The sequence below is a fragment of the Carya illinoinensis genome, chromosome 6, assembly GCF_018687715.1.
Source record: "Carya illinoinensis cultivar Pawnee chromosome 6, C.illinoinensisPawnee_v1, whole genome shotgun sequence".
Lineage (NCBI taxonomy): Eukaryota > Viridiplantae > Streptophyta > Magnoliopsida > Fagales > Juglandaceae > Carya > Carya illinoinensis.
In genome coordinates, this window is record NC_056757.1 from 34221211 (window position 1) to 34335290 (window position 114080).

Consider the following 114080-nt stretch of genomic DNA (forward strand, 5'->3'; position numbering starts at 1 on the left):
ATTATATGAAAAATTGGGTACACATAACACATCTTTCAAAACTAAACCATCTAATAAACAAACAGTCCCAAGATGTGTGACTGTAACATTTTCTTTATTTGCCAGTTTAACAAAATTGTTTAGGACTTTTGTAATTATGGTAAACAAACCAATTGAATGTATGATATGATCTGTAGCACCTGTATCGATGATCCAGGTGCTTGAAAAAAATTGTGTAGAGTCATGTTTAATAGATGAAAAAAATAGAATAACATGATGGTATATTATGATAAGAATTCAGATTTGTTTTACCTGAAAGAGAAGGTAAAACAGATGCAGTGGATATGATATTGGCTGCTTGATGATTGACATTTTGTGCAATAGGTTGTTGTGGTTGTGGGCGGATTAATGCAAGTAATTGGTGATACTTTTCTTGAGAAAATGGCATAGAGTTATGTAGATTAAAGGGTGTACTCACAAGTTGGGCCATTATCTGATTTGCTAATGAAACTTTTCCTTTTTGCTTGAAATTGGGAGGATACGCATGTAGTTTATAGCACTTGTCCACTGTGTGGTTGGTCATTCCACAGTGAGTGCATAATAGCTTTTATTTTCTATACTGCTATTTTCCAAAAGTTGGTCTTGGATTTTCAAATTTCTTGTTCATAAATGCAACAGTGTTATCAACAGGAATCCTACCAACTGATCCAACTTCTCTTTGTTTTTCTTCTTGAATTACTAAATAAAAAATCTTAATAATCGGTGGTAATGGATCCATTAATAGAATCTGCCCTCTAACATGTGAAAATTCTTCATTCAGCCCCATTAGAAACATTATAAGATGCTAACGTTGTTGATATTCTAAGAATAAACGTGCAACACCACAAGTACAATTCTTATAGATTCCACATGTACAATTAGGCATTTGATTGTAATTTATCAATTCATCCCACATACATTTAAACTTGTGGTAGTAGATACTCACCAAAACTTGATCTTGGGATAAAGATGAAAGTTCCTTCTACAGTTAAAAGATCCTTGGTCCATTCCCTTGACATCATTGATTACACAATTCTTCCCACATTTCTCTTGCTGTCTTTGCATAAACAATTGTTTTCCCAATATCTCACGACACTGAGTTTAAGATCCATGATAAAACCATGCTATTGCATCTATCCCATATAGCAAAAAGGGGATCTGATTCCATCGGCAGTTTTATAACACCATTTGAGAATCCTATCTTATTTTTGGCCTTCAATGCCGGCCATTTCCATTGATCTGCACCAACTATGGTAATTATATCCCATAAGAAGCTTGGAGACCAAGACACAACTAGGAGAATCTCCATTTTGCAAATGGAACAGGTTGGAATCTTCGGCACGCAACGAAACAGAGGCTAATTCACTTATCTTGCATCTAATCTTAAGAAAAGATTGAAAAATCTTGCAGTAGATGTGAATCTTGCAGTGGTTAGAAGCAAAACCCTAATCTTGTAGGGTCTCTGATACCATGAAGCAAATCCAGACTATCCAACTAAAAAAAACTACTCGAAACACAGAAGAAAAGTATTATGTATTATTTTCACCTTATTCATTTACACAGGAGAGCAACTATTTATATCAGAGAAAGAAAGTAAAAGTGACTGAAGTAACTATTTACATTAACTATTTACTATTTACAATAAAGTAGTAACTATTATTTACCATATCTATGATATTTTTTTTTTATCTTTAAAACATAATTATATGCGGCATTTTTTGCTTGGCCTTTTTTGTTTCCAATTATATAGAGGAATTTGGAACTTCAACTATGAAAAGTTTATCTTTATCTCTAATTAAGTCAAGAGAGTCGATCTCTGATCCTTCTTCATCTGTTACCGTGGCATTTCTTGCATCGAACCCAAATTTCTGACCTATTAGAAGAAACACAAAATAAAAAACAAGGGGATGTATATCAGATTAAAACCTTGTCAGTTGTCACCTAGAATCAAAGCAACATATATAATGATTGAACTGTTAGCAGGCCATTCTAAATGATAACTGACAGAGATAAAGCTTAATTTTGCAGAAAAAAATGTGGTCATAGGGAACATTAATATATATGTCTTGTGGGCATAAATTTTGGATGTTGAAAAATAGTGATCATATATATAATTAGTATTTAATTAGCAGCACTCAAAGATATATATGTCTCGGGTACCTGCAATATTTCTGAGCTCCTCAAGTGAACCCGGCAACCTAATTAGCCTTCCAGCTTCAATGCAGCCAGTCTCTCTCCTCAAAATTGGATTGCCTCTATAAATGCTTACCCTTGGACAAATTGATCCTGTTCTGGAGTAGTACTCTCTCAGATTGCAACCCTGCTCCCCTTTATCATGACCCCACAAAAGAACTTGATTTGTATTGGGGACTCTAATCTGGTGTCCAACCTCTCGCTTTTGCAACATTTCATTCAAAGTTGTCTGAGGAAACTCGTATGTTTTGGTGTTGGACGTTACATCTGCACCATTCAGAACAAGAAGTTTGACCATTTCCACATTGTTTTTGGACATGGCAATCTCGATTGCTGTCAACCCGTGTCGATCCTTTGAATCGACGTTTAGTCCTTGTTTTGACAGTTCCTGCATCACCGTCAGATCATCTCTATTTGCAGCAGTGCAGAAGAGATCGCCAGCAATATGTGGATCAGAAATGGCAGCAGAGTTGTAGAGGGTCCAGAATATGGAATGATGTTTTGATTCTATAGCATCCCACAGTGCAGTGTTGCCCTTTTTATCTGCATGCATGCCATGCATATATGGTATGATAAAAAATCCCAAGGGCATACTAATTATGTTGAAGCAGAAGAATTTCACCTACTAAAATATTTAAACAAAAATGGGAAGGTTAGAGGTCATTACCTCTTAAGTGTACTTTACATGCGTGCTTACGGAGTACCAAAACACACTCTTCATGCCCTTTCGATGCTGCAATGTGCTGATGCATTACCAGAAAATTACTACTAATTATAATGATGATTATAATGATGATGATGATTATATATATATATATATAGAGAGAGAGAGAGAGAGAGAGAGAGAGAGAGAGAGAGAGAGAGAGAGAGAGAGAGAGAGAGAGAGAGAGCGCGCAAAATACCAATGGGGTTCTTCCTTTAGAATCTACAATATCAGGATCCAACTTGGCTTTGAGAAGCTCATCTAGAAAGGCAGCATTGCCAGTCTTAGCAACAGCCAACAAGTTACTAGCCATATTTGGGTCACCGGCCTGATTTTCTTCTTCCTCATTCTCTTCCAGCAACTGATCTCCAATACTAAGATCCTTTAGCTTTTTGTAATGCTGCATTTACAAGTTATAATAAACCTTTAAATCCTTTATCAAAGTGAACAAGCATATATAGTTATCAAAAGATAATTAATGATCATCGTAAGTCTTATATGCTATGCATGCACACCGACCTGAAGGAAGTTGTTCAGCATTTTCTCGTAGTCTTCTAGCTTGGTCTGTGTTGACTCGATTAGAACAGTGGTTTTGAGCCTCAGGAGTTGTGAAAGCGTCTTGGTTCGATAATTAAATCTTTGAGGCTTACAGCAAAGAGCACCAACTTCTCCGAATATGTCCTTTGATTGCAAAGTGGCTATAACTCTTTCTTTCTGATCCTTCTCGCACTCAATTATTTCAACCTCACCCGATACAATGATGTAGATATCTTCCGGGGCTTCATTTTGCATTATGACATCCTCTCTAGGTGGTACGTACTCAGCCTTCATCTTGGCAACCTATATCCAATACCAGATCATGTATGCTTAGAGCAATTTAATTCCCTATTTGGCAAGAAAAATGGACCAAAAGAATCTGATTTTTTATAACTGGATTGACTGTGATTGTCAGATTTTAATATATTTTAATATTGATGTTAAAGAACGTATGCATTGTTCTTTCAGATTTTAACCATCAATATCATCGATCATACCATGATTAAGATAGTTTCCTTCGTAATGCCCTTGAAAAGATAGACGTTCTCCACGGTAGGCAGAAATAAACGCTGGCAGATACTTTTACAGATAGACTTTGGTAGCTGCTCAATCAGTTGCTGCTCGTTTAGGTGCTCAGCATTGAACCTTAAGCACATGTAAGCCAATATCTGCTCTTTTAGCCTTGGAGTCAAGCGATTTTGGCTTACGAAATTTGATGCTGCTTCAATGCTATTTCTCTGCAACAATTTATATATATAGCCAGCCAATCCCGCCAAATTCATCATCAGCTCAGCACACGGATCATTAAGTGACACAAATTAACAAGCATAATTATGTGAATTGTGACGTGAAATTGATAAGTATACACTCGGAGAGAGAGAGAGAGAGAGAGAGAGAGAGAGAGAGAGAGAGAGAGAGAGAGAGAGAGGAAAAAAATACTCACAAATTCCATGGTACGACGAGTTCTTTCAAGGACTAAATTTGTCATGTTACCAATAATGTAAGAAGTGAGGCCAAGGTTAACAAGCATATAGAAAATAATGAAGACCATTTCCATGGTGTTGACAGCATGGAGATCTCCATAGCCGACTGTGGTCATGGTGGTAATGGACCAATACATGGAAGAAATATAACGTGTGGAAAGGCTTGCTTCTCTGAAATTTGGGATTAAAGTTCCAGTCCATGTCTTTCCTTGGTGAGGGTACAGTTCTGCTAGCAAGTAGTAGAGGCAACCAGCACAATGCACCGTAAACAGTGTCACCTGATGAAGCCAACAAGATGATTGATTTACATCATCACCTCATGCATGCAAGTTGTACGTACGTGGGTTCAGAAAAACTCGTGTCAATGCTTGCAAAATGATCAAAATGCATGCATGGGGCCGAGTGGGAGTGGATATATGGGCTACTTACAGATAGCAGCCTAGCGCATCGGAGCCAGAAATAACTGAACCTGATGTCCTTCTCAAGCCTGCCAAATTAGGGAGCCCAATGCAATTTAATCTCAGAATGAGTCCGGTTGCGGGCTTCAAAATTTGAATAAACATGATCATAAAAATTTTAAAAATCTAAGCAACGACATTTCATAAATTAATTTGTAAGATTTAAATTTTAAAATTTATCTTTTAAATCATATATAACAACATTAAATACTGTAGAATATTCTACTTTATGCAATTATCTTTTTCTCATTTTCAAGTGAACTGGAGAATGCTTTTCCTAAATTTAGATAAAACTGACCGACCTGGTGAAGAGTTGTTTGGCCCGTCGGAGTCTCCAAAATCTGAGCATGCCCAAGAGGGTGTAAGAGAGACCCACACGTAGTTTTCCTGTGAACAAGTATCTAAGTGCCTCAAGTGGCATTGTGGATACCACATCCATCACGAACCACGTTGACAGGTACCTTTAATTAGTCAAATAAGAGCATCAGTCCGTTAATATCAAATTATATATTAAATCATCAATATTTTTTTTTTTTTGAAAAATTAAGTTATAAAAAAATAATCAAATCTTGAATATTATATATTTCAACTGGTACGTACGTAAGATGACACATATCTAGAAATTTGGATGGGTGTGGCCTGAAGTTTTAATTATAATGAAGACTGCTGAATGGGGAGCAAATTAGATAATCTATGTAATTAGTTGGTTTAAAATTCTTCAATATGTGGTATGGCGGTTGGCTGTAATATGTAATATTATTTTATGTTAAAACCATGTCCGGTCTAGTTTGTGAAACAAATGACCATTACAACTAATAGTGATGATGATTAAAGCGGGATGAAATGATCAATGGTCATTTGTTTATGAATAAAATGCATATTGTACATACTAAGAGCATTGGTAATGGCTTATGCATCTTCATATTCATTTTCATATTTACATAATATCTCTCTAAATTGATCTACACTGGATTATGCATCTTTAAAATTTTACATAACTATAAATAGTATTTCTTCAAGTTTGAAAAAATACCATTCACTCTCCAAACATTATTTTACTGTTTTTTCTCTCTCCTACCAATAAAATCAACTTTGTGAAATTTGTATTAAGATGATTTTGATATATGAAATTTGTATTAAGTTGATAATACAAAGTGTTCTTTAGTATATATCAATATTGATTGATAAAATAATTGATCATTTTGATATATGAAATTGGTAATATGAAATTCATCCCGCTATATATATAGTAAGTCAACATTAACAACCGTAGACAAAAAAGTTCGGTAAAAATCAAATTATGACATGTAGATAGTACTACGTAAATGTGAGGTGTAAATCAAAATCCTTCTAATAGAATTATTTCAAAATCAATGATCATGTTCATATTTGGCTTCAATTAAAAAGACAATATTGATCAGACTAGGCCGGATATATATGCATGGTTGATGAGGTTGAAAAACAGATAAGTCAAAAGTGGTCCAAAAAATATGAAGGTAGGGTATAACTAACCTCACTGCAATCTTTCTAGAGTCATGAACTGGAAGCTGAGTCAGTGAATCAATATAGGCCACGAAAAATGTCAAGAAGATATCGACCCCAAAGAATAGATCCACAATGCTGTCTGCGATCCATAGCAGTTTCTTGGGAGAGGATCTGAGAAATGCTACCTCAAATGGGTAAACCCATGCAGAGTACGCAACCAGAAGCACCATAAATGCCTGCCAACTCCTGCATACATACATGATACACACACCAACCCAGTCTATTCATCTTTATCATCATTTGTATTGTAAATTAATATTTGAGTAATGTTAAATACAATATTAAGACGTATGAGTTTCGTGTATATATATTCCCGGCCTTTTGAAAGGCAGTGAGAACCATCATTAAAAAGTGAGATCTTTTTACGTGAATCACAGATTTGTCTAACACTACACACGCATATGTAAATATAGACATAGGTACTTACGTAGAAAGTAACATTAATTTTATAACAATTTATATGAACTAAAATATGTGGTCATCATTAATTCATGGTGATGGCCGGTATGTGATGATCCTCAACACAACGCGTACGTCCAAACGAAAAATTAAAGGAAATAAAAAATAATATTCATAAAAAATATTATTGCTAATTCAGTTCCATGTACGTACGTACGCAAGTACCTGTATCTTGAATCCATCGGCGATATGATCCAGCCTTTTGATTCTATTTGATTTTGGGTGTAATGATCACTAGAAACACCGAGTGGCGGAATGATGAGATTCGAAAGGTAACGCAAACTGAGAGATGCTGACGCATCGCTTTCTTCATGCTCATGTACTGGGGTTTCTGGCTGCAGCTGCAGCTGGCCACTGTGCTGGTTTTTCCGGCTATCCTTCTTCATGTCAGAGGCTAAGTCATGATCAAGACTATTATTGTATGGACCAAGCTGTTCCTTATCCTTTCTTCCAAACATAGTACCAGAATTTTTTAAGACAAATATAATAACAGAAACACACACAAACGGAGCTAGAAGATCAGAAAGGGATCGGATGAGAGTCCCGGCCGGCCAGGAGTAATTATATTACTGAGTTTTGGAGAAACATGAGCTAGTTAGCTTGAAAGAGCAAGGGGGAAATTAAAGGTAGGCTAGGGTGGGCTTAAAGTTAAAAGAAGAGAGCTTTATGATCATGATAGATGCAGATTCCATCGCTTGGTGGATGTGAATAGATGGAAGTAGCTGTGGGGATTCTCTGAAGTAGTAGTACTAGCTAGTAGTAATAGCTGGAAGTGATGATCCTGGAAAGAGTTAATAAGAGTTGAACATGAGGATAAAAAAGGTGGACCATTTGGATCGGAAGACCTGCATTGTCTGAGGATCATCGAGTTGCGATAAGATGCCAAACAGAAAAGGGATGTGCAATTTTTTGGCATTGTTTGTGTAAAAGCACCATATGGACCATCTCATCTCTCTCTCTCTCTCTCTCTCTCTCTCTCTCTCTCTCTCTCTCTGTACGTACATAATACATAATAAATCCAACATTATTCATGTATATATGATTTTACATGAGTATGTATGGTGTCAAAGTGTGAAGTAGTACTTGATATTTATGACCCACTGCAATATCTGGCCGGTATGGCCAATTAATTGGCCATATCCTATTAAACGGTCTCATCCTCTAAATCATACGTGGAAATCTAATTATATATTAAGTATTTTCAAAATATGAAAATTGTATTATAAAACTTCATTTGATTAAAATTATTTATATTATAATAAGCATAAGTTTTTAATTATATGATATCTTTAGTATGAATGAAGTATCATGCACTTGTTTATGTTTCCACAATATTTAATAATGAAAAATTTCACTCATCATCCTTATATCATAAAGCAAGCATAATTTTTTTTTTAACCAAATATCTAGTATATGGAAAATGAGTACGTGTAACAATCCCTTTAGTTTAGTAAGAATAAAATAAAAAATAAAAATAAAAAATTAAATATAATATATGATGTATGAATGATGAATGCATGATTCTTTCATAATTAGTGGCCATCCATGTTTTAACCAAACTTATTGCCAAACTCGTTTTTAGGTGGGGGCCGCCTAGACATATATTTCGTATCCTAGTAGCATTGATCGAGTTAATTGACATCCTGTTTAATTGATTGGCATAATCCTTAAGACTCTAAAAAAGGAGGTCATGAGGCGTTTGAAACCCCCTCTATATATCTTTATATATATAAAGTGGCTATCTAACGGAATTTTATTGGTTTAACGGTTTTTGTTGTTTTACCGTTAAAACTAACGTCGTTAGTTACATGAATAAATTAAAGTGACTCTCTCTCTCTTCTTAAAAATTCTTATTTTTTTAATCTCTCTCCCAAATTACTTATGAATAAATTCATAATTATTAAAATTTATGCAGCCTATAACTCATGCATTAATGTTCATTTATTTAAGAGGTATATTAGATATTTATATAGATATATATATCTATATAAATTATATAAATATATATTCTATATTCTATTATATATATGATATTTTATATAAATTATAATTTATATTTGTGATTTAAAATTTCTATTCATTCCTTATATAAATAAAGAGAAATGTAAAATAATTAAGTTTAAATCTATTTACCAACTACATTTACAAATACAATTATTTCAATAATATATTATTTATTTATCAATTTAAATTCATTATGAAACATTAAAATCAAATAATAATATCTTATAAAAACCTTAGTATTTTATTTATTTATAAAAATTATATCACTTTTAAAAATAATCGCTTTATTAAACTAAGAAAACGTGCTCTACACGTTGCTTTACAGTTAACGATTTATCTCCTGCACTCAGTTTTGGTTCAAGGTTCTTTTTTTTTTAAATTCTAAATGCTTTAAAACTGATTTAAGTTTATCTTACTATTTGATGTTAGAAATTATATTTTTTTTTTCTAAAAGCATTACATTATTAATCAAAAATTTTTCCTTAATAAAAACAATATTAATTCTTAAAAATGATATTTTTATACATTGGGTGAACGTCCCTTGGACGTTGCCCAACTACTAGTATATATATATATATTTTAAAGTAAATTGATGACATACTAGGAAGGGCACAATGTGTACTGCAGTTGAAAAAAAAAATATTACTAAATGATAAATGAGAAGATAAATAAATAAAAAATTTAAATAGATTTAAAAGAGGTTATAAATTTACAAAAATTATATCAAATATAATAAAAAGTGAACAAAAAATATAGACTTTATATACAAATTACTGCTATATTTAAGCATATAATTACAATAGTGAAAAGTTTCATAAAAAGAGATTTGAACTTTTATGTTGTTGTTTCAGTTATAGGACTGATGGAGAGGATGCTTAACTTCTTCTGACGCAATTGTTCAAATTGATTAATTTCTACACCTAGATAGATGATCCATTCTTTCTCTAATTATTACATATCATTGATCTAAATTAATTAGTACATCTAAGAATAAAATGAATCTATTAAAAAAAGTCAATTTGTTGAGAAATAAATTACGGAAAACAAAAATATATGGTATTAACCATCTTTGTTAAATACATGTGTATTCATATCAATATAAAAGAAAAGATTTTCTTTTAATAACTGGGTTTTTTTTAACTGTTCTTAACAAATATTTAACAAAAATATGATACATATGTATTTTACCGATTGCTTATTGTTACAACCATCAAATATATTTAAAGACCTAAAATAATGACGATCATAACATATAATAACATTGTTATCAAACAAATAGAATAAGAATTTTTCATATGAGAAAAAAGAGAACGTACCAGAAAGTATAGGACAAATAAAAAAGCAACAAAAGTAGAGAAAATTAACAAAAAGCAGAATGAGAAAATGTGAAACAACAACAAAAGTAGCATATTTGTTACAAAGAATACATTAGAAAAAAGCAACACAATAATTGTATAGTGACATCTGTTAAATAATACTATATTAACATATTGAGAATAATAAGATATGTAACTATTAAATTGAATATTTACATAATCCAAAATTGAAGGAAATAAAATGCTGCATGAAATAACAGAACAAACCATATTACATTAGAAATTGTAAATCTACATGAAATAATGTTATTAATATCAAATTTGTTATTGAATGATTAAATTTATTCAATAATCAAAAAATATTTAGATTTGGAAATGATGTATCTAAAGAAATCATTAAATGAAAGTCATTAATAAAAGAGAAAAATAATATATAAATAACTCAAAATGAAAGCAACTAAAATGCTATAAAACAATACACTTTACTTTTTTAACATTTTATTTCTATCAAATTTTTATGAACAATTAGTATTTATTTTGAAACAAAGAAGAAGAGACTATAGTCCAATTAATAAACCCAAAATCATTTATAACATTGTTTATTTTTCACACCTAAAGGCCAAAAGAAATTAATATCTTTTTTAAAAAATGATACTTTTTTCATAAAGTGTCCCGATCTATATAGTCCAAAAAGAACCAAAACCCAACCCACTCATTCCCACATGTGACGCCATTTAAACAAAGCAATTAACCCTAATTTGTTTTTACTTTTTACCTTTAATTCTCTCTCATTCCCCTTCTTCACCTGCTATGTCGAGACAAATTTTCATTCGTCAACATCCTCTGTCTCTCTCTTTCTCCCCTTATTTCTCCCTCTTCTCTCTCTCTGAGAAGGTCACTCTCTCTCTCTTTTCTCGAATTGTTTGAAGGATTTTTTTTTTTTCACATTTACACATATATTTTAGATTGTGTTTGGATCTAGTATATATATATATATATATATATATATATATAAATGGCATATATGCCAAATCAGAAATGTTAGAATTACATATTAAATCATAGTCGTCTAGCTCATTTATATATCTCATAATTCTTTATTTGGTGTAATTAACATTACCCATTAACATCTTAAATTTATCAATTTAGACTGGTTTAATTAATATTACTTTATGAGCATTAACTTATAATCAACACAACGTGTTGGAAGAATATTCCTGACCTTATTTGGTTGTACAAGCACTATGTAGGAAGGTGAGCCGAAAAATGGAAATAGCTCATATATAATTAAGTTTAGTGTGTCTTAAACCACGGGTAATAAACTAATAAGGCAGGCAGGCATGAATGCATGCATTTAGGGGATATATAAAAACAGAAAAAATATATATATATCAAAACAGTTCATCCAAGTTGATATGTTGAGAAGGTCCACATTCCTCTTTTTTGGTCACGACCATGTGAAAAGGTATGCTTTTTGCCAAGAGCCGTGCTACTACAGGTTGTAGCACAAGACTCGTCCGGAGAAGAGCAAAAAGTTTTTTTTTTTTTTTTTAAATTTATTTTCCATTCATTTTTTTTATATTTTTAAATATTTTTTTAAATTCAGAATATCAATAAAAAATATTTTTTTAATCACTAAATTAAAAAAAAAATTATCAGAACCCAATCGGATCCAAATGTTGGTAGGCCTAGCATTTTTATCAGACCCAAATTATCTGCCCACGCCCATTGCGCAATATTGTGCGCATATCAATTTTGAGATCAATGAATTTTTTTTGTTTGTCATTCTTCAAAGTTGCTTAGCAGATGCTTGGTGTCTCTTATAATAGCCTACTTATCTAGTCAGTTGGTTGTTTGTTCTGGTTATTGCATGAACAACTTGCTTAGAGTCTCCTTGGATGTAAATGTTGCTCGCCCCTCTGTTATGTGCCTCTTCAATTACAAGGAGTGTCGCTGAAGCTTCTCCAATGTTGGGATTTGTGCTGTGTAGAAAGGTGGTGCTTAAAAAGACTAGATCTGCATTTTCAAATCTACAAGTGGCTATTGCTACACTACCATGGCTTCTGACTGCTATATCAAATATTAAAAGGTGGAAGCCTTCAGGGGGGAGAGATCTTAAGTACTCTTCTAGATGGTTTTTTCCTTGCCATGCTTTGTGGTGTGTCATTGAAAGCATTAAAGACTTTGAGTACAAATTGTTCAATGGTTGGGATGGTTGAATGATGAATAACTTGATTTCTTATGAACCAAAGAATCTCCATGGCAAGGGTGGCAAAGAGTTGGAAAGAATGTGCCTCCTCTTCCGACATGTTCAATTCAGTGACGGGATTGAGGATGATTTTGATCGAAGTTGAGATATGTTGAGTTGCAAACTGATCAATATTTATGGGCCACTGTGGTTGCCTTCAAAGGATCCTTGAGAATGAGCAATTTAAAAACAAATGGTTAAGGCTTTCCTCTTCAGTTTTACATAACAGGCAAAGTATTTGATCATCTCCAAGAGGAATGACTCTTTTTAAAAGAGATCTGGTAGGCAGAATGTTATGATGAATTTTCTAAAGGAGGAGCTTCAGCCTGTCTTGCATTTTCAGTGTCCAAGCTTCTTCCAATTCTCATTTGAGTGTTGAGTGGAGCTATTTTGTTGGTTCTTTATCATTACGACATAGGCTAATTTGACAGAAAATTTTCCAATTGAGTTATGTATCCATTTGATTTTGTCATCCTTTGTTGTGTAGTTATAGTTAGAAAAAGAGATTTTTTGGATCTCATTGACAATATCATTGGAGAAAAGAGCCCGTAGGAGTATGGTGTTCCATCTTCTAGGCTCCTCAAGGGTTAATTCCACAACTTTTAGATTGGGCTCTTTGGTATAATTGTTCGGGTTTTATTGGGGTATGTGATTTTGTAATATGGGAATCCAAGAATCAAGCCAGGCCTAACATTGGTACTATTATTGATTTGGAAACAATAGCTTGACTTAATGAACTATCTTTGTTTTAGGAGGCAGTTCCAAAACCAAGAGTCAATTGGTTTAGGATTTACTTCAAGAAATGAAGTATTCCTTAGATATTTGTTTACAAGCATATTTTTATAAAGACTGTTGGTGTTGTTTATGATGTGCCAAGCATACTTAGAGATGAGGACTTTATTGAAGAGTGTGTTGTTTTTGAGACCGAGTCCTCTGAAAGATTTCGATTGACAGATGGATTTCCAACATTTAGGCGTGAAGGCTTTGGTATTCTGATCATCATTACCCCACCAAAATCTACGGAAAGAAGCATCCATTTTGTTGGTTATAGACTTTGGTACCCACATGGTAGACATTAGGTAGGAAGGAATTATGTTGGCTACTGTTCTGATTAATGTAGTTCTACCAGCTTGAGAAATGATTTTTGATTTTTAACCTTGCAGTCTGTTTTGAATCTTTTCAAGAATATCTTTAAACAGATTGTCCTTAGAAGCTTTAATGAAAATGGGTAGACCAAGGTAAGTAAGTTTTGGTGGCGAATTTTAAAGTGGAGAATCTCTCTTATTTTCCTTTTATTTCTTATGCGAGTGTTGTTGCTGAAATGGATGGAGGATTTCCCAAAGTTGATTTTTTGACCAAACCAAGAGGAGTAGGTATCAAGGCAATTTGCAAAAGTTCTAGCAGTTTGGGTGGTTGCCGATCTAAAAAGGATGAGGTCATTTGCGAACAGGAGGTGTGAGAGTGATAGGGCCCATCTGGAGATTCTAATCCCTTCCAAATTTTTGCCAATTTCCTCTCTAAGAGTCAATCTTGAGAGTACCTCACTACCAAGAATGAATAAGAAATGGGATAGTGGATCTCCTTGTCTAAAACCTCTATAGGGATGGAAATGACCAGTAGGTGAGCCATTTATGATGATGGAGTATGATACCATACAAATACTTTGACCCAGTTGATCCATTTATGGTTAAAATCAAAAAATTTAAAAATGGAGAAAAGGAAGGGCCAATCCATAAAGTCAAATACATTCTCCATATTGATTTTAATGGCAATGTTTCCTTTCTTACCTCTCTTCTTTTTTCAGATAGTGAAAAAATTCTTGTGCCATAATTGTGTTTTCATATATGAGTCTGTCTGGCACAAAGGCTGTTTGGTATGGGGAGATTATGTTGGCCAGTAGAGTCTTGAATCTGTTCGTCAAGATTTTTGCAATAATTTTGTAGCAAACATTTGATTGACTTATGGGACGGTAGTAATGGACAGCATTCAAATTTTCAATCTTGGGAATGAGGAAAATATTAGTGTGGTTAATTTCTTTAAGGATTTTCCCATGAATGAAGAAACTTTTAATGGCAACTTGCAAATCTTCCTTGATTAGGTTCCAGTAATGCCTATAGAAGAGACCAGTGAATCCATCTGGGCAAGGGGCTTTTGTGGAAGGAATTTTTTTGATTGTGTTTAAGATTTCCTCATCAAAAGGGATTTTGCAAATGAATTCATTATCGAAGTACTCCGTAATCTTGTTTGGGAATGAAAATTAATTTCCTCATAAATATTAGGATTATAAGTTCTATAGATCCTTTAAAAGCGTTCCTGAAATTTTGTTTTGATAACTGAGGGATCAGAAGTCCATTGCCTATCTTCCAATTTTAGATTTTCAATGTTGTTCCTTCTACGCTTTATGGTAGTGGAGGTGTGAAAAAACTTAGTATTGAGGTCCGTGATTGTTAGCCAAGTATTTCTCTTCTGAGCTGCTCATTGAGATTTTCTCTGATATCCACTTCCAATATGGTTGAATTTTGTGTTGGTTCTAATTGTTGAAGTTCAATGAAGGTGTTGTTGAGGAGTCTTATTTTTGTTTGAATGAGACCAAAGCAATTGATATTCCAGAGTTTTAAGGCTTGTTTAGTGGCTTTTAGTTTTCTTGTGAGGATGTAAGCAGGGGTTCCAACAAAGTATGTGTGCGAGGCTTTCTTAACAACCTCAAAGCTAGTATGATCTCTTATCCAAAATTCCTCAAATTAATTTTTTTTTTTCCATTTTGACTTCTTGTGGTTTCCAATAAAAATTGGAGAGTGATCAGAGGATGCCCTGGGAAGGGTTTTTGTAGAAGCATTAGGGAACAGAGTCTTTTAGTTGAGATTTGCTATTCCACGATCAAGTCTTTCTCTATTGCTGTTATGGCCATGTCTATATTAATCCAAGTGTGGTGTGGGCCAGATTGTCCTCAGTCTATCATTCCAAAAGTGTCCACATATTTTTTCAAATCATTCGGGAAGAGGTAGAAGTAAAAGGTTTACCACCAATTTTTTTTTTTTATTATTGCTTAAGAATGGTGTTAAAATCACCTATTGAAATCAAAGTGCCAAAGTAGTTTGCAATGAGTGAATTAAGGAGACTCCAGAATTGTACCTTGTGTTTTTTTTGTGCTGGATAATAATCTAGATTAAAAAGGCAAGGAATATGAGCTAGATCAAAGTAGACTAACATGGCTATTACATTAATAAAAATATAAACAGTTTCAACATCAAGTCTAGGATGCCATATAAACAAAAGACCTCCCCATTTTCCAGATGGGGAATTATAAACAAAGTGGGAGAACCCTAACATATTCACAATATTAGTAGTATTTATAGATTACAAAAGAGTTTCTGAAAGAAAAGTAGCATCAAGATTGTGATCTTGATATTGGCCTTGAGATTTCTGATTGCGGGGAATCGATTGATACCCTAGCAATTTTATGTCAGTATCCTCATGAATTCTCTAGCGGCAGTTTTGACCCTACCACTGTGGTCATTGGATTCAAAGGGAATAGATCCATAACTTGAGAGTTGGATAAGTTACCATGCTATTCTTCCTTATTCAGATTGTAAGGTGTGAATCTGTGCTTCTTTGTACTACACCTTGTAACTCGTCCTTTCCTGCTTGTGTTGTTTTTTACCCTGCCAATGTGATCATTGGATTCAAAGGAAATAGATCTATAACTTGAAAGTTGGAGAAGTTACCATGCTGCTCTTCCTTGTCCAGATTGTAAGGTGTGAACCTGTGCTTCTTTGTGCTACGCCTTATAACTCGTCTTTTCTTGCTTGTGTTGTTGTGGGTCTCTCCATGTGAGGGAAATTTATGACAATGGCATACTTGTGCTGTTGTGGGTCCCTCCATGTGAGGGAAATTTATGACAATGGCATACTTGTAATTTTGCTTGCCTTACATATATGTATAAATGGGAGTGGCAGCTGAAAAGAGGTGTACTTGGCCCAAAAAAAAAAGTGAGAAGAGGAAAAGACGGGAGAAAAAAAAAAGAGAGAGAGAAACCGTACATGCATGTACGGAGATTGTTTTTCTTCATACTTTCACCAGACATTTTGAGAGATCATCCGTAGTTTGATTTTAATGAAATTTCAGTATGTTGCTCGTGATATTGACAGCTTTATTTTGACTAGTTCTGATTGCTGAGATTCATCTTCATTTGTCCTCTACATATACTTACTTGGTGAAGTCTTTCTTGTCACTCTTGTGGTTTTTCATCTGTATGATGATGATTTTGTGTCGAACCAAGAATATAGATACTCTTGATGTATTAGTTACCTTTAGATATTGTTCTAGAGAAGATAATTTGTAACTTCATTATCATTGATAGTAGAAGTTTAACTGGACTAGGTCCAATAGTTTTTTCCTTCGCATTGGAGGGTTTTCCACGTAAAAAATTTTGTGTCTTGCTTGTGAGTTTATATTTACTAGATTATTAATTTAATTTACACATTGAAATGGTAGAAAAATATTCCACTATGATTTTTGGTGTTCACCCTAACAAAGTGGTATCAGAGACAGGTTCATTATTTTGTTAATTATCAGTGAATTAAATATGGAGGATTCATCTAGTAGTATGATCAAACTTACTTCTTCCAATTACCCAATTTGAAAGATAAGGGTGGAGGATGTTTTGTATTGCAAAGAGTTATTTGAGCCTATTGATTTGGCCAGTGTTAAACAAGAAAAGAAAACTGATGATGAGTGGAAGAAATTAAACAGGAAAGTTGTAGGTCATATCGGACAATGGGTTGACTAAAGTGTCTTCCATCATGTAATCAAAAGAAGTAGACGCTTACAGTCTTTAGATAAAATTAGAAAGTCTTGATGAGCGAAAGACTGCACAAAACAAAGTTTTTTTTATGATAAGAAGGCTTGTGAATGTAAAATACAGGGATGGACAAAGTGTTGCAGAGCATCTTAATAATTTTCAAGAATAATGGAATGAGTTTTCTAACATGAAACTTTTTTTGGATGATGAAGTTCAGGTTTTACTTTTGTTAAGTTCTTTGCCAAATAGTTGGAAAACTTTGGTTGTGTCCCTCAGTAATTCTGCGCGCAGTGGTGTAATGACTATGAGTATGACGAAATATAGCATGTTCAATGTAAAAGCAAGAAGAAAATAGCATGGCATTCATTCTCATTCAGAGGCACTTGATACAGAAAAGTGAGGGTGAAGTAAAGAAAACTTCGTGGTGATAACAATGGTGACAAGGCAAAAGGAAGGTCTGCTTCAAGAAGATGAATAAAATATTTTCACTGTGGTAAGTTTGGGCATATGAAGAAAGAGTGCAGAAAGTTTAAAAAGGAACAGCTGAAAGAAAAAAATGAAGAGCTGAAAGAAAAAAAAAAAAAGACTGCAGCAGTTGCATTTGATACTGATGTGTTCATTGTTTGTAATGATGCTCATGTTAATATTGCTTGTTAGGATTCTACTTGGGTAATTGATACAGCAGCTTCCTTTCATATTACCCTGCGTAGAGATTTCTTCTCTTCCTATACTAGTGGTGACTTTGGTTGGGTTAGGATGAGAAATGAAGTAAAGTGTCAAATTGTGGGCATCGGAGATGTGCAATTGGAAACTTACATTGGGTGCAAATTGCTTATCAAAGATGTCAAGCATGTTCCTCATATGCGTTTTAATTTGATCTCAATTAGAAAATTGGATGATGAAGGCTACCATAATCAACTTGGAGATGGAAAGTGGAAACTTAGTAAAAGCTATCTTGTTCTAGCAAGAGGAAGGAAGGTTAACATTCTCTACAAGACAGATGCAAGATTCATCAAGGGCGATGTTATTGCTGCTGAGAATGAAATCTCTATTATTGAGTTATGGCATTAGAGGCTTGGCCATATTAGTGAGAAAGGACTTAAGATTCTTGCAAAAAAACAAGTCCAACCCAATATCAAAGGTACGCAACTAATGCCATGTACTTATTGTCTTATGGGAAAACAATGAAGAATTTCTTTTAAGATATTTTCTCCTTCTAGAAGCATTGACATTTTTTATTTGTTTCATATTGATGGTTGCATTATAAATGCTAAAAGTTTTGGTGGTGCATTTTATTATGTCACTTTTATTGATGATCATTCTAGAAAAGTATGGGCTTTTCCATTGAAAACTAAAGATCAAGTTCTAGATGTGTTCAAGACACTACATATGAAAATTGAAAGAGAAACCGGAAGAAATTTAAAATGTGTTCGGGCAGATAATGGAAGTAAGTACAAAGGACCATTTGAAGAATATTGTAGAAGTCACAGCATAAGGCTTGATAAAATGGTTCCTAAGACTACAGCAAAATGGTGTAGTAGAGAGAATGAACAGAACAATTTTTAAAAGAATCAGGTGTATGCTTTCTCATGCAAAATTGTCTAATTCTTTTTTAGGTGAGGCAATGAGAACAGTAGTTGACTTGATCAATCTTTTTCCTTCAATTCCTTTGGATGGTGACATTCTTGAAAAAATTTAGTCAGAAAAAAATATTTCTTTTGAGCATTTGAGGGTGTTCAGCTACAGAGCTTTTGTTCATATTCTTAAAGATGGGACGTCTAAACTTGATAGCAAATCCAAGCAGTGTATCTTCCTGGGTTATGCACATGAGGAATTTGGTTACAGATTGTGGATCCAGTTAAGAAGAAAATTCAGAGAAGCATAAATGTTGTTTTCTTTGAAGATCAAACCATTGAAGATGTGAATCAAAAGAAGCGTGAATTTCTAAATGAAGAACTTGTTGATATGGATTGAGTTTTTCCTTCTTCTATGATACATAATGAGCATGGAGAAGATGCATTAGAAGAACCGGTTGATACTATTGAAAGAGACAAACCTGAAATTGATGACATGGGATTAGATCAACAAGTAGAGGGATCTCCTTCAGAACCACCCGTAGAAAATAAGTTAAGAAGATTTACTAGAAAGCATAAGCCTTCCATTGAATTTTTTGCTGCTGGGTATGTTTTACTTTTTGATGGGGGAGAGCCAGAATGTTATCAAGAGGCCATGCAACATAATCAGAAAGATGAGTGGTTAAGAGCTATGCAAGAAGAGATGAAATCCTTACATGAAAAACATACCTATAAACTGGTAGAACTACCAAAGGGTAAAAGAGGATTGAAGAATAAATGGATTTTCAGATTGAAGACTAAGCCAAACAGATCACAACTAATGTACAAGGTCCACTTGGTTGTGAAGTGATTTAGTCAGAGGAAAGGCATTGATTTTGAATAAATTTTTTCACCCGTGGTAAAAATGTCTTCTATCAGAGTTGTTTTGGGCTTGGCTGCTAGTATGAACTTAGAAATTAAACAGCTTGATGTGAAGACTACTTTCCTCCATTGTAATTTAGTGGAGGAAGTATACATGGAGCAACCAAAGGGGTTCGCAACAAAGGGTAAAGATCATCTTGTGTGTCGACTGGAAAATATTTTATATGGACTCAAGCAGGCACCTCAACAATGGTACAAGAAGTTTGACTCTTTTATGAGTGAGCACAAGTATGATAAAACTTCTTCTGATCAATGTGTATTTGTTAAAAAAATTTCTGAAGATGATTTTATTATTCTCTTGTTATATGTTGATGACATGTTGATTGTTGATCTTGATTATGGAAAAATTAATAAATTGAAAAGAGAATTGAGTAAGTCTTTTGTTATGAAAGACTTCAGCCCTACAAGACAGATCCTTGGTATAAAGATCTCTCGTGACATAAATAATAGCAAGTTGTGGCAATCTCAAGAGAGTTATATCGAGAAGGCATTAAACAAGTTCAACATGGGTAAGGCAGAACCAGTGTGTTCTCCACTTGTAGGTCACTTGAAGCTAAGTTCAAAGCAGAATAATACAAGTGAGAAAGATAAAGAAGAAATGCAGAATGTGCCTTATGCATCAGTTGTGGGCACAAGACCTGATATCGCTCATGCTGTTGGAGTTGTCAGTCGATTTCTCTCTAATCCTGGCAAAGAACATTGGGTAGTTGTGAAATAAATTCTTAGGTAACTCAAAGGTACTTCCAATGTGTGTTTGTGCTTTGGAAATGGTAAGCATATGCTTGATGGATTTACAGATATAGATATGCCTAGAGATATTGATTCCAGAAAGTCCGCTTCTAGATATATGATTAGTTATTTAGGAGGAGCTGTGTCATGAAAATCTAAACCGCAAAAATGTGTTACTCTATCTATCACAGAGGCTGAGTATATTGTCATAACTGAAGCTAGTAAAGAGTTGCTTTGGATGAAGAAATTTTTAGAAGAATTGGATCAGAAACAAGAGAAGTATATTATCTACTGTGATAGTCAAAGTGCTATCTATCTTAGCAAGAACTCAACCTTTCATTCAAGATCCAAGCATATTGATGTGAGGTATCACTGGATTCATAATGTATTGGAGATGAAATTGTTACAAATTGAAAAAATCCATACTGATGAAAATGAATCAAATATGATGACAAAACTATTGCCTATGCAAAAACTCGAAGTATATAGAGCAAAAACAGGTTTGGTGGAACCTCTCACATAGTCAGTAGGGGGAGATTTGTTGTTGTGGGTCCCTCCATGTGAGGGAAATATATGATAATGGCATACTTGTAATTTTGCTTACCTTACATATATGTATAAATGGGAGTGGTGGCTAAAAAGATGTGTACTTGGTAGAAAAGAAAAAGTGAGAAGAGGAAAAGATGAGAGAAAAAAAGAGAAACCGTACATGCCTGTACAAAAATGGTTTTTCTTCATACTTTCATCAGACAGTTTGAGGGATTATCTGTGGTCTAATTTTGATGAAATTTCAGTATGTTGCTCGTCATGTCGACATATTCATTTTGACTAGTTCTGATCACTGAGATTCATCTTCATCTTTCCTCTACAAATACTTACTTGGTGAAGTCTTTATTGTCACTCTTGTAGTTTTTCATTTGTATGGTGATGATTTTATGTTGAACTAAGAATATAGATATTTTTGATGTATTGCTAGCCTCTAGATATTGTTCTAGAGAAGACAATCTTTAATCTTATTATCGTTGATAGTGGAAATTTAACTAGACTAGGTCCCGTAGTTTTTCCCTTTGCATTGGAGGTTTTTCCACATAAAAATTCTTGTATCTTGCTTGTGAGTTTATATTTATTAGATTATTAATTTTATTTACGCATCGAAATGGTAGAAAAATATTCTACTGTGATTTTTTGTGTTCACCCTAACAGCTTGCTGGTATGTCCTGAGAGGTAGTGAAGGCTTCTGCAAAATTTTCGCCTAATTTTTGCTCTGCTACCTGGGAAGACAATGGGATGTTGCTTGTTGTTTCCTCTTCATCAATTAGGGCCACTGGGATGGTGGAACTTAAGCTACATCGCTTGGACGTCTGAGGGTGGACTCTGTTTCCTGATGAGATATTCTCTCTCTTTCTTTGGGTTTGTGTTTCACTCAAATGTTGGTTTGGTGTGGTGTTGAGTTCCGTAACGTGGTGCTGGAGTATTGGATTATTTATGGTTGGGCTAGCAATATTTGTTTTGGATGAATTGATTGCCGTTTGTGTGAGGTTTGGTGCTATTATGTTGGAGTATGGCCTGTTTTCGATTGTGCATGGGTTGATGTTGTGAGGCTGAAACAGAATTGGTTGGGTTGGTTTGAATGGGCTAATTGCCGATTGGAATGGGCTAAAGGTTTGGGGCTGGAAAGGAATATTATTCGATTGTTGTGGGCTGAATGTTATGCATGCACGGTCCGATGGGCTTACTAAACGAGAGACTTTTTGGTTTTGGCCCAAGTTAACGTAGGGGTTATGGACTATTTTGAATTGGGATATTAATTGCTAGAAGACTGACGGCTCTGGAGGTATTGTTATATTGGAAAAATCGAGTTACAAGCACAATTATACACTAATATGTGCATCAATTTAATGTGATTGATCAAAAAGTAGATTTTATTGAAAACAGTATTAATTTAAATTTTGAATATGAAAGAATCAGTATTGATATGCAGATTAGTACGTATACATAACAAAACTCTATTATGTTTCCTTAAGTGCTATGTTTTGGTTCAGAGTTTCAGAGGGGTGAATTAAAGGCATGCACGTGGGCTGCATTTTTTGCTGTGATTCAACAGTGCAAGGGTAAGTTGTGGGGGTTTCTAGTGAGGCCATGTAGCTTAATGGTCTTTTTGTTCTTTCTAGGAGAGACTTGAAGAGGTGACTATCCATGTAGGAGACATGTTGATTAGATGGGGCAAAGGACTGAGATTGTACCTCTTTTGTGCAACTATCATTTAAGCCTTTGGAATGTTTTGTCTGTTGGTCCGATGAGTGCCACATGTAAGGGTTGTTTTGCATGGAGTTTTTGCATCGATGCATGGTTGAATCCCAGGTAGAAGAACAATACCGAATTTTGAAAATGCACTACTACCACCTTTGAAAAGTGTTGGTATTTTTTAATAAATAATATTTATTAGTAACATTTTTGTTTAAGAGATTATTACCGTTGCTTCCTTAATTCAGCTTTTATTTCTCTTCTTTTGAGAGAGAGAGAGAGAGAGAGAGAGAGAGAGAGATAAATGTGTGAATATCTTTTGAGAGAGAAAAGAGAGAGAGAGAGAGAGAGAGAGAGAGAGAGAGAGAGAGAGAGAGATTAGTTAAATATGTAAATATTTTGGAGAGATTTTCCAGATAGTAAAAATGTATTCTTTGGGTGGAGTTTTGAGTTCAACCACTTGTGCAGAGTTGATTTTGGTTATATGGTGATCAGTTGGGTTGTTGTATCCTGGAGGAGTCAAGTCAAGAAAAGTTCTGCTACACCGGTTAATTTGAGATTTTGCAGACTGCAGAGGGCTTGAATGTCCTTAAAGAAAGCGAGACTTCTGTGCCTCAGTCCAAACTAACTTCGTTTCAATTTTAACTTTATTGTGATTTTCATTACATTATTGTGTAATTTCACCAACAAAAAACATGCCTTGTTGAACCTTGGTAATTTGCCCACTAGATTCTCCTTTCTTTTCTGGTATTATTTTACCTTTTCCTTTATACAGAGGCTGACTCTGGAATTTCTTGAGGACCGGATTGTTTTTGACTGAGATGTTGATGTTATTCCTTGGTTCATTTATTTGGATAGGGGGCAGCAAAGGTAGTCTCTTGGCATTTGAAAGCTTGGGAAAGGATGAGTTTACCATATTTTCTTCCACTTTGTTGGTTCTTTTTTGCTCTTGTCCTTTTGCACGCATGCTTTGACCATATTGAGGTTCAACATCACTTTTATGTACATGAGGGCAAGACAGTTGCACATGGCCAAGTCTCCCACATATGTAGCAAAACTTCGAAAGTCTCTCATATTTGAATGTGATTCTTGTAAGTTGTCTATTGACTCGGGGAAGAATGAATCCATCTGGTAGAGGCTTTGAAGTGTATACTTCATCCCTTATCCTTAGAAATCTTTTAACAGAAACTGCAATGTGATCAAATTCAAGCAGATTTCCCATTACTCTATCGATCTCTTCTACATTTTCTTGGGTCATCAATTCCAGAGGAAGCCCATGTGTTTGTATCCAAAACGTCGAATGCCTTATATCCACTTCTTGTAAATTCTAACCTGGAAGCCACTCTTTTATAATCATGTGGTAGCCTTTGAAGTTCCAAGGCCCTTTGATTGAAAATTTTGTTTTTTCTTGTGTAGTGGGGAATGTGAACATGAACGTGTTTTGGTCCAAGTCCTCTATACTAAGTTCTGTGATGAAGTTTCATATGGCTTTTATGGCAGTTTGGAAAGTGTATTTGTTTAATGGCTTTGTCGATACAAGCTTTCCAACAAGAGTGATTTGTGATTGTTGCTGCTACTTCCAATGCTGGCTCAAGGTCATCCCAAGTTAAAGCTTCAGTTTGGAAGATGAGATGGTCAATGTCAGGTTGGGTTTTCCTTTCATGGTTGAAAGGTTGGTTTTTTTTTTTTTTTTTTTTTTGGGGGGGGGTGCTTGATAGCGAAAGTCACTGATGGAGTTATTTTGGTGGGGGTATGGTTGCATTGTTTTCTTAAAGGAGATGAAAAAAATCGAGTTGTAAGCAATTTGTTGCATCAATACTCGCACTCATCTAATGTGATTGGTCTGAAAGTCAAACTTTAATAAAAATGATGCAAATTTAAATTTTAAATATGAATACAACAGCATTAGTATACGGATTCGCTTGTATGTAACAAAACTCGAATTGGTACACGAATTCCCTTTTGACCTAAAGAATGCTGGTTAGGTCAAAAGAGTTTGGTAGGGAAGACTACTAAGAGAGGAAGGAAGAACTCATCTTGGAAGAGAGTCGGTAATAGATAAATGATATTTATAGTAATAAGATATTAATCTTTGTGCATTTTTTTTAAAAATAGATAAATTTCAAATCTATATGAATAATTAATTTATTTTAATAATAGATAGAGATCCTACTTCTTTTTGAAAGTGAATGCACATAATTTACACACCCTAAGGGCTAAGACTATCTAAAATGGCTTTACCTAATATGTATTTTCCTCGTACAAGGAAGAAATGGTTATCATCAATATGAGAGAAGGATAAATGTGATTGTGTGAATTTTATTGTACAACCAATTGCACTGGATTGCTTCATTAATACCAGATTATTTGCCATGCTGGCTGCTTAATTTCCTCCCATGCCAACTTGTGGGAGGCGAAAAAGAAGAGAAAACAAAGATGGGAAATGCAAAACTGGCCACGAAGAATCAAAACCATCTGAATTCAGATGAAACACACTCGAATTAATTCTACTTAGCAACCATGTTTGCCTGAAACATACGACGATAAATGCCTCTTTTATGTCTAAATGAAACATTTTTTTTTTCCTTTTGGCCTAAATGTCTCCAGGAAAACTACCTGAAGAAAGTTTCTTTCAAGGCTTTTAGAGCACCTCGTTTATAATAAACTCAAGGATGGATTATGGCATTAAAACTATTTGTACAAAATTCATGACTTGTAGTTCATTTTCTGATCTATTGGTTTCTAAAAAGTGACCAAAGAAATAAGCTAAAGAATCAGCCAAAGGGAACACATCTTCCTTTAGCATATAAGTTACTGGTGAAAAGAACCACTATCACGATGTCAAGTAAACGGGTGGTCAAACTGTATAACTTTTTGTTCTTGTTCCTCGGCTGCAGAAGTCATGGGAGGAAGAAGTAAAATCAGGACGTCAGGATGAAGGTCTCTCAAGCATCCTAGCATACTCGACATCTTCACCTCAGATACTCATATCTCTGCAAAAGCTTCTATGAACTTTGAACTGAAATGGTGTGTATGTTACTCACAACTCGGACTTTGATTCTAGGTCTTCCTCCGATGACTTGTCCCTTGTTGAACTCTGTGATTCGTTAGAAGATGGCTCACTCTGTGATTCATTAGAAGATGGCTCTTGGAGATCCACTTCATCACCTAAGATTTTTGCAGTGAAATGTCTTGCCTCAAAGTCGAGATCTGGCCACTCAGAAACTATTCTTCTAGCACCCTGTAAAAATCACAAATGGTAGTAAAGGCTAGAAGGGAAAGTGAAAACAAAAGATAAACAGTAGGAACAAACATTTACCTGAAGCTTGGGTTCCTTTGTCATGGGATTGTTGCATAGATCGATGGTTTTTGCTTTGGATTTTGTGGCATTACCACACCATGACTCACACCACAACCATTCTTGCGGTAGCGAAAAAATGTGTACTGTATGCTGAGCATAGTTTGGAAGATCCTAAAATACAATTAAAGGATTCATTGACCAAATATTAAATATGTAATAATGTAATACCATCCAAAGTTCAATTAATAATTTGTATAGCCGCCCCATTTGTTATCACTACTTTTAAGGACAGTTTTTGCTTCCCACTCAAAACAAGTGGTCTATAGTAGGGCACATATAATTGGGCACCATGTTCGAAAACTATAATAAGTAATGTTAGATACAGTCTTAAAGTATGCAAACCCCCACACTCACTTTGAAAAATAGTGGGACCCATCGTTAAAAAGTGAATTTTTATTTTTTATTTTTATGTTGGTCCCAGACTTGCACACACTAAGACCGTACAAATCATTTTCTAACTATAAATAATACCAACCACATTTCAAACTCATAAGTAGAAGATTTAGGAGTGCTCTCTAAACTCCACATAGAAAAGGCCTGATCGTGAGAATTGGAACTTCCTAATTATTTGTTGAGAAGATGTGGCTTTGCGGGGAAATAATATAATTGCATAGCCCATTTTATTTCCTCAGAAGCATCTTTTCAGTCTTGGTGAATGGTACTTCCATGGGGTTCTTCAAACACCTCTTATTCCCCCATGCTATTCATTATAGTTATGGAGGTTTTGAGTACAATGATCTCTACAACAATGAAGGGGGGTTTCTGGATTTTGTATGGGACTCATAAATGGTGATAGGCTTAGTATTCCTCATATTTTGTTTGCAGATGAAACTTTCATATTTTGAGAGACAAACCCCGATCATCTTCACTATTTTTTTTTTTTTTTTATAAGTAAAACTTTGTTGATCCCAATCATCTTCACTAATTGAGCTCCCTATTCCTATGCTTTGAAGCAATATGTGGTCTGAAGATTAGTTTGGATAAGGTGGAATTACTCCCAGTTGTGTAATAAAGAACGTAGACATTTTAAACCCACTAAGCATCTTCACTACTTAATCTCTTGGATACTACCCGTATACTGGTGTACCAGTTCTGTTTTTAATAAAAATTTACCTCATAAAAGACTGTATTCTATAATTGGTTAATATTTCTAAAGGCTTATTTTGTTGCAAGTTCACGATCTTTCTTCTATTTTGCTTAAATATATATTAATCATTCCTAGCTACAAAATGTAGTTGATTACACTTGAGAACTTAATAAAATGCCGTTAGTTAGACTTAAGCTGAAGACTCCAAAGGTATTGAAACAAAATGCAACCTTATCATTTTTATAATAGGTGAGGAATAAGGCACATAAAATGAACTCAGATGAAAAGAAAACATTAACACTTGAGCTTAAACCACTTGCCTGATCCAGATTGGATAGACTGTTTGGGTCCTTGCTAAGATTTTCATAGAAAACTCTTAGATTATCTCCAGCTGCAGTCTCTCGAAATTTCTTCAGATCAACAACGTATAAAGCACTGGACAAAGTTACATTTCAAGCTCAAACTACTATTCTTACAAGAGTGATGCTACAAAGTGTCACAAACAGTGTTTTTTTTTTTCATTTTTTTATGCAGTTTTTTAATCATTATAAACATTATAAAAAAATCACAACATCATTTAAAAACACTTCCTTAATCACTAAGTAAAAAAAAAAAAGTGATTCGGGACAGTCATTCGGGACATATAGTGTTTTCCTTCTTACAAAGGATCCATCAATTTAGTACCACAATGAATATAAGCAGTTACCTACCTGATATGGTATGGTCTTCCTCGTAAATGATCTTTCCAGAAACCCTAATCCACAGAAAATAAAGGGAGAAAAATAAGATAGACTATTATGTGTGCATGACGGAACATTTAAAACAATAAGATTTGAATTTTTTTTTTTTTTTTTAAATTTACTTGTCTCCAGAATCGATATCCATCCATATCCTTGTTGTTGTCACAAAAAGGAGTATATGCAAGAGGTCTTCCTTTTATATCCATGTCATAGAGTTCTCCCATGTCTGCTCTGACAATCTGATCCGCATCAACAAAGATCACCTGCAGATAATGGTAGATATTTAAGCATATCATATGCATGAAAAGAGACAAGATATAGAAGAAACAGTAAAAATTATCCAAAGAAATGCTAAACACCTTTTCCAACGAAATGGGAAATATAACATCAAGGAATAAGATTTTATAGGCCCAAATAATTCGCTGCTTCTCTTTCTGCTTATGCAACCATGTGGGCCATTTGTAGGTGATTAGCTCATAATCAAAACCATACTCTTGTGCCATATGCGGAATCACGCCCTACATAGCAAGGACCCAGACAGAGCTTACATACTGAGAAAAATTTTCAATTTCTTTTGTTAAGATTAAATAAAACAAAGCTTTGAAAAAATAGATCATAGACATGCACAACCTTAAACTGAGGAGAGAGATAGTTCTTTATGAACCAGAATTTAACTGGGCGGCGTGTGTTCTTTAGGACACTCAGAATCATTATTTTCAGAAAACGCTCATACCTGCCAAAAAATAGGATGAGAAAGTTACCCTAAAGAAAATGCATTGTTCGTGTGGAGAGAGAGAGAGAGAGAGAGAGAGAGAGAGAGAGTCACTTGGTCAAACCATGAAAATTAGTATATAAATGAAGTATAATTTTCTTTCTGGTAAGTAAATGAAGGATGAATTCCAACATGCAGCTTTGTGTGGGATAAATTGGTCGCTGTCATTTCTTCAGCTAAGTAATAAAAAATTTTATTAATAAGCATATTCCAGGTACACTGAAGGTATACATGTGAATATACCTACTTAGGCACATGGTCTGAAAATTATCACAACCCAAAACGTCTAAAGGCATTCACTATAAGTGTGAGCAGAGATATTGAGTCCTCAAACATGGACATACCAATATTGATTAGAATACTGAGCCACTCTAGTGCCACCTGAGAATGCATTTGGTCAACCTGAATCTCTTAAATGAAATTTAGCTGAATGCATTATTTTAAATAGTGGCATTTGGAATGGTGTTGGAAGAAGTTGAAGGTGAAAAAAAGAAGTCGCGTCCAGTTATGACACAAAAACTGATTTCTCAGTGCGTGCGTGCTTGTGTGTGTTGTGCACGAAAATCGAGAAGTTGAATAAGAAGAGTGAGAAACAAGAATGAGAACAAAGGTTCCAAAAAACTGTGTTTCTTACTTCTTTGTAGCAATTAAAAAAATTGATTTAAAAAATACACCACAAAATAGAGATTTCAAAACAAGCCAAATAGTGTTAAACATAATTATTATTATTATTTTTTTTTTTATGAATAAGAAAAATTTATTGAGACAAGTAGCAAGGCAAAGCCAAGTATACAGGAAGCATACAAAAACTGAACCGAGTTACAAGTCAGGAACTAGAAAAGGAGACAAGATAATCATGGTCACTGGTTCCATTAAACACAATAGCCGAAGCCCAACAAAATAAGGTATTAAACAAAAAAATCCAAGTTCATCCACCGAGCATTCCTCATCTTCAAAGTATCGACCATTCCTCTCCACCCAAATACACCACACAAGGCATAAAGGGATCATATTCCAAACATCAGCAATTTGCAAATTTACCCTTAAACCTCTCCAGCAAGCAAAAAGAGATCCACCACCCTCCCAAGCATCACCCAATCCATTCCACTTCTATTAAACACTCCATACCATAACACTTCATACCATAACTTTTTTTTTTTTTTTTTTTTTTTTTATGTCGGGGAACCTCTCCAAGGCAGGGCCCTTTGGACCCACCCCTGCAGAATAAACCCCGGTCCCGTGCACCGCACCCTCGGAAGTTTCCCTACACGGAACTGGTTAAATCACTGGCTTTTTACCAGGGGGTGTGGCCTCAAAGGATTGTTTGCACCCATGAGGTGTTGAACCTTGGACCTTGAAGGGAATGAAACCCCAAGACCAAGGCCTTCACCACTTGGGCCAACCCCTTGGGGTTCTTCATACCATAACTATGGTGTATAAAATAGAAAGGGGTACAATCCAAGTATATGGTGTATACAATAGAAAGCAGCACCCAATTAGAAAGGAGGAAAGCAAAATCTAGGGAAGCCAGACCTAATCTGAGCCAACATTCATACATGGGTTTCTAGCACCAATGAATTATGCTCCTACGTTGTCTTCTCAAAATCTTCAAATTTTTGTGTATTAATTCCATCCATAATGACCACATCAACAGGCATGACATTATTTAGCGGAATATAAAACTTGAGTGACAGATAAAGGGAAAATAAACACTTACAGGTGTCCAGAAGCGATAGAAAAAATGTTAATTGTTTTCCCATGACGCCCACCCTTTCCTTGCTCCTAAATGGAAAAAAGGTCAAGCTTATCACTAAATAAAATAATAAAAGAGCAAGTAATCAACAGATAAATTGCCAACAGTCTTTTTTTTTATATATAGTAAATTGCCAACAGTCTTTCAACAGAATCAAAATGGCATCTCCTTTTATAATAAATAAGTTGTGGAGAGTGAGGTCAAAATTTCAATCCCATAAGGGTGCATGATTTATATTTTCAATTTAAAAATAAATCATATTGATTTCGAGAATTACATTGGTGAGGCTACAACATAGAACTTCCAAATAAGCAAAATGATTCATTCTTCTTTTAATAAGTACCAATCATTTCATTAAGAATGCTATAATGTGCATTCCACTTGCAACGAGATGTGTCCAAGAAAGTCATCTAGCCAGAAATAGAAATAGATACAAGAAAATAATGTAGAGTAAGCCCATTAAAGTCTATGGGTGCTGTCCAGAGAGTATTGGGAAATAAAGTTCAGAGTTCCTCAATCATCCACTCCCAATTCTCAGAATTTCTGTTACTCAATTTCCCTCCGGATACACCCACATGAGACATGAAGGGACCATTTTCCACACTAGAACTAACACTAAAACGCACATTCCATGTACAAAAAGATACATTCATCCAGATTAAGAACACTAAAGCTAGGGTCATGAAAATCATTACAAATTATAACACGTGAAAGCACAAGTGGAACATGTATCAGATGCTTGATTAAGTGACAACTGTTACACAACATATGCTACCATGAGATCGGTTAAACTGAAAACTGTAGAGGTGAATCATAGGGATTCCATAAAATCCACAAGAGGACTTCAATGCTATTCAAATAAGAGCACATAAGTGTACACAAAAGGAGGGTAGGATAGGGAGGATGAAGAAAAATTTCTCACCACTGAAGTGCTTTCACTCTTTTTTGCTAGTTCACTGCCACCAATAAAGCCAGAAGCCCATTTCAATAAATTGGAGTTCCAGCCATTTCCCTATTAAAATTTTAACACAAGGCATTTATAAGGCTACAGAATATTATATGGCTCCCCAGCAAAGCTTATTCCTTAAAATGACATCTGGTCAACAATTTACAGCCAAAATAACAAGCACTCACTTTCCTGTCTAGTGCACCATCATTATCATCAGAAACCAACAATATTTCATTCTCCTTTCCCTTTTTCTTCAGTACTTCCAATCGAACCACCTTGCCCCTCAAATCATTGATGGTAATATGTTTTGACAATGGCTTTTCCTGACTTCCATCACCATCTTCCCTCAAAACATAAAGCTCGGAGCTTCGTCCTGATGCAAGCTGCAAGTACCATACCCCAGGAGAGACTTTCATTTGCCAATAACCCAGATTAGCCATCACAATAGTATCAACCAAGTGGGGTGTACTCTTAGTTCCAAGAATCAGCTGAAGACCTCGGGGTGGATCGCAATCTTTCTCGGAACAATGACCTGGTTAAGGTGGCTTATTAACGCAAACAAATGACAGGATTGGCAATGTATTGCCTCAACTGATTATCCAGTCATGGGAAGCACCAAAGTTCAATTATTTCAACAAGCAAAACCTTACCGGTAAGGACAAAAGCTTCAAGTTCAAACACCGCTTGCAATGTCCTTGTGTCACCAAGGTTCTCAAGCAAAATATTATCCAGGTCATGGCTGAAAATGCACAACAAGGTAAGAAAGGGAAAATGTCAATGAAGAGATCAACTGATATACTTTTGTTGTATAAGTGAAATAAAGTTCACACAGCAATTATCAGAGAAAATAATTGTTATATCAGCAATAAAGCTTACACAGCAATCACGGGTTCAACAAGCCAAGGCTCGGGAACATCAAGATTCATGGTGAGGGTTTTGGATAATGGCATGTTAGCAAAAAATGCTTGAGGGCCATTTATCGTATAGTCAGTGCTGCTGAAATCATCCTACAACATCATAACAGAACTAAGCACCAAGTATGGTTACACAAAATAGGAGTTGGTAAGAATAAAACATCCTGGATATACCATGGTAGGTACTACATATCTGTAGTAATTCTTGAGAGGAAGATCAACAAGGGAACTCTGCCAGGAGAAAAAAAAGTTAGCCCCTCAAACAGTAGATAGAACTTCATCATATTGACTAACAGGAAGAAACAGGGACATCTAAGTAAAAAGGACATATAGGGTAAAAAGGGGAGAGAAAATAACAAGTAAAAGATGGGGGCATTCCATTTTTTATAAAAGATTCAAGATTCTCTTTCGTCCCTTCTTGCAGCAGACGTGTTGCAGCAGACATGTTTCAAATATCACATACGTAAGAAGACTATACCTAAACAATAGATAATTAATCAACGTACTTGCCTCTTGGCCCTTCTTTACTTTTGACTTTTCCTCATCTATAAAAAATGAAACTAACAATGTATGAAAAAACAGAGAACATTAACTCACCAATGGATTTAGCACAATCCTCATGCTAGGCTGAATGTATTTCTGCAGAGCCCGAAGAACTGAAGAGAGCTTCTGGCCGGATGGACTCAAAGGATCAATAACCGCATCAATATGAATTGTAGCCTTTTCATTACTAAAAACAATGGCACTGTGCACAATAAAGAACGTGGTAAGATTTTAGGGATGAAAAAATATTAGAATTTCAGTATATAACCAACAAAAAGTCTTATTCAACTAAAACAACACTTGTGCTTCTCTCTTTATCCTCATTTCATTGCCAAAAGAACATAGGATGATTGCTCTTGTATGTAATGAGAATGGAAAAATAGTGAGAACATGACAACTCAAATGAGCAGTAGTTTCCTTTACCTATATTGTGCATTTAAAACCTCGAAACGTGCACTTTCAGAACTTCGATCCCTCAGAGCCATTGAAGATGACACGATCGAGATAACATCACTAATGAATTTACTGAAAATATCATTCAGAAAATCAGCAATGGAAACTTATATGTGCTTAAAAGATCGGAAGTGAAGAACTCAACTGATATCCAGAATAAATTAGCCACAAGATTTTAAAAAAAAAAATGAAAGCAAATAAGTTTACTGTAGATTAAAGTCTTGTGGGTCAGTGGCATGCAAGCCAGGTTCAGTTCTCTATGGCTGAGGGTCCCAGTTCTCTCGATTAGCTGAAGCTGTTCCCAGTTAAATAATGAGAACTTGGAGATCAGAGGGCTCAGGTGTACCAGAGAACTTACTCGAAGACCCCATACAACTAGTCAGCAGCCTCACCACTATCTGTACCAACCCTTCTCAAAACATGACCAAATACCCATAGAAACCAAAACACTGACCCAGAAGGCAGCCACACCCAAAACCCACCACCACATAACAACCATGACACTATCAATGCAAATTCTGATTTGCAGGACAACGAGGGATTCAAGGTCACATCTGCGACTTGATTTTTACAAATTTGATGCTGGACTGACCGATTGGGTCTTTCTAACCCAACAATTCCTAGAGGTGTTGAATGTTACAAATGATAGTGAACGTTAAGTATGGTAGCATGTTGTGCTACTCTACTTGAGTGAGAACCTTCCATATATCCTACCTTGCATCCCTTCACATGCCCTTCTTTTATTTTTTAATTTTTTGATAGGTAACCCTCACATGCCCTCTCTTCCATTGGTAAGGATAAGCAGGCTCCTTTAAGGGTGGTTTTCTAGGTGTGGACAATATCACTTGAGAAAATATTAGCCATGTATTATTAGCAACAGAAGCAGTGTTGGAAGTGTTGTACTTGCAAAAAGGAGGGAAACCATGGGTCATGCCACTATAAAAATGGATTTGATTGTTGGAGAAATTGACAAAAATGAGAGTTCAAGGAAACTTGGAGGTAGAATGAGTCCAGGCAACAGTTAGTTAGAGAGAGAGAGATTGGTACAGAAATTTACATAAATGTAAAATGGAGCAGATATGAGAAAACTTGCAGAAAGTTCACCTCCCCCCCCCCCCCCCCCCCAAAAAAAAAAAACAAAAAAAGAAAGAGAAAAGGAAGAAAAGAAAGAGTAAAAAAGAAAAGCTATGAGAGAATATAATCGAGAAGAGGAGAAAACCAACTAACCTAGTTACAATGTCAGGATCTATGTCCTGCCAATTCACTTCTTCAATAATTTCGACAATGTGCTTTATTCTCTGCTTAAGCTCCACAGACTCCAGAAGATGTAGATCATGGCTCAAAAAGTTGTTTACATCAATGGGAAACATCACCTATCCAGTTAACAAACCATAACTATAAAAATGACAGTTGCATAATGTACATGGGAAATTACAATACTATTTACCAACAACTTCCAAGGGAAAAAGAAGAAGAAGAAGAAGAAGAAGAAGAAGAAGAAGAAGAAGAAAATCCATAAGACTCACCCTTCCATTAGTAATGACTGCATTAGCACCAAATTCATGTCTTTGCAAAAATTGTGAAACCTACATTGCATCATAAATATTTAAATTCCCAAGAGCAAAAGTGTTTAACATCCTCAAGACAAGTAAAAAAAGAACAAAGGAATAAGTACTTAAGAACAGAACTATGGTGGAATGACATTTGTTACAACCCATAGGAGACTGACTCTGATGAAGACAGAGGGAGGAGGTCCAAATAATAACAACTAAACACTTCGGAAAGATAAAATTGTTACCAATGTAGTATAATATAAACATCTAGAATTCAAAAGGCAACAAACAATCATATATACCTTATTTGCATGTTTCCTTAGTTGGTTGACAGAAAATTCAGGAAGAGCAGATCTGAAGGCCTTGGATGGTAACCCATTAGCCTCAGCAAGCTCGTATACCTCATCCAAAAATGCTTTAGTGTTGTCATCTGCTCCAGAAGATGCAAAGTACCTTTGCTCGTAGAATGAGCAAAGCTTATCCAAAAAGTATAATGCATTCTCCTTATGACTGAAAATCCCATAAAAGGAAGGCATACACATTTCAAAAGGAAATTGAACTGAGACTTGAATTCAAAACCAATAAAACAAAAAACAAAAGTTCACAAGATTGATTCGCACAAAACCAAGATTTTATGAACTCTGTACCTAAATGATGATGCAGTGATTTCAAACACCTTCACAAAGAGGAGACTAGATAAACGAGCATCCAAATTGACACTAAATAGCACGCCTATACGAGCACGACTAGAACCTTCTATCTGCACCATAATGCACAAATTAAAAAGCATCACTAATGATTATGTTGATGATGTCAGTGACGATGATGGTGGTAGTCATAGCAGAGATAATCGTGAAGAAATGAGCACTGTCATAAACAATAACCAGGTAGCGAAGGCCTTCATGTAGAAACTTCATTCCTTTCTTTGATGAAACATCAACAGCAAGAAGATGAGTCACGGGCTTCAAATCATCAATAGCTACATAAAGAAAGCACATGTCAGGAAGACAATGGCTTGGCAACATTTTTTTTTATTCACATTAGATATCCAGGAACAAAGTCCCGACTAATCCCAGGAGTGCACAGGCCCTCGGCAAGAAATTTCCCACAAGTGCACCTTGGGTAATTCAAGGGAAAATTACCCCAGTGCCCCAAGAGTGTGAATGCGGAGTTTCAAACCTAGGACGTCCGGTTTATACGGCTCGCCCCAAGACCACTACGCCAACACTTGGGGTTGACTTGGAAACATTGTAAGTGTGAAGCTAATGATATCAACTAGAGCACAGCTTACTTCCAGGAGAGTGCAAGTAGTTAATATCGTTCAGCACAGATTCTTCTCCAAGAATAGATGTAGACAAGGATATGAATCTTGGTTTGCCGTTAGCAATGATCTGCATCAACAAGAATGAAATATTTGAGTAATCTTTCAGATATATCCCAAAAAGGTAATATGGACCCAAGATTTCATACAATTTATCAAATGTCATACCTGTGGATTATAGCGACTAATACCATTTTCTGATAGGAATTTGTTCAGCACATCAGTGTGAGAATTTATATGCCCATAGTAAACTTGTTCTTGAATTCTGGGAAGCTCATCATTCATGGCATTTAAAAGAGCCTCCTGTTCAAAGTAATTACAAAAGGGTAATGCCACATGCAAGTATGCTGAATTCATTTTTTTTTTTTTTTAAAGAAAAATGAAGAAACTTCAGCAATACCTCATTAGAATCAAAGACAAGTCCATTCATCAAAAGGCGGCACTGCAGCTTAGCAAGACCCAGCTTAAACACAAACATGGAGCTCTCCTCTGACACATTTTTAAAAGTCTTCTCCTTCTCCAGCCTGAGGAGTATATCTTGAGGTGGAGATTTTGCCTTTGGTCTGCAGAAACAGAAAGATGTCACTTAATGTAAGGTCACATAGATTTGATATAAATAATTCCCATTTTTAGGTCACTTAATGAAAGGTGTTTCCTTTGTATACATCCAATGTACTTGGGCTGTGCCTTTTCTTGGCAATAAATTTTTTACTAATTATCAAAAAACAAATTCCCATTTTTAGAATGCTCAAGGAAAGAAGCTGAAATGAGAATACATCATTACTAATCGGCATACAAGTCATGGTAATCAACCAAAATATTCTTTTAACTTACAAGACTGTTTCTACAAATGCTCCTTCAACATGGTGCATTTCAGGTGCATCATCTCCAGAATCATCTGCCTCAATCCGTAGTTTATTTATCTGCCACATATGTACAAAATAATTCTCGTCTAAATATGAATAAAGGCTTTCAGAAAGATACTGCCAGAGCATTGAAGTAAGTAATATGTACAGTACAAGTAAAGACAGTATGGAAAGGTGCCGTTATACATATAGTGTCATGCTACTATCAAGCGGGAAGCAGTTTATAGACCATCTGAAACAGTAGAAAAGGTCCTTTACAAATTCACCGAGTGCAACTAAGCCACATTAGAAGCTTCAAAGTTTATGTCACTTGGGTGGCAAGAAAAACCAGTCTAGGCAAAACACATGAAAAATTTGAACCAAAGTCTAAAATTAACAAAATAATTCAGACCCAGCTACTTTTCAGTACGGTGTATTATTTTTATTTTTTTGTACTGTAGACTGTTCTCTCTAACGTTAGTATTAGATTATTAGTAATGAACAGAGAGAGAAAAACAACAGCAGCAAAGTTTCCCAGAAGCAGCTGAGAGTGAAATGATCAAGTTTATATCTTTTTTTTTTATGATAAGTAATAGATTTTATTGATCAAGTTTACATCTCAATTGCATTAAAGAATATATGTTAAAAAATATAGGTAAAGAGCTGAACCCATACATTGCCCAAAAATTGGAAAGAGGTTTTAATTCCATGGTTCTCCTTGATATAAATGAAGAGACGTATAATCTGCCAAAAACAAAAACATGTCAATAACGATACTCTTTCATGGTGTGCAAAACGAAAAACATTTTCAACAATATTTACCAGCAATTATAAGAGTAATGCCGGAAGATATATATAACATACCATGCTATGTGCAGATGGCACACAGACAGTATGAAAGTGGGCAGTAGCTCATTCCGAGTTAAAATCTTTGCAAACAGGCAATACAAAGTTGAAAAAAGTAATTACCAAACTGGATATATCCTCCTTATTTTGACTGTCATTCTCCTTGGCAGAGGAAGAAATCTCATCACTGTTCATTTCTATCCGCTTGACAAACTTTGAAGAGTACAATATAACCCCAAATCTTATAGGAAAATTATTCTCATACAGAGACATAATCATATCAATGGACTGCAAGATTCCAAAGTAACAATAAAAAAGTTAGAAACAAACATTAAAAATCTGGCCAGCAAGGTAAAGCGTAATAAGAAAATGAGAACATTTGAAACTAAACTTACCTCAAGGCCACAAATGGTAGCCGGATCAAGAACAAAAACTGCATGGAAAAGGTTCTTACGAATATAGCGCAATTGTCCCGGGAATACTGGCATCAATATCTGCATAAAAAAGAGAAAAAAAGATAGGATGTTATCCACAGCCTAATCTTATAAAACGACCGATGTACCTGGGCGATGCCTTTCCCTTATTACTAAAATGATTGCTTACCTATTAAAAAAGAACTTAGAACACTTTCCTAGTATCAAAAATGAGAAAGAAGGATTGAACTACCTCATTTATATTGCTCCGCCATTGCTTATACATAGCATCTTCCTCCAAATTATTGAGATAATGAACAAAAGTTGAACGAAAATCAATGCGGAACATATTGGATTCTGAAGGCGACAAAGTTGACAGGAGTTTCCGAATAGTGGCATGAGGAATCTGTGTTTATTGATAATGCCAATAATATAAGTTTGACTTATTCAGAAGCTATTCATAATCTAAAACGATATATTTACTCCAGTAGCATCAAAATACATATTCACCAAGTTGAAAAGAATTTTCTTTGTCACTCTCAAAAGGTGTTAAAATACTTTTCAAAATCATTTTTGTGTTTTGAAGAGTATTAAGAAAGATTTACAGTGCAAACTGAAGAAACGAAAATTTGTGACTCAAAAGTTGCATCCTTTCATATAACAATGTTGACGGAACCCTTACGCTCTTTACTGTAATCAGATATTTATCGAATGTCACCTTGTGCTTAATATGGTGAATTTGGCAAGAACGCTATGTCCAAGAGTTTGAAAACTGCGAGAGGACAGTGACAGACTTAAAAGCCATAATTCGAAACAATTTCTATCCTTGGTTGACCACTCACGATAACTCCCGATTCTCCAACCTATTAGACTTTATGGAATTTTGCTATTTTTCTTATTGTTTTTTTTTTTTTTTATGAGTAAGAAGATATTTTATTGATATTGAAATAGGCATAGCCCAAGTACATAGGAAGTATACATGAGATTACACCTAGTTAGGCTATTTTTCTTATTGTTAGTTAGGTGTCTCTCCCATATACTTCCAATTTACTTGGGTTGTGCCCCTCTACACTTTCAACATAATTTGCATTATACAAAAGAAAAATCAAGGGATAAAGACATCGACTCGATAACGATAGTTGTTAGAGACAAAGTGAGAACTCTAGTAGAATTCTAAGAACACAATTGGATTGGCTAACCTAACTTCACAGAAAATTCATTGGAGTTTTATCATATGGAATCACTGATAAAAAGAACAAAAGATTTATCTTATGGGATCAAATATAAATTGGATATATGGGGATCATAAGAAATCATTAAGAATGTTTTTGTCCAAAACAAACTTCGCACTTATTCAAACTTTTATATACAGAATGGATTCTCATGGATAAAAATGCAATTGAAAACTTTTCTCCAACCATAACTTTTAGATCAGATAAATAATTCACCACAATATTAATTCATCAACAGTGTCATTACAGCAAACCAAAGACAAATTAAACACCCTTCACCTTCAACTTTGAATATTGATCAGCCAACAGTAAATCCTGATGGATCAAGTCAACCAACCTAAGAAAGGATAAGATAAAAATGAGACCAAACCTCAGCCAGAAATGATTGAATATTGAAGCTGAAGGTGTTGAAATAAAAGCATTGAACAATTAGGAAGCTTAACAAATGAAACATAGCAGTCTGCATTTATGCAGAGCATGTCTGGTAGTCGAAAGCTCACAGCCAGATATAAAACTATTTAGATCTACACGTCTAATCTTTTGAAAACATAAGTTTAATAACATAAAAACTAAAGATCATCAGCAGTCATGAAGCATGAGTAATTTAAGTATGGCTTTCCCATGATGATCCAGGAGGATCCACAGGATGCTAAAAATATGCAACTCACTGAAGCCACATTCCAGTTGCTTAAAGGGGGATACACAAGTTGCAAGGTTCTGTTCTGGCCATTTTACAAAAGCACCCCACCTTTTTCCATGTGTGGGGTAAGCTGTAAAAATATGACACTTCATCACCAAAAAATAAATAGACACGGGGAAAAAAATAAAAAAGATTTCACGTGTACCATATAAACGGTTTTTTTGTTTCAAATATTTGCCTTTCAAGATGTAAAATAATAACTAGCTCCTAAATCAATTCAAAATAAGAAACCTGAGTTCCCACATTAGGTTTTCTCATTTTCCACTTGAATCAAAACAAGATTGTAATATTGTGTGGCCTCAAAAGTTTCATGCACGTCATGTGTGCACGACTTCAGAACAAGCACAAACTGCCAAAAATTATATAGAAGTACAATGCTCCCAATATATGGCTTTAAACCAGATAAACTAATAGCATTGCAACACATACATACATATAAACCATGTTTTGAAATTTTTTTATAAGTATAAACCAAGTTTTGAAATTAATGAGCCAGCCCCATCTCTTTCAATTCAAAAAACATCTGTCAACCTAAAAAAGCATATAGTATTAAAACTAGTAATAGCAGACCACACAACGCATTGTATGTTAAATAAAGAAGAAAAACTTGTGAATGGCCATGATCTCATAATGAAAAGAGTAAAGGATATCAGGGGGAGCAAAAGCATTACAGATACAGGTCAATATCTTCGATATTGACTAGCGCACCATTGAGAGCCATTAAGGACTTGCCAGGTGGGATCATTCGCTGGTTTGCAATTATTTCATCCTTAACAGAATCATTGAGCTGCCAAACATTTACACGGTTTGATCAGAAAAATGATAGCATGTAGATCCTTTTAGCAAATATTTCATCCAACACAGCTACTTCATATTACATATCAAATCTTGAAATCCGTAACGATCAGCGTACCTTCATGCGAGATAAGGAAGAAACTATGCTTGGAAAATTTTGACTAATTTCTTGCATTGACTGTAGAGGATCAGAAGCATGAACTACTCTCTGGGCAGTTTGATGTCCCAAATCTATAGGGAAGAAAGGCAATATTGTAATTGTAGTTTGAGTTATAAAAATTTATAAAACAAAAACCTTAAATTATAGATACCCTTTAGTTCCCAAACATCAAGAGTATCAGATATTGTTGATGACAATAGGTAATCCCTGAAAGCCATGATCTCATTTGTCAGCTCAGGTTTCCGTTCCTGCCAGTATACACCAAATCACATTTTGAGTCTGAAGTTGACCAGGTTGACATTTTTCAGCACAAAAATTATCTAACCTACAACAATTCTAGAACTATAACTGTATTTCATGGTTTTAGCACAACAGAAATAGTTTGCAATCTCGCCAGCTCAAAAGGTGAAAAATCAAAGCTAAAAAACTACTCACTTAATCCAAATTCCTAATTCCAAATAGTTAAGGCACCTTCAACATAAATCATATATCTTCTCCATTTTTTTTCTTTTGGACAAGGCAACTTTTATTTTATTTTTTTATGAAGAGGAATCTTGGAGACCATGCATACACATCATGTCTTTCACCTGGTTAAACTCCAGACCCGTGTAACGCATCCCCATCACACAAGCAACTTTTGTTATTAAGCTAAGAGAACGTTAGCCAAGTACACAAAGCAAAATTATTAATAAGCTCAGAGAACCCTGAAAAAAAGAAAAGAAAAAAAAAAACATAAAATCCTGAAAACTAAAAGCAGAAAGACAAACAATGGCACCCACCCATTCGTAAGCAGTGTTAAAAAAAAAAGGCCTTAACATCCACCATCGACTTCTCATAGTCTTCAAAACTATGGTTATTTATTTCTCTCCAATTAAACCCCATTAAACAAAGCAGAATTATTTTGCACAAATATGTTTTTGATCCGTAAACTAGAACAATTTTGCACAAATATTCACCCTGCTGACTATCAAACTTCCTTTTCCAACATGCAATATGTGAGACCTAGGCTTTAAATCTTTTTTTTTTTTTATAAGTAACCTGGGCTCTAAATCTTTAAGTTAGGCCTGAGATTATTATTTGGGTCCATGAGCCCATAAATTTCAACAAGCCCCTTTGAAGCTATTGGATTGGATGGTGTTGATAGGCTTGACACGTGAAAAGTTGCAAAGCCTCTTTGAATTGTCTAACCTGACCCACTTTGAAATCAATCAACCCCTGAAGGACTCACATGCAATTCACTCTCCCACTTTGAACAGTCATTTCAATCTTTTCATCGAAAGAGAAATCCTGAAAATCTTATGCTTTTGTGTTTTACAAGTAAACGATTGTATTAATAATAATAGGCATAGCCCAAGTACACAAGATGGTATGAAAATCTTATGCTTTTTTTTTATAAGTAAAAATATTATATATATCAGTAGGAGTAACCAAGTACATTGGACGTACACAAAAAAACACCTAGCCCATACTAGAGAGCCCCTAATAACCCAAAAGCCCGTGAAAAACTACCCAAAATACACCAAGGCCGAATTGGAATAGGACACACCTCCCCTACCCCAACCCCATATTTCCCGTAAGACTAATACTCCACCTTAAACTCCCTCTACGAGAATGTCTTCATAATGCCCTCCCTTTAGTCTTCCCTTGACTTGAGCTACCACCCTTTAACTCCCTGCTTTTTTGCTTTTCTTAAAATTTGATTTGGTTTCAAGTGAGTGGCTCGCCTTAATTGCAGTGAGTAGTGCTTTAAATTGGTCTTCACATCCTCCATGTGAAAGCCCCACGATATGCTGAATCTCTTTAACCTTATGTAGAACCCAATCCGATAGTGAACCCACTATATTATTTATCGAATGAAGAGAAACCAGGAGAAGAACATTATCCCCATACACAGTACCCAACTGCACTCCCGACCCTAGGCATTCCTCATCATAAGGCACCAATGACAAACCCATAATTTCCTCCCCGCCATATCCTACATTCAAATCCTGAACCTCCTGAATAGCTTTATGGTTGTTGTCACCATTAAAGGTTCCTCCCCGGCATCGACAAGGACATTGCTCGTAGGTGATCCACCCCCTGACAATCCTTTCTGTGCCATTTTGTCAAACCCTACTGCTCCCTCAAACGGCATATAACAAGTAGGGGAAAAAGGCTCTTCTTTTTCTTCCGAAGTGCTCAAGACCCTGGAAGGACCCCCATCTTCAACTGAAAGAGAACCCTGGCAAAGCGTACCAACCTCATTTGCAACTGGTGACTGAGGGCAGTCAAATGACAAGCTACCGATGTCCTGAGTGACATCGGCGTGAACAGTGATGCCGGCGTCCAACGACCCTATCTGTGACGGTGTTGAAACACCCTTTGCCGACTCACTTGAGGTCTTCAAACCCGTATGATCGCCAACCAAACCTACGACTAGGTCCAGCCCCTTATCCACTTTAATCATAAGATCTCTCACATACTCCATAACTCCCGTCAATTGAGTTTTGACAACCCACAAGACCCCCTATACTTCTCCCAATATCACCTGTCAGCCTTTGTCTCCTACAAGTTCCTTACCCTTACCTTCTGCTGCAGAGATATTCTCGGCCGAACTACCCGCCGGTGACCTCAACACCGAGGCATACAAGGCACCTTTGACCAAAGAAGGCCTTCCCACTATCTTTCCATCAACAAACTCCCCTCTATTTGCATGCTTCACAATAGCGGCTTTGGACCTAGTAACAATTTGAATGGACTGCAGAAAACCTTTCCATTCAATACCATTTGCGCCTTCTGGAATCACCAACAAACCTTTCCTCATTCCATTCCAAAATTCTGAGAGTTGCAGAAAGCTACTCCTTGCATTAATATGATGTTGAATGATGAGAACTCCATTACCCATCCTTAGCTCCGTAAAGAATCCTTCATGGCAGTTGAGTTTTAAACAATACTTTATCCCCTTAGCCACCCACAAAGTTGTCATCCCACCTAAATGCATGAACTTAGCCATCCTTTTACTACGTTTAGATGTGAGAAAACTATTTCCTCCCTTCTTCTTAAAAACAAAAGTTTTTACTCCACTTTCAACCACCTCTCACCTTCCATCCAAGACAAATCCCCATCGCCCAACGTCATTGTCATATCCCAAATCATAGTATCATCTCCCAAAAAATTTTATACGAAAATAAAATGCAAATCAGAATAGGTACTACACCATATCTGTGCCGACAAAAATAAAATGCAGATCAAAATCCCGATCGCCGGAGCGGGACCAATGTCGAAGGGTCCTCTATGGAGTCACTGGAGCCCGTCAATCTTGTATGTGGCTGTGGAGGTGGTGGAGGCACAAGTTCAATGGTCAATGTCACTCCGAGAAAGACAAAGAGAAAACCTTGCAAAAGTCCAGGTCGCCAGAGGGAGGACCGATGCCGAACGGCCCTCAACAAAATTGTTGGGGCCCGTTGGCCTTGTCTGTGATGATGGTGAGGTGTCATTGCCAGTCTAGGGTGGGTAAAGGGTGGCGGCAGGCTTGGGTGCCTTGGCGTTTTCTCTCCCCGTAGGGTTTTCTCAAGTCACTAGAGGGATGACCAATGTCAGATGGTCCTCAGCGAAGTCGCCGGGGCCAGCCGGCCTTGTCAATGACGGTGGCGAGGCGTTACTCGCCAGTCTAGGGTGGCAGCGGGTTTGGGTGCCTTAGGGTTTTCTCTCTCTAAAGACATATCTATAGGTAAAAATCTTTTGCTTTTTATAATTCATCATTACAATTTTTCCAAATTTTCGCACAAAATATAATAAATAATTCAATTTTTTCAAATCTCAAAATAATAATAATATTAAAAAATAATATTCTAACAATATTTTATTCAATTTTCATCTAAAACTATCTCATCTCATCTCACCTCACCATCCAAACCGCACCTTAGTCTTTAAAAAAAGTGACGATCCAATACTTAGAAGAGGTTCTAACAGTGCAAATCCTTGTCACCAGCTAAATCAATGAGCAAAGTGCCAGAATGAGCTTTACTTTCAACAATTCAGCCAATTCCACTTTCTCCAAGAACATACACTCTTTCAGCTCCACCAAAAGAGCAGTAAAAGTTCGGGGTCCAAATAGGTATGCATAAAATAACAAGGATTTTGCACAAGTGCCTAAGGAACATTAATTGCTCCATCACATAATTCTTATCCACCTCCTTCAAAAGAAAAGGACAAACTGCGCACATATTACAATAAAACAACTCATAAATTTATGTTTGTGAAGTAGGCACTGCCATTAGACCCCACTAACAAATTATTTTATTTTGACAGTTATATACATCAAATACTAATACTGAATCATTTAATTTAAATGCACCTATTGCATATGCTGGCAAGACAATAAAAACCATTTTTGGGGAGGGGAAGAGAGAGAGAGGTTGAAAATCATGTGACGGAAGCAAAAAAAACAATCTAATGAAACAAAACCAACAACTATGATAGCAAAAGGCCACTTTTTATATGTAAAATAATTTTCTATTGATAGAAAAGGCCACTTTTTCAGTTCAGGATCAGTTAAACCAAAGAGATCATTGCATTAACATAATTAGCAGCAAACTATTAATGGATTCTCTACCAAGCACATATTCCTACATCACACCCACCTACACACATTATATACAGAATGAACATTAAGGGTTCTATACTCAACACTTCACATAAGAAACAATCTGGAAAAAGTGTAAACTCTCTTATCAAAGAAACAAGTGTAAACTCAGAATAACCAACCAGAATTTTAGAAAATATGAACCCTCTAACATCTTGGCTGAGATCTTCAGTCCGAGGATCCTCCAAAGTGACACCTGCAACTCAAACCGCACATTTTTAACATGTACTTCCAACCAATAAAATCAAAGTGCTCAAACATGGTAATGTAATCATCAATAACTCTTCAACAAGTTATAAATAATAAACATGCATAGATGCCTAACATTTTAATCAAGTACAATGATTTTTTTTTTTTTTTTTTTATCTGTCAACCATTTGTTTCTTCATTGTGAAATGGCAACGGCTTTGTGGAATGAGTTATTCGTCAAGGTAGGTATCGATTGGGTAATGCCTTTTCATGTGGTGGAATTTTTGGCTTACTGGCAAGGTGCAGCTGGAAGTGGACGAAGTACAGAGGAGTGGAGAATGATTCTCCTGTGCGCTTATTCTGGTGTTTATGGCTTGAGAGAAATGGGAGGTGTTTTGAAGATCGTGAACGCACAAGGATGGAATTTAGGGACTTTTTCTTCAACACTTTCAACTTTTGGGTGAATAACCTTTTGAGGGATATCAACATTTGTAATGCTTTTTTTTTTTTTTTTTTTTTTTTAATGTCGGAGAACCTCTCCAAGGCAGAGCCCTTTGGACCCACCCCTGCAAAATAAACCCCAGTCCCGTGCACTGCACCCTCGGAAGTTTCCCTACACGGAACTGTTTAAATCGCTGGCTTTTCACGAGGGGGTGTGGCCCCAAAGGATTGTTTGCACCAGGTGTTGAACCTTGGACCTTGAAGGGAATGAGACCCCAAGACCAAGGCCTTCACCACTTGGGCCAACCCCTTGGGGTTATCATTTGTAATGCTTTTTCTTAGTATTGTTTCTGCTTTAGATTGTACTTAGGTTTATTCTCTTGTATACTACCTGTGTACTTGGGCTATGCCTATTTACTATGAATAAAATCTCTTTTATCTATATTTTTTTTTTTAAATAACAGGGGAACCACCCCACGACAGAGCCTTTAGGACTCACCCATGGAACCTAAACCCCCGGGGAGACTAGCACAGCAATCCACCACCATGGCATCCCACTTAAATCACAATTTGATCCCAAGGGGAATCAAACCTGGGACATGGACTCATGCCCACAAGTTCACTCTTACCACTTGGACTACCCACGGGTAGGTATAATTATTAATTCATCGGTGGGAAATTCCTTTCAAGATAAGTTTTTTTCTACTTTAATGAGGTATAACCCGGGCATTTGGTCCCCACCCTGAGGAGTAAACCTGGGATATGTGACCCACCAGCCAAAACTGTGCATCAAGTAATCCAGGATGAGCCGCAAAAACTCTGAAACTACAACTCCACTGTGGTAGGAGTAAGAGTATGGAGTAAAAAGCTGACGTTCAGAGTCTAATAGGGCCCGAAAAACTCGGAATTCTGACTTTATTTTAAAAAAAATTAAAATTACTGCATATATATATAATAAGTTGCTTTGTTGAACAAAATTTAAATTGGTGCAACAGCAAGCGCATATCATTGCAAGTGAATTTCTCTTCTGTTTATTAATCAAAATGCTCCTATTATCTTATTGATTTTTCTTCAGTTTATTAATTAATTAGTTTTTTCAATTCAGAACAAAAAATTGTGGGCATTATGTGACGAAGAAAGTTGTGGACACTGCAACCTCCTCTGGTAACAAACCAGTGGAAAGTCAATGCGTTGATGCCTTATCCTGATGACTATGTCTATAAAAATAGCAAGTATTAAACTCAAACTAAACCTTAATCCCAATTAATTTAGGACCGGTTATGGATATTTATCAACTAAGAGGTGTGAAACACGTATTCTTTTCCACCATTCTAACTATCTAACCTTTCCTTTTCCATTATTCCCACTCATGTTAATTTAGGACACTATTTAGTTGTTTTTATTTTCTTCCCATCAACTTGAATTAAATCACTCTCTCATTGGCACATTGATCGGTCTTTGCTGGACGTGTCCAAAACATCTTAAGTGACTAATCTATGTAAAAATAAGATAAGCTAAATAATGATTGCAAAGCATACCATGAAAGGTAAGTCAAGAAAAGAATGACCAAAATTCATAAAATCAATAGAATGACAAAGTTGTGCAGAACATCACCAGATAATCGTCCAGGGGCCACAAATGGACTTCATTAGATATATCCACAGGGGGTGTATCAAGGAAAATATATGTGCATATAAATATCTAATCAAACAACAAGAAACATAACCAGATGCTACAATATGTGCAGATGCCAAACTTGATATTGCATCAAAACTTCGTTGAGTATTTTTTACAGATTACTAACCATGACTCTAACTTAAAATAAAGTGGGCTAGAGCATGAATCAATCATTCTAACCTTTCTTTATTGTACTGTCATCCATGGCCTTATATTCCATGTTCTTCAAAGCAAGTTCTACACCATAACCGCCCAAGTTCAATGAATCTCTTGTGCCAACAGCACCACAGTGGCCAATCTTTGCTTCGCAGCCAGAAGGTAATACAGGTCTAACAACATACTTAACTTTTCCCTAGAAGAAATTGAGACAAATCATCAGCAATTATCTTTCAAATATGTAATGAAATCCAAAAGTCTAAAAGATGGAACTACTTTTATAACCATTAAATAAACTGGCAAAGAGACAAAAAGATAAAATGATTCCTTTTTTTAAGTTGAACAATTTTCCAGGTTTATCAAAACTAATATTGGATTAACTGCTAGAAGTAGTTGTACTATTAATCAGGATGTTTTATTGAGAACTTCCTTCACAGGAGACAACTAAAAATTTAATGTGAGTGCAGTGAAGTGGGAAGTGAAAATTCTACTTCATCCAAACATGTGTCTTCATTCTAAATGGCATGACTATCAATAGAATATATGTGTGGTAATCTTCCTAAAACGCCCATATTATATATAAGAGGTAGGCACAACCTTTAATGAATTTTAAAAAGAAGTAAGGTAACATAGGAAAACTAAGATATGAGTCCTCTTCACCTTCTCGAGTTAGGCATTGTGATGTATACTCCCTGTATATTTGGATCTTCCTGGGTGCTTTCCACAATTAGAAAGTGGAAACTCATATTGGTTGTTTTCACAAGTATAAAAGTGGAAGCTTATATTGATGACATCCCATAAAGGAAAGAAAGGCACTTATGTTAGGATGGATGGAGCAACTTTTGAGTTCTCAAACGCTGAATTTTATTTAGTAAAGAAGCAACATGTAATGCTAGATGAATGGGGAACTGTTATCAAAGGATAAAGAACCTTCTTCAAAAGATCAGTAAGACAAAACAAAGACATCTCTAGACTAATGAAAAAACGTTGATACATTTTATTTGCATCTCTTTTCTATGTATAATTCAAATGAACCCTGTAATAGTAAGAAAGTTGGTTTTTTTAGCTATGGGCCAAGCAAAAGAAAATTTTGGGTAGGATCCTATATGATATCCCCCTTCAAAATCTGATGTGAAAGTTTCCCTTCATCCAGCTCACGTAATCTAATATCCATTTTACGAGTCATTATACGGAAGCAACAACGATACCAGATAATTAATTTAATATAAAAATAGAAACTGGAACTTTTAATTAATTCAATTGATAGACCTCTTTGGCAGCTTCAACTAATGAGACATGAAACTTCCTAAAGCAATCAGTTCCCAGAGCTCCATAAAGGACAGCAACCGGGCCTTGAACACTTGAATCAAAATGGATGTGGTCGAAGTCAAATAGTTCTGGCTGCTGAAATGAATCTCCAGAACTGGAATCCAAAAATGAGCAAATAAAAATAAGGAAGACTGCAAAATATGACAATTATCAGACAAGTGAAAAATAAAACAAGTAGGCCATGAGAAAATGACAGAGAAGAACTTACATTTCAGGAGGATTGCGAAGCCATAATAGCAATTCTGCAACATCAAAGAACAGTGACCCACCAGTATCCACCCAGCAACATTCTCCACCAGGACTCTTTGGATTTACCCCAACAAGCAATGGATCGGGTTTTTTTATCTGCAGTTCTGCATTTGTGTCTATGGTTTCCCCGCTGACATTGTTTGAGATACCCTCATCAGCCAAAGGAAAAGAAGAAAGAGACTCCTCCGCTAGTTGTCGATAAAGCACCAATCTGGGAGATGCTGATCTCATCATAAGAGAGAGCTCAAACAACGACGCCAACGGCTCACTTAAAAGAGAGCGTGCATGTTCTAATATTTTCTTCAGGCAGCCTTTAGCTGTATGAGAATCGAAAGCATCCTCATTATGAAGCCAGACCTCAATGAAGTGCCAAAAAAGGTCCTTCCGTTCCATAGAAAATAGTTCACTGTATACGAACAAAGAAATGGAAGTTATTACAGAGTCACAGACTCTTGAAAAGAAAGTGATAATATCATTATATAAAGAATATACAACCAGTTACATCAAAGAACAGAATTTTATTAAAAATAAATTAAATAACATAAATCAAATGGAGAATAGAATGAAATAAAAGGGAAAGGCAACGTACCCAGCTTCTAAAAGCAGCGGCGTGCCGGACCATTTGGCCCGAACGGCTACCTGCACGTTCTTTGGTCTTCGATTTTCTGCACAAACCGAACCTATACCGCAGAGTCCCAAGAGGATAACCAGGACGATCAGAACCCACAACGCAGATCTCGAACGAGTTCCCATTTTTGAAGGGACGCCAAAGAATCGAACCGGGTTCGGATATTTCGCGACTACAGAGGTTCGAGTAGATTCACCATTGACAATACAAGAAGCAGGTAGTGGATCAGTGAGTAGAGACCCAAGCTTCTGGGGCATGGGCATTACTAAGCAAGGGAAGACTCGGATGCAAGACTTGGGAGAGTGCCGAGTGCGTCTGTTAAATGGTCCCCTGTTGAGGAAACTGGAGGGTGTTTCTGTAAATGTAAACGAGGTGCCACGTCATAATGTGATGTGGTGTTCTGTGATTGGATAATTTTTGTAAGCACAAAGACCGATGTGCTGGCACTGGCCAGCGAAGCAGCGTGGGAAAGGGCCCTTGGCCCTGAAAGTAGAAGATCAGAGGAATATATGTTCGGATCCAATTCGAAATTGGATGAAACCTTTTCAAAATCGTTGTATTAATCACTTAAAACTAACTTTTTCAAAATCGTTGTATTAATCAAATTTAATTATTATTTTAATTTGATTTTTATAATTATCAATTCAAGAGAATTGATTTTCATTTTATTTAAGATATTTATTTTATCTTTATCTCTACATAATTTGTAATTTTTTTATAAATAGAAAGTTATATTTTGTAATAACACAATTGAAAATATAATAAAAATTTATACAAAATTAAACTATTTCATTTCAGTTCATTTTATACAATCATTATAATTTTTTTAAATTTTTATATAAAATATAATAAATAATTTAATTTTATAAAATTTTAAAATAAAATTAATATTAAAAAATAATATTTTATTTAAAAATATTTCTCCTCGTCTAAAGCTGTATAACCAAACTAAGCCTATATAGCATTGCCCGAAGAATACTGCAATGACTCAATCACCAGACACCAGGGACAGAATCACAGGCCCACTAGGGGTGACTTCATTCTTCAATTTCTCTTTAAACTGGTGTCCCCAAATTTGAATTTTTATCTTCACATATTTCAAACTCCAGTTGGCATTTCAGAAAAGTTTTGTATATTATAAAAGGAGTAATGTTATATACAGTTATTTTTACGTACTTTTTAGACATTTCAGTGATATGATTGGTTAGATTAATTTTTTTTAATACACAATTAATTATATCACTAGAATGCATAAAAATATACGTAAAAATGACTGCACATAAAATTTTTATTGCAAAAGTTATCAAGCTTGCAACTTCTTTTGACGATAACGATACATGAAGCCAACATAGCAGAAAACAATTAAAGAGATTGCCGTCCAAATAAGTACCATAAAGATTGCAAGTTATCATGAATTTCCTTCATAAAGATATCCTAACGAGTTCTTACCATATTAACAAGGAGAAAGAATGGATGGGATTTTTCCTTTTTTTTTTTTTTCCTTTTTTTCTTTTAATATATCGGGGACCTCTCTAAGGTAGGATCCTTTGGACCCACCCTTGTAGAGTAAATCTTGATTCCCTCTTATCTCAATTTCGGATGAGAAAATAAGGAATCCTTAATTTTGGATGCTATTTGGTATTCCAAGCTCTTATTTATTTTCTCTCCAAGTTAGTATGGTTAGGATAGCAAAAGCTTATTATCTCATCTCATCCTATCTTATCTCAATATCCAAACACTACAAATACAAACACTTTTTAATTTTAAATTTTTAACTTTTTCATCTAATTATTACCTATTCATTATAACTTTTTTAGATTTATAAATAAAAACACAAAAAAATAATTCAACATTTTCAAATATTAAAACAAAATTAATATTAAAAAAATTATATTCTAACAATATTTTAATTTTATAATATTTTTATTAAATTTTTTCTCTCATTTCTAAAATCTCATAAAATATCTCAACTCAAATAATTTCACTACTATTTACAAGTCATTTCACTCTTATTCATGTATCATTTCATATCATCTCGCTATCCAAACCAAGTTGTTTGTTTCACAGCATTTGCTCTTTCTTCGATTCTGCTCCCAAGTCTGTAAACCTTCCCTATTTTTGGGACATGCTATTATTATGGCCTAACAACTATACAAGTTTACAACTTTATGAACATAAACTCTATACTTGGTTAAATCTCCTGACCTCCAACAAGAGGTCATAGCTATAGTACCAGTGTAACACTTTTTTTGACAAGTAATAAGAGAATTTATTGACAAGTAAATAGGCTTAGCGCAAGTAATACTACTCGGTCTTTGACCTTTACATGCATTTAGATGCTCAGCAGCACAATGAATCCGGGCAAAGAACAGCCTTCAATATCCAGCCTCCAGGCTTCCACCTTCCTACAATTTATTTTCCAAAGATGCAAAAGTATTCAAAAATAAATTTCTTGATTACCTGAGCATATCCCCCCTATGTAATTGTGGCCCACTTTGTGCCGGTGATATGCTGAAGTTATTACGGTCGCCATAAAATGAAGGGTGTGCAAGAGGCATTGGTCGATCAGGAATTGGAGGAACCTCGATATCTCCTTCCAGCATTTTCAGGGCATCCAATATAGTTGGCCTCAAAGCAACCATTACATGAGCACATAAAATTCCAACCAGCACAAATCTCTCCATTATGCTCTTTGGATTCGAGTTCACAGAATCGCTATCATTCAACAAAGAAGCATCTAAAGCCTCTTCTACTTTTCCATCTTTTACCAATGACCAAGCCCAATCTGTTACTAGAAATGCTCGTGGTGATCCTGATGACAGATCAAGAGCTTTTCTCCCGCACATTACCTCCAAAACCACCATTCCAAAACTATAAACATCACTCTTCTCAGTCAGCTGACCATAAAGGGCATATTCCGGGGCCAAGTACCCATGGGTTCCAGCCACTCTGGTTGTGAGATGAGACTGACCTTCTCTGCTCTGCTTTACAAGCCCAAAATCCGCCACTCTTGCTCTCATATCCATGTCCAATAGTATGTTTGTCGCCTTGATATCTCTATGATATATTGCTGGTTTGACTCCATGGTGCAAATAAGCTAGCCCCTTTGCAACATCCAAGATTATGTTTTTTCTTTGAGGCCATGTCAATGATTTGTTCCCCATTCTACCATCAGCAGATGGAAACAGATGGTCGTCAAGATTACCATTTGGCATGTAATCATATACAAGGTACCTTTGATTTCCCCTCTCATCATAATCCTCATCCCCATCAATCATACAACACCCTCTAAGTGGAACAAGATTCCGGTGCTTCAAATTGCTAATAATCTCAACCTCATTGCAAAACTCAGCATATCCATGAAGATCAGATTCCACAATCTTCTTCACCGCGACCACAGTTCCATCTGGTAAAACCCCTTTATAAACCATTCCAAAACCACCACGACCGATAAAATTCTTCTGTGAAAAATGATCAGTTGCCTTCTCAAGGTCCTGAATTTTGAACCAAATCGACCCTGTATTCGGCCTCACTCGTTGGTTAGACCCCAGGTCCTCTAAATCGTCTCCATAACCCAAATTCGACCCCTCAACTTTCTTCTTCCTCCACCTCCTATCAAACCAAAAGTACAATCCCAACAAACAAGTCATGACCAAAACCGCAACCCCAGCTCCAGTTAACCCAAAAACAAGACCATAACGCCTATCACTCCCCGAATCCACTTGTGAATCAAGCGTTAAAGCGAAAATACAAGTCACGGCACCCACACTCTCAGGTCCAAACTCATTAACAATACCAGCAGCATAAAGAATAGTAAAGTACCAGCAAGGTTTAGCATGAGAGGTATTACCGTCGATGGCAATCAACTCACGCTGAACCTGGAAACCAGCTAACGCGCAGCCATCGCAGGAAGTGGTATCAGAGAGGTCTTGCCGGCAAACTGAGTTCAGAGGAGTGTCGAGGCCAACCTTGGCAACCCAATCTTGAGTGGACTCTATTTCGGCACAGATGTTGGGTGAAATGACAAACTGTAAAGGTGTAAAGCATGAGGAAACGAGGTTGGTGGGGAGGGAGAGGGAGGTGAGCTTGGACTGGAAGTCTTGGAGACAAGAAGTGGAGACGGGAAGGCTAGGGAGTTGGAAGAGAGATGTTTCTTTGAGGCGTTGGGCGAAAGCTATGCCAAGGAGGGATAAGAGAGCTTGGCAACAAGATGTTTTGGGGGATTCATTGTCGGAGCCGTTTGAAGGTCGAAACTTTTCGCAGAGTGACGTGTTCCATGGGATTTTCAGGACGTAGTTGAGGTCCATCGGGCAGGCGGTCGTGGAGACGTTATTGGGAGGAGGAAAGGGGGCTGCAATGGTTAAACTTAAAGGGAGAAAACATAACGAGAAAAGCAGCAAAGCAACCTGATTCATGGCTGCTCCGCTCCCTGAATGCTTGGTGAATGACTAGAACAAGTTCGGAGCCATCAACTCCGATAGTTTGAGAGAGATGCGTAGGATTTGATTCACTCCTTCGGTCAAACTCGGTTTCTGGGTGCTGGGCTGGTGTCATACACTCATACATAGTATGATGTTGAAAGGATTCGGCGCGTCTATTACACGAGTCAACGGGTCGTGTATCATCGTGTTTAAACAATGAGAAACATTTTTTACAGTCTGAAAATACAGTCGGCATGTAATCGTAAAAAAAAATGAATTAATACGAAACCTACATGAAAAAAAAATTATTTTTATAACTTTTTTTTATTCATGTAGGTCTCCCTGAATATAAAATAATTTTTTTATAATTTTTTTTATTCATTCCGTACAGTTAACTGCACGTCAACTGTATTTTCCGACTGTATCTAACAAAGCCCTTAAACAATTGGCCGGATTTGCATAGATTATTTATTACTCCGTCTTTTATTTATTTATTTTTTGGATGTACTCTTTTTTACTACTATCCTTAAACTTGGAATCATAAAAATTATTTTTCTTGTACGAATAAATAATTGAGAGAATAGTCACATTTGTCATGCATGACTATTATTATTATTTATAATATATTTTAATAATTATATCTATATCATCTTCGAGTATATCACTTAAGACTCGTTTAGTTATATATATAAAATGAATTAAGGTAAGATTTAAAAATTAAATAAAATATTATTAAAATATAATCTTTTAATATAATTTTTATTTTAAAATTTTAAATTATTTATTATATTTTATGTGTAAATTAAAAAAAATTATAATGATTATATAAGAAGAAATAAGATCTCTCTAATCAAATAAAAATTTTAAAAAATATAAATGAAAATGCATATGAATATTATACTTTTAGGATAAAGCGAGTCGATCACCAAGCATACATTGTGATGATTATCCATTTTTAAAATTTATTTAATGAAAAGATTTATATATTTATATTAAACAATGACTCAAAAAGTCATATAGATCCACTTAAATCTATCAAACACCTTTGTTATAATCTAACATATAAATTAAATATAATTTTTTATTTTTTTAAGAAAAAAAAGGTCACTACATACAAGCTAAAGGAGGAGAGATGCAAGATGGAGTAGGTATTGACAAAGCCGAACATGGAAGTTTTTCCGTAGGAGTAGGAACTGGTCAAGAGTTTCGATCGACTCTGTCCTCCACTCTTGGACAAAACACTCCACGGCGTGCAACTGACCCACCATCGCTACAAAGTCTTGGTTCGGTAATCCTGCGTTCCTCCTTGCCGCCACCAAACCACAAAAGACAAAAAGCCGTAAAGCTAATTTTTGCAAGAGATTCCTGGGGTCGTTCACAATCTCACCACAGAACCAAACATTGACCCATGTTATTCAATGATGTGATATCAAATAATCAATAAAATCTTAAAAATAATTTTTTAATATATAAATAATTAAATTTATTTTTTTTATAAAAATGATATTTACAATCTTAAAGTGTGAGAAATTTTTACACGCTCTTTAAAAAAAATGAATAAATATGATCAAATTCACAAGAAAAAAATTATTTTTTAATAATATCTCTTTTTTTTAAAAAGATTGTCCGTGAATTGCACATTCTAGAACTATATATAATACTATTATTTGAAATAAGTGATAATTTTAAATGAAATTAAAATAGAGATCATAAATTCAAATATTGAATCTATACTCAGTATAATTTAATTAAGTATTTTATATATGGGGAGCTAAACAAAATTTGCTTCATAGACAAGGTATGTGGTAAGGCCCATAACAAATTTCACTTATTAATTTAAGGGTGGTAAGCTGAACAGATAGGTTGATTTAACTTCTTCTAAATATAGCAACTACATTAGTGTAATAAAATCCTTTTCAAGAAACAAAATCATGACATCTACAGCCTCTTCCTCTCACAACAAACAGATTTTGCCTTATAAAAGCCCCTGACAGCATGCTTGCTCATGTTTAGCCTCCCTGCAAATTCTCTTTGCATTATCAACCTTTTTATGTTGATCCATCCTCTCCGTCTCTCTCCCTCTTCATGGCAGATCCTCCACGTTCATTGACCAATACTCATGATATCTACAGCATTTTTGGAATCTCGAAAGATATATGCAAGGCATACAAATCCCTATTCTTGAAATGGAATATCGATAAGAGTCTGACGAACAAAATCAAACTTGAAGCCAAATCCAAAATCATTGGCCATGAAGATCAGTACTACAAGGTAAACACAAACATTTATGTCACATTTTCCCTTAAATCCATGCAAAACCAATCCAATAAGACAACAGTTTTTGTTTATTCTACCAAATGATCATGTAATAACAAAATCTCTTGCAAATGTAAGTGGCAAGATCTTTGATCTTGATGGTACTTTCCTTTAGATCTAAATGTTCGAGTCATTGGTACATATAATTTTTGGGAATTACGTGTAATCGGTGAAAAGCATGTAACTCATGTAGTTGGATATGTCATACCAATTTGACAAAAGACGCTTTGTGTTTTCATAATCTTCGAGAGATTCCTCAAGGAAAAAACAGTTGGATGATGGTGTTTTTCAACATCTTTTTAAGGTCATCAATGGAAAGCGGGATGAGGAAACAAGTACTACTACAAATAGAGATCCAACTACACCTGCAGGTTCCAGTCATCATCGAAACAACGATGATAACATGTTCTTCACGCACCGGACCGATTCCTCATTCTCGAGGAGTGGGAGTAGAAGAAGAAGCAAAACGCCGACACCGAGCCCACGATCGTCGACCAACAATTCAAGCCGGAGATGCACCACCCCACAATCAAGAAGCACGAGTAGTAGTACTAGAAGAGGCTCCTCACAAACTGAATTCCCTACTTTCTCAAGAAATGCGAGCAGAAGGAGCAACTCAGAAACGGAAGCCTCTCTATTGGAAAACATGAGCTCCTTGGAAACGGAAAAGCCCCCTTCTTTGTCAAGAAATACGAGCCGAAGGAGCTCAAGTACCCCTATCATATTCTCACAATCAACAGCAAAGAGAAAACCTCCACCAGTCGAGAAAAAGCTTCACTGCACTCTCGAGGAGTTGTGTCAAGGATGTCTCAAGATGATCAAGATCACAAGAGATGCCATCAACAACGATGGGTACGTAATACTTTGTTCATCTTTTCCCAGCTATCTTGGTCGTGTGACAGGTCATCACAATTATCATCATCGTATAGGCCGCCATTTATATATGTCTGAATCTTTGTCATTGATCCAAACATGATATCATGTAAACCATCATTCTGAAACATGGCAGGATGATCATTCAAGAAGAGGAGATATTGAAGATACAAGTGAAACCAGGATGGAGAAAGGGAACCAAGGTTACATTTGAGGGAAAGGGGGATGAAAAACCGGGCTATCTCCCTGCTGATATAATCTTCATGATAGATGAAGGAAGACACCCACTATTTAAGAGGGAAGGTGACGATTTGGAAATAGGGGTTGAGATCCCTCTAGTGAGCGCCCTTACAGGCTGCTCAATTCCGATTCCTCTGTTAGGAGGTGAGAAGATGACATTATCATTTGATGATATCATATATCCAGGCTACGAAAAGATTATTCCAGGCCAGGGCATGCCATATCTTAAAGATCAAGGAAGGAGAGGCGATCTTCGAATCAAGTTTTTGGTCGAGTTTCCTATAGATTTGGGTGATGAACAACGAGCAGAAGCTTATAGAATTCTACAAGAATGTGTTTGATGATCAAATCTGTGATTTTGAATAAATTTTCATCTTCTTTATTAATGAAAACTTAGAGCTTGTTTGAAAACTTAGAATATCTCGTAAGTCTATGAATAATAGTGATATGATTTGTAAATAATAGTACAATAATGAATTTTTTGTATTTTATTTAAAAGTTTAAGAACATCGTATTGCATTTTGTGTTTAGATAATTATTAGATATGATTATATGAAAAAATTGAAGATCTAAAATTAAAAATTATTTTATGTTTGAGTGATATTTAAAAAATCATTTATAAAAAAATTTTAGAATATCCAAGATTATCTCATTATCCAAACAAAATTTATAAAAATAAACTCACAAACTTACGTAATATATTAGATTTAAAGGTAATTTTATAATATAACATACCACATCAAATCACGTTAATTTGTAAATTTATTTTCGTAAAATCTCTTTGTGGCTAGAGCACTTCTCATTGATTATATGTAATTAATTATATATAGAGCCAACACAAATGATCTATGTTTCGTTGGAAACATCATCGAAATTTCTCTCTATAATTTACAAACACCTACAAGCAGTACTCACTTCGCTGGAACACGTGTTGAGGTCCAAAACATTGAAGACATACCAAAATTGATAAAATAAAATAAAATAAATGCCATTATCTCTACCACGTGGTTCTTGTAGTTTACATTTGGTTTGAGAATTGGAATTAAAAATTCGTTAAAATAAAAAAGAGTTAAAATAATTCAAGATTCATTGAACTAATAATAACAAACTCATTAATGACAAATGAAAAACCATCTCCATTTATAAATTAATGTAAAAAAAAAAATGCAACAGCAAACGGGAAAATATACACAATCTTCTCGTAAAATGGGACCATCTTGTAACGTGTAGAAATTCTCAAAGCACAACGTTCATTGCTTCAAGCTCAACAAACAAATAAATTAGAGAGCATGCCACGTACGGGGAGCCAAAACCAAATAAAACATAGGTATTGAAAAAATATATATATTTTTGCAAGGTGTGAATTTGAACAAAAAAGCAGTGTCTCCACACAGGAAAAATGAAGGTGGTCACTGGAAGCAGCAGGACCAACAACCTGCAGGATTGAGCAAGAATATGTTAGTTATTTTTTAGTGCGGTAATGAAATTCAACACAATATTAGTCGGGACGCTGTTCCATACACCCGGTGCCAATAAAAAAAGATCAACAGAAGAAAGTAGAGCAAGGCATGATTTCATGGACTCTTATGTGGAGCTTGCCGACAGAAACTCAGTGATGGGTCTTGTTTTCAAACCTCCTATTCACTGAAACAAAGATCTAAGAGTTTTTCCAGTATTGAGACAAAAGAATCATTTGAGAGTCACCAACAACCAATAATGCCATAATTTGGTGGACGTGGTCATGGAGGCTTTCAATGTTTAACATATCAAATCAAGTGCACAATGCCAGCACTAAAACTTTACGAACACAGACAGAATCCAGAGGTAAGCATTGGTAAGGAAAAAAATGCCAACCTAACAGGAATTTTGTGGACATCTATTTTCCTTATTTAATGCTTACTCATTATAATTTTCCCCCAAAGTCAGATGCATACCTGGTATAGGGATGATAATCTTCTTTCAGGGCCCACAACTTATGGGAAAGAATGGTAACTCAATAACTACATTTCAGCTTCTTGGGGCAAATGCAGCTAGTGCATTAGCATGCGCAGGAGAGAGGTTGCTCAAAAGGGGTTGCATTTGCTGACCATACAGTGAAATCAAGTGAGAGAAAGCTCTGCCTACTTCGGCCTTAGCTTCAGCAGTTTCTTCAGGGGAAACCACTACTTGAGCAAAAAGATTAACCAACTCCGGAACTAGAGAGAGGATCTGCTCGCATTAAAAGGGAAAAATAAAACGGCAAAGACATCACTTCTTGGAAAAAGCAAGAATTTAGACAACTAATCGGCCAATTTCACATTGCAGTTAGGAAATGAAACAAAATACCTGAGGATTTGATGATAAAACAAGAGTAGATACACAACTATAGACTGTGATGGACTCCTCATGATCTTCTTTCAGAGGAAGAACTTTCAAGAAAACAGGAAGGACCTGCCAAGAGTAACCATAAGGATAGACAGAGCCAAAAAGAAGAATTAGCTATAACGAGTAATGATGCTGATTCTCTAAAAAAAAAAAGCATAAGAAGACACCAAAAGATAACCTGATTTAGTGGGACAGACTCAGGGTGCACCATTATCATCCTTGCCACTGCACCAGCTGCATTATCCCTGACGGCATTGTCTGGCTCAGATTCCCCAAATAGGGGGTAAAGTCCACGCAATGTGTCACCATAGTATCTGGCATTGATGAAAGGAAAAGGCTACAGCAAGGCAAATGCAAGTTCCAAAGAAGACGAGTTCAAGCCCACAATAGAATACTTAGCATATATGTTTCACATTCCCGATTAAAACCCAACAACATCAAATCAAACAGGAAGGAAAACAAAAATTTACAACTATCAAAGAGGGCGAGAGGATAAAGAAAAAGGGGGAGGAGGAAAAGAGGATAACATGAAACAGATTACTATAGAGAAGGATACTTCAAAGCGGACTCGCCCCCATTTTTGCACAGCTCTCCAACACAAAAGGCAGCATTCCTTCTATTAGTGGCCTCGGATGAAGTTAACTCTTTCAGTACCAAGGGCATTACTCTCTGATTCGTATGGAGTGAGTTTCACAAATAAGTCACATATTCTTGAAGACACCATTAGTTATCCAAAAATAAGATGATATATTTAAGAGCAATAGCATTACATCAACATAGCCTGCAATTGGAGAACCCATATCCTGAGCTACTTCTGCAAGGCAAGCAACCACCATGGTTCGATCTTGTGGAGGGCGTGAAGCTCTCTGCTTTAGTTTACAACTACAACAGTGACATACAACAACAAAAGAAATGATAGCATAGAATTGCAACTACATACATCACAAGATCATTGCTAACCCACCGCGAATTTCATTAAAGGATCGTATAGCTTCGCAAATATGGGTGCGAAATGAGAACCCATGGACTTGGCAAATGCAGGAAGAAGATCGGAAACTGCATCCATAAGCTCTTCATCATGCTGGGTATCATCATCATCAATATCACTGTCAGGTTCTGTTTGCTGACAAGCTGATTCCTCTCGGAGCAATAACAAAGTAGCATCAACAAGCCGAGGCATGTCTGAAATCAGATCACATAAACCAGCAAGTTCAAAATAAGATGTTTGGCTTAAATCTGGAAGATCTCCTTTAATAATAGGCAAAATGGAGGCAACTAAACTTTTACTCACATGGCTCCACAGCCATGTAACCATATTCCTTGATGATGTCAGCTACACTCAGACAAGCTTGAGCAACAACTTCTTTGTCATCATCTTCAGCCAGAGTCTTGATATAGATATTCATCACAGTGTCTGTAATTAAAAGGAATCATAAGAGCTAGGCCAGGCAATTTCAGAGCTAAGATATTTGCCATTCCTAACTCAAAAGTTCTGACCTAAAATTACTTTTGTCTTTGCTGCTCCTTCCTACAAAACAAGGAGGATTGTGAAAATGTTAGTACTTTTTAGTATATCCAGCCATCTCTGGTGCTTTCACGACATAAGAGTACCGATACTAAGCTAGCTTTCAAACTAAAGCTAAAGGCGTCACTTCTAGAAACATTGACAAGTGAGGTAGTTCTTTATTGACTAAGATAAAAAATGGAACCAATATTGGCAGATAAAAAGATGCACGAAATCCAAAGTAAAAATAAAAGCCAGTCTCAAATTGCCAAGTACGAGAACCACAAAAGGAACTACTTACGCTAATACTATTCTAAAGCTTTTGATTGGACCCGAAGTCCGAAGGGTTTTCAAGAAAATAGTACTTGAGAGAGAGAGAGAGAGAGAGAGAGAGAGAGAGAGAGAGAGAGAGAGAGGGTTCTGATGCAGACTAACATTTTGACTCTGGAAGATTGTCAGCGCTGCTAGTAAGATATCTGCAATTAAATTAAAATCAATTAACTATGAGAATTCTATAGATTCATTCGTGAATTTCAAACATGGTATAAAGTGAATATTATCTTGCTTGCAAATTTTAACAGTGCTTCCACTATTAATCATAAAAATAAAATTCCAAATAGTTGAATGTAATATTGAGACAAGTTAAAGAAAACAATGACCCGGATAATAACTGCACATGCCAACTTACAAGATTATACATCTATAGAATCACCACTCCATATAAACCTGTTAGCACATCTGAATAAACGTTCACTTGTCTTGTACAGGTTCATGGAGCTTGACCAAGCCTATATATTTTTTCTTGGTTTCTGATATAAATATCAATTCTTTTTTTCCTATTTTTGGAAGGAGTGGGTATGCTAAAGAAAGAATGGAAAAGAACAAAAGAGTTAATGCTGGAAGCTGCGAAAACAAATGAGTTGGAGATAAGGTTTCTTGACAATGACAAGACGACATTTTTTTCATCAATTGCGAGACCATTAACCGAGTTCAGAGAGTTTATTTTAAGGTTTAGATGCACCAAGTAAAAAAGGAGACAAAATAGGTTAGATGCATGGTGCAAAACAACTTTGAAAAATCAGATAGCAGATAGATACTAACGTTTTAGAGCTATTGTTGCCTGAAGCCGAACATCTTCATGAAAATAACCTGAGTGTCTTACCAAAATTTTCAATGACTCCTCCAAATAGCTTAAAAAGATTAAGAAACCAAAATTTTTTATCTCCTTCAATTAGTGCTTTACTCTTGCAAAGGTGAGATGAAAAACTAGAAAGGAAAAACTAAAAGAAATATAGTTAAAGGATACGGTGCATAAGAACTCTTTGTGTGTTGAGCAAATAATCCAAGAGCTTGAGTTGCAGCAGCCTTTTCATCCAAAACTCCAGTTCTTATACTAATATTTCGTACCCTTGGTTCATCACGAGCTTCATCATCAGATGAAACTCCTCCAAATCCATTAAAAATTTCATCATCAGACTCAACGATGTCCACCGCAGAGCCATCATCCAGATTGCATGAAGCAAATGCCAGAGGTACAACATGAGGAAGATACTGTTTACCAAGACAAATATCTACTCATAAATATAGGCAGTAAGAAAATTCCACAAAAGTCACAATATACAAATACATGCACACCTGTGCAAATCCTTCGCCCAAAATTTCTGCTATATTGCTGAAGAATCCATGTGTGTACTCCCGAAGCTCACTGAACTCCAGTCCAAAACCCTGAGAATGGAATTATTAATCAATTACTTAAAAGGACCAATAATAATCTGGTAAAAGAGAAGTGACAAAGCAAGTACCGTAATTGCAGCCTCTATGAAAGGAGGTAATATTGATTCCATCCTGATTCTCCCCACAGACATTGCAACGATTCCAACTAGTTCAGTAGCCCTTGCTCGTGAACGGAGATCCTCATCATTAGCAAGTACCATAAAATTTTTCATCAACTCTAGAACCCTTTCAGCATATGGAAGGAAGGCTTGCTCTGCAGCAGCTGCAACTGAACCAATTGCAGACTGCAAGGAAATTAACAGGAATCCTAAAGTTATGGTCAAACAGAGGAAAATGAACTTTGCAGATAATGATCACCAAATTCAAACCAATGATGCAAGTCTTTAAAGCACACAAGATACATCTTTGTACCATGCACGTCTCCTGCAAATTCCGAGGGCTGCTGTGGAGGGCTGCCAATAGTCTCGCCATCAATGGATCTAGAAAAGGAAGGATTTCTTCCCCCATGTCCTCACAAAATGCAGCCAAAGCATAGTATGACTTCTCCTGTAGAATAAGTCTGAGTTGAGCTCAGAAAATAATTATAACAATAAATGGCAGAACTCAACATTCTGTCCATATTTACCTTTACTTCATCAGATGCATCATCAAGGGCATTTGAGATGCTGGGAAGAACACTTTCATAATGTGATACAATTTCAGGTTGCAAATGCTCAGCGAATTGACCCAATGCAAATGATGCAGCCCCTCTAACCATTTGTTCAGGATCCCTCAAAGCCCCCAAGACAATATGAAGAACAGGTTCCAACTTATTTTTCATCAACTCCAAACAACCCTCTGAAATGACACCTAAAGCAGTAACAGAAGCTTCCCGATACTTTGGGTTTGCATTCTGACTACTCAGAGACACAAATTCAAAAACAGGGGGAAACACGTGCTTGGGGAGGTTTAAAGCCATAGTGTCAATAACTTCAGCAGCGGCTCTATCTGGTGCAAGATCATCATCTTCATCTCCATCAGTTGATTCTGCAAGCAAAGGGCACATAACTTGCAGGATAGGGATAACCAACTTATACTTTTTAAGGGAATTGGACTTGTACTTTGCTAGCCATGAAATTATCTGAATAGCCTGATAAATTGAACAAAGCATAAGAAGTAAGCAAATTATCTAGAACACCCAGAAGGAAGTAAAGGCAATTAAATGGATCAAATCAAAATCCAACAAAGCTTTATACCAACCGCCTAGGCTGATTAGAGTATGGAAGACAGGAAAATATATTTGCAGCTCCTTAGTACCTGATGACGTGTGTTGGATTCCAGATTTTGACTTGAGCACACTTCAAGGGAGAACTGTACAATGGATTTAACAGATTCCCCAAGAAGAGGTGCGGGAGATTCAATCAACTCATCAAAGATTTCAAAGGCAATTACAGCTACATCTTCCTCACCAGAGGCAAGACACTGCCTGGAAACATGCAAAATGCTGGGAATGAATTCACGAAACTTTACCTGCATCAGTATGATATAATCACGCAACAAAAAAATGGAATCAATATGAGTAAGGCCAGAAAGAGCTCAAATTTAATGTTAGAGCCCAAGGGAATTAATGTTTAATATTTAGTACAAGGAATCACATTTGTAAAATGCAATTCATCTCTTAGCATCAATAAATATCATGAGTCACTTCTAGGACAATGCTTTTTGTTTTTTAGTAGTCCGTCAAGAAGTACAGTGAATAGTTGAGCATAATTGCAATAGGAAAATCTAATCTTAGAAATTTCACGAACTGCATAAAAAAGATGCACGCACGAAGTCATCAAAATAACTATAGTTGTTTCTTATACTCCTGTACCTGGCTTACGCCTTCTTTACATCAATAAATTTTAATATTACTTATAAAAAAAAAAAAAAAGTGATGCTTAGAAAATACAGATTTCTCTCTCCAAACTTTTTCTCTCCGTACACCTGAGAAAATACAGATTCATTTCGATGGTGATTGTTTTTAGTGATGCTTAGATTAGTCTTGGAGTCTTTGTGAGTGTTATATTTTAGAGTTAGTGTGTTGAGATGGGGTGGATTAGGAACATTGTTATTGACCAGAAACGTTTTGAGTTTGAGAAGGTTAGCGAGAGGTGGTGGAGATGTACAGAGAGCAGTTGTAGAGCTGTACATCACATTTCTCTCGACCATGGATCCTTGGGGTGGTTGGCTGCAATGGTTAAGGAGGGGATAGCACACCGGGGGTCATCAGAGTTCATTAAGTCACGCAGAAGTGGGCCTCAAGTTCTGGTAATGCAGAGACAGCGTAATTCATATGGGAGTTTCTTCTCCTTATCAGAGTTTGGCCATGGGAAACGTCGTGGCGTGTTAATGATACCAGAAGGAGGAAAGGGGGTGGGATGGAGGTATCTTGATGAGTTGCTGCAGGAACTCACAGCTTCATACTCTGTTCCGAGAGTGCAAAACAGGGGTAGCTGCCTGTGGCGTCTTCCTTCATCATGGCAGGGAAACCATCCCCTGTCGTACAGTGAAGCAGTGTCTCGAGCGCCAAAATATGCAGAGGGAGCAGGTGAGATTTCCTCTCTGGTGAAAAGTCACACTCGTGTAGGGGATGGCAGGGGGATGTCGGGGGTGAATATGGAATACGTGGTTCGTGCTTTGGCTGATATGGAGAAGCAAGTGGGTTATTTGAAGGAGTCCTTGGCTGTTCTGAAACGCAGCGTTGAAGGGGGGGAAAATGTGGGTCTGGGCCAGGTAGAGGTAAGGCCCATGAAGGTGGGCTGTGAGAAGAATATTGAAGACTTGGGTTTAAGGGGGGATGAGGGAGTGTTAGATGGGCTTCAGAAGGGTAAGGGGCTGGCCAACGGCCCACGGAAGATATGGGTACCCACGGGAGGCCGAAATGTTTCGGCTCTGGGTTCTCTGAAGGGACCCGATACTCATCCAGGGGGCCCGAGTCTTGGACTGGGTCTTGGACAGAAGGGGCCGATGGAGGGTGGCGAGTCGTCTGGCGGTGGTGCGACGCTGAGGCTGCCGCCGGTGGAGGAGACGGCGAGGGAGCCTTCTCTCGGTAAAGTCAGGGAGCCTAATGTACCACAGTTGCTTCTGTTTTCTGAGGCTGAGCAGGTACAGAAGGGATCGATGGAGGCCTGTAAACCTTCAGGTGAAAGCTTGTGCATAGAAGAGGGGGAAATCTTTGAGGGTGATAAGCTGTCTCCGAGAGTACGGGAACAACAAGGGGAAGGAGTGGTTTTTTCATTGTCACCCGAATTAATGCAGGCTAATTTCAGTTCTTGGAAGGATGTGTGTAAGATGGGAGAGGTACCGGAGGTAGTTGAAATGAATTCCTTAGCTATGGTGACTAAAGAGGTCACGGCAGATCAAGAGTTAATAGAGGGAGAGGGAAATTTGGTTTTGTTTGAGCCGTGTGACAGTGTCTTAGAGGGGGAGGAAGATGTTGAGGCAGACCCAACCCCTATCAGTGTGGTAACCCCTACTAGATCTTCAGATTGGATTTTGAAAAAAATAGAGGACCTTCAGAACTGTCTGGGAATCTCTTGCGCGGGTTATGAAGAACAGTTTAAAGCCTTGATTATAGCCATCGAGGCAGGCCAGAATGGGGCTGGGACTAAAAGAGAGAGAGAGTTGAGGAGATTGACCTGGTCCATTAACTATGATGGTAAGGAGGGGAGCGCAAGCCGTGGTAGAAACAAAGGGAGGGTCGGATCAGTTGTTAAATGAAGCCCAAAATAATTAGCTGGAATGTTAGGGGTCTTAACGAGATTAATAAACGTCTCCGGGTAAGATCTTTATTAAGGCAATGGAAGGGGGATATTATTTGTCTTCAGGAAACTAAGTTGAAGCATATTGATAGAAATATTATTAGAAGCTTGTCCAGCTGTATGTATGTAGGCTGGATTTACTTACCGTCAAACGGGGCTTCCGGGGGGATCCTGGTTATGTGGGACAAGAGGGTGGTGGAGAGCATAGATGAGTTCGTGGGAGAACACTCGGTGGGATGTCTCTTTAAAAATACAAATGATGGTTTTTTGTGGGCCTTTGCTGGGGTTTATGGTCCTAATATAGATAGTGAGAGGCGGCTACTTTGGGAGGAGTTAGCTGGGTTATGCTCATGGTGGGAAGCTCCATGGTGTATCGGAGGGGATTTTAATGTGACAAGATTCTCTAGCGAGAGAGCAGGAGGGGGTCGTCAAAATCAAGCCATGGTGGATTTTTCAGACTTCATCTCCGAGATGGGACTTATGGATATACCGTTAATGGGTGGGGAATTTACTTGGTCCAACAACCATGTGTGGTCAAGGTTGGACAGATTTATTATTTCCCCGTCGTGGGAATCACATTATCCCGGCTTAAGTCAGAAAAGATTCCCGAGACTATGTTCGGATCATTTTCCCATAATGCTAGATGGTGGTGGTATACAAAGGGGGAGAAGGCCTTTCAAGTTTGAAAATATGTGGCTAAAAGTGGAGGGGTTTGTGGACGTGATTAGGCAATGGTGGAGTTCATACTCCTTCGAAGGTAATCCGAGTAAGGTGTTGGCGGATAAGCTGAAAGCATTGAAAAAGGACTTGAAGATATGGAATGAACAGGTTTTTGGTGATGTAACTGCTCAGAAAAAGAATTTGTTTTTAGAGTTACAAACCTTGGAGGGAGTAGGGGAGGAGAATAACCGTAAAGTCCAAGTCAGTGCTGAATTAGAAAGATTGATTCTAATGGAGGAAATATCGTGGAGGCAAAAGTCAAGGGCTTTGTGGCTAAGAGAGGGGGATAAGTGTACACAATTTTTTCACAGGATGGCTAATGCGCATAGGAGATTCAATGCCGTTGAGTCCATGAACATTAATGGTGAAAATTTTTCAGATCAAGAGGTGATAAAGGAACATGTGGTTAGTCATTTTCAACATTTGCTAGCGGAACCGCACGATTGGCGGCCGACCCTAGATGGATTAGCTTTTGAGACCATAGACCAAACTAGCAGAGATTGGTTGGAGAGACCGTTTGAAGAGGAAGAAGTACACCAAGTTATTAAGAAAATGAATAAGGATAAAGCACCGGGGCCTGATGGTTTTACTTTGGCTTTTTTCCAATCTTGTTGGGAGGTGGTGAGAGAAGAGGTAATGCTGGTTTTTCAGGAATTCTTTACGCATGGAAAATTTGAAAAAAGCTTAAACGCTACTTTTATTGCCTTAGTCCCTAAGAAGGCGGGGGCTATGGAGGTTTCGGACTTCAGACCAATAAGTCTTGTGGGCAGCGTGTACAAGATACTTGCAAAGGTTCTTGCCAATAGGTTGAGTACGGTAATGGAAAAGATCATTTCTAAATCTCAAAATGCCTTTGTGAAGGGGAGGCAAATTTTAGACTCGGTTCTTATAGCAAATGAGTGTTTGGACAGCAGAATCAAGTCCGGAATCCCAGGTATTTTGTGTAAACTTGATATGGAGAAGGCGTACGACCACGTGAATTGGGATTTTTTGGTGTATATGTTGGTTAGAAGTGGGTTTGGGGCAAGATGGAGGCAGTGGATAAGACACTGTGTATCAACGGCGCGTTTCTCGGTCTTGGTTAACGGGGATCCAGTGGGATTCTTTAATAGCTCGCGGGGGTTACGGCAAGGAGATCCATTATCCCCTCTCTTATTTGTTCTGATTATGGAGGCACTAAGCAGAATGGTGTCAGCGGCGGTAGGGGGTGGATTTTTCTCAGGTTTTAATGTGGGGGGCAATCATGGTTCCATCATTATTTCTCATCTCTTGTTTGCAGATGATACCTTATTATTTTGTGAGGCAACGGCAGGTCATATAGAATCCCTGAAGGCTATTTTGCTATGCTTTGAAGCCGTGTCCGGGTTGAAGATCAATCTTGCTAAAACGGAGATGGTTGCAGTGGGAGAAGTAAATAATATCAGGGGGCTAGCTAACATCTTGGGTTGTGTGGTCTCTTCCTTGCCTTTGAAATATCTGGGCCTTCCGCTGGGGGCTTCTTTCAAAGCAAAATCTATTTGGGAAGGGGTGCTGGAAAAATTCGAACGTAGACTGGCTGGGTGGAAAAAGGTATACTTATCAAAAGGGGGACGAATAACCTTGATTAAAAGTACGCTATCTAACCTTCCTACATACTTTTTATCCTTATTCCCACTCCCTGCTAGCATTGCACAGAGATTGGAGAAACTTCAGAGAGATTTCCTATGGGGTGGGATAGGAGAAGAGTTCAAGTATCATTTGGTGGGATGGGATAAGATTTGTACTCCGTTGAGAGATGGTGGGTTGGGGATTAGGGATGTAAGGGCCTTTAATATGGCATTGTTGGGTAAATGGCTGTGGCGGTATAATTGTGAGAGGGAAGCTTTATGGAAAGGAGTGATTGACATAAAGTATGGTAGTGAATGTGGGGGTTGGTGTTCTAAAGAGGGAAGGGGGACTTATGGTGTGGGGCTTTGGAAGTATATAAGGAAGGGGTGGGAGTCCTTTTCTTGCAATACCCGGTTATGTTTAGGGGATGGTAGTAGGATCAGTTTTTGGATGGATAGGTGGGTGGGTGATCTGGTTCTAAAGGATGCCTATCCCACAATCTTTGCTATTGCACGGGAGAAAGCAGCTGTGGTGGCTGATTTGAGGGTGATCTTTCAAGACACACAGGAATGGAATATTAGTCTTACCAGGGATGCAAATGATTGGGAAGTAAATGACTTGCTGGAGTTTATGAATTTACTGTACAGCTTGCCCATTGCTGCCACAACTGAAGATGTGATGGTTTGGAGGCCGAATAGAAAGGGGAAATTCTCGGTACGTTCCTTCTATGAAGTCAATACCATGCAACAAAGGCCTAAGTTTCCGTGGAAGAATATTTGGAGAAGCAAAGCACCAACTAAGGCTGCATTTTTTGTATGGACAGCAGCACTAGGGAAGATCTTGACCACTGACAATCTTAGAAGACGTGGCCTTATTATTGTGGACTGGTGCTGTTTGTGTAGAAACAATGGAGAGACAGTGGACCACATACTCCTACACTGTAAGTTCGCAAGTGAGATATGGAACTACTTCTTCAACAGAATGGGAATAGCATGGGTAATGCCAGGTCGGGTGGTGGAGCTTTTAGCAAGCTGGCGAGGAATCTCCGGAACTCCGCAAATTGCATCTTTGTGGAGGATGGCTCCAATTTGTATTTTTTGGTGTATTTGGAATGAAAGAAATGAGAGACTTTTCGAGGATCATGAACGTTCCTCGGAAGAGTTTCGGAGTTTCTTATGGAAGACTTTATTTCTGTGGGCCATGGCTTTAGACTTTAATGGCCTAAGCTTCCATGATTTTCTTGCTTCTGTCTCTAGTTCCTAAATAGGTGTATGCTCATGTATACCTCCAGTGTACCTGGGCTATGCCCATCTTTATCTTAATAAAGCTCTCTATTACCTATCAAAAAAAAAAAAAAAAAAAATTAACTACAGTTGTTTCTCAACATCATTTACAATACAAGATAAACACAAATATACGTTCAAATATTTCAGGACAGTGAGATTCCTTCCAAAGTACAATTTTTACTTTTCTATATTAATAAAAATAGGTTACCAATTGAGGACCACCGCAAAAATACAATCCGACAACAGATTACAAACTCACCACTTCATCTCCATCGTTAGTGAACTCTAGAAAAGACCCCACTGCTCTGGTAGTACATGGAAAAAAATCTAGTAAGCAACCATATGATATTGCTCGTTCACTACAAAAGGAACAAAAAATTGTAAAAAAGGAATACGAAAAGGAATTTTAAATTACTTGAGAGAAGCAACTCGAACACGATTACTAGTCTCATCCTGCAGGCACTTCAATAGAAGAGCTTGCAAATCCGTGAAATGCGGTCGAAAACTACTCCCAATGGTTTCAGTTAAGGAGCTGAAAAGGATCAGGGCCACCTTGTACCACAAAGAAGAAAAATCGTATGAGTTAGCCAATTTAACATTGTAAATAAGCACCAGTATGAGCAAGCATCCATATGAAAAACTCATACGCTGAAAAGATAAGGATAATAGTTTTGTCTCAGCTAATGAAGATACAGGATAGATAATAAGAATCATCAGAAATTGATGAGCAAACATATTCATGGTAATATAAGAACAAAGAAAAATAGATTTGACCGTAGTTCATCCCCTAAAATGTGATATAGGTAGGTTTTAGTGTAATAATGCGAAGGCAAAATGTGGAACATCTCGGATTCCGTAAAAATTATGTTCCTAAAGAAGTAAGCAAATTACAAGTGATACAATTATCACTGATGCATATTCATACTCTTATATAAGTAGCTACATAGTGCCAATTGGACAGAACAATCTTTTTTTTTTTTTTAATCGGTAATCAAGTAGTTTTACTCATAATAACATGCAAATCCCAAGTGCACAGGGAGTATACTTGAGAAATACCTAACTAGAGTTTACAACTGAAAGAAGAAAGTCATGGACATTTAGGCCAATTGGACAGAGCAATCTTCTCTAGGGTCATAGTTATACTTGAAACTGCCTACCAAGGCTGTGAGCTTATAACGTCAGTAAACATAGTGTGGAATATATACCATGAATTTTATGTGTATACAAGAAAAACCCATCAAGATTAACATAATCCATCATACTTACAGAATCAAGAAACTGATAATGTGGATGCATGTTGAAAGAGGTCTAATAGGACAACAAGATATCAATGAGGGGCAGCACAAGACATTATAACAACATGTAGAGGACAAACACATGGCTTCGAAGAATTGTGAGCTTACTTCTCTATGGTCTTCTTGTGCACTCTGGCTACATTGGAACAAAAAGGGCAGCAAATCAGGCCACTCGCCTGCTGGAATGGCATGCTTTGCAATGACACTCACCACATTTGCACTTGCTCGCCTCACTGGTGGGCTGCAGTAGTACAATCAATAAGATCATTATCAAAATCCCAGAGCAAAGTGATTAGAAATACAATTAATTTGACATCAGGGGCACTTGACTAGCTGGCAGAGAAAGAGAAACTCAAATTTAACAAACCACTAAGTAAAAGAATAGGCGGGACTGGTTTTAGAGAATAGGCCTCATGTGAGAATGTTCAATGAAAAAGGATAGCGGGCGGCCTGAACTATGGAGTAGTTGCTTTGTCTCCAGAAGCTATAAAAAGTTCCACCCTAGGATACATTACTTTAACTTACATTTCCTAACTCTTAACGGCACTCAAACATGAAGTTTCAAAGCCTCAAAAATTCATTTAGCAAAATATCAGACATGCAAGAAGGCTAGATGATAAAAACTGAACATATTATATGCAAGGGTCATCATGGTAAAATCTCACTATAGCAGCAACTGAACCAGTATACATAAAAGCAGGTTTATGGATTACCGATAAATATTGGAAATTTCAAATGCTCAATTTCAGTGCATCAATACAGAGGCAAAAGAAATAAGCTCCAGCTGAGTAGGAGCCATCAACAACCATGAGATCAATACCTCAATCACAACAAACACAGCCTCGACCAAACCAATCTAGTATCTTGCGCAGTTAAAAAGGGAAAAAGAATTCCAAGTTTAATGTTTCTCCCATCCCTAAATTTTCTAATCAAACAAATTTCTTACCACAATTATAGCAAAAATTCAAAGTTCAATTCTTTAGAATCATCAACATCAGGTCAATGCATCTTATTCAGCCGCAGTTCGATAAGGCAACAAAACCGATTAAGCTTCATAATATACCAAAAATCAAATTTGAAATCAATAATACCCATATCCAAATTCAGCACAAAATTGATAATCCGTCAATTAAAAGCAACACATAAATAAAAATAACTGAGTCATAACTTTAAACCGGGGGAAAAAAAAAGTGCATTTTTATTTATCGGTATAGTTAATTTGGACCTGTGTTCCATGGTAATACTCTCAATGAGGGACTGTTTGACAAGCTGCTTGAGCTGCGGGGGGAGCTTGGCCCAGTGGCCGGTGATCTTCTTGCGGAGCAGCACGGCGGCTAACTGGCGGACGTTGGGGGTCTTGGCCGTGCGGAGATGCTGCACCAAAGCGGGCACCACCTGCGGGTCCTTGGCCAAGCGCTTTATCTGCTCCTCCGCCTGCCGCCTCGCGTCGTTGTCCGGCATCAAGAATTGTATCAGCAAGAGCTCCAACGACTGCGCCATTGCTCTGTTTCTCTGTCCCTCTCTCTCTCTCTCTCTCTCTCTCTGTGAATTTTCTTAAAGGGCCTGGCTAGCTTCTTTTTCTTATGATGGAGGCTGGTGCCGCGAGTCGAGGCTTTTGAGGGTTCTTGAGTTTTGCTTTGCTTTGTATTTAAGGGAGCAGAAGTGGCAGTGTGTTTTGGGGTTTTACAGCGCACAGAACTGGTTTTGTTGGGATTTTAGTAAATAAAATGTCGTCCTACACAGTGCACGATTGTTGGGGTCCACGCATGGTGTTTTGTCCCGCCTTACTTTACCTATTCTTTTTTCTTTTTCTATTTATATAAAAAATATATATATCTCCTTTTCTTATAAAATTATCAATTATTATATAAAGTTTATAATTTCTTTCTTTATTTTTTTGGATAATATTATATACACATTTAGAATGCATAATTTTCAGATATTCCTTATAAAAATATAAAAGTTATGATTAAACAAATAATTTTTTATATATCTAAGATTTATTTACTTTTTATGACAAAAGACTATATAAAAATTACACGTTTCAATATTATATTTCTTTTTTTTCTTTTATATTGTAAATATTTAGATCGATGGTCTTCAGCCAAAGTTCATGCAAGATAGCCTCTTAGGGATCATTTGGATTGAAAAATTATCTATTCTCGTTTCATCATTTTGATTTTTTTAAATTTTTATATAAAATATAATAAAAAAATTAAAATTTTTTATATCTTAAAACAATAATAATATATTTTAACAATATTTTATTCAACTTTCATATAAAACTGTGTTATTTCATCTCAGTATCTAAGCAATCTCTCAATCAACTCCTCGACAGTCAATTTATAGCACTGACATTGATTTAAGGAAAACAAATCATTTTAAATTTATCTAATCATTACAACTTTCATAAATTTCTATACAAACTAAAATATACAATTCAACATTTTCAAATCTCAAAATAAAAATAAACAATTCAACTTTTTTAAATCTAACAAAACAAATATTAAAAATATTTATTCTAACAATATTTTATTAAACTTTTAATTTTAATCTCAATTTATTTCATCTCATATGTGAAAACAAATAAGTCTTAGCATTGGTTGAGCCATTTGTTAGTTAAACATACTACTTTTTATATTTCGGCTAATTTATTCAAAATCAACAATACATTGAAATATTAGTCATAATTCTCTAAATAAGATTTTATTATTAATAGTATTTTATTTATTTTTCAAATTTTTATTTAAATCCATCGAATCCTATCTATTTTTTTTTTTATAATTTTAAAAAACGGTAACCTATAAAATCAAAATACATCCAAACAAAATATCAAATTGCATAAAATCAACGTCATCAAATTACACAAAACATTAAAATAAATAAATAAATACATCAACTTACAAGGCATCATTTAGTAGGCCTGGCCCGCCCAATCAATTTGTTGGCCCGACCCGACGTGGCCTGCAACCTAAGCTCAGCAGAAATAGCCTGACCCAAATGGTTTGGGTCGGGTAAAATTAGCAGGTGTTTTTATTTTTATTTTTTGTTTCATATGAAGCTGCTCACCCATCCACTACATGACATCTCATGATTCTCATCCATAACATAAACAATAAACAAGAATGCAACGTGCTCTAATCCTTTGATCAATGGAAAATATTCCAGTCTTTGAAACAAATTCATGAACATGTCCGGAGATTACGCCATGCTCACCACTAATTCAAGAGAATGCAGCGTGTTCAATGAGGCCCATCCAAGACTCTTGCAAAGGTACAGGGAGGCACAAAGGGAAACGGCTACATTAAAGAATATTAATTGCATTACATACATAAGTACAAGAGCGGTGAAAATTTGAAATGCCTGGAGCAAACGCCCAATTATATTAAAGATGCTGTAGTTCAGAAGAAATCATCATCACTTTTTATTGTGACCAAATCAACTGACAAGAGATGCCCAACACCAACTTCATTCTTGAGGGTTTTGGTTCAAAGCCGAAGACAATGTATTAGGATTCAAAGGAATAAAATTGTAAATAAAAAAGCTGATTGTAGTAAATTTCAAAACATGTTTACAAGCTTCTCATTAAAAGGTCATTTTTTTCCTCTTAATCTAAATCACCCAAAAAATAAGTTCAATATTTTTTTAAAGAATAGAAAAAATAAGGGAAAAAAAAAAACAAAAGCTTGACATTTCAGAACCGTTGAAGCTTATTTGGAGTGTTAGACTAGCAGGCTAACTTGAATGAGTGATTTTTGAAAGCAGAAGTGAGATTTAATCTGCAAACTTAGACTATTATAGAGCTAAGTTGAAACAGAGTTCACACGGTGATGATCTTGGAACTACAGCTAAAGAGAGAAAATGAACATACTTCCGTCTTAGAGACCCACGTAGAAACAGATCTTGGAGCTGCAACTAGGGGGAGAGAGAGAGAGAGAGAGAGAGAGAGAGAGAGAGAGAGAACTAGGGTTGAAGACAAAGGGAGATATGGGTTGGTTGTTTTGCTACGATTCCGCCCGCAAAATTAGATGACCTGCTTACAATTTTAACTCAACTTTATCAAGTGGATCTAATCAGGTTAATTGGTTTATGAGTATTTCTGCACAGACCTATCATTTACTGTGAAATTGTCATGGGGGGAATTATTTTTTTTAATTAACAGATTTTTTTATGGAGGGAAAAAAATGCTTCTTAATTAATTGCCTATTTCTGTTGCTTCATACAAACATGCCTATTAATTGTAGATAAAAATTATTTTTATTTGTCTTTGCCTATTCCAAGATAGGATAAATGAAGTGATATTACCTTGCACTCAAAGCATCCCAAGGTCAATTTTCTCATACAATCATAGCCAATTAAATAATGCTAGATACAATCAATTTTATATATATTTATGTATTCCACTGATGTGATTAACCAAAACAGTTATTTTATATTAGTGGAGTAAATAAGAAATACGTAAAAATGACTATATATAGAATTTTTGTTTAAAAAAAATAAATTCCACTATTAAAACATAAATTTTCACATAGATTTTAAATTCATCTATTTTTTTAAAAGAAATATGCAAAATTTATATTAAAATTGCACATACCATTTTTCTAATTAGTTAAGTCGGCCCGCATACATTGCGACCAGATGGGCAGCAAGAAAGGCGTTGATTCCGAGCCCATGAAGGCAAGGCCCATGTGGGAATAGATTCATGGGACAGTAGAGAACTAGAAATGGGAGCATATCTATACTAATATATAAAGTGCGAATAACTTATCTACAGTATTTTCGTCTAATATTTTTATTTTCAATTTTGCCCTTAGTTTTATTTGACAATTATAGTGATTTGCATTTTACTTTTATCCTGCCGACAGTTATTTTGGTCTTTCTCCATTCCCACCAACTGATTTAGCTTTTCCTATTTTATTTTCAGTTTTGCCCCTTAATTTTATTGTCTAGTTTGTTGTCCTTGGTGTCATTTTGATTCGCCGACTTGATTTTAATGTCTTTTTACAGTTAAAGCTTATCACTTTGTCTGATAAAATGCAATCGGATTGAAATTTAAATGTCAATATTTCTTTCATTCTGTATCTTCTACTATCTATTCTCCGTATTCTAACCTTTTAAAAAAAATATCCTAGATGAAGTTAATCGTGAATCTTAGCAATTGTAAGTATGTTTTTGTTGTTTCTCTCAATATTATAAGGATGAATTGTATTGTATGAATGTTGTTACAGTATGTAATTAGATGATTTGCATATGCTTTCATTGGACGTGGTTTTGGAGAGAGAGGGAGAGAGAGAGAGAGAGAGAGAGAGAGAGAGAGAGATGGGGTTTCAAACCATGTTGTAGGTTGTGTAGGGTCAAGTGGGGTAGGTGGGTTAGTGGGTGAGAGTCGCCGGAGTGGGTGAGATGATAATAATATATATTATATAATATTTTATCTAAAATAGTAACGTAGTGGGTGAGATGATAATAATAATAATATCTATGAGATTTCTAACAAGACAGAGACATCTCATACATCTCGCAAGTCCAATAAAAGCAAGTCCGGTTTGCACATGCATGACTGCGAGCTGCAGTCGATGGCAGATCTGAGGGACAAATAAGAGGAAAGAGATGTAAAGAGAGAGATCATCCGTGCGAGAGAAGAGAAAGGGACTACAGGCCTCGGGCTTGGGGAGGAGGAAGCACTTGGTGGTGGGAGAGACTAGATAAGACCAGATGGGCGTAGGGTTATTTTTGAAACTTTATTTTTGAAGGAGTTTTTTTTTTTTTGAAAGGGAGTTTTTTTTTTTTTGGCTTTCTCAGCTGCATCTGTTGTTTGGGTGGGTTTATTTCACCATCTTGTGTGTATTAAGGAACTATGTTTGGGTGGTATCTTGTTTGTGTGTATTTTTGTTTTTTTTTTTTTTGTATTTCGTCTGCATTTATTTTTTGCGTGTATTTTTCCTTGTTGTTTTGCTATTGATGTATATTAGATTTCTATTTTTCACATCTACAGAACAATTTTTTTCAATCCGATAGTTTTTGGTTACTCTTATCTCTATGCAAGTAATGGCTGTAAGTATTTTCTCCCCTTAGTTTCCAAAGCACAACATGGATGCATTGATTGTCTAGCAATGATGATATGTGCTGAATTCAAAACTCCAGAATCGTTTGCCTTCACCTCAGAGAAGATTACCATTCCTGGAAAGAAAGATGGTACCAGTTAGTTTCATATCCTTATTATGAACATAAATATTGATTCATATAAATATGCAGTTAATCATGCATATCCAATCAATCTTAACTAAGCTTAACAATATAGTGGTCTTAAAAATATACCAGGAATGGCATTTGCTCTATATGTTCTTAGGGCATCAGTGTCTGTCTCTCCAGAAGTGACTGCATACACTCGAGCTGGCACTGGAGGTCGTGGCTTTGGTTTGAGATCTCTGTTGGTCAATACATACAGATACAGTTATAATAAAGCATAAAATTTTGAATTAGTGTTGTTGGGCGCTATAGTTTGAATAATGGGAAATAATTTTCAGATAGATCTGAGTGTTCTTTATACATGGTAATTTAGAGTTGTATGTTCATGGTGTGAACATGCGTCGAACAAACTAAACCTTTTTTTTAATCTCATCAATAAAAAAGTTTGTTTTTACTATCTTAGCATGCTCTTGTTGAATTTTTTTAGTGCAACTGGGTTTGAATGAACTGGTTTGTCATTGAAAGCCATATGTAAAAGGTAGCTTCCATTTAATTGTTCTCAAATTTTAAAATTGCTTTTGTTACACTTCGAAAGTAGCTCTCTTATTCGTTTCTGAGACCAGTATAGGTGTTAGGAATGATATTGACTGGCTATGCGAGCCTCTAAATGATTATCAAACTAAATATTGATCTGTTTGAATTGAGTAAATATAGCCACAAATTAATTGACTAATATTGATCTGTTTGAACTGTGACCCACTGCATCACATATATATTTCCAGTGTTGAGTTTTTTAAAATTTCTTTTACGTGTTAAAAAAAAAAAAACGTTGATGGATATCTATAAAAATTTATATACCAAATACTTGTTATACTCTACAAAACGATATAGCAGGTTGACTAACCAAAATACTTTAAACTTCTATTGCATACCTCCACAATATTTAACACTGATGATTTTTTAGTCCAACAAAAATTCTTAGATTTTTTTATTAATATTTATTTTATCAACATAATGTCAGGTTATACAATTTTTTATTTTCATCATTTTCTTTGATTAACAACCAAATTTATGCCCCACTAGGCAAACGTTCGAAGGATGTTACATTTCCTAGTCTATATCTATACTAATATATAAAGTGTGAATCGCTTATCTACAGTATTTTCGTCTAACATTTTTATTTTCAATTTTGCCCTTAGTTTTATTTGACAATTACAGTGATTTACTCTGTACTTTTATTCTGCCGACAGTTATTTTGGTCTTTCTCCATTCCCACCAACTGATTTAGCTTTTCCTGTTTTATTTTCAGTTTTGTCCCTTAATTTTATTGTCCAGTTTGTTGTCCTTGGTGTCGTTTTGATTCACCGACTTGATTTTAATGTCTTGTTACAGTTAAAACTTATCACTTTGTCTGATAAAATGCAATCGGATTGAAATTTAAATGTCAATATTTCTTTCATTGGACTTGCGAGATGTATGGGATGTCTCTGTCTTGTTAGAAATCTAATAGATATTATTATTATTATCATCTCACCCACTACGTTACTATTTTAGATAAAATATTATATAATATATATTATCATCATCTCACCCACTCCGACTCTCATCCACCAACCCACCCACCCCACTAGGCCCTACACAAGCTACAACCACTAACCCAATGAAATCATTAGCAAATATATTAACATCATACTATTAATTGTAAAGCAAATCTCTCTAATTATGCACATGTTTTCACAACAGATGTTTTATTCTTTTTACATTTATGATTTTTTACTTCTTCTTGAGCTCCCACCCATTTCTCACAGACCTCTCTCTCTCTCTCTCTCTCTCTCTCTCTCTCTCTCTCTCTCTCTCTCTCTCTCTCTCTCTCTTCGTTTATTCTTCTTCATAGAATCTCCATCAACTTTTACCTCTTCCACGGCCGCTTTCTTCTTAGTCTTCTTCTATTTTCTTTCATTTTTGTGTTTTTTGTTACTTGAATAATGATAAAGATTGTGTAATTTTGATATGATGGGCAAGTTTGATTTTTAGGAGCAGAAATTTGGGTCTCAGGCTTTGCCTCCGGCGACCGCTCTCTGGAGACGAGCTCAGTGCCGTCGGATTCAAGTACAAGTTTTATTTTTGTCAAACACACTTCAAGATTCTATTTTTTTTTCATTGTGCATGGCGAGTATTGTTTTGTGTATTAATTTTGTTGGTGTTTCAGACATGAGGTTCGGCTGATTAGCCACAATCAACACTCTAGTCATCGTTGGGCTCGAACCTTGGAAGCCCAGATAGTCCATCTCAAGAACCATCGCCACCACCTACTCCTCTTATCTTTGGAGAAGACCGGCCCTTTTCGGATGGCAGTTACGATGTTGTTGGAAGGTTGGAGAAGATGAAACTAAACGAATGCGAGATGCCCAAATACCTAGATGAAGGACTTCGAAGCATGCCATTCAAACCAAATGTTGGGTTAAACTCAAACCAAGCTCTCACTGACGATCAACTTCATGCTATTTTTAAAAATTTCTGGTTTTTAGCTGTATATATGATCTTTTTAGACTTTTTGTTGCAAGTTAATTTGTACTTTTTTTTGGTACTTTTTATAGTTCTCTAGACCGAAACAGCGTGTTCTGACGCAACAACGTTCTCCGAATTGGCGAGGACAAGCTAAAATTTCTCAGCAACCCAAGCGAAGACAACATCCAGAGCAATTTCAGAAGAAAGGTGGGTCTGTCAATGGAGGAAGGGCAACTCATACAAACTCATGGATTCAGACCCAGCAACAGGTAAGATGTCACCATCAAAACGGATCAGGTATGAAGATATTTTTCCTAGGTAGCGATTCAGGAAAGACCAAGTATTATATTTTATGGTACACTGAACATGAACAAGTTGGATGGTGGTTGGAGTAACTTTCGCATCATCCAATGCCGTGGGTCTCATTCATGAATATTTTTTTTTAATCTGTCTCATAAAATTATTGAAGTTTGATCCTATTGAGTTAGTTGTTTTAGTCCAGCTCGATTGTTATTTTATAAAATTTGTGTTTCTCTTGAAAATTCGAAACGAAAAATTAAATAATAATTTCATATATATAAGAAATAATAATACATTTTCACTCTAAAAACATAGTCCAAAGTACTCTATTACGCCTCTCGGATAAGCTAATTCAATTCCTATTTTCAAATATCGCAAATTGTTTTATAACTATTAATTTGTCTGTTACTTGGCACTCTCTCTGGTCTATGATAATTAATCATAGATAGATAGATTGTGGCTCTAAGTCACGAGAGAGAGAGAGAGAGAGAGAGAGAGAGAGAGAGAGAGAGAGAGAGAGAGAGAGAGAGAGAGAGAGAGAGAGAGAGAGAGAGAGAGAGAGAGAGAGAGAGAATCCAAAGTATCTTTACGTTAGATGAACATGATCCTCAACATTTTTATCTAAATATATTTTCTAAATTCATTAGTTTGTCTTCATATTTTATCCCCCTTGCTTGACTCGCTCTTTGTTTTTAATAGTTGGTGGATCCAATAGAGAATTATTATAAAGATGAAGCAGCAAGAGCACAAGCAAGAAGAGATCTGCTCAACTCCATTGTGGATTATAGGAAGTCTGTTGATTCAATCCCACCTAAGGATCAAGAGGCAGTATGATATGAAATTGCCAATGATGACTATTACTAATCTCATGCTGTTTTGATGATGTTTTCAATGTTTTTAACTCTCCATTATTTTCAGATCAATAATGAGTGCAATAAAACTAAGAAGTATTTCACCATAGAATGGCAGTACCATTAACTTCATTTATTATTTTTTAATCATACCTTTATTTATTATTTATTTTATTAAACCTTTAATTATTTACTTACAAAAAGTCATTTCATTCATCCATCTTAATCGTGGGACACCCAGAAAGTGTGGAGACTTTTAGTGGGAGAGTAATTAAATTTGGTGAGATAAAATAAATTATGCACATGATTTCGAGTGTGAGTCGAGACAAAAGAGAGGTGATATTGGAGAGTGTGGAGACTTTTAGTGGGAGAATAGTTAGATTTTGTGAGAAAATGGGTACAAAAGAGATGGTGATATTGAAGAGTGTGGAGACTTTTCGTGGGAGAGTGGTTAGATTTGATAAGAAAATGGGTGACAAAAAAGATGGTGATATTGGAGAGTGTGCAGACTTTTAGTGGAAGAGTAGTTAGATTTGGTGAGAAAATGAGTGAGGCTGTCGGGAAGAATCCAAAACTGATTGTCGTGTTGAATTGAATATTGAGAATCGAAACTCAATATCTACTCCATTATTAATAATAATAAAATGATTACTTAATAAGATCTATCCAACTAGATCCTATTTAATTAAACTTTTTGTAATATCAATGTTTCCATCTCAAAGTTGGGAAATATTTTTTTACAATCCACTCACCTAATTCTCAACTAATCCCACCAATGCTCTAGATCTCTCTTACCTGTAATTGATTTGTGATAGTTTGTACAAAAATGTGGACAAAAAAATTCATCTCTATTTTTAATGAAGACCAAGGAATGAGCGAGTGGCTGTATTGATTTATGATCAGGTGTATACAAATGAAGATTAAATATTATAAAGTATTTACGTGGTGTACAACTATTCAAGTGCTGCTTAAGGAGGTGGACCGCTCCCCAGCCTTTCTCTTTTTTAATCTTGGTTCCAACGACACCAAAAACAAAAAAAAAAAAGAACGAAATGGAGGTAATAATAATAATAATAATAATAATAATAATAATAATAATAATAATAATAATAATAATAATAATAATAATAATAAAAGGAGAGATTATGGAGTGTAGACCACACCCCAGAAAGAAGAAAAGCACAAATCCCAGATTCAACGGACTAACTACTAACTTAAGGTGAAATAGCTGGCATATATCTATACACATATATCTCTATTCCAAATTTTCAATAATCAAGTTCAAAGACTTCAACTAAACATAAATTCAATACGCTTTATTAAGTGTTGACAATTTCCATCTTCTCTCCTTTTTGGCCCTACAAAATGACAACCTAACCGAGTCTTGCCAAAACAGTATTGGAGTTGAGTAATAAACAAATATTAAAAAGGGGAAAATGAAAATAAATTTTGAGGAAAAAAATCTAAAATGGTACGTAGGGCGTTTGGATGTTAAGATAAATTTATATATATTTATTAAATGTTAAAAAAAGTTTATAGATCCTGCATATAAAAAGACATTGAATTTATAAAAATTGTAAGTTTCACATATAAATAAGTTTTGAATTGAGTAATATTTAGTAATTTGAAAATTAAATATTAGATTTAATTTAAAATTAGATTGAATTGAGTTAATTTCAATATCTTTCAACATCCAAACGCCCTACGTACCATTTAGATTTTTTTCCTCAAATTTTATTTTCGTTTTCCCCTTTTTAATCTTTGTTTATTACTCAACTCCAATAGGCAAGACTCGATTAGGTTGTCATTTTGTAGGGTCAAAAAGGAGTAAAGATGGAAATTGTCAACACTTAATAAAGCGTATTGAATTTATGTTTAGTTGAAGTCTTTGAACTTGATTATTGAAAATTTGGAATAGAGATATATGTGTATAGAAAATTGGAAAATCAAACAATAACTTCAAAATCATGCGTCTCATACCAACGCAAAGCAAATGTTAATGCTCGTAGGGATAAATGCGTAAAATTCGAACTCTGTGATTGGAAAGTGTGGTGGGGGCCCAAAGCGTGAACGTTGGGGGTACGGGGTATCCGAATTTCTGTAGTGGCGCGGTTTCACGTGCATAGAGTCAATGGAGCCATTGCGGGTGGGTCCCATGTCAACTATTTCACCTTAAGTTAGTCCGTTGACTCTGGGATTTGTGCTTTTCTTCTTTCTGGGGTGTGATCTACACTCCATAATCTCTTCTCTTATTATTATTATTATTACCTCCATTTCCTTTTTTTTTTTTTTTTGGTCATTGGAACCAAGATTAAAAAAGAGAAAGGCTAGGGAGCGGTCCACCTCCTCAAGCAGCACTCAAATAGTTGTACACTACGTAAACATTATATAATATTTAATCTTCATTTATATACACCTGATCATAAATCCATACAACCACTCCTTCATTTCTTGGTCTTCATTAAAAATAGAGATGGATTTTTTTGTCAAAATTTTTATACAAACTATCACAAATCAATTACGGGTAAGATAGACCTAGAGCATCAATGGGATTAGTTAAGAATTAGGTGATTAAAACAAAAGTCTCTATCTAACACGATCGTTTTAGGCACTCCATGCAATCTGACAATATCTACTATATAAATTATCGTCAATTTTTTTAGAGAATCTGTATTCTTAATAGGTATAAAGTGAGCATTTCTCGTCAGACAATCAACTATTACTTAGATAGTATTATTTCCAGCTGAAGTCCTTGGAAAGCCCACTATAAAATCCATCAAACCTAAAACTTCAAGTAAATAATCTTCTGAAACTCTTCCTTAGAAAAACATAAGCTATATACTTTAAGTATTCTTGTAAATAACATAGTTAGTAGAGAATTCATCAAAATTAAGCCGTTAACCTCTTTCTCTCTCTCTTTTCAACAAAAACGGTGACCCTCTGTTTTAGACCAGACAACTCTAATTCATAGGATTTTTACAGATTTTCTGTAGCTGCCACTAGAGTTTTACAAGTTCACAGACTTGTTTATTTATCTCTTTGACACCCATACCTTATATCGATGTAGTAATCATGTGACCGAGTTATAAACTTAAAGAATAACAGCTATAACAAGCTGAAAGATTCATACATGGATTAGTTTGCCACTGAATATATACCATTCAAGTACAATGGACATATAAGCATGAGCGACAAAAGAATGTTAGAATATATATTAAATGCTTAACTTCACTTATTCTCATCAACATGGGCTTTTAGTAGTGATAAGATGGTGCCAAAACTTAAGTCCTGAGTATGATATACGACAACACACCTAACCTCCCCGTTATAAATTGAATATCTTAGGTGTTATGTTCCGCTTATAAAATAGGAGTTTAGCCCACGCAAGACAGCGAGTGTTAGAACATAAATGAAATAATTGATTCACTTGCTTCCTATTAGCTTATGATAATTTAATTATAAAAGGGGAGTTTAGACCACGTGTGACGGCGAGTGTTAGAACATAAATGAAATTGTTTCCTATTAGCTTAACAATTGATAATTTAACAACGAATAAGGTCATAGTTGATATGCTCACTAAATTTATTTAGTCGATTAAAGTTTATATCAGTGGAGTCGAGCTGCTTTGAAGAAAGGAACCAGAAAATACCATAAAGATGGTTGAATACTACTTTTGTTGCCCCAACCGCTTTGATGCACTCGAAAAGACTGGCAAGAGTACTGTCAGTTCTGATCAGCATAAGCTCAGCCCCAAGGGACTTCAGGGACCGTTCCAAGTGGGCAAGAGATTGCTTCAGCCACCACCTTGAAACTCGGCTGGGATAAAATTGTCCTTCCCCTTTAGGGCACCATATATAGACAGGAAAAACAGAACCATCCCTAGCAGCTGCAGCTAAGGCGGGATTATCCTCTATTCTGAGGTCCCTCCTAAACCAAACGACAGTCTTGATGCCACCCATATCAGCTGACTAAGATCCTCCAGACTCAAACCAAAGTTCTAAATTTCTTAGTGCTTACGGTATGGTCTCTCACCTTACTCCAGAAGGAGGAAAACCCACAAAATTCTTATCACTCACGATATTCTATCAAACAGCTCACTAGTTCCCAATTCGAGAACCCCACCCAAAGAACCTAAAAACAAAGACAATCATTTGCAGCACACTATTGGAACGGGGATTTCGACAAAGAATTCCAAATATCTACAATAGCTCAAGAAGCATATAGTAGATGCTTATCTTCAAATATCGTTGCACAAAAGTTGTAACGAAGGAAGACCCCAACGGCCATACCATCGGGCTGTTCAACTTATATACCGCTTTAACTTCAAAGATATCCCACCTAAAGCTACCCCAACTAAAGCATCCCAATCCCACCTCTAACCATCAATGAAATTCCGCCACTACGCAAACTATCTCCGATTCCAGAACCCTTTTGTAGACTACTGCAGTATACAACATAAAAGTTACAAGGTTTTGTCTGCAAAAATTAAAAATAAAACTGCAAGAAGAAAGGGCAGTTCGAGCTAAGTACTTTTCTGCAAACCTGTTCTTGCACCTATGGTCCACCATCCACCTGTGCTCTTCAACTAGATGTTTCTATTGAAAATATCAGGTTCCATATGAGTAAAGAATATAGATCTGAAATGAACCAAAATATTATTCAATAATACACATTAAAGAAAATTATCCACAACCAGCTAGATTTGGAAAATACTATAGAAAGCAATAAGAGATATTGAATACGAGGGTTTCAGCTGCACTCACATCTGTTTTGAGCAATTACTGAAAGAAACCACCAAATACCCATTAAGGCACCAACACAAAACCGAGTTTATAAACCAAAAGGCAACGACAAAATCCCCGAACTACGCAATAATTTGTTTATGATCAATGATGATCATATTAATTCACAAAGTGAATCGGAGAACTGTCTTTTTGTGAGGGTCTACGGAAGTGATGTAAAATCGCAATAATTTGATAGTGGTGGCGTGAAAGTTAAATTTGGTTGAGGTTGAAATAAAAGTTGAGAGTATTATTATTTTTTAATATTATTATTTTAAAATTAAAAAAAATTAAATTATTTATTATATTTTATGTTGAAATTTAAAAAAGTTATAATGATTATTTACTTATAAAAATAAATAATAAATATCAAACTTTTAATTATTTACTTACAAAAAGTCATTTCATTCATCCTTCTTAATCGTGGGATATCCTGAGAGTGTTGAGACTTTTAGTGAAAGAGTAATTAGATTTGATGAGATAAAATAAATTATGCACATGATTTCGAGTGAGAGTGGAGACAAAAGAGAGGTGATATTGGAGAGTGTGGAGACTTTTAGTGGGAGAGTAGTTAGATTTGGTGAGAAAATATGTGACAAAAGAGATGGTGATATTGGAGAGTGTGGAGACTTTTAGTGGGAGAGTAGTTAGATTTGGTGAGAAGATGGGTGACAAAAAAGATGGTGATATTGGAGAGTGTACAGACTTTTAGTGGGAGAGTAGTTAGATTTGGTGTGGAAATGGGTGAGACTGTCGGGAAAGAATCCAAAACTGATTGCCGTATTGAATTGAATATTGAGAATCGAGACTCAATACCTACTCCATTATTATTAATAATAAAATGATTACTTAATAAGATCTATCCAACTGGATCCTATTTAATTAAACTTTTTGTAATATGGATGTTTCCATCTCAAAGTTGGGAAATTTTTTTACAATCTACTCTGACCTAATTCTCAATTAATCCCACCAATGCTCTAGTTCTCTCTTACCCATAATTGATTTGTGATAGTTTGTACAAAAATGTTGATAAAAAAATCCATCTCTATTTTTAATAAAGACCAAGGAATGAGGGAATGAATGTATGGATTTATGATCAGGTGTATGCAAATGAAGATTAAATATCATAAAATATTTACGTGGTGTACAACTATTCGAGTGCTGCTTAAGGAGGTGGACCGCTCTCCAGCCTTTCTCTTTTTTAATCTTGGTTCCAACGAAAAAAAAAAAAAACGAAATGGAGGTAGTAATAATAATAAAAATAAAAATACAAATAATAATAAAAAAATAAATAAAAGGAGAGATTATGGAGTGGAGACCACAGAAAGAAGAAAAGCACAAATCCCAGAATCAACGGACTGAGGTGAAATAGCTGGCATGGACCCACCCGCAATGGCTCCATTGACTCTATGCACGTGAAACCGCGCCACTACAGAAATTCGGATACCCCTTACCCCCAACGTTCACGCTTTGGGCCCCCCCCCACTTTTTACGCATTTATCCCTATGAACATTAACATTTGCTTTGCATTGGTATGAGACGCATGATTTTGAAGTTATTGTTTGATTTTTTAATTTTCTATACACATATATCTCTATTTTAAATTTTCAATAATCAAGTTCAAAGACTTCAACTAAACATAAATTTTATACGTTTTATTAATTATTGACAATTTCCATCTTCTCTATTTTTTGGCCTTACAAAATGACAACCTAACAGTCTTGCCAAAATGATATTGGAGTTGAGTAATAACCAAAGATTAAAAAGGAGAAAACGAAAATAAAATTTGAGGAAAAAATCTAAAATAGTACGTAGGGCGTTTGGATGTTGAAAGATATTGAAATCAACTCAATTTAATCTAATTTTAAAATTAAATCTAATATTTAAATATTTAATTATCAAATTACTAAATATTACTCAATTCAAAACTTCTTTACATGTGAAATTTAGAATTTTTATAAATTCAATATCATTTTATATGCAGGATCTAGAAATTTTTTTTAATATTTAATAAATATATAAATTTATCTTAATATTTAAATACTATTAAAAAATACTTAATCATTGAATTAAAAAAAAAAAAAACCAATAATAGCCCCAACGAGAGCTACGGGCGGACTCCAGCATTTTCCATTCATAGATCATAGAATAGATATGAAACGAGGAAAATGCAGATGGTTTATTTGATTTTAGTGGGTCAAGCTTTAGATGGGCCGTCCCACCGACAAGCGCACACATAGCCCATAGGTTTTTCTAATTTTATCCCTGTGCTTTTACCATTTCTCGTTTTAATCCCTCAGTTTTTCTTTCATCTGCACGTACTTTTACGTCTTTAGCCCTCTATTTTGTTTGTTTTATCTTTTTGTCCCAAGGTTTCCTTTACTTTTATTCCGACTTTACGTTTTTGTCTCTCACATTCATGAACCGTGGCTTTTCGACTACTTTTGCTTTCCTTATCTGTCCCTCCTTTGTTTCATTCTCAGAAGTCTTCAGGTTGTTGGGGGTTTTCCAATCACTTTTATTGTTTTGTGGACTTAAGGAGGAACTTTCACCAACCAGCCGCTGAAACATTCAATCCTTTGATAATCTTCACGCTAATCCAAACATGTGGCCCCTCACAAAAGCCTCATGCTCGAGGGAGTAGGTGCAGGGGTCCCTCCCTGGCGCCCTGCTGCCCCCAGTCCCTATTTCTCTCGTGAGGGCATTGGTAATGTTTTCGTTATTAGTCAATAGGAAAAATATAATTATATATTAATTTATATATTAATATGATGTGATTGATTAAAAAATAAATTTTATTAAAAATAATATTAATTTAAATTTTAAATATAAATAAATTAATATTAATATACAAATTAATGCGCGATTATATTTATATACAGAAAAACTCTACTCAATATAAGTCTAAATTAAAGGAACTGTATTTGAGGGCAGAAGAAAGGAGAGAGTTAGAGGATTCACAATGGGTTAATCATTAGCACGTTTAAAATGAAATTTTAAATATATTCTTTTAGCTATAATATAGACTCATAATTAGATTAATCTATATTAGACTAATTATTTTAAATTATAAATAATAATATAATATTATATATTTTACTAATATTTGATAAGTATTTTTTAATATTTTATAAATATACTTCATAAATTAATTAATAACTTTATTAAAAAATAAAATTATTATTTTTCAACTATTTTTTCCCTCAACCTAATTATTTAATAAATATATTTTATCAACTATTCATTCAACAATCACATATTTATAATCTACATGTGAATTAATGTAAGTATACTTTTTTGAACTGCATCATGTAAATATTGACAAAATCATAGGATATCTGCTTCATCCAAGGCCATTGGCTAGTACAGAAATATTAAAATATTCATTTAGCTTCATAATAGTCACTCGTCAAATATAAAGAGGTCCTAACATTTATTGTAATTAAGAGCATTGGCAATGGCTTACGACTAATTTTATTTTTTATTAAATTTATTAATTAATTTATGAAATGTATTTGTAAAATATTAAAAAAAATTATCAAATATTATTAAAATATATAATATTATATTATTATTTAAAATTTAAAATAGCTAATCCAATATAGACCAATATAATTAGGAGTCCATATTATAGCCAAAAGACTATATTTAGAGTTCCAGTTTAGAAGTGCTAATGGCTAACCCATTACCAATACTCTAACTTTTTCGTTTCTTATGCTCTCAAATACATACAGTTCATTTAAAATGATAATAATAATAATAATTAAAAAAAAAAAAACTAAGTAAAAAAAGAAGACACTGTGAGATAAGAGAAATGGAAAAAAAGAAAAAAAATAAGAGAGAGAGTTGAACGCTCGCCTTCACAAATATACGTAAATATGTAGTAAATATGTATTATACGAGCAAGATTAAATATTAATAATGAATAATATTGAGTTATTGAGCAGTTAATTTTATTTTGAATATTCTTATTATATTTCTTTAATTTCACAATACTTTACAAATAAATAAATAAAAATTGACGTAGGAAACATCTAAGGTCAGATGATACCCATCGTGGACAGAGTAATTTCCATTATAACTGATTTATAAATATGACAAATGTCTATTAATTACGCTATTTATAAACATATATAATTACAGGCTGTCCTAAATTTTTTATAAACGTTGAACTTTAGTTGTTATTTGTTGCTGTTGACTTTACATTTAAACTCTCTATTGTTCCAACTCCTCTATTGGTAGTTACAGATCATGAACAGATTTGCAAGACATGACAGTCCAACGTTCTGAAAAAGGAATAGATCATTTAACTTACTCCATACGTAGACCAATGAAGGCAATAACGCTAAAAAAATTTAACATCATTTCCATTAATCATGCTACGGACATTATAAGAAAAATAGACAATTACGACTAATTAATAATAATAAAAAGACTATTAGTAATTAATTAATAGTAACGAAAAGATTATTAACAACTAATTTTAGTTGTTAATAGTCTTTTCATTGTTATTATTTAATCGCAATTGTCTATTTTTCTTGTAGTGATAAAACAACAATATAACTCTTAGATATGCATGCATCCCCCGGACTAAATAGAATGTAATTATTATGTATCTTTACCCTATTATTACAATCTATGTGTATATCTTTTTCATCAATCCATTGGTTTTCAATTTAATCAATTTCAATAAATGCTTGTATATATCATGCTTTTGTGCTCGACATTACGCTATTTCTATTCACACTTTGTTTACTACTAAGATAATATTATTTTCCCAATTTATTTTTTCAACTAAGAAAACGTGCCTTACACGTCACACTACTACTAGTAAAATATAAAATCCCAATCTAGCTTGAATAGACGTTTCTTGTTCATAGAAGAAAAGAGAAAAATGATAAGTGATGCCTCGATCATTAATAATTCCCGGAAGAGTTAATATTCTATATGGAAATTTTATTTTATTGACATGATAAAATTTATGTGTAGTTTGAATAGTGAGTTGAAATTATAAGATGAGTAGAGAAGAATATTAAAAGTTGAATAAAATATTATTTATTATTATTTTAAAATTTAAAAAAATTAAATTATTTATTATATTTTATATGAAAATTTAAAAATATTTATAATGATGAGATAAAACAATTATTATATCCAAACAGAACTTGTAAGTAGGATTGCAAGACACACACTTATTTAAAAAAAAAATTAAGATTTATTATTAAAAAATTATTTTTTCATATAAATCCCAAATATATATATATATATTTTTATTCTAAAACTGAATACGTGGAATCTATCAGTGACTTGATGATAAAATAATTCTTCATTATTTGTCATCCAATCATTATAAACCACGTAAAAGAATGATGAATAGCTATTCAATACGGGGAAGGTGGAATTTTTTTTTTTTTTTTTTTTATAAATTTTTATGTTATAATTCTTTAATACGTTATGAGCAATTGCAACCACAATGGACATTGGAATATTGAATTGTAAAATGTAAAGTCCCACCAAAAAATAAAATTAAAGAGGATGACTTTCTTATAATATCATGTTAATTAAAGACTAGAGAAGGACAATGAGTTATAAAAGTCTTACGCCACACATGACATATATATTTTTATTTAATTAATATATAATTTGTCATTTTTGTGCATGAACTTTATAAACACACATGACGTATTTAGGCATTAAGATATAATAGCAAAAATGACAAATCGCATTTAAGAAAAAATATGTTGTGTGAAGTTTTCATGTTGAATTTATCATAAAAGAAATACAAAAAAAAAAAAAATTGATAATTGCAGTAACGAGTGAGTAAGCATGCACCATACAATCACTATAAAAAATGTAATAAATACATTACCCACATAAAAAAAATTAATTTTTTAATAATATATTAATTTTTTTAAAATAACTACACGATACTTACACATTCCACAACTATATATACTATTACTAAAAACAAAATTTTCAATGCAAAATGAGTTGTCCGCATGACCTTCTCACGCTTGTACATTCTACGAGTTTATGTGGTATTATTAAAAAAAATTTAAAAATTATCAAAAAAAAAAAAAAAAGTTATCTATCTCTTCTCATTTACTCTACTACTATATTTAAAATTAAAAAAAATCTAAGCATCGTCGATGTAAAGTCGACGACCTTCTGATGCACGCAACTCCTAGCTAGCCAGGAGCAACGCTTGCGTGTAACAGTATATAACTTCGTAAAACAAAACATCATTAATTTATACATAATATCTAGATAGTATGTAACTTCTCAATTTATTGATAAAAACAGTAACAGTACTGATCTGTGGAATACATTTATTCAATTTCAATACGTATTTGTCTTTAAATAATGGCAATGATCGATGATCTAATTCCGTGGTGGAGGTACAATGATTGCTGTCTTTCCCAATTTCGACCTGAAAATTTGCCCAAATTCTGCAGAAACATTGAGGGAGGCTTCTATGACGGCAGGAGAGAGAGCATCCCACACAGATGTCTTACCAGCTAACTCTTCCAAAACAGGCCTAACCAAAAACAAAAAATCAATGCGTTAATGAACAACAGCAATTTTGCAAAAAAAAAAAAATGTCTAGATGTAAGAGTACTCTTGAGAGAGAGAGAGAGCGCTTGAGAATTACCTTTTAGCTGTGATCAAAGAGAAAAACTCCAATCCATCTTCGCCTGCGATTATGGCAACAGCGAAGAATCTGGGCACGACAAGCAAGTAACCAGGCTTTACTTCCATGTCCAAGACGCGCTTCCCATTAATGCCCACAACTTGAATCTTCCCACAACCCTTAACTACATAGATTACTTGTACGGCAGAATCAGTCGTATATGTCGGCGCATGCATTGCTTCAGGATCGAGCTTAACGCGACTGCAACTCAGCTCCTTAACCTTTCCGAGGAAAGGAAACTTGGCCTCTGTCAATGTCGTAACTCGTCCACCATTTTTTACGACAATGTCAGGCAACGCAGCATCGATGTTATACACCAGTTTTCTGGTATTGGTGTCTTCGTGTGGTTTAGGCAGGGTTATTCCTTCCTCCAGCTTAATTAGCAGCACCCCGGTTTGGCTTTTCGCGAGCTTGTTTGCATCTTCTGCACTGGTAATATAAGCTCTACTTATAAAATCCTGTGAGAAACCTCCCATGATTCCTTGGGCACCGCTCAAAAAGAAGTAGGTGAATTCGCCAGGAATGTGAGCCTCAGAAGTTTCGCCAATGAATACAATATCTAGCTCGGAATCTCCATTGTTGAACCACCACGAGACTGCTCCCCGTGGGACAGGGATCACATCTCCTTTCTTTAGTTTCAAGACTACCTCCTCTTTTGTATTTGGGAATACAAACCCAACCACTCCATCACTACCTGCAAAGTTACAACTTTGTGAGAAAATTTGGTCGCAAATAAATCTGGGTGTTCTTAATAATAAGGGCGGATTTTATTAATAGATCAAACCCAAGAATTATGGAACGAGATTGGTGAACTTTGAGTACTGGTAGATATTGGATATATACTGTCACAAATGAGGTATTTGATGTTTTGGGTCATTTCAATCAACTCAAATCTTTTAGAAATACTGTAACGACTAATTAAAATACTTCAAATTTTGTACTAAATGAACTGCTTTTTTTTTCGAAAGAAAATTGTATTACTAAATTAACTAAACTTAAAATGAGAGATCGATTAATGTTGTTCATATTTAGACTGACACTTCATGACTTCTGGCCAGATCTAGAGCTTCCAGGAAAAGGTAGCGACGCCGGCGCACCAACCTTGGAGGACATAACCGACTTTGGAAGAATCTGCATGGTGGGGAAGAGCAAAGCCGCGTGGCTGTAGAACAAGCTTCCCGGCGCCAACCTTGCTCCCGCGAAGCACAGGAAATTCAGAACTCGACCAACTATGGTAGGAACCACCATCTCCCTCGAATATCTTCTGGGCAGACTTGGATGCCAGGTCAAGCTCCATAGTTTTCTGCACTTCAAATAAGGCTATCAAAAGTAAAGCAGGGTGCATGGTTATTAATTTGGTTAAACTTTCTTGTATAATTACAGCAAGATAGCATGCATGCATTTGCAGTGATTTGAACAAGATGAAAAATCTGTTCGTTTTACAGATTCAACTCATGATCATGTTTTTATGTGTTGAATGACGAAAATGATCTAGCTAAAAAATTAAAGATAATTCAATGGCTGCTAGCTACAACTATTTTTGCTCTTTTGGAGCAACCTCAAGAATGCGAACACACAAAATTTTGGGGAAGAACTAATCGCATGCAGCGTGCACATTTACAATTTCTATATATACCTGTATTTGTAGATATGATCTGAAGGGTACGTACGTCGTAGCAGTTTATAACAAAAACACTTCAGAGCGAAGGAATTATATGATGAAGATAATAGTGCAAGGGTTTCTATACACACATATATATAATAGCAGGCGTAGGCGCAGCCAGGCTATGGGAAGAACAGAGCGCGATGAGATCGAAAAATAATTTAGACCACGTGTACGTACGAACAAATATCCATGGACCATACCTTGTTGAATAGCAATCGGACTAAAATGCATGGGGCGCCGATCGAATGGCATCATTTACGCGTGTAATATTCCATGGCTGACTTGACTTCTTTGGTCGACATGAACTCTGACCTGGTTTACAAGATTCATTTTCTTTAAAGAAAATGTGATTTGTAATTTAATTATTTTTTAAATTAAATTATAATATATATGTAAATGGTGTGTAAATATTTTTATTTTAAAAAAATTATCCTACCAATTAATTATAATTAGCGTATATTGATCATGACGTGGACTTTGATGATGATGATCTCCACCGCCGGATTGCAGCAATATATATATATATATCCAATCCAAACCCTACAATTATTTCCCATTTCAACATATATATACAGTCTAAAGAAACGTAAATTAATGCAGATTCGAACAGGTACGTATGAAGTACACTACATGTTGTGCCTCCCGCCTGTTCAAAAATCATACAAGATAATTTTAAAGTGGTTCAGCAAATTGCTTACGTCCACTGAAGCCTCTTTTATAGAATTTGTACGAGATTTACAAAACACTCTACAAAATTTTATTTCTCTCTCTCACGTCCCTCTTTCTCTCTTCACCCACTGCCTTTGATCTCTCACCACAGTGAGGATAAATTTTTTTGCACATTTAAACTCTCCTATTTATAGGAGAGCAAACCTCTATGATGGCCTGCATCTTCTGACTTGGGAGATGGTGGGTGGCCTGACAATGGTAGGTGGTGGTGGGTGGTCATGGGGTTGGTGCCTGCAAACCCAAACCCATTTCACACTTGGAGGGTTTATTCAACAATCACCCCATCCACCCAAGTGTGCCATACCAGGGTGCTTACAAACTGATTCATTCTTCAAATGAATGCACCCCATTCTTTGACATCAGAGACTTCTGCCATCGAATACGCTCTAATGCATCTGCAGGTACGTCTTCAAATGGATGTCCAAATGCTTCTCCAAATGCATCTTCAAATGCATTAGCATCGTCTACATCCACAGAGCTTGCAAGGGATTTTCTTTAGAAGAGATTTACAAGTGCTTCACTGCACAATCTCAACTCTCTAGGATTCTTCTTTTGTTCGAGTCCATGAGTCCGCACTCATGTACACCTTGATCAAACCGAGCTCACTCGAGCCACAACCGAGCGAACAATCTGCCTGGTACCTTTACAACTTTCAAACCAGGCTCCATAATCCTGTGATCACACCAATCTCTAACTTGGAGACTGGTTCTCAACATGCTAGTCTCTATCTCTAGCATGATCCCTTATCATCTTTACAATTTTACAGCTCATGTCTTCAAGTCAGAAGACTAACTAAAGTGATGCATAACTTTAGTTTATCACGTACAGTGCCCTTAATCAACACATATATACAGGGCAACACATTTCCTACTGCACTAGGAATCAATGGTCTCGCACGGACCTTGACACATATCAGAGAACCTGTTGCTGAGGTCTCCATCTCTGACTTGACTGACTCATCATCCTGCTGCTGTCTTCAGTCGCATGTGACCATCTTGTGTGCAGTCTCCGACTTGCATAATCTTCCTTCTTGCAAGATTTTTCTTCATACTGTAGTTCACTACCTTCATTCAGCAGGATATAGTTTAAGGTAGTAACCACCATGGAAGTCTGATCGTCTTGGCAGCATGTGATCATCAACTTTAGGTGTAGATATCCATGGAACATCTGACGTTTTGTTCTCATCTCTCACACCTTTGCTTCATGTCATGGTCTATGGAGATTTCTTCATGTCCTTATCTAATTCACACGACTATTACCACAAGCCAAGACCAATGAATCATTCACAACCTTCCATATCTTTTTGAGAAAACACTACTGAATGATTGATGTCTTCAAGCTGTCTTTAACAGCATTATGTACTGCAAGAAATGCAACGCCATGTATTTCTTCAGTCACCATATTCACAACATCATTCACAACTTTCTCCTGATTTTAGCAGTCTCTTGTGGCCTGTCTTGCCACAATTTCTAGCGAGTCATCTGTTGTCCAGATCTTGACTTGCCTCTGTCCTTACTATCAACATTCAGGACCAACAACTCGAGATCTTGCCAGAATCTCTTCTGCGCACCTCCTCATCTAGGATAAGATCTCTTACATTGAGAAACTTCAACTTCGACTTTTTTGCAAAATTACTCATAGCCATTCTCATGACCTCCCAACCTTTTGACCACAACGTCAAATGCTATTGGGCAACAATAGTACCTTCTGCCTTTTCTGAAGTCGAACAATTTCTTTATCAGCACTTTGTTATTTGCAACTGGTTTTTCAAAAAAAAACCACAATGAGGTCCGATACGGTTCTCCTCCTAATAACATTATGCTCCATGAGTTGTATGACTGCCAAAACCTGCTGATATGACATGTTAATCAGCATCGTCCAATGATCTGAAATTTGCTCCTCATACTTTACGATCCCAACTGGCTTAAATCAAGCCCCAAAACCAATGAGTCTAGCCCGACTCCAACTGGTTGCGATCAAGCCCAAAACACATGAGTCCATCATGACTCCAACCGGCTGTGATCAAGCCTAAAACAAATTGAGTCCATCATGACTCCGACTAGCTACGATCAAGCCCACAATTGATCTATAACTATGAATTGTTCAGATCGAAAGTACCAATGGCGAATCTCAACATTCCCACCGTACCGATGAGTCCGGAATGATCCAAATAGTTTGTCAGCACTATTTGATCATCGCAATGGAACTCCAACTGGCGTGGATCTAACCCATAATTGATCTGCAACACGTGGACGGTTCAGATCGAATGTACCGATGGCGAATCTCAACATTCCCACCGTACGGATGAGTCCGGAATGATCCAAATAGTTTATCAGCACTATTTGATCATCACAACGGAACTCCAACTGGCGTAGATCTAGCCCAACATGATCTGCAACACATCGACAGTTCAGATCGACAGTACCGATGGCGCGTGGCGCGTGTGGACCACTCGTCTTCAACCTCCGATGCGCGTGGGGGCGCGTGGATGACAGTAGATGCATGCGCTGACCTTCTAGGGGCGCGTGTGGGCTCCTTCAACCTCCGTTTTCGATTCCGTTTGCGGCAACGGATTCGTCTCGACGCAAGGAACACCTTGGAGTTATCAAAAATTGATTTTGAGCAACTTGAATTTTCAGACAGCTCGAACCAGAGCCCTGATACCAATTGTTGTGCCTCCGGCTTGTCTAAAAATCACACAAGACAATTTTAAAGTGGTTCAGCAAATTGCTTACGTTCACTGGAGCCTCTTTTATAGAATTTGTACGAGATTTACAAAACACTTTACAAAATTCTATTTCTCTCTCTCACGTCCCTCTTTCTCTCTTCACCCATTGCCTTTGATCTCTCACTGCAGTGAGGATAAATTTTTCTGCACACTTAAACTCTCCTATTTATAGGAGAGCAAACCTCTACGATGGCCTGCATCTTCTGACTTGGGAGAGGGTGGGTGGCCTACCAATAGTAAGTGGTGGTGGGTGGTCATGTGATTGGTGCCTGCAAACCCAAATCCATTTTACACTTAGGGGTTTATTCAACACTACACATGATCATCTTGGAAGCTTCTTACGTAGCCAACTCTTATATGACCAATTAAGCTAGCTAGGTGCATGCATGGAGATCGATCCAATATTTATATCGTTGTCTGCATGCATAATGCGCGCTAGCTAGCCTGGCCTACTCATCAATGCTCATTATCATCTAACTCCCACCACAAAAACTTTGCAGCATCGACCATCGAATTACGTGTTCTACTTCTTCCATCTGGTATTAGACTGTAAATTAATGCAGGTTCGAACAGGTATCAAGTACACTACACATGATCATCTTGGAAGCTTCTTACGTAGCCAACTCTTATATGACCAATTAAGCTAGCTAGGTCCATGCATGGAGATCGATCCAATATTTATATCGTTGTCTGCATGCATAATGCGCGCTAGCTAGCCTGGCCGGCCTACTCATCACTGATCATTATCATCTAACTCCCACCACAAAAACTTTGCTGCATCGACCATCGAATTACGTGTTCTACTTCTTCTATCTGGTATCATGTATTTATTTGCTCCGTTGAATTATAATACTAATATTTGAGAAACATGATGCACATTGACCATGCGCGTACGTACGCCAAATTAATATATATGGATCGGATGCGCATATCGATAGATATTGATCATGATTCGTTTTTGGTTTTTGTTCCCCATCGGCAGCATGCATGCAGATAAATGGATGGTCCGTGACCTTCCCGGGCCGCTGACACGTACGGCGTTGTGTACGCTTGCGTGCAAGTTTTACCGTCCTGGTGAAAGTTTTCCCGCATTGATCCAGACCCTTCCGATATTGTTGGCCATTTTTGTTGGAAAATGTCAAGTTGTCGACTTATAAAACTTTTCAAGACTATCTATTGGACCGTGGAAACTTACACATCCTCATATCTAACATGAGAGATGTTACGCTAACCGAAAATTGGGTACCGAATGGGCTAAATCATCTTTTTTTTCTTCATTTTATTTACATAATTTTTTAATCATTTTAATTTCAATAATTTTAAAAAAATATTGAACAATATTTTAGCAATATTTTTAACCATCAACATTAAAATCAACATTATTGGTTTGGATTCAAAGACCAGATGAGATGGTTTTAGATGAAAGATAAAAGTTAAATAAAATATTATTTAAATATTTTTTTTTAAATTTGAAAAAATGAAATTGTTTCTTATATTTTGTGTGAGAATTTGAGAAAATTATAATGATGAAATGAGATGAGATAAAACACTTTTCGAATCCAAACAGGGATGCATTCTCATATATTTCATTTCTAAATATACTCAAATATAAAACATTTTTAATTTCAAAAATTTCAACTAATCGTTATCTAATTATTAGAATTTTTCTAAACTTCTAAACATAATAAAAAAATAAAAATACTGCATTTTAAATTTTAAAACAAAAATTATATTCAAATAACTTTTTAATATTATAATATTTTTATTCAACTTTTTTCTATCTCATTTTTCAAAATCCAATAAAAATATTTTAACTCAAATTATTTCATTACCATTCACTCACATATTCTAAATACAAAAATTCTATATACAATCACTTTTGTGTACTCTTTTATCTACTCCACATATGTGATTAGTTATGTATTAAAAAAATTAAATCAACCAATTATATTAATAGAGTGCACAAAAGAATATATAAAAATAACTACATATAATATTACTCTTCTAAATATCCAAACATGACATAACAATCATCATGTTATGTTGGACTTTCAAACATGGGTTGCATTGATGGATAAGGTTAAGGGGGGTTAGATCTATGGTGTTTTGAACCAATAAATAGGCAGTAAAATGACTATAATTATAAGATGGATAAATCTACTATGTCATCCCCATTGTTACCGCTCTAGTTGATTGCTTGTAAATTTTTTTTTACTTAATAATTAAGAAAGTATTTTAAGTGTATTGGTATATTTTTTTTAATTTATAAAAATATTTAAATATCTAAAAAAAATATGAAATTCAAAAAAAAATTCAAGAATGAATTAGGGGTAAGGTTAAACGGTGCGGTAGAGTAGCACCGCTCTTATTAGATAAGCAGTCACCAGTTAATGGCTGAGAAAAAGAATGGTCTAGTGATACCTAATATATATTTCTTTTTTTATTGGATTTTGTTTTTAGACAAATACATTATCAAAATTGCTTGGGATATACACTGTCAAAATTTACAAAGAATAATATATATATATTTATATGTATATGAAAATGGTTTGACGTACAATAGCAGAGTGTGTAAAGCTACGTGCATTCTATTTTTTTTTTAAATCTATATATATATGACCTATAAAAATTTCAATCTTTTTAATTATGGAACATATATTTAAAAAGGATGAGTATTTGCACACTACATGATCCCGATTAATACTTTAATTATAAATAGATTACACTAAAGTAATTTTATAAATTAACATAATTTCATACAATTTATCAAATTATAAAATTATTTTTATTGTAAGATAGATCTAATAAATCAAATAAAATTATGTCAATTTATAAAATTATATTATGTATTCTCTTTATAGATATATCAGTTCTCTATAAATAGGTAATAATGGGTTGTATCAATGGATACCGTTAGGTGATAGATCTTGGGCTTTTCCTTTGGAAATGGGTAATTTAATGGACATCAAACAAATGGTTCAGTTATAGAAGCCAATCAGACCTAAAGAATTGGGCTACCCGACCAGACGGGCCTAAAACCTGAATACCCAGCCCAATCAATAAATCTCGGGCTCGAACCTTCGGACCCATTAATAGAACAATATTAAAAGAAGAGTTTTGCTACATACAAGCACAGTCGCGCACTAATCTGTGTATCAATACTGATTTATTCATACTTAAAATTTAAATTAATATTTTTTTAATAAAATCTACTTTTTGATCAATCACATCACATTGGTACACAGATTAGTGTACAATTATATTTGTAATTATATATTTCCTTAAAAGAATAACAAAATCGAATTTTCTGTTGAGAAGTGTTGGATCTACGAGGATACAAAGATATCTTACAAGAAAAGCTTATTAACTGGCTATATTTAATGTAATAGTCAATTTTATTTTTATAGTACAAATAGTTTTATAATTTAGTATATTATATGAAATTATATTAATTTGTACATTTATAAAATCTCTTTATAAACCATACTTTAACATCACTTTTACTAAACATAAATATTTATTATATTTTCCCGTGTATAGACTACACCATTAAAATTACTTAAATGGAAGGATCTTATTTTTATGATTTAATTTTTTTTTTTAAAATCAAATTATGTCGTATAATTATTTTATTTGATGTACACTATACATTAACTTGAGAATATAATTTTTTAAACATAAATCAATTATCTTTTTAAAACTTAAAAGGATGAGAGGCATAGATAGAGGATGATGCTAGGATGCTTTCCAAATATGCCTCCCAAAAGTACTCATAATGTATTTTGATTTTTGATTTTTTTTATGTTAAATAAAAAGCACAGACACAAATTTACTAGTGGAAACTTTTTTAAATATTTAGAAAATAAAATAAAATAAAATACATTAAATTAGGAACACTTTTGACAACACATTTAGAGGGCACCCAAACATTTTTCATTATAAAATATGTGCAATAGCAGTTATCGCGATTAGAATGAATTTATCAAATAATATTAGTTATTAGATATTACACAATTAATCTAATATTGAGAATTTAGTACAAATAATTAAATCTAAAATTTTTTTATTATTATCTTAAATCTATGGGACACATAGTGATTGTATATCTCACTTAATTTTCTATTCGATTTCTTAAATTTAGATAATTTTTTTAATAAAAATGTCTGTTATATTTTTTTAATTATAATAATTTAATTTAATTTAATTTTTTATAATTGGTTGATAAATAATAAGTATTTTCAATTATTTGATATTATATAAAAATAAAAGGTAAAGATTATGCTTAAAAAATAATGATGAATATCTAGTAGACTCTTGTAAATTAGTAAAAAATAATAATTTAAATATATAATAATTTTAAAAAAATAAAATTTATTATTAAAAAATTAATTTTTAATTTATATATATATTATATTTAACTTTATATTTCAAAGAGGTTAACCGCTTTCACAAATATTGGTTCTCCAAAATTATAGTACGCAGCACAGAAAATTAGGGCACGTCAGTCGCGATAGGGGAGGAGGAAGTTCTTGTGGCGGCGGAAGACGAGGAGGGGCCAGAATGAATAGAGAACTACTTCGTCGTCGGCTAGAATCCTGCAATTGCTGGTCTTACTCGCTCGACGAAGTCGTGGATCTTCTCCGTTCAACCTACCGAGACTACCAACGAATCAAGAAGCAACCTTTTACTACGTTTGTCCGCAAAACCTTGAAATCACTCTCTCAGGAATCGCCCTCTCCGCAGCAATTGAACAAAAGGAAGAAGCGGCAAGTAAAGCTCCCCTCTCCTTCGACTCCAGGCCGGACCGAAGAGGAGTACGATGATGAAGGAGAGGAAGAAGTTGAAGGCAGTCGAACTAGTGCTTCTCGGACGAAGAAGCGGAGGATGCTGAGTGGGAAGCACCATCAGACGTCTGATGATCCGTCGGAGGAGGAGTTGGAATCGAGTTCGGACGGTGGAGATGGGTTCGTGTCCACTTTGGAGGACGCGGTTTACGGAGAGAAGATGGAACCCCCGCAATTTGACGTGACGAAATCGAGTTTGCTAGCTGCCTATAAGGAATTAAGCGGCGCGGCGGTGAAGAGGCCGGAAAAGACCGCGGTGGAGGAGAATGTGGAGCTGGAGGTTGACAGCAAAAAGGCCAATAAAATCGAGTTGGTGGATGGAGGTAGAGGACGGCCGGGGAGGGTGGGGACTGAGTTGCCCACGGGAAGGGATGGTGGCGTTGAGGTGGTGAAGGGGGAGGAGGGACCGAGGTTTAGGGATTTGGGAGGGATGGACGGGGTTCTGGAGGAGTTGAAGATGGAAGTGATGGTCCCCTTGTACCATCCGCAGTTGCCCCGCTGGCTCGGGGTACAGCCTATGGCCGGGATTTTGTTGCATGGCCCGCCTGGCTGCGGGAAGACCAAGCTAGCTCATGCCATCGCCAATGAGACTGGGGTTCCGTTTTACAAGATTTCGGCTACTGAGATCGTCTCTGGTGTCTCTGGTACCTCTCCCTTTTCATCGCAATTCTTTAATTATACACTTCTGAGTTGATTACCAGTTATTATTGTTGTTAATATGAGAATATTTTTAGAATTGCTCGGCTGTTTGAGATTTTTTTTATAAAAATTATATTATTTTTGCGTTTGGCTAAATCCTTTGATGGTTTAGCTATTTGTTGTCGTAAATTGAAGTTCTATAACTCCCTCTCTCTAATTGATGAATGTTTAAGGTGCGTCCGAAGAGAATATTCGAGTCCTTTTCTCTAAAGCATACAGGACTGCACCATCAATTGTTTTCATTGACGAAATTGATGCAATTGCCTCTAAAAGAGAAAATCTACATCGAGAGATGGAGCGAAGAATAGTGACACAGTTGATGACTTGCATGGATGAATCTCATAGACTTGTACATCCGTCAGATGCTAATTCAAACTCAGGAAATTCTGATCAGAGACCTGGATATGTTCTTGTAATTGGTGCAACCAATAGGCCTGATGCTGTTGACTCTGCACTGAGGAGGCCTGGACGATTTGATCGTGAGATTGTCCTAGGTGTTCCAGATGAAAATGGAAGGGCGGGGATTCTTTCCGTGATCACACGCAATCTTAGACTGGAGGGTTCATTTGATCGTCTGAAAATAGCCAGGTCTACACCTGGTTTTGTTGGGGCTGATTTAGCAGCCCTTGTTAACAAGGCGGGTAACCTTGCCATGAAGAGAATTATTGATGAAAGAAAATCTCTTCTATCGAAGGATTCTATAAATGAAGAATATACGGAGGATTGGTGGAGGCAACCATGGTTGCCTGAAGAGATGGAAAAACTTACCATCACAATGGCTGATTTTGAGGTGCCCTCATCTTCTTTCTATCTCCATTTTTTCTTTCACACACATCCCCTGGTTGATTCATATTTGGCCCTGCCTTTCTTCGCTTTTAATTTTCGTACTTATCCATCATCTGTTATGTCGTTTTACTCTTAAGTGCACAAGACAAACATGTGGACACGAATATCGTTGTTATTATTGCTGTTTTTTCCTTTCGTCATCTTCTCCCCTTTTTTATGTGATTTACGTACACTGTCATGATGTATTTCTACATTTTGGGCCTTTGGCAGTCAAGATTGGTTTCCTTGTAACCCACATGTGGGTAGCCCAAGTGGTAAGGGCAAACTTGTGTGCATGAGCCCCATGCCACAGGTTTGATTCCTCCTTGGATCAATCTGCGATTTAAGTGGGAGGTCATGAAGGTGGGTTGCTATACTAGTCTCTCTGGGGTTTTAGGTTACATGAGTGAGTCCTAAGGGCTCTACTGTGGAGTGGTTCCCCGTCATATTTGAAAAAAAAAAAAAAGAAAAAAAAGATAAGGAAAAAAAGATTGGTATCCTTATGGTTTTTCTTATGTTGAAGCCCCATGCATTCTATAAAATGTAAATAAAATTCTGCTCTTTTTCATTTTTACTGATTTTCTTAAATGACGATTGCAATTGCTTCTATGTGGTGTTTTCCAGGAAGCAGTTAGAATGGTTCAACCCTCATCGAGAAGGGAAGGATTCTCTGCTATTCCTAATGTGAAGTGGGAAGATGTTGGTGGGCTTGATTTCTTAAGAAAGGAGTTTGACCGTTATATAGTTAGTCGTATAAAATTTCCAGAGGTTTATGAGGTATTTCTATTTTTTTTAATAAGTAAGACAATTTTATTCATCGAATGAAATGGGAGAAGCCCTTGTACACAAGACGTACACAAAAGAAAACACCTGAGTACATTATAGGAAGTAGAAAGTGAGAACAACAAATCATGAGTTGAGGCTCTGTTAATCACTAAAGCAAAAAACCATTGCAATAAAGAGTACACGAAGAAATTCTGAATTTCCTTCAAGGTCAGCTCCTTATCATTAAAACAACGCTAGTTCCTTTCCCACCAAATGCACCACATAAGACAAAAAGGAACCATCTTCCGCACAACATCCACTTGAGGGCAAACTACGTAGCCCATTCCAACACGCAATCAGATCCACAACTCTCAAAGGTATCACCCAAGCCAACCCAACTCTAATAAAAACTCCATCCCACAAAGCCTTTGCCACCTCGCAATGCAAAAGTAATGATCCTCAGATTCCCCATGCTTCTTACACAAAACTCCACTTTATAACACTTGTTACAAAAAAAAGAAAAAACACCACTTCATAACCATCATAACCATGAAGTTACCATGCTTCCTCAAGTTATCGATCGTCAAAATGTTCCCAAGCGATGCTGTCCATATAAAAAAAGCTACCTTGGAAGGCACATGAGACCTCCAAATACGCTTCCAAGGGAAAGGGGGACTATGGTGAACAGTCAACACCTTATAATACGACTGAACTGAAAACTTTTTACTTCCTGTCGGCTTCCACAACATTTTATCCCTCTCATTACCCCCAATACCCAGGGAATATAGAAAGCTGAAAAAATCTGAAACATCATCAAGTTCCCAATCTTTTACAGCTCTAATAAAACGAACATCCCACTGCAAGGATCCAATAGAATGGACTAACAAATCAGAAACAGATGCGTGCCGATCAGCTACCATACGGCAAACAGCCAGGAACACCCTATAAAGGGCCCGATCACAACACCAATCATCAAACCAAAAACAGATCCTTGAACCCTCTCCAACAGCATAATTAACTTGTTTCATATTTATAATTATTGCCCCTGTTCTTTCTCTCCCTTTCTCTCTCTGGGTGCGTAGAAGCAGTTTTCATTGACAGTTGAAATAGAAACAAGTATGACTCTTCAAAAGGAGGAAGGTGATCATATGTATTTCTCTATGTATGTATGGATGTTTGTATTGCAGACATAAAAATGGATTTAGGTTTTAGTTAGCTTCTACTATTATTGCCCCACTAAATTATGTTGGCTGAGTCATCTGGGAAAGATTTTGAGGTATTATGTAGCTAGCTACCCAATAGGTCAAATATACACGAGCAACTCAGCTCCATTGCAGGAATTTTGCCACTTGACAGGTCTGGAGATTATCAAGAGAGTGATTCCATTACAAAAGCTTTAAGTTCTGCTTTTGTTTCCTGAATTGGAATACTAAGAGTAATGTTAGAAAGAGTGTTATTATTATAAGGATTACTGCCTTGGTCAACTGGGGTTGTTTGTGATGAAGACCAGGTAGGATTTGTCGAAGTGTCTTTTTCCAGGTTAGGTCCACTTGCAGTCATGCCAAAGATACACTTTTCTCAATAGAAACTTAAATTTCCTTTAGATAATGAGGCCATCTAGTCCCATCAGGGGGACATTTGATGAAATTGGAACGATACAGCTAAGATTAGCATGGCTCCTGCGCAAGGATGACATGCACAAATCAAGAAATGTTCCAAATTTTACTGATAAAAAACAAATGAAGACACCACCTATGCTCTTTTGTTTCTCACATTGAAGCGCCACTACTTTTATCCTTAAGTTCCATTAAATTTGAATCCCTGCTGCAGTTTTTTTTAATCAGTGCATCCCTGCTGCAGTTTATGCAACTATTTCCCGAAGTTGCATTTTGTTTTTGAAGAGTTTTCATTGAAGGCATTATAGGTTCACTCTAGGTTCACTGATCATATCCTGAAATTATTTGCATCTTCAGGGATTGCACGTGGACTTAGAGACAGGCTTTTTACTCTATGGGCCTCCAGGTTGTGGTAAAACACTGATTGCCAAGGCTGTAGCTAATGAGGCAGGAGCCAACTTCATTCACATCAAGGTCAGCCTCTTTGATTTTCCATTTCCTTCCATCTGTGCATATATGGTTTTTAGTTTTATTCTGACAATGATGTTTAGCGCATTGTGCTTTATTTAAACAATAAATGCATTTCTACCTTTTTTTTTCTTTGCTTAATTTTTGCATTCAAATCCTTATTAAGATGTTCACTTTTTTTTTTTTCTCTCTTTTGTTGCAAATATGGTTAGGGCCCTGAACTTTTGAATAAATATGTTGGGGAAAGTGAGCTGGCAGTTCGGACATTATTCAGTCGTGCAAGGACATGTTCGCCATGCGTACTTTTCTTTGATGAGGTTTGCAGTTCTCTGCATGAAATGTTTATGGTTCCTGCCATGCTGATGCTTGCTATTTTAAAAATGTTGTTTGATTTTCACCAAGTTTGGATGGTGAAGATGAAATGACTGGATTGTTCCTACTTTTCCCCCAAAGCTTTCTCTCTCATCTCTTTGACTCATATTCTCCCACTTTGCTAACGCACTGCTAATGCTACCTCCTTAACCTAAGATGTCATTGGCCCATTACCCTTGCTGCTTTCTTTGTCTCTCAGCAGTTAAGATGGCATTATGCCACCTATTTTTATCAATTTTAACGACCAGATCTTAACGATAGAGTAATTGAAAGCTAACTTGTGATATAAACACCAAGCAACCAAAGTTGTCATTTTTTAAAATGCATCTATGAGAGTAAGAGTGGGATTAAGATCTTATGAAGCAACTTTGTTGCATGTTTGTTTTTCTCTGTGTGTGTGTGTGTGTGTGTGTGTGTGTGTGAGAGAGAGAGAGAGAGAGAGAGAGAGAGAGAGAGATTTTCATTATTAGTGTTTGATTCCTTGACAGTCTGCCCATTGACTTTTTAATATCATTTCACATAATTGTGTATGTGAAAAACTCTCGTCTAATGGAGTTGAAGAGTTAAAATTTATTGACCCTCAAAGTAGTTTCTTCAATCAGCACTTTGTCTTCTTCAACTGTAATGGCCTTAAGTTTATCTAGAGGAGAAGGTTGAAGCAGATAGTTCCTGGGGCTCTTTCTATGGATATTGTAAAAACCAAGTCATGTTTTCAGCACTAGATGGCATCATATATAAGCTTTGTAACAGTAACAAGACATTAAGACTGATTTGGATACAAGAAGTGTTTCATCTTCTCTCATCTCATCATTACAACTTTCTCAAATTTCCACACAAAATATAATAAATAATTCAACTTTTTTAAATCCCAAAACAATAATAATATTAAAAAAATAATATTTTTTTGGATAAATAAATAATTTTATTGATCAAAGAATGGCAAAAAGCCTGAATTACAACTCTGATGCCCCACCTAAGTGGGCACATTAGAGGCAAGGAAATCTCGAAGGGCCATGCCATTAAAATCTACAGCTATGACCCAACTACAAAGAGTTCTAAAAAATAAGAATTTAAACTCCTCTACAGATCTTTCCTTGTCTTCGAAAGTCCGCTCGTTGCGCTCCCTCCACAAACTCCACAAGATGCAAATAGGGATCATCTTCCACATAGCTTTAATCGGTTGCCTGCCTCTTATGCTAGGCCAACTGGCCAGCGCTGCCTCCACTGTATTTGGCATCACCCAAACCATTGCCAAACAAACGAACGCTTTGTTCCATAGAGTCCTAGCTACATCGCAATGTAGCAGAAGCTGATTTACCGACTCCCCCCCTCCTTAAAAAAATAATATTTTAACAATATTTTATTAAACTTTCATTTCAACTCATCTCATCTCAACTCACTATCCAAACCGCACCAACAGAAATCACGGCGTCACTCCTTTGTTCTACAGCTTCATAGAATGACATGTATCTCCCTGAATGTAAGAAGTTTACTATGTTTTTTCATTATTTGATGAGAAGTGCTATAGCCATAAAAAAAATCCCACAAAAATAAATCAATAAATTGACATATTTTCATATGATATGTTATATCTATTTTACAATAAAAGTAATTTTACATCTTAACATACATCATCAAGCCACGTCATCTTATGAGTTTACCTTTGTGGGATCTCTTTGTAGCCAAAGTATTTATCTTTCTTCTTTTTTTTGTCAATACGTTGTATGCATCTATTGAATACTACTTAATGTAGAATATGCCTGAAGCAAATGCCGGTGAATTGGGTTGTTCAGCACTTGGGCATTGGATGAGAAGCAATATTAAATGGCTTTAGAGATGTGTGCTGAGTGGTCGTTGAACATTTGGTTACATCTGTGCGTCATTTTGCTAGCTTTCCTTTCAATACCATATCGATAAAATCCAATGGATCAAATCAGTTGTAAGGTTGTGTTTAAAAGTAACAGCTCGATCATGTTGCAGAGAACATGGTTTTCAGCATAGGTGTCTTGATTAGGACTTCTATTCATCGTATGTTTTTTAATCGTACATGTTGTGGTAATTAAATTTGCAAATTTAATCCCCCTCACCCCCAAAAAAATGATTTGTAGGTGGATGCTTTGACAACAAATCGTGGCAAAGAAGGTGGATGGGTTGTTGAGAGACTAGTGAACCAGGTCTGTTAATCTCCAGAGATAGCCTGAACAAAATCATGCTGCCCTACTTAATGTTTTCGTGTTTGGCAATTTCTATTCCAATATTGATAAAATCAATCAATTCTTACAACTGCAGTTACTCATAGAGTTGGATGGTGCAGAGCAACGGAGGGGTGTTTTTGTCATTGGTGCAACAAATAGGTAAAACTCATTGTTTGCAGTCTTCATTGCTTCAATGTGTCCTGATAATTAAGGCCTCACTAATTCCTTCCAGTTGGTATTTCTGTTGGCAGACCTGAGGCGATGGACCTTGCCCTCTTACGGCCTGGTAGGTTCGGTAAACTTCTTTATGTTCCTTTGCCCAATGCAAATGAGCGCGGACTGATCTTAAAAGCTCTTGGGAGGAAGAAGCCTATTGATGCCAGTGTAGATTTGGGTGCTATTGGGCGAATGGACGCTTGTGAGAATTTGAGTGGAGCTGATCTTGCTGCACTGGTTTGTATGATGCTGGATAGATTTTTTCTTATATGAAGTCAGAAACTGATCTCTCTCTCTCTCTCTCTAGTTGTATGTGTGTGCACATTTTTGGGGTAGTGGGGGCCGGTGTAGGTTTCTTGCATATAAGTTTTTACTGTTAACAGATGAATGAAGCTGTAATGGTTGCTGTTGAAGAGAGACTCTCAACCGAGAGCATTTCAGATGCAACTTCATGGACCATCAAGGCAACACATTTTGAACGGGCATTGAGTAAAATCTCTCCTTCTGTTTCAGACAAGGTACGATTCGGTCTGTTTAATCATGTCTAGTGCAAGGATGCTTGAATTCTATAATAAACCGTACATTTTTCCTACTCTTAACGTCTCTTCCATTTTGGGAGCAGCAAAAACAATACTACAAGATTTTGTCCGAGACCTTAAAAGCGGCATGAGAAGAATCATTGTCCGACTTTGTACAGTGACATGGCTGAGGATGCGACAGTTACGACTCAATCAGAGGAACATTTGTATACAAAAGAAGTCAGTTTCGATGCTAAAAGTAGCTAATGTTCTTCTCATTATTTTTTACCATTTTGTTTTGCTGTAATCTTGAAGGAAGTACATGCATTGCGACATGGGAGAAGAAATTTTGTGCTGATGGAGGCGGCTCCAGAATTTTGTTGAGACGTTTGAGTTATTTCTAATCTAAGCAACGAATGAAATTCCTCTGGTTTGGTGTTTTTGTTTTATTTATTTTGTTTTTGTGAAATTGGGGAGGCCCTGCATATGAAGGAATCCTCTCCTATACGGGGTCTCTGCCTGCATGTTAAAGTAAAAAAAAAAATAAAAAGATAAAAAGAAAAGGAGTTGCGTGCCACCATCTGATTATATTGCCAAAGCTCATTTATGGATATGATACTGCAAAGAGTTTCTTTCTATCAAGAAATTCACAAAATAAATAAAAGCTCCAATATGTTTCCATAAAAAGAAAAACAATTAAACTTGCACGCCTCTAAACATAGATCCCAAAAGAAGAACAAAACAAAACAGGCAATACTGGTCCATCCATATGATCAAATTTATGCACAATCTTTCTGACTTGATAAAAGCTCGACGAACAGCTGCAACACGCGCCAACATGCATCAACCATTCTCATCAAACATCTTAGACCAATATAGAACAATCAAAAACAACATTTTCCTAGCACTTACACCACACCCTCCCACCTCTCAACTCCAACCTCTCAACTCCAACAAGACCATTTATTACCCAAAACACTGCTGCAAAGGTTGGGACTTGGGGCGGGTGTGGTTGTGTTTTATGCTTTTGAGATATTACTTACCATTGATCCTCTCTATGACAGTGATTAAACCCTGAGTACCAAGCTTCCCATCACCATTTGCCACCATCCCAGAAAACAACTGCTTACAAAGTCCAGCACCAGGCAACACCACCACACTCTCATCTTCGCCTTCCTCCACAACATCCACACCCATTCCCAAGTCCTTTACCATATACTCCGCGAACCCGCCTGGCCTAAAGTCCCTACCTATCACCCTATCTCCCCACAACTCCATCGCCATCGACGCCGCCGCTCCACCCCTCACCGCTTCCAACAACTGTTTAACATCCAACCCCGCCCGCTCCGCAAACACTAACGCTTCACTCAGCCCCAGTAAGTTTGCCCCCACAGTTATTTGATTCGCTATCTTGCAACTCTGACCACAACCCGCTTCGCCCATATATGTTGCCTTCCCCAAAATCTCAAACAATGGTGTCAACCACTTCACAACTCCAACATCGCCACCAGCAAATATTGCTAATTTCCCATCTCTAGCACCAATGTCACCCCCTGACACCGGTGCGTCTACTGCCCAGCAACCTTTCTCACGCGCAGCCTCGAATACATTGCGCGCAAGCTGAGGGTGACTGCTGGTGGTATCGACGATGACGGAGTTGGGGTTTAGACCAGAGAGGAGGCCGTCTGAGCCAAGGACAACTTGTCGAACATCTGATGGGTGTCCCACCATGGTGAAGACGACGTCACTGCGTTGAGCGAGTTCGTGTGGCGAAGAGGCGAGGCGGGCACCTTGGGCTTGTAGGGAGAGTGTCTTGGAAGGGCTGCGGGCGTAGACGGTGAGGGAGTAGCCAGCGGAGAGTAGGCGAGCAGCCATGGCAGCTCCCATTACCCCTACGCCGATCCATCCGATGCGGGTTTGGGAGGGAGTGATAAGGTTTGGATAGGGGGTTCCCATTTGGGACAGCGGATGGATCTGGCTTGGGTTGTGGCCTTCTGATTGATTCGATCGAAGCGATGCATTAAAGTTTTGGCGAAAAGTATTTCCCAAGCATTTCCCAAAGTATAAAGGCTGCCTGCATACTGCAGCAAAACATATGTCCCCAACCCCACCATAAAAAATAAGAAAAAATTTAGTTACGTATTAACATGTAAATTAATCTAATATAATTAATTAAAAAATAAATTTTATTAAAAATAATATTAATTTAAATTTTAAATATTAAAAAATTACTATTGATATCATATTATTACTAATAATTTTATTTATTAATAACAAAACTTAAAAAATAGGATATTACTACACGTACTTCAAGAACACTTCAAGAAAAGGAGCCTGCTACGTATATACAGGATTTCCACCGAATCTTCTACCGATAAATGCAATTCTGTTTTTTTATTTTTATTTTATTTTTTCTTTCATCATTTTTTTAAGTTATTTAAACATTTTTAAAAATTAAAAAAAATCATATATTCATTTAAAAACCTTTACTTAATCACTAAGTAAAAAAAAAAAATTCGGTAGAAATTTTCTGT

At 35.8% G+C, this 114080-nt stretch overlaps 8 protein-coding genes, 2 long non-coding RNA genes and 1 other non-coding gene across 21 annotated transcripts; 4 read left to right on the forward strand and 7 right to left on the reverse strand.

Moving 5' to 3' along the window:
* Positions 1–1536: 1536 nt before the first annotated feature.
* LOC122312430 (potassium channel AKT2/3-like) lies at positions 1537–7881 on the reverse strand. Its single transcript, XM_043127035.1, has 11 exons — positions 7062–7881; positions 6405–6623; positions 5195–5353; positions 4864–4921; positions 4395–4712; positions 3949–4188; positions 3434–3754; positions 3114–3314; positions 2879–2954; positions 2179–2754; positions 1537–1891 (listed from the first exon to the last, which is right to left on the reverse strand). The coding sequence occupies exons 1-11, from the start codon at positions 7352–7354 to the stop codon at positions 1761–1763; spliced, it is 2592 nt and encodes an 863-aa protein (XP_042982969.1). The 5' UTR covers positions 7355–7881; the 3' UTR covers positions 1537–1760.
* A 17506-nt stretch (positions 7882–25387) lies between these two features.
* LOC122312486 (UDP-glucose:glycoprotein glucosyltransferase) lies at positions 25388–50769 on the reverse strand. 2 transcript variants are annotated; one of them, XM_043127106.1, is made up of 37 exons: positions 50425–50769; positions 49795–50241; positions 49527–49680; positions 48282–48453; positions 45917–45990; positions 41322–41418; positions 41129–41241; positions 40887–41002; positions 39795–39852; positions 38537–38689; positions 38266–38364; positions 37994–38158; positions 37700–37768; positions 37014–37102; positions 36580–36742; positions 36348–36482; positions 36150–36249; positions 35743–35837; positions 35506–35618; positions 35161–35368; positions 34832–34891; positions 34533–34678; positions 33276–33377; positions 32907–33054; positions 32484–32540; positions 32272–32402; positions 32046–32134; positions 31581–31927; positions 31369–31458; positions 30411–30475; positions 28552–28654; positions 28281–28439; positions 28044–28184; positions 27892–27935; positions 27502–27616; positions 26053–26205; positions 25388–25974 (listed from the first exon to the last, which is right to left on the reverse strand). In XM_043127106.1, exons 1-37 carry the CDS (start codon positions 50724–50726, stop codon positions 25774–25776), a joined length of 5073 nt encoding a protein of 1690 aa, XP_042983040.1. In that variant the 5' UTR covers positions 50727–50769; the 3' UTR covers positions 25388–25773. The 2 variants fall into 2 exon arrangements, with proteins under 2 accessions (XP_042983040.1, XP_042983041.1); XM_043127107.1 differs by lacking the exon at positions 50425–50769 and having other exon boundaries at positions 49527–49717; positions 49795–49976.
* A 1684-nt stretch (positions 50770–52453) lies between these two features.
* LOC122314480 (probable receptor-like protein kinase At1g11050) lies at positions 52454–55009 on the reverse strand. The gene has a single exon (XM_043130102.1). The coding sequence runs from the start codon at positions 54876–54878 to the stop codon at positions 52920–52922; it is 1959 nt and encodes a 652-aa protein (XP_042986036.1). The 5' UTR covers positions 54879–55009; the 3' UTR covers positions 52454–52919.
* A 1807-nt stretch (positions 55010–56816) lies between these two features.
* LOC122314203 (chaperone protein DnaJ-like) lies at positions 56817–58764 on the forward strand. The gene is made up of 3 exons (XM_043129626.1): positions 56817–57155; positions 57505–58052; positions 58210–58764. The coding sequence occupies exons 1-3, from the start codon at positions 56970–56972 to the stop codon at positions 58652–58654; spliced, it is 1179 nt and encodes a 392-aa protein (XP_042985560.1). The 5' UTR covers positions 56817–56969; the 3' UTR covers positions 58655–58764.
* Positions 58765–59429: 665 nt separating this feature from the next.
* Positions 59430–80620, reverse strand: LOC122313147 (importin-4). Of its 2 annotated transcripts, XM_043127901.1 has the most exons (22): positions 80585–80620; positions 73811–74127; positions 72694–72826; positions 71706–71842; positions 71550–71595; positions 65212–65424; positions 64541–65044; positions 64327–64461; positions 63984–64199; positions 63817–63906; positions 63488–63732; positions 63283–63371; positions 62617–62657; positions 62175–62205; positions 61969–62091; positions 61642–61859; positions 61448–61543; positions 61234–61346; positions 60856–60991; positions 60639–60743; positions 60248–60521; positions 59430–59748 (listed from the first exon to the last, which is right to left on the reverse strand). In XM_043127901.1, exons 2-21 carry the CDS (start codon positions 74083–74085, stop codon positions 60321–60323), a joined length of 3147 nt encoding a protein of 1048 aa, XP_042983835.1. In that variant the 5' UTR covers positions 74086–74127; positions 80585–80620; the 3' UTR covers positions 59430–59748; positions 60248–60320. The 2 variants fall into 2 exon arrangements, with proteins under 2 accessions (XP_042983835.1, XP_042983834.1); XM_043127900.1 differs by lacking the exon at positions 80585–80620 and having other exon boundaries at positions 73811–74271.
* A 4197-nt stretch (positions 80621–84817) lies between these two features.
* LOC122312893 lies at positions 84818–87417 on the reverse strand. Of its 2 annotated transcripts, none has more exons than XR_006243224.1 (2): positions 87197–87417; positions 84818–87028 (listed from the first exon to the last, which is right to left on the reverse strand). It is a non-coding gene; the product is annotated as an uncharacterized LOC122312893 (long non-coding RNA). The 2 variants fall into 2 exon arrangements; XR_006243223.1 differs by having other exon boundaries at positions 84818–87070.
* A 6065-nt stretch (positions 87418–93482) lies between these two features.
* LOC122312417 (cocosin 1-like) lies at positions 93483–95713 on the reverse strand. Of its 4 annotated transcripts, none has more exons than XM_043127017.1 (4): positions 95576–95713; positions 95007–95208; positions 93867–94599; positions 93483–93752 (listed from the first exon to the last, which is right to left on the reverse strand). In XM_043127017.1, the coding sequence occupies exons 2-4, from the start codon at positions 95200–95202 to the stop codon at positions 93596–93598; spliced, it is 1086 nt and encodes a 361-aa protein (XP_042982951.1). In that variant the 5' UTR covers positions 95203–95208; positions 95576–95713; the 3' UTR covers positions 93483–93595. The 4 variants fall into 4 exon arrangements, with proteins under 4 accessions (XP_042982951.1, XP_042982948.1, XP_042982950.1 ...); XM_043127014.1 differs by having other exon boundaries at positions 95542–95702; XM_043127016.1 differs by having other exon boundaries at positions 95007–95225; positions 95542–95670.
* LOC122312418 lies at positions 94599–95349 on the forward strand. Its single transcript, XR_006243183.1, has 2 exons — positions 94599–94761; positions 94964–95349. It is a non-coding gene; the product is annotated as an uncharacterized LOC122312418 (long non-coding RNA).
* A 7757-nt stretch (positions 95714–103470) lies between the features above and the next one.
* On the forward strand, positions 103471–111979 carry LOC122313587 (cell division control protein 48 homolog C). 5 transcript variants are annotated; one of them, XM_043128721.1, is made up of 10 exons: positions 103471–104516; positions 104745–105361; positions 106021–106173; positions 108135–108251; positions 108458–108562; positions 110726–110791; positions 110907–110971; positions 111064–111265; positions 111412–111546; positions 111651–111979. In XM_043128721.1, exons 1-10 carry the CDS (start codon positions 103589–103591, stop codon positions 111696–111698), a joined length of 2436 nt encoding a protein of 811 aa, XP_042984655.1. In that variant the 5' UTR covers positions 103471–103588; the 3' UTR covers positions 111699–111979. The 5 variants fall into 5 exon arrangements, with proteins under 5 accessions (XP_042984655.1, XP_042984656.1, XP_042984658.1 ...); XM_043128722.1 differs by lacking the exon at positions 108458–108562; XM_043128724.1 differs by lacking the exon at positions 106021–106173.
* On the forward strand, positions 107782–107886 carry LOC122314612. The gene has a single exon (XR_006243827.1). It is a non-coding gene; the product is annotated as a U6 spliceosomal RNA (small nuclear RNA).
* Positions 111980–112113: 134 nt separating the features above from the next.
* LOC122313588 (probable 3-hydroxyisobutyrate dehydrogenase-like 3, mitochondrial) lies at positions 112114–113635 on the reverse strand. Its single transcript, XM_043128727.1, has one exon. The coding sequence runs from the start codon at positions 113500–113502 to the stop codon at positions 112582–112584; it is 921 nt and encodes a 306-aa protein (XP_042984661.1). The 5' UTR covers positions 113503–113635; the 3' UTR covers positions 112114–112581.
* Positions 113636–114080: the final 445 nt, after the last annotated feature.

Bases quoted from the DNA above. Each gene is read 5' to 3' on its own strand.
- LOC122312430 (XM_043127035.1), bottom strand. From the start codon at position 7,354: ATGTTTGGAAGAAAGGATAAGGAACAGCTTGGTCCATACAATAATAGT. The intron at 4,189-4,394 runs GTGAGTATTTTT...AAATTGTTGCAG, and splicing joins CTCGTCGTACCATGGAATTT to AGAAATAGCATTGAAGCAGC. The intron at 3,755-3,948 runs GTATGATCGATG...TATTGGATATAG, and splicing joins AGGAAACTATCTTAATCATG to GTTGCCAAGATGAAGGCTGA.
- LOC122312486 (XM_043127106.1), bottom strand. From the start codon at position 50,726: ATGCCCATGCCCCAGAAGCTTGGGTCTCTACTCACTGATCCACTACCT. The intron at 36,743-37,013 runs GTAAGTTAAAAG...CTGTTTCTGCAG, and splicing joins GCATTTGTAGAAACAGTCTT to ACCAAAGGCAAAATCTCCAC. The intron at 35,369-35,505 runs GTACAGAGTTCA...TGGGATTTTCAG, and splicing joins ATCACTGCATCATCATTTAG to TCATAAGGAGAATGCATTAT.
- LOC122314480 (XM_043130102.1), bottom strand. From the start codon at position 54,878: ATGAATCAGGTTGCTTTGCTGCTTTTCTCGTTATGTTTTCTCCCTTTA.
- LOC122314203 (XM_043129626.1), top strand. From the start codon at position 56,970: ATGGCAGATCCTCCACGTTCATTGACCAATACTCATGATATCTACAGC. The intron at 57,156-57,504 runs GTAAACACAAAC...CATCTTTTTAAG, and splicing joins ATGAAGATCAGTACTACAAG to GTCATCAATGGAAAGCGGGA. The intron at 58,053-58,209 runs GTACGTAATACT...GAAACATGGCAG, and splicing joins GATGCCATCAACAACGATGG to GATGATCATTCAAGAAGAGG.
- LOC122313147 (XM_043127901.1), bottom strand. From the start codon at position 74,085: ATGGCGCAGTCGTTGGAGCTCTTGCTGATACAATTCTTGATGCCGGAC. The intron at 63,907-63,983 runs GTACTTGCTTTG...TTCCATTCTCAG, and splicing joins TCATAGAGGCTGCAATTACG to GGTTTTGGACTGGAGTTCAG. The intron at 60,522-60,638 runs GTATTTTGTTTC...TAATGCGAGCAG, and splicing joins TTTTATCATCAAATCCTCAG to ATCCTCTCTCTAGTTCCGGA.
- LOC122312417 (XM_043127017.1), bottom strand. From the start codon at position 95,202: ATGGAGCTTGACCTGGCATCCAAGTCTGCCCAGAAGATATTCGAGGGA. The intron at 94,600-95,006 runs GTTGGTGCGCCG...GTAACTTTGCAG, and splicing joins AGTCGGTTATGTCCTCCAAG to GTAGTGATGGAGTGGTTGGG. The intron at 93,753-93,866 runs GTAATTCTCAAG...GTTTTTGGTTAG, and splicing joins TCTTTGATCACAGCTAAAAG to GCCTGTTTTGGAAGAGTTAG.
- LOC122313587 (XM_043128721.1), top strand. From the start codon at position 103,589: ATGAATAGAGAACTACTTCGTCGTCGGCTAGAATCCTGCAATTGCTGG. The intron at 106,174-108,134 runs GTATTTCTATTT...TTGCATCTTCAG, and splicing joins AATTTCCAGAGGTTTATGAG to GGATTGCACGTGGACTTAGA. The intron at 111,266-111,411 runs GTTTGTATGATG...TACTGTTAACAG, and splicing joins GAGCTGATCTTGCTGCACTG to ATGAATGAAGCTGTAATGGT.
- LOC122313588 (XM_043128727.1), bottom strand. From the start codon at position 113,502: ATGGGAACCCCCTATCCAAACCTTATCACTCCCTCCCAAACCCGCATC.